At 43.1% G+C, this 144,179-nt stretch overlaps 1 protein-coding gene and 1 pseudogene across 1 annotated transcript; one reads left to right on the top strand and one right to left on the bottom strand.

Annotated features, from left to right (window-relative positions):
- Positions 1-34,689: 34,689 nt before the first annotated feature.
- On the bottom strand, positions 34,690-127,421 carry LOC121534924 (parapinopsin-like). Its single transcript, XM_041841548.2, has 4 exons — positions 126,834-127,421; positions 106,299-106,627; positions 50,384-50,617; positions 34,690-35,753 (listed from the first exon to the last, which is right to left on the bottom strand). The coding sequence occupies exons 1-4, from the start codon at positions 127,201-127,203 to the stop codon at positions 35,397-35,399; spliced, it is 1,290 nt and encodes a 429-aa protein (XP_041697482.1). The 5' UTR covers positions 127,204-127,421; the 3' UTR covers positions 34,690-35,396.
- Positions 89,586-90,846, top strand: LOC121534527 (annotated as a pseudogene).
- Positions 127,422-144,179: the final 16,758 nt, after the last annotated feature.

Here is a 144,179-nt window from a genome sequence, read left to right as displayed (position 1 = left end):
TGGTATTTTGAAGGAGAGTTATAAGTGACTTTGTGAGCCTGGGACTGAAATTAGCAAACTGGGCTGGAAGGGGGTTTCACTTAGCTCTGAAATAGGAATCCAATTTAAATTGGGGAAACCAATGAAGTGTAGTTAGAAAACATAGTACAAAACACAATTTGAACCACTTAACTGTAGTTTTTGCCTTTATATTATGAGAATATTGCATTATTCTCTTAATTGCGCTGAGGAGCTTTCCAGTCCAAGAAGATTATCCTACTCTATTGATTGACAGTACAATCATTTAGTATTACAGAAAGAAAGGGGAAATGGAATCGACAAAGGATTTTGGAAAGCAAGTCCATGTTGGCAGGCCGAACAATGGGGATGGACGAAAAAGGAAGAGTGTGTTTGTAATGACGTTACGTGGAATCACAGAATTCAGAGTTAGGACAGAGTAAGCATATGTCAATGCACATTGCATTAACCTATCTACAGCTCTACATCTATGACATAATGGTGCCATAGTTTACTGACCCTTTAACATTTCATCATTATTTTTGTGGTACTCTCTGTCTTGTAGCAAAATGCAAATGCATACTCTTTTACGTAAATCCACTCCTTACACACTGGCATTGAACTGTGAACTAATGCATTTGTATTTATTAAAGTGGAAACATCAACGTTGTCCCCCTTTAAAGATTCCTACCACCCTCATATTTGTAAGAACCTAAAAGAAACTAGGGAAAACAGAAATTATTTAGTTGAACTGCCATAAACTTGAAAATTGAATTTCATGAACCATGAAATTGCTTTGGTTTTGATCGTTTTTGTGTGTGTGATGATTCGCTCTAATGTTTTGGGAAGTGAATTTAATAGTATGACAACTGGAATGCTTCGAGTCTAGGTCTTTGTCTATGAGTTGAATAGGAAAGTGCATTTCATCATTAACTTCTGCATTGCCTTACCAGTGATAGTTTGAGGAAGGTATGAATATTTAACATGCAATTGTGTACTTTTAACCTTGAGAGAATAGATGTTTAAGGCCAAATGCTGCTAAAAATTGACAGCTAAAGTGGAAACTCCTTCTTTCAGCTAAAGTGGGTTTGCAATGCAGATGTACGTTTCCCAGCTACCTGCTTACAATTCAAACTAGATTGTTGTGGTCAAGAATGAGTCAAATGTGAGCACGCTTACAAATTACCTTATAGAATTGTAGTTATGGAGCAATTTCAAACCTTCTAAAACAACTTGGGCCTGGATTGAATCAGATCAAGTGTGAACCGGCGATAGCCGACACCCGCATAGTTGATGTTTTGTCCCGCATAGCTGATGTTTGGTGTCGAAGGTGGAGCTGTCAAATCGGTGAGCAGCTACTCTTGTGATCATTGTCTCAAATCCACACCCGTACCACTCACGTTAGTTAAGATTTCTATCAGCCTAATCGAGGTGTAGATTACATCTTAAATTCCAGTGTTTTAACTTGTAAACAAGGCTGCATAGGATTTATCTTAATGCTACTCCGTGTAGCCAATGACAATGGTCCGCTTTAGGTATATTGCTGGGAGCCACTTGTGGATTTGACAGCTCTAACGCAGTCCCACCTCCGACATGTCAAAACATCAGCTATGCAGATTTCGGCAAAACACTCATATCCAACATTTACATGCATCTAATCATTATTGTTTTATGTACAGTCTATTTACATATAGACTGTACATAAAAATTACTTTTTAACACAATAAAAACAAATGGTTGAAAACATTATTTGCAAATATCCATAACACATCCAGCAGTAAATATTTACATATTTAGGCATGACCTCTTCAGCTCTCAGTGTTAACCCAGGTGCATGAGATGATTGACAAACTGTATCTACAGAGGATATCTAGCCACTGTCGAAGGAAATTGGAAGTTTAATGAAATATAATTGTATTACCTTTTCAATAATAAAGAAGTACCTTTCATTGAACTTTACCTTAAAGTGAAGCCAAATATATTTTATAATATCACATCTTTACCCTCTGTCCACCATCTATCGCAGCCACTCTGATTCTCTTCACCCAGACTCTAATTTCACCACCAGAAAGACTCCAAACCAAAACACAGACAGCTACTTCATCCCTTCTCCCCTCTGTATCAATCATTACCTGAAAGTGTGATACCACTGAAAATGCTCATAGTTACTGAAAAAGCTATCGTGTCTATTTCAGGCAGTGACATAAAAATACATTTTCTCTGACAGACACTTTAGAATGACAGTTTTAATTTGGCTCTTCCTCAGATTTAGAGTTTAGAGAGAGGACCCCATAATATTAGATGGGACAATTAGCATGTCCGTGCATAATCATCTCCCATTTCTGTCTATTATTCGGCTAATCCCCATCAACCACTGTCTGATGTGGTTACGACGTTAACCAGGAAGATTCCATCCATCTGCTAGCCCTGGCCCGCTAGCCGTGGCCTCTTACTAGTGCTTCACCACCGGACCTTATGATAACTCAGCTATACAGCTGATATCTGCTGGACTGTTCCTTTTTACGGTACTACATCCTGTTTATGTTTAGCCTCAGCCCAAACATGGTTAGTTTATTGTTGTTTCGGTTATTTCTAATTGTACTATATCACTGTAGACCCCCCAGCCTAGCTAAACCTGCCTTAGATAGCTCCTTTGCACCTCCCCCAATACACGCGGAGACCGACTCAATTGATGCCTCCAGCGATGCTATCTCTTTCATCGTTACCCAACGCTTAGGTTTACCTCCACTTTACTCATATCCTTCCATATCCTTGTCTGTACATAATGCCCTGAATCTTTTCTATAACACCCGGAAATCTGCCCCCTTTATTCTATGTACCCAACGCACTAGAAGACCAGTTCTTAAAGCCTTTAGCCGTATCCTTATTCTAGTCCTCCTCTGTTCCTCTGGTGATGTAGAGGCTAACCCAGGCCCTGCAGCCCTCAGTATCACTCCTACTCCCCAGGCGCTATCATTTGATGACTTCTGTAATCGCAAAAGTCTTGGTTTCTTGCACATAAATATCAGAAGTCTACTTCCTAAGTTTGAGTTATTCACTGCGTTAGCACACTCTGCCAACCCTGATGTTCTAGCAGTGTCTGAATCCTGGCTCAGGAAGGCCACCAAAAATTCTGAAATTTCCATCCCCAACTATAACATTTTCCATCTAGATAGAACTGCCAAAGGGGGTGGAGTTGCAATCTACTGTAGAGATAGCCTGCAGAGCTCTATCATACTATCCAGGTCTGTGCCCAAACAGTTTGAGCTTCTACTTCTAAAAATCCACCTTTCCAGAAATAAGTCTCTCACTGTTGCCGCTTGCTACAGACCCCCCTCAGCCCCCAGCTGTGCCCTGGACACCATATGTGAATTGATTGCCCCCCATTTATCCGCAGAGTTTGTACTGCTTGGTGACCTAAATTGGGATATGCTTAATACCCCAGCCATCCTACAATCCAAGCTAGATGCCCTCAACCTCACGCAAATTATCAACGAACCTACCAGGTACAACCCTAAATCCGTAAACATGGGTACCCCTCATAGATATCATCCTGACTAACATACCCTCTAAATACACCTCAGCTGTCTTCAACCAGGATCTCAGCGATCACTGCCTTATTGCCTGCGTCCGTACTCGGGTCCGCGGTCAAACGACCACCCCTCATCACTGTCAAACGCTCCCTAAAACACTTTAGCGAGGAGGCCTTCCCTAATTGACCTGGCCCAGGTATCCTGGATGGATATAGATCTCATTCCGTCAGTAGAGGATGCCTGGTTGTTCCTTAAAAGTAATTTCCTCTCAATCTTAAATAAACATGCCCCATTCAAAAATACAGAACTAAGAACCGATATAGCCCCTGGTTCTCCTCAGACTTGACTGCCCTTGACCAGCACAAAAACATCCTGTGGCGTACAGCATTAGCATCAAATAGCCCCCGCGATATGCAACTTTTCAGGGAAGTTAGGAACCAATATACACAAGCAGTCAGGAAAGCAAAGGCTAACTTTTTCAAACAGAAATTTGCATCCTGTAGCACTAACTCCAAAAAGTTTTGGGACACTGTAAAGTCCATGGAGAATAAGAGCACTTCCTCCCAGCTGCCCACTGCACTGAGGCTAGGAAACACTATCACCACCGATAAATCTACAATAATCGAGAATTTCAACAAGCATTTTGCTACAGCTGGCCATGCTTTCCATCTGGCTACCACTAACCCGGCCACCAACTCTGCACCCTCTGCTGCAACTTGCCCATGCCCCCCCCGCTTCTCCTTCACACAAATTCAGACAGCTGATGTTTTGAAAGCGCTGCAAAATCTGGACCCCTACAAATCAGCTGGGCTAGACAATCTGGACCCTTTCTTTCTAAAACTAGCCGCTGAAATTGTCGCTACCCCTATTACTAGTCTGTTCAACCTCTCTTTCATAACGTCTGAGATCCCCAGAGATTGGAAAGCTGCCGCGGTCATCCCCCTCTTCAAAGGGGGTGACACTCTAGATCCAAACTGCTACAGACCTATATCCATCCTGCCCTGCCTTTCGAAAGTATTCGAAAGCCAAGTTAACAAACAGATCATCGACCATTTCGAATACCACCGTACCTTCTCCGCTATGCAATCCGGTTTCCGAGCTGGTCACGGGTGCACTTCAGCCACGCTCAAGGTCCTAAACGATATTATAACCGCGATTGATAATAGACAGTACTGTGCAGCCGTCTTCATCGACCTGGCCAAGGCTTTCGACTCTGTCAACCACCGCATTCTTATTGGCAGACTAAATAGCCTTGGTTTCTCAAATGACTGCCTCGCCTGGTTCACCAACTACTTCTCAGATAGAGTTCAGTGTGTCAAATCGGAGGGCCTGTTGTCTGGACCTATGGCAGTCTCTATGGGGGTGCCACAGGGTTCAATTCTTGGGCCGACACTTTTCTCCGTGTATATCAATGATGTCGCTCTTGCTGCTGGTGACTCTCAGATCCACCTCTACGCAGACGACACCATTTTGTATACATCTGGCCCTTCATTGGACACTGTGTTAACAAACCTCCAAACGAGCTTCAATGCCATACAACAATCCTTCAGTAGCCTCCAACTGCTCTTAAACACTAGTAAAACTAAATGCATGCTTTTCAATCGAACGCTGCTGGCACCCGCCCACCCGACTAGAATCACCACTCTCGACGGGTCTGACCTAGAGTATGTGGACAACTACAAATACCTAGGTGTCTGGTTAGACTGTAAACTCAACTTCCAGACTCACATAAAGAATCTCCAATCCAAAGTTAAATCTAGAATCGGCTTCCTATTTCGCAATAAAGCCTCCTTCACTCATGCTGCCAAACATGCCCTCGTAAAACTGACTATCCTACCGATCCTTGACTTCGGCGATGTAATTTACAAAATAGCCTCCAACACTCTACTCAGCAAATTGGATGTAGTCTATCACAGTGCCATCCGTTTTGTCTCCAAAGCCCCATACACTACCCACCACTGTGACCTGTACGCTCTTGTTGGCTGGTCCTCACTACATGTTCGTCGTCAAACCCACTGGCTCCAGGCCATCTATAAATCACTGCTAGGCAAATCCCCGCCTTATCTTAGCTCATTGGTCACCATAGCAGCACCCACCCGTAGTCTGCGCTCCAGCAGGTATATCTCACTGGTCATTCCCAAAGCCAACACCTCCTTTGGCCGCCATTCCTTCCAGTTCTCTGCTGCCAATGACTGGAACGAATTGCAAAAATCTCTGAAGCTGGAGACTCTTATCTCCCTCAATAACTTTAAGCATCAGTTGTCAGAGCACCTTACCGATCACTGCACCTGTACACAGCCCATCCGAAATTAGCCCACCCAACTACCTCATCCCTATATTGTTATTTATTTTGATCTTTTGCACCCCAGTATCTCTATTTGCACATAATCTCTTGCACATCTAGCATTCCAGTGTTAATACTATTGTAATTATTCTGCACTATAGCCTATTTATTGCCTTACCTCCATAACTTGCTACATTTGCACACACTGTATATATATTTTCTGTTGTATTGTATTTTTTTTTACCCCATATGTAACTCTGTGTTGTTTTTATTGCACTACTTTGCTTTATCTTGGCCAGGTCGCAGTTGTAAATGAGAACCTGTTCTCAACTGGCTTACCTGGTTAAATAAAGGTGAAATAAAATAAAAATAAATAAAAATGTAATGGCACTTATAGGTTTGGCTTTAAATGAAGTGCAGCTTATAAAGGCTACATAAAGCCTTCATAAGCACCACATAAATGTGTCACAAATCATCTATAACCATATGTAAATAAGGTATTTCTGTTTTTTATTTTTAATCAATTTGCAAATATTTCTAAAAATCTGTTTTTGCTTTGTCATTTTGGGGTATTGTGTGTAGATTGATGAGGGAAAAAAACAATTTAATCAATTTTAGAATAAGGCTGTAACGTAACAAAATGTGGAAAAAGTCAAGGGGTCTGAATACTTTCCAAATGCTCTGTATGTGGAGGGCCTTATCATACCTTCTCAGCACTCCATCAACGTTCGTGGCTATGAAAAGAGAGACCAAGAAAATTGCATAATGTTGGTCCATTTGGCCAGCTAAAATATAAAAACCAGTTCTTTCCCACCAGCTTTGCATCCCAATGGTGGCTGTGTGTGATGTATCATGTATGAAATGTCATTGCATTGGCTCAAATGTATATATATACAGTACCAGTCAAAAGTTTGGACACACCTACTCATTCAAGGGTTTTTCTTTATTTTTACTATGTCAAGAATGTCAAGAACTTCGAAAGTTTATTCAAGTGCAGTCACAAAAACCATCAAGCGCTATGATGAAACTGGCTCTCATGAGGACCGCCACAGGAAAGGAAGACCCAGAGTTATCTCTGCTGCAGAGGATAAGTTCATTTAAGTTAACTGCACCTCAGATTTCAGCCCAAATAAATGCTTCACAGAGTTCAAGTAACAGACACATCTCAATATCAACTGTTCAGAGGAGACTGCATGAATCAGGCCTTCATGGTCGATTGCTGCAAAGAAACCACTACTAAAGGACACCAATAATAAGAAGAGACTTGCTTGTGCCAAGAAACACGAGCAATGGACATTAGACCGGACATTAGACCGGAGCCCAACCGCCGTGTCTTTGTGAGACGCAGAGTAGGTGAATGGATGATCTCTGCATGTGTGGTTCCCACCGTGAAGCACAGAGGAGGAGGTGTGATGGTGTGGGGGTGCCTTGCTGGTGACACTGTCTGTGATTTATTTATAATTCAAGGCACACTTAACCAGCATGGCTACCACAACATCACACCACCTGCGCCATCCCATCTGTTTTAAGCTTAGTGGGACTATCATTTGTTTTTCAACAGGACAATGACCCAAAACACACCTCCAGGCTGTGTAAGGGCTATTTGACCAAGGAGAGTGATGAAGTGCTGCATCAGATGACCTGGCCTCCACAATCACCCGACCTCAACCCAATTGAGATGGTTTGGGATGAGTTGGACCGCAGAGTGAAGGAAAAGCTGCCAACAAGTGCTCAGCATATGTGGGAACTCCTTCAAGACTGTTGGAAAAGCATTCCTCATGAAGCTGGTTGAGAGAATGCCAAGAGTGTGCAAAGCTGTATTCAAGGCAAAGGATGGCGTCTTTGAAGAATCTCAAATATATATTACATTTTGATTTGTTTAACACTTTGTTGGTTATTACATGATTCCATATGTGTTATTTCATAGTTTTGATGTCTTCACTATTATTCTACAATGAAGAAAATAAAACTCTTGAATGAGTAGGTGTGTCCAAACTTCTGACTGGTACTGTATATATATCACTAAGTCTACTGAAATTTGATTTGAACAGATTGTCTAGGAGTTACACATTTTACTCTTCATAAAAATAAAACTATTTTTTATTGTCTTTACCTTGTCTCCAAGGAGCTTTCTTTCTTCTCACTATCTTGTCTTTTTGGGATTTCTTCTTCATCTTCCTGGATTCCTCCACTGACAAGGAGTCACTAGAAGAGTCACTGTCATCTGACTCGCTGGAAGTTTCGCTGTTCTGGTGGGACTTCCCCGGGAGCTGCTTGACGGTCGACTGCTATAGTAGGGCCTGTTGAAAATGTGGCATAAGATAAAGCAAAGCGGTGGTAACTCTATCACTTCTACATGAGCATGCATTACCTTTATGAGACCATTGATGACACCGTTATGAGTGTTGAGGTATTTTTCATGACAACCTTCACAACATTAATTCAACATCTCATAATGAAATATTATGTTCCTGACATGTTCCATGTTCCTGTACAGTATGTGCAATGGCTCACCTGGGATGGCTCTCTGTTCAAGCTTTTGCTGAAGGAACTCCTTGTCCATCATCAGTTGCTTAATTTGCTTTTCAAGCATGCTGGTCTTCATTTTCTCCAGATCAAGTTGAGCTTCCCACTTCTGACTCTCCAAGAGAGCAGTGGGTGCTCGTTACAAAAAAATGAACATATAAAAGGGTGGGAGAGGAGGGGAGAATGAGGGAGGACAGAAAGGGAGGGTGGAAGTCCTGTCTCTAACCACAGGTCAACAAAATGGAAAAACTAATTCTGACTCACGCTGAGCCCGTCTTTCTTGGAGGTCACCAAGGGGGCTCTACGGGGGATGCTACCAGAGGCAGGGGCATTGAATATGCCAATTTTCCTTTCTGTCTTTTACATGGTAAACTCATAGAACCTACTGTTGTTTCCCAGCAAAATTAAAAGGCTATCCATATCATGCAAACACCTTGCTACGCAATTATGGACAATGTATTCTGGAAGAGGACTCGCTAATGTTACAGACAGACTAAAATATACTGAACCGCCTCTTGGATACGTGGCTCAGTAAATTAACTACACAGTTATCAGTATCTTTGGTTCTAGCTAGCTATCTAAATGAATAACAACAAGTGTCGGACAACCAAACTAACGTTGATGTTAATGTTAGAATGCACAACGTAAATAATGTTATGCTGATAACGTTACTAGCTGCTAGGATTAGGCTGGACTACAGAACCAGCCAAATTTCACCCACGGTTGAAAAAAAGCCAAAGAACGTTGGCTGAGCAGGAACACTAGCGCTAGGCCATAGCAAATTAATTGAAACTAACCTTCGTGTCACGCCCTGGCTCTGGGGACACTGTTATGTTGAGCCAGGGTGTGTAGATCTATGTATTCTATTTCTATGTTGGGAGTTCTAGTTTGTTTATTTCTATGTTGGCCTGAGTGACTCCCAATCAGAGGCAACGAGTGTCAGCTGTGGCTGGTTGTCTCTGATTGGGAGCCATATTTAAACTGTCTGTTTTTCCCTTTGTGTTTGTGGGTTCTTGTTTCTAGTTGGTTTGTGTTAGACCGTGAACTGTCACGTTATCGTTTTGTTGTTTTTGATCGTGTATCATAAATAAAGAGTATGTTCGTCTGCAACGCTGCGCCTTGGTCCTCATCTCTTACCGACGATCGTGACAGAAGAACCCACCAAAACTGGACCAAGCAGCGTGTCCAGGAGCCATCGCCAGGGGAATCGCTAGCAGATCTCCGTGGCAACCTCGACTGGGTCAAGCCTAGTGAGGAGCAGAGAGGGTGGACTTGGGAACAGTGGAGGAAGAGCTTCGACTGGGTCAAGCCAAATGAGGAGCTGAATGGCGGGAGTTGGAAGCAGAAGAGCGAGAGTTGGGCGAGAACTATAGAGGCCTGGCCCACGGGGAAGAGAGACCCCCAGAAAAATTTTAGGGGGGGGCTCACGACGTCGGGGCAGCAGGAGGCCGCGATAGAGCGGTCCAGCGGGTTGGCAGAGGAGGCCGCCAGGTTACGGGGGCCACTGGTCGAAGAGGGGATGGAAGGTGTAGAGGCACGGCGAGAGGTACTGGGGTGTGTTACCAGTCCGGTCCGGCCCGTTCCAGATCCCGGTGTAGGGCCAGTGGTGTGTGTCCCCAGTACGGTCCGGTCTGTTCCTGCTCCTCGCACCAAGCCTACGGTGCGCGTCGCCAGCCCGGCCCGGCCTGCTCCTGCCCCTCGCACCAAGCCTACGGTGCGCGTCGCCAGCTCGGCCCGGCCTGTTCCTGCTCCTCGCACCAAGCCTATGGTGCGATTCGCCAGCCCGGCCCGGCCTGTTCCTGCTCCCCGCACCAAGCCTATGGTGCGCGTCGCCAGCCCGGTCCGGCCTGTTCCTGCCACTCGCACCAAGCCAGGGGTGCGAGTCGTCAGCCCGGTCCAGCCCGTTCCTGCTCCACGCACCAAGCCAGGGGTGCGTATCGTCAGCCCGGTCCAGCCCGTTGCTGCTCCACGCACCAAGCCAGGGGTGCGCATCGTCAGCCCGGTCCGGTCCGCTCCTGCTTCCCGCACCAAGCCTATGGTGCGCGTCGCCAGCCCGGTTCGGCCCGCTCCTGCTCCTCACACCAAGCCAGTGGTGGGCGTCGTCAGTCCAGCACGGCCCGTGCCTGTTCTCCACACCAAGCCAGTGGTGGGCGTCGTCAGTCCGGCACGGCCCGTGCCTGTTCCACTGGTGCCTGGTCCGGCACCGGTCAGATGCGTTACGCCGGAGCTAGAGCAATCCGCTCCATCAGTGTGCAGTCCAGCTCCGGCCAGCGGGGCCAGACCGGACCAGGGGTACTTTGGGGGGTTGGAGAGGGAGTGGGGATCAGGCCCGGAGCCGGATCCGCCGCCAAGGCGGAGTGCCCACCTGGTCCCTCCCCTGTGGTATTTAGTTGGCGCGGTCGGAGTCCGCGCCTTTAGGGGGGGGTACTATCACGCCCTGGCTCTGGGGACACTGTTATGTTGAGCCAGGGTGTGTAGATCTATGTATTCTATTTCTATGTTGGGAGTTCTAGTTTGTTTATTTCTATGTTGGCCTGAGTGACTCCCAATCAGAGGCAACGAGTGTCAGCTGTGGCTGGTTGTCTCTGATTGGGAGCCATATTTAAACTGTCTGTTTTTCCCTTTGTGTTTGTGGGTTCTTGTTTCTAGTTGGTTTGTGTTAGACCGTGAACTGTCACGTTATCGTTTTGTTGTTTTTGATCGTGTATCATAAATAAAGAGTATGTTCGTCTGCAACGCTGCGCCTTGGTCCTCATCTCTTACCGACGATCGTGACACTTCGCTGAGTCTCTACTGACTGGGGCGATGCTTAGAAATGTCCAAAAAAGAAAATAAGTAAATATGCACATTGTGAGATATTTGGCGAAATAGACCATTATGCCTCTCCATAGGAAAACAAGGGGGGGAGCTCGGAGTTCCAAGGGCAAAAAGTATTTCGGAGCTAGCGTTTGATGACAACAGAGTACACTGCCCAGCCTTACATAATTAAATAGAGGAGATTCTCATGATTAAAATGGTGTCAGACTTGAAAAATCTAAATATACACATTGTGAGATATTTGGCAAAATAGACAGACATACAATGGGGTAGCCTCAGAGTTCCAACTGTAATGTGTAATTTCGGACATTTTAAATGCTAGCTTTTGATGACAACGCAGTACGCTGTCCAGCCTTACATCATTACAAAGAGGTAATTCTCCTGAGTCACATTTAAAAATATTTTGTGAAATAAACAGACATACCCCTACGTCCCCTGTAGGAAACAACGGGACGACCTCAGAGTTCCATGAGTAAATTTTATATTTTTGACATTTTAACTACCAGCAATTGGTCACAGCATAGTATGCTGCCCAAACGTACATCATTAGAAAGAATAGGTTATCCTGATTAAAATGGTGTAGAACTTACATACATTTTGAGATACTTGGCGAAATAGACAGACATGTCCCTATTTCCCCAAAACAATGGTAATCTGAATGTTCTAAGAGCAGTCTTTTATTTAACCTCTACGGGATCGGTGTCCCGGGACAGTTGAGCTAACGTGCGCTAATGTGATTAGCATGACTGTTATAAGTAACAGCAAACTTTCCAGGAAAGCTTAAATTCTTGTTAATCTATCTGCACTGTCCAATTTACAGTAGCTATTACAGTGACAAAATGCCATGCTATTGTTTGAGGAGAGTGCACAACAACAAAAAACTTATCACGGCAACTGCTTTGATACATTCACCTCTGAAGGTAAATAACGTACTTACATTCAGTAATCTTGCTCTGATTTGTCATCCAAAGGGTCCCAGAGATTAAAATGTAGGAACTGGGTTCTACAGTTTGAACCCCTGCTTTCTCTGGCTCCCAGTCCCTACAGCTGAAAAACATTCCCACAGCATGATGATGCCACCACCATGCTTCACTGTAGGGATGGTACCAGGTTTCCTCCAGACGTCCAAGCGGGCTGTCATGTTGTCCTTCTGGAAGGTTCTCCCATCTCCACAGAAGAACTCTGGAGCTCTGTCAGAGTGACCATCTGGTTCTTGGTCACCTCCCTGACCAAGGCCCTTCTCCCCAGCTCTAAGAAGAGTCTTGGTGGTTCCAAACCTCTTCCATTTAAGAATGATGGAGGCCACTGTGTTCTTGGCGACCTTCAATGCTGCAGAAATGCTTTGGTACCCTTCCCCAGATCTGTGCCTCGACACATTCTTGTCTTGGAGCTCTACGGACAATTCATTCGACCTCATGGCTTGGTTTTTGCTCTGACATGCACTGTCAACTGTGGGACCTTATATAGACAGGTGTGCGCAGACCAGGTAACTGCAAAAGTAATGTAAATAAATGACTATCGCCCTGTAGCACTCACTTCTGTCATCATGAAGTGCTTTGAGAGGCTAGTTAAGGATCAAATCACCTCTACCTTACCTGATACCCTAGATCCACTTCAATTTGCATACCGCCCCAATAGATCCACAGACAATGCAATCGCCATCGCACTGCACACTACCCTATCCCATCTGGACAAGAGGAATACCTATGTAAGAATGCTGTTCATTGACTATAGCTCAGCCTTCAACACCATAGTACCCTCCAAGCTCATCATTAAGCTCAGGGCCCTGGGTCTGAACCCCACCCTGTGCAACTGGGTCCTGGACTACCTGACGGGCCGCCCCCAGGTGGTGAAGGTAGGAAACAACACCTCCACTTCACTGATCCTCAACACAGGGGCCCCAAAAGAGTGCGTGCTCAGCCCCCTCCTGTACTCCCTGTTCACCCATGACTGAGTGGCCACGCACACCTCCAACTCAATCATCAAGTTTGCAGACCACACAACAGTAGTAGGCCTGATTACCAATAATGATGAGACAGCCTACAGGGATGAGGTGAGGGCCCTGGTCGAGTGGTGCCAGGAAAATAACCTCTCCCTCAACGTCAACAAACTGAAGGAGCTGATCGTGGACTTCAGGAAACAGCAGAGGGAGCACCCCCTCTATCCACATCGACGGGACCGCAGTGGAGAAGGTGGAAAGCTTCAAGTTCCTCGGCGTACACATCACTATCAATCTGAAATGGTCCAGACAGTATGGTGAAGAAGGCGCAACAGTTAGATACTACTGCACTGTTGAAGCTAGGAACACAAGCATTTCACTACACACGCAATATCTGCTAAATATGTGTATCTGACCAATACAATTTTATTTTATTTGTGTGCCATTCCAAATCATGTCCAATCAAGTGAAGTTACCACAGGTGGACTCCAATCAAGTTGTAGAAACATCTCAAGGATGATCAATGGAAACAGGATGCACCTGAGCTCAATTTCGAGTCTCATAGCAAAGGCTCTGAATACTTATGTAAATAAGGTATTTCTGTTTTTTCTTTTTAATAAATCTGCAAAAATGTCTAAAACCTGTTTTCACTTTGTAATTATGGGGTATTGTGTGTAGATTGATGAGGAAATTTTTTTATTCAATTAATTTTAGAATAAGGCTGTAACGTAACAAAATGTGGAAAAAGTCAAGGGGTCTGAATACTTTCCGAATGCACTGTACGCATACAGTTTGACGCATACGTTCGATAAATCCAATGTATGCACCACACAGAACGCACCTCAACTGCCTCTGCAACGCAATGCTGCAAGGCAAACTCAGTGTTCCATTGGAAATGAATGTAATTCTGGTGTACCAAAATGCAAAGTTGCTGTCGGTGTGATCGAGGTGTACCACACTGCTAATGCAATAGGAAGGACTGAAAAAGTATTTTAACAGATGACTGAATTAATATAATGATGATTCATGTTACTATTACCTGTTTTCATGCTCATGTTTTGAAATTATACTTGATTACTATTTCAATAACGATTATCAATAATCATGAACATTAATTCACGATTAATTCACCTCTGGTCGATAAAAACGTATTTCCCTAGTACATTCATTGTCAAATTCATCAACCTGCATCTAGCCGATCTGCCTTCTAGTACATGTAGCTGTATCCTACTCAACAAGCCCTGCCACAAGCTTGTGCCAGCTGCAGCGTTTCACTCTGCTTTCAAAGCCAATTTATGCTTGATCCGAAAATGTGGTCAGAGGCTCCGTATGGAGGATGTGACGCAATTGCGGAGCCTCCCGGAAGCATGCAGAGGCCAAGTTGAGCTCATACCCATCGCAGTGCGCCTCCCAAATCTTGTAATTTTGTAATAATGCAGAGGGTTCCGCATTGACATGATTGGTTGATTGGTTGACGGTAGGTGGGGGCGGGAGGTCCAGTCTAAACACAAACTCACTTCCTTGATAACTTCCTTAACAACAGCTCTACTCAACAGGTCTGTGCTGCTCCACAAAGTGCAAGAAGTATGAATGCCCTGACTTCTGCAGAGGCCGTATCACCGTAAATGCTGCATAGACAATGCAGATGTCGGTAATTTGCTAACCACGACGGTTGCATGATGTAATCTCTTGGCGGGCTGTGGAAGATGCACTCTTTTCTCTTTACTATGCCAAGGCCTTCACGCGCATTGTCATATCAGATATGGAGATGTTTCAAAATGCAGGCATACTAGCGTTGAGGTTAGCGCATCTGACTACAAATTATTTGGCCGGGGTACAATACCTGCTGTATTATTATTTTTTGCTCTCCCAAAAGCAACACAGGCCTAATATACATATAGCTAACTGTAAAGTAATGAGTGACCATTTTAGAAAATCATGGGACATAGTCTTTGGTTGCATGCTATTTTATGTCAATCATATTGCTGCTTGTAGCCTATAACTGATGCTTCGTGGTCTTATGCTGTCATCTATTGGAAATATTTAGCAATTAAAAGTTATTAATTCACACAGGACCTTAAAGACATTGGATAGGCAGCTGAGAAATAAAGTATATTTTTCTTATTAATTCCAGAGATCAGTCTCAAACCTGCCCCAAGCCAATTGCTGGACTTTCACATAGAGGTTTGGTCGCACCCAGTTCAAACCACATTTTAAATAAAAAATAAAATAAAATGTGGCTTGTTTATCAAGTGTTCTGCCTTACAATAATGAATACCATAAAATAACTAATAATTAAAAAAAAAAAAAAATACTTACATAGGTTTTGATTTTATAAAATAATGAAAATGCTATTTAGTATTATAATGGTATTTACTAACCCAATATTATTACTAAAATAGTTTATAAAAGTGTTGTAGGCTACCCTACCCTAGAGTTAGGGTTATGGCTAGGGTTACTTAAGTCTGTTCAGGGTTAGGGTTAAGGCTAAAATATGTTATGCCTAACTTTTTTAAGGGCTAAACCTAGGGTTAGATTTAGGTTTTTTCGGCAAAAAACATGATGGGTTTATAGCTCTCGTGCTCCTTCCCGTGGCCATCTACGGGTACTACACACCTCATTCAACACTCGCTGGGCTCATAATCTGAGGTAGCAACTGTGTCAGATCTACTAATCAACTAGGCCCATCCATTTGGTTTGCAACTCAGTTAACCTGCACAGCATCGATGCCTACGAACGAACAGATTTCGACGCATATAAAATTACCCAGCAGCCATTTAGAAACAACAAAAATCATAAAGAACATTTTTATTTCTTAATAAAAAGCCTTCTGGCGGTTTAAATTGGCAAAATGTTTCACTTTTGATGGGTAGGCGCCAGCCATCTTTAAAACCGTCAGTCACCACAACTTGTACCCAGGCGAACAGTGATGTCACTCACCAAGTAGCTGTAACCTTGTTAATATTAAGTTTGTGATCGAATGAGGGGACAAATCATGAGAAATACAGTCAACACCATGTGCTTCAACTGAGGCAGATCAACATGATGATGGATGGTGTAGTGTGGTGGGCAGTAATTTGTGATACAGTATGTCTATATTATAAATACCTCACATGCGACTCGTAATGAGACTAAGCAATTAGCCCATTAAATTAATTATCATTAACTGACTCCATAGGATAAATAGGAATATGGAAGGAGACTATTTTTTAAATTTTTTTAGTCATTTAGCAGACACTCTTATCCAGAGCGACTTACAGTTAGTGAGTGCATACATTATTATTTTTTCATACTGGCCCCCCGTAGGAATTGAACCCACAACCCTGGCGTTGCAAACACCATGCTCTACCAACTGAGCTACATCCCTGCCTGCCATTCCTTCCCCTACCCTGGGCCAATTGCGCGCCGCCCCATGGGTCTCCTGGTCGTGGCTGGCTACGACAGAGCCTGGATTCGAACCAGGATCTCTAGTGGCACAGCTAGCACTGCAATGCAGTGCCTTAGACCACTGCGCCACTCGGGCTATGTTTGAGTTACAGTAATAGGCAATTAAGAATTCTAAATACAACTGTATTTAATGACTTTGTAAAGTGAATGGATTCACATACAAGGCATAAACATAAGTTACAAAGCATTAACAAGCTGTCGTGGAAATTCTTACACAGGGACACTCGAAGTCAATCTTAAATGAATCATCCTTTATTGTCAGCGCGCTGGAGAAGTTACAACAAACTTAATGCACCATAGTGAACGTCTGTCAGAATCTCTGCTGGGGCAGTCCCAGCAGTTGTCTTATATACGGCTATACACAGACAAGTTATATTTGCATGATTTAGCATAATTAATTCATCATTACCGTTTTGTTCTATTCATGTAACCGACCAATACTGGTTCATAACATTTGACAGACCAATACTGGTTCATAACATGTGACAGACCAATACCTCACGAGGCTTCTTCTCTCTAAGCAAAGACCTTGAAACTGAGATATCTTTCGTTCTCAAAACAAGGTCTGGGCGTACTGCCAAATTGCAGATACTGATAAGTGAGGATTCGTCCGATCAGTCACTTGCATGAACACAGAAATGGGTTATTAGAACAGCACATGAATAGAACATAGAAATGTATAGAATAGAAAAGCACCAATATTATAATTTCCATCACATTCCATCCTCTTATCACTTGTGTGATAATAATCATACAATGTTAATGCAAGCATTTATATTTTAGCTTCTATATCTACATTTTCTCTACATTTTCTCTACATTTTCTCTACTATATCAACATTTTCTCTACTAATCATACAATGTTAATGCAAGCATTTAGATTTTAGCTTCTATCTCTACATTTTCTCTACATTTTCTCAACACAGGGGAAAAAAACAGACACTTCATCATTTCAAACCCTTCATTCTGGGTTGTGCAATCCAATTAGTATGGTACTACTATAATCATAATAAAGGTTATACTTCTATTAATGGGAGTGAGTATAAAAAACACACACACATACACAAGGGATCTGTAGATTCAGAGGTGAATAAATCTCTTAATGTTAACCATTGTTTCCATATCTTACCACCATCGGGTTGGATTGACCTATATTTTTCACTAACTGTCCCTGGGGCATCAACTTAGTCAAAATATAAAACCCTGTTGTTTAACAATTCTGCTAAGACCTTCAAAAGGTTGGTGCTGGCTCATCAGCGCAGTGTTCCACATAATGTAAACAGGTTAAGGGTTTAGATGATCTTACCCTCAACTTGTTAAACGAAAACAACATTCAATCATTACTCATCGTCCGTATCTACAGGGGGCAATGGGAGCTCATCCAGAGTTGGTAGCTCATTTGTTTCACCATCCTCTGGAGGAGCAGAAAACATGATAGCTGCTGAAATCTTATCAGCCAGAGAGGCACAGATCGCCTTACAGCATGTTAATAAAATTTCACAGGGAAGAGAGAGAGAACAAATGTTATAACAGTTTCACACCGACCTTGCTAAGAATGAGACTGGGGCAAGGTTAGCCCAAGCTACAATGTAGTGGCTCTCCTCACATTTTTAGGGCACAGCTCTGTCTCTAGAAGCCTCGCCTTTCCAAATCATAATTATAACTATTGATAAATTATCCAACCCAAATTTAGAATGACAGTCCTTGGTACTTCACGTTGGTTCTATCACTTTAATTTAAGACCCTCAACTTAGCACACACCGATACTGGCAGAATGTACATTTACATTGACATGCAGTATATACATCTTATTTTTCTAGCATTAACTTTTCTCATCACTTGTGGTAATTACAGATTGGTATCTCAATGCATTCTTAGTCTAAATTGCTATACATTTTGCAGTGTGCAGACCTCCACAATCAACTTGATACCCCAAATAAACAATTTTGGATAAGCCTAAATCAATTACGGGCACGGTTGACCACCCCCCTCCGTCCCGTCGCTGATCCTTCTGGCGTTTCTTCATGTTCTTCTTCAGATAGTGTTTCAGTTTGTATTTTTAATGGCACAAGTGGATGGCCCTTGATAATGTCTCTCACCTGAGTCGCCGCTGTCCTTTACAGTCCATTTTGTCTTTGTCCATTCTCCTACAAGTACACCAGCAAGTTTGGATGGGATCTCTCCCCATGCCTACTCCACGTGGACCCATGTCGCACCCCTGAGAGAAAAGGCATGAGAGAAAAGGCAGTTTATAGCTTCGACTGGATGCTGTGTACAGGTTACTGGCTCGGACTCAGGTCTCACGGTAGAAGTGGTGTAGGACCATACTGAATGACATTATTGCCATTGCTTCAGCCTGTTAGAGGGGGTGTTGAGGTTCACACTGTTCTTGGTCAAATTATCCCTTCCATGCATCTAGACACCATCTGTGGTCACCTTCGCCATAACTTCGAGAGAGAGGACAGACCAGAACAACAGTTTAGTTTAGCGCATTTCTGATTCAGGAAATCCAAATTTCTGAAACAAATGTCAAAGAGAATAACAACACACAGATACATTTTTTAATTATTTTTTTTACTTATACTCCCCTATCATCTTGGCGATTTCACTGCAGAGTTACAGGTCAGGGAGTCAGAGGGCTTATCCTTAGAGAGAAATCCCAACCATCCAGCAGTCCCAATCTGGTGATACTGAAGCTAAACAAAAACAAACAAACAAACAACACAACAACAGCAATACTAATTCATATTAAACTAGAGGTGGGGAAAACTTCAATCCATTATTTTATAGGCAGGCATGTGAACGAAATCAATTTGCTTATTTAGGCAGGCATGTGAACAAACTCAATTAGGCAGGCATGTGAACGAAATCAATTTGCTTATATACCAAAGGGCCCCAGGGGACTGGTAATTCCCCCTTTAGACACATGACTCACATCATGATTCATGCGTCCAAAAAACAACAACACTGCGTGTTAAATAAAAAATAAACAGAATAACAAATCAGATTAGAATTACCACTCTTGATAACTCCATAAGGAAATAATTGTATCCCATAAGGTAATGGTAAAATAGACTAAAGGCAGGGGCAGCGCTCTCTTGCTCTGTCCTTCTCGCGGTCCGAATCACTCATGGGACTATTGATAAATTATAAACTGCTTCTATTAATTAGTGTTTACATAGCCCATTTAAATCTCACCCAATGTCTCTAGGCACTCTAGTGAGGGTGATCAGGCCTCACCAGGAAGTCAGAACAGAGGTCAGAGGTCAGTCAGCCCTATTAAGTGAGTGTTTGTTTTCCTGTACCTCAGACATTATTTAAAGTTATTTCAAACATTTCAAACATTTTGTGTATCAGGTTTACATTGGGTTTTTCAGTACATTTCTTCAAATCAAGAGAATTTGCATGTGTGCAACCAAAACTCTGAGAATAGAAACATTCATTTGGGTACAGCATCCTTACTAACCTGTGAAAAACCCACTAAAACAAAAATAAAAAACACTTCTAAATAAAACGGAGTATTAACCACTAACAAATATTCATTAACAGGTGGGTTGTGTGTGGGTGCTGGCGTGTATGTGGCAAAAATCGTAGGGTAAACAGAAATAAAATGACGAGGCCTTGCTTAATTCGGGAGGTCCCCTAACAGCTGGATCCGGGTACTTTTAACTGATCTCCTAAGGCACCTGCCTCAAGAAGCCTTTCAAAAGGGAGAGATACAGAATCATTGATAAACGTAAAAAAAACTTGGTAGCAGACATTCCATCAGTCCTGGAAGAAAGAAAATAAACATAATCGAGTTTACTGCATCTTGGCATTATACTTCAGAAACATCAGATGATACGGTGTCCCTTAAAGCTGAATTAGACACCTTCTAAAGTAAACAATCCCAGAGCCCCTCTTAAATCCCTGGTGCTACCCAAACTATAGAATTGAGAAATAAATTGTCAGAAACATGTCTTATTCAATTATTTACCTCTGTCCCACATTTCCACTGTCTCTCTTACAGCTTATAGCTTCAACTAGGACTTCGTTCCATATAGGAGTACCTCAATCACTACTGCTTAAACACACGGATCACTCTCAAACAACATTCTGCTTTTCCCCCTATTTCAAGGTTTAAAACAAAACAAAACAAGCATGATAACTTTCTCCATATTGGAAGGCATAGTTTTCATTTTATTATATCTTCAAAAAGTTACTCTATATTTTTATTACCAATCTCTGTTGGATATTCACTTTCTGCTTCAATATTGATTAAATGTCTATTATTTAAGATTCATATGTAATGCTTTGGAGGGATCATTATGTATTAACTGGGTTTTACTGTCTATCAGTCCCCTGTAGATGGCATGGTGCTCTGTCCATAATAAGTCTCTACCTAGCATGTTAAACAGTTGAGTAGTTGAATACAGAAAATCATTGGTTCTATTTAACAGGGTATGGGCTTATTTCAAAATGTATTACCAGGGTGGAGGAAATCTCATAAGCGTGTATAGTTTTATTGGTTAGGGGTAAATCAAGTCCCTTACAATGCTTTAACCTCATTTTCATCAAATGATCCATAAAGGGACCACTGAACAGAATACTTTTTACACCACTTACGTATGTCTACATGTGGGTGTGCAAGTTGTATTATTATTTATATTGCTACTTCATCAGATCCCTAGTAACCCATTATACAAATATTATGTTACTTTATCTCTAGTAACCCATTATACATTTGTGTTATATCACAAATTCCTTCTCTACACCAGTGTTCTATCCATACAGGGGTTTAAATATTCCCTCGTGTTCTATTTAACAGCATATTCGGAAATAGTGCTCTCTTCTTTCATATCTCCATACAGAATCCCTATAAAACATTATAAATCTTTAGGTTTTCACCAACAATCACAGCGCAGCAGTCCGAGAGGTACACATATCATTCAATGGCTTCTCCTGTCAGTGCTCACTACCTGTAGGTCGATGGGCAGTGGTGGACAGAACCCCTAGATAACGTTATAGATCTAAAAACTCACAGAACTGGCTGGGGTATCCATTCTTTCACGCACTCAGTAATCCTCTTTCTCACTGGAGCTAGTCCCCTGACAGCTCTCATTCACTCAGTAGATTTCTCAATCAATCTTATTATCCAAATTCCAATCTTAATAGTAAGAATATCCAATCAGCATAATATCCAAATTTCAATCAATCAGCTCTTGTTATCCAAATATCAATCAGCTTAATATGTCATATCTGACAATCACACAACGTCCACATCCACATTCACTTAGTACTATTCCCAAACACACTCGTAATCTCCCTCATTACCCCATGTGCATCGTCAACGATTCTCTTGTTGTTACATGCTATGCACCATATGTATCTTCACTATACATATAAAATAGAACAGAGTGCACCTTATGCTATTCTCTACCAGTGGCTGCAGATCACGTAGACATTTCTCTTATAAATGCCTACAGACAGCTGTCAGTGGGGCATGGTACCTTTACTTGCCCTCGGGCTAGTCTTCTCTCTAAGACTAGCTCTAGCCTTTTTCCACGTCATATGTATCTTCAACGGTTCCTCTATAGTCGCCATAGTCTCTAAAGTATCCATGGTCCCTGAGCATCTGTAGTCCCTGAGCATCCATAGTCCCAATAGTATCCATAGTCCCTATAGTTATAGCATCTATGGTCCCTACAGCATCTATAGTCCCTCAGCATCTACAGTCCCTCAGCATCCATAGTATCAATAGTTTACAGTGCCTTGCAAAAGTATTCATGCCCCTTGGCGTTTTTCCTATTTTGTTGCATTACAACCTGTAATTTAAATTGATTTTTATTTGGATTTTATGTATGGATATGAACAAAAAAGTTGAAATTGGTGAAGTGGAATGAAAAAAATAACTTGTTTCAAAAAATTCTAAAACATAAATTACGGAAAAGTGGTGTATGCATATGTATTCACCGCCTTTGCTATGAAGCCCCTAAATAAGATCTGGTGCAACCAATTACCTTCGGAAGTCACATAATTAGTTAAATAAAGTCCACCTTTGTGCAATATAAGTGTCACATGATCTGTCACATGATCTCAGTATATATACACCTGTTCTGAAAGGCCCCAGAGTCTGCAACACCACTAAGTAAGGGGCACCACCAAGCAAGCGGCACCATGAAGACCAAGGAGCTCTCCAAACAGGTCAGGGACAAAGTTGTGGAGAAGTACAGATCAGGGTTGGGTTATAAAAAAATATCCCAAACTTTGAACATCCCACAGAGCACCATTAAATCCATCATTATTAAAAAATGGAAAGAATATGGCACCAAAACAAACCTGCCAAGAGAGGGCTGCCCACCAAAACTCACGGACCAGGCAAGGAGGGCATTAATCAGACAGGCAACAAAGAGACCAAAGATAACCCTGAAGGAGCTGCAAAGCTCCACAGCGGAGATTGGAGTATCTGTCCTTAGGACCACTTTAAGCCGTACACTCCACAGAGCTGGGCTTTACGGAAGAGTGGCCAGGAAAATACATTGCTTAAAGAAAAAAATAAGCAAACACGTTTGGTGTTCAGTGGGAGACTCCCCAAATATATGGAAGAAGGTACTCTGGTCAGATGAGACTAAAATTGAGCTTTTTGGCCATCAAGGAAAACGCTATGTCTGGCGCAAACCCAACACCTCTCATCACCACGAGAACACCATCACAGTGAAGCATGGTGGTGGCAGCATCATGGTGTGGGGATGTTTTTCATCGGCAGGGACTGGGAAACTGGTCAGAATTGAAGGAATGATGGATGGCACTAAATACAGGGGAATGGGAAATCTGTTTCAGTCTTCCAGAGATTTGAGACTGGGACGGAGGTTCACCTTCCAGCAGGACAATGACCCTAAGCATACTGCTAAAGCAACACTCTAGTGGTTTAAGGGGAAACATTTAAATGTCTTGGAATGGCCTAGTCAAAGCCCAGACCTCAATCCAATTGAGAATCTGTGGTATGACTTAAAGATTGCTGTACACCAGCGGAACTCATCCAACTTGAAGGAGCTGGAGCAGTTTTGCCTTAAAGAATGGACAAAAATCCCAGTGGCTAGATGTGCCAAGCTTATAGAGACATACCCCAAGAGATTGCAGCTGTAATTGCTGCAAAAGGTGGCTTTACAAAGTATTGACTTTGGGGGTTGAATAGTTATGCACGCTCAAGTTTTCTGTTTTTTTGTCTTATTTCTTGTTTGTTTCACAAAAAAATTTATTTTGCATCTTCAAAGTGGTAGGCATGTTGTGTAAATCAAATGATACAAACCCCCCAAAAATCGATTTTAATTCCAGGTTGTAAGGCAACAAAATGGGAAAAATCCAACGGGGGTGAATTTTTTCGCAAGCCATAATTGCTATGGTCTCTATAGGCTCTGTAGTCTTGCCACTTTCCATACATGTAAATAACACCCCGTATTCAAAAACACCTCGTGTTATTTTGTAGGCTAGTGGTACCCTCCTTCTACATTTTTATGTTTAATTTCATTGGTTTTATTATTTAAATTTTTATATAAATTCATTTAACTTGACTTACTGAAATCAGTTGCCGTCCCTCAATTTTTCGCGGATGATGTGTCTCCTCCTGGGCAGCTCACAGTAAGGGGCGGGTCCTAGTCCTCTTTTGGTTAGACGGGAATTTCCCTCACGCTTCATAAAATGCGCCACCGGTTTTCCTCGCAGACCCCCGCAGGAAAGCTCCGCAGGCAGAATCAATCATGCTGTTCGTTGACGCCAAATTTTCTTGGAAATTCTTACACAGGGACACTCAAAGTCAATCTTAAATTAACCATCCTTTATTGTCAGCGTGCTGGAGAGGTTCCAACAAACTTAATGCACCATAGTGAACGTCTGTCAGAAAAGGCAGTCCCAGCAGTTGTCTTTTATACGGCTATACACAGACAAGTTATATTTGCATGATTTAGCATAATTAATTCATCATTACCATTTTGTTCTATTCATGTGACCGACCAATACTGGTTCATAACATGTGACAGACCAATACCTCACGAGGCTTCTTCTCTCTAAGCTGAGACCTTGAAACTGAGATATCTTTTGTTCTCAAAACAAGGTCTGGGCGTACTGCCAAATTGCAGATACTGATAAGTGAGGATTCACTTATCAGTCACTTGCATGAACACATAAATGGGTTATTAGAACAGCACATGAATAGAACATATAAATGTATAGAATAGAAAAGCTCCAACATTAAAATTAAGAGAGTGAACAATGAATCTTAGACCCTTTTTTAAGCATCTGAGTTGTTTGGATTCAAAACCTGAGATGTTGACCAATAGCATTACTGTAAAGTTAACCTCCAATCAGATATCAGACCTACATGATATAACCTCTGCTTCTCAGAGGTGTGACAATGGGGGTTGGCTAGACCAACACAGAGAATGCTGAATTCCTAAGACAACACATAGCAAATTCTTGTATATAGTTGATATGAAGTGTCACTTCGGGGGCTGACCTATAGCAGCAAGCAGCTAAGCAATACTGACGAAAATGCCCCCCCAAAAAAGAATATACAAAGGTATGTGGACACCCCTTCAAATTAGTGGATTCGACTATTTCAGCCACACACCATTGCTGATAGGTGTATAAAATTGAGCACACCGCCATGCAATCTCCATAGACAAACATTGGCAGTAGAATGGCCTTACTGAAGAGCTCAGTGACTTTCAACGTGTCACCGTCATAGGATGCCACCTTTCCAACCAGTCAGTTCGTCATATTTCTGCCCTGCTAGAGCTGCCCTGGTCAACTGTAAGTGCTGTTATTGTGAAGTGGAAACGTATAGGAGCAACAAAGGCTCAGCTGTGAAGTGGTAGGCCACACAAGCTCACAGAACAGGACCGTCGAGTGCTGAAGCGTGTAACGCGACCGTACTCGGTTGCAACATTCACTACCGAGTTCCAAACTGCCTCTGGAAGCAACGTCAGCACAAGAACTGTTCGCCCGGAGCTTCATGAAATGGGTTTCCATGGCCGAGCAGCCGCACACAAGCCTAAAATCACCACGTGCAATGCCAAGTGTCGGCTGGAGTGGTGTAAAGCTCTCCATCATTGGACTCTGGAGCAGTGGAAACGCGTTCTCTGGAGTGATGAATCACGCTTCACCATCTGGCAGTCCGATAGACTAATCTGGGTTTGGCGGATGCCAGGAGAACGCCTCCTGCCCGAAATGCATAGTGCCAACTGTAAAGGTTGATGGAGGAATAATGGTCTGGGGCTGGTTGTCATGGTTCGGGCTAGGCCCCTTAGTTCCAGTGAAGAGAATTCTTACGGTTACAGCATACAATGACATTCTAGACGATTCTGTGCTTCCAACTTTGTGGCGACAGTTTGGGGAAGGTCCTTTCCTGTTTCAGCATGACAATGCCCCCGTGCACAAAGCGAGGTCCATACAGAAATGGTTTATCGAGATCGGTGTGGAAGAACTTGACTGGCCTGCACAGGGCCCTGACCTCAACCCCATTGAACACCTTTGGGATGAATTGGAACGCCGACCGCAAGCCATGCCTAATCGCCCAACATCAGTGCCCGACCTCACTTATGCTCATGTGGCTGAATGGAAGCAAGTCCCCGCAGCAATGTTTCAACATCTAGTGGAAAGCCTTCCCAGAAGAGTGGAGGCTGTTATAGCAGCAAAGGGGGGACCAACTCCATATTAATGCCCATGATTTTGGAATGAGATGTTCGACGAGCAGGTGTCCACATACTTTTGGTCAGGTATTGTATCTACAAAACAAAAGGAATTCAATGATTGATTTTGCAATGGTTAGGCTACATTACTCATCATTATTCAGTAGTTACATTTATTTTGACCATGTGTCACATACCAAGCTAAATCCCAATGAAATGGCAGTAAGATTCAGAGGTACATGGAGGTGACGCTCTTGGGTCTTCGGGATGATGGAGGTAGGAAGGACCAGCAGAAAACACATCCTCAGGCTGGTGGACAGATGCTCAAGACGTCTTCTCCCCATCATTCGGCATCATGTCAGAAGTGGTTCCTCAATTCTGTCTGATGAGTGGAGAGCATATAGAAATGCTCTGGAGGAGAATGGTTACCATCACTACACAGTATGTCATAGCAGATCATTTGTTAACCCCGTCACTGCCACACACAACACATTGAGAGAGCATGGGGCACCATAAAGATCGAAGTGAAGAGGCAACGTGGCAACTGCAGTGAGAAGTTGTTAAAGCAGCATCTCTGTCGTTACTGGCTAGCTGAAAAACATAAGAGGTGGTGCGTTGGGCCATTTACCGAAAGACATTAAGCTGTACATCAGATAAGCAGATCTGTTTGTTTTTCATAAAAATATAGTCCAGTATGTAGCTTTGTGGGTGACCAACATGTTTTGTTGTATGTACATCCGTTATATGTGCACTATTTCAATGCGTCCCGTCCTTTAGCTTTTGCCTGTTTTTACTTTTGGTTTTGTACACCAGCTTAAAGCTGAAAGAAACAGGCAGCGCCACTGTTCGCCCCAGTGCATTTGATTTTGTTTTTGTTTTGTTGATGAACCGGAGGAGAGGAGCATCCAGCATCATGGTAAAAATGTGCAGTACATACTCTGCTATTCTATCGCGCTTTGTTTATATACAGTTCAAACTAATTTAAAATACAGTACAAACAAAATAAAAGGAAATGTATGTACTTTAGCTGTTAATGATAATTCCTAAAGATAATTCATTTAGCCTTTATGTGTGTTATGAATGACCAAAGGTGTCTGACTTCATAGTATGTACAGCATCATGCGATATAGAGTCTTTATGGATGTGTTATGAATGACCGAAGGTGTCTCACTTAATACGAAGTATCACAGGACACTACATAAAATGTCAATAAATAGGTTAAATGTTCTGCCCAATTATGAAGATTTTCAAGATCCTCAGGTTTTATCGAAGTAAGTGGTTCCTTGTGTAATGTGACTACCATTACTTGAATGACATGAAGGTTGGGGTCAGGTCGAATTGGCTATGCACCCAAGAGGGAAAGAGGTTGGGCCATTCTATACATTTTTTAGAGTATGACATGACAAGGTTATGGATGCTTTGTGACGCCTGAAATTAATATGCCGTTATAAAGTAATGCTTATGTCACACTTTAAGAAGCACAGGTTTTGTCATATTCTACATAGTGGGTTATGTCACATTTGACATTGGTGGTTATGTCACACAGTTATGCCAAATTTATGAAACCTTTATAAAGCATGACATACGGTTATAGATGCTTTGTAACACATGTATGTGGTGCTTATGAAGGCTTAATGTAGCCATTAAAAGCTGCACTTCATTTGTTTCACCATGGCTTCCGTCTTCTAATCGCGACTTAGTACGTGTCCCAAATGGCACCCTATTCACTTTATAGTGCACTACTTTTAATAGGGCTCTGGTAAAAAAAAAAAAAGTACACTATAAAGGGAATAGGGTGTCATTTGGGACACGTCCTCATTCTTCTGTTGTGAAAAGATATGAAATGAAAAAAAGTACTTCAGAATAGGAGGCCACGTGATCATGTCAGTCATAAGGTGCTTACTAATGTCTGTGTTGTTGAATTGGATGACGCATTCATCAATGTATAATTATCAGCTAATACGTGCTTTCTTCTCCACTATTCTGAGATCTTTGCAAAACGTTTCACACATACAGATAATACATCAATTTAAATAGATATGACGTCTTTGGCCTGAAAGAAGTCTCTTTAAGTCAATAACTAACTAGAGAGTTTCTCAGCCTTACTCTCGAAGGGCCCTCACTTGAGGACTGTACTGGTATTGTATCTAATTGCAGATGGTCTGGCTTGACCACAAGACAGAGATTTACCCAATAGTGTCCAGTTGGCATCCTTACTGAAATGCTTGCCATTAATATCACTGCAGAATTCAGCCTACAGTAAGTATGTCAAGCGCTTTCAACTTTTGCCCAATACTAATAGCATACCAACTAACTATCTGTGGTATAGGAAATCAAAATGTAATTTCTAAACAAACTACACTGATATGACCATTCTCTTACTTTTTCATTTGTGAGATGTTTAGGATTATATAGGGATGTGTGTGTATGCATAAATAATACCATTTCCCTTTTCACTCGGAAAGAGGATTAGGATAGTTATACGGATGTGGTGTGAAAATGTGTGTCTGTGTGTGCCAGAGAGAGAGCGAGAGAGAAAGAGAGGAAGATACAGCTGCAAATGACCAATGGGCAATAACAAAAGACAGAATAAGAGCAGGACAGAGAGAGTTAGAGATCTGAGAAGCCTTACTCTTTTATGCAGAGCGCCAGGAGTCAGGCCAAAGGCCTTGTGGATCCAGGTCACTTCAGTGTGAGGACACCTGGGCCCGTTTTCACAAACTGCCTCAGAGTACTGTAGGAGTTCTGATCTTGGATCAGGTCTCCCGTGTCCATTTAACCTTATTCACTACGATCTAAAATGCTAAACTTATCCTAGATCAGCACTTCAGTTTTCAGTCACCAGGAATTATATTCCTGACCCTGTTTGTCCTGTCACTCCCCCTGTAGAGCTTTCTATTCATGGATTTCACAACGTGTCACTCCATTTTTATGTTTGTTATGATAACCGACTGACGCTAGAAGGTGCGTGGGTTGGAACTCCGATGACATTTCTAAAGTAGGCAAATAATCCCTTTGTCATCATTATGACATCATCAGGTTTAATTTAGGTGGCCATTATCTATCGATTATCGTCATTAAACCCCGGTGTTCTTCATGCTATCTAGCTAACATTACCACTGCATGTATATTTAAAGTAAAGACTAAAGGTGTGTGGAGCTGCGACTGTAATTTGCAGTGCTATCACTACAACACCAGTATTTATCTGAGTGGTGGTCAGCACAATTAAGAATTTACTTGGACCAGGACTTCCTTTGCTTCCTTGTGCAAGAGGTTTTATCTCTGATACAATCCTGGATTTAAAAAGGCTAAATAATGCATGGACTGATAATGAAATGAGAAGAAATAAAAGCATGTGAAGTCCTGTGTGCTTTTGTCTGTCTGTCTGGGTGTTTGTATAGTGTACATCCCAGTGTGTTGGTTCTTCAAAAAATGTAAAAACCAGCCAAAATTAATCGATTGAAAGCAAGGATATTGGGAACTAGACTTATCTATTTAACATTTTCCTCATTATAGTCATTGGGGAGCCCTCATCTTAAGTACCAACCTAGGGAGTCATGAAAAGGGATGTTGAGTGTAGGGGGAGAGGGAGCTAATGTCTGCTCCAGCCTCCAGTGGTAATACGTTTCCCCTAGGTACAGATCCCCTAGGTACAGATCTGGAATGTTAATGGGTTGTTAGTGACATAATGAAAATTCTGAACAAAATCCCCAATTTAGACCAGCCCACTGAACTAAAGATTGGACCAGCTCATCTGCCATTTGCCCAAACTGCCCTATGGCCAGTCAGTTTCTGCATTTCAATACTACATCAAGTCTGCTACTATGCCATGTGAAACATAATTAAAAACATAATACAATAACACATTATGGGTGACCTCCTTCCAATTGCCAAAGAGCATTTATCCAATAAATAAGGTTTTAGAACTGGGTTCGCAATCAAGTGGCGAAGTGGGAATATGAAGGTTCCTGCACACAGAAATCCTGAGAGGTCAGATGGAATAATCGTCATCAAAAAATCCATACGAGGCAAGTTCTTGTAGGGATTTATACAATTAACCAATTAGCTATTGAACTTCCTGCCCCATCTCTCTGTATTTACCCAGTGGTTCATCATTTTGCTGCTGGCCATCCACTGATAGCTGGGCACACAGCCAAGCGCCATGACAATGAGTGTTATTTGGCATGAGCTGAAGACAAATTCCACCTGTTCCGGGGCATGTCAATACAATATAAGACAGATTTGGAGCACTTCGGTGTCAAAGATACTATTCATTTACAGGAGCAGAATGCAGAAGACACGGCCTATGTCTGTCATTTTAATGCGAGTTCAAATCTCACAGTATATTTATCAGTGGTCTAACCTGTGGTTAAGGATAAGAACAAAATAGGAGTTGAGGGTTAAATAGCTGTATAATTAATACGTGTATGATTAGAACATTAATTCTGGACAGATAATAAAAATAAAACCTAAAATCAAGAAAAAAATTCTGAATCATTCTAAATAAGTTATCAATCATTTTAATAATATATTTTTTACACATTTAAAATAATAATTATACGTAGTGCCACCTTGTGTGATCTGTTAAATAAAAAAGCACGCCAACCTGTTTGAATGGAGGTGAGTGTACACAAACTGTGGGGGATGAAATAACCGAGTGAAAAATCAGCCCCATTACTCAAAAGAAGTACATTTTCGGTCAGGTCAAAGCTCAAGAGCAGCTTTTCATTTCCTCCTTCTGTTCGTTTTCCTGTCCTATACCCACATCGAGGAGTCCTTGGCGTTCTATGGCGGCGGGAACAAAAATAATCAATTATGATGCAGGACCTGTGTCATTACAGGGCGGCTATTTATCAGAACTATTTTTGCCCGAAGGTGAACAGATCCACGCCAAAAAGGGTCATTTTGATTTCATTCAGGCTCCTATGCTAGGAGGTGGGGACGTCATAAGGCTGTCCACAAGGTTAATCAGCCATTACCTGGCTGAAGCCTTCTGGGGAAATTCGGAACGATCCACGACAATGTGGGCCAGCCATGTTGATTATTGAAGTTGCACATATCTCCACTCCCTTGAGGCCTCTATGAGCACTAGTGTCCAAATCCCAGCCCTACACCGCAAACTCCAAATGTCTGCTTCACTCCAGGCTGATAGCATCAGTTTCCGTCGATTCAAAGGTCTATTACAAGGCGTACAATCTATACCGGCCCAGCGCCACATTGCCGGGTAATCTCTTGTTGTTTCCTGTTCTTGCCTGTTCTTGCTAACTTGTGCAAGCTTTTCCCTGTCACTGTTACACAAAGCTTGCTTGTAAAAGCTTTAAGGGATAATGCCCCTAGACAATGATAATTTGTTGCTGGGACCCAATTGACCCTTCACTAAGCCCCGCCCCAGAATTTGGGCAACCAATCACAGCGCTCCAACGGATAGCAACTGTCATCAAGTTCAACACCTCGGACAAGCTCACATTTGAAACACATGAAAGTAGTGGTGCATGATTTTTGGAGTCGACTCTCACTCTGTGGTTGGAGTCGAAAGGAGTCGACTCTTGCTCGACTCCAACTCCTGTGGTTGGAGTCGTAGGAGTCGATACTTGCTCGACTCCCAAAACACGCTGAAACCGATGCGCACACTTGTACTCACCACCTCATTACTGCAGAGTTCTACTAGGAAGACTACATTTGAGTTCTAGAGGACTGACATGAGCATGATGGTGCCCATTTGCTCATCAACTTAGCATATAAAAGGCCTGTTGTTTGAATATAGAAGGTGATGTGTAGGAACTAGAATATTTCAGTGATACAGTACTTCTGCTGTGTGCGGCCCTGACGGATCCCATGGGATGATGCGGCGCGCTGTACGCTGATAAGCCTATTCTTTGCCATGTTATATTCGGACGGGTATTACTAGAGACATTGGTTTTGTAATTATTATCCAAGCATGTGCGTTATTCCAGAGGATTCACACAGGCTTAGATTTTAGAAACTGCTCCCTGTAATTCTTAATTTTGTATAAATGAATTTACCCTTATGATAGAAGCCTGTAGGTTTTTATTGTAGGCATAAAGATTTTCAACGTCGTGTCTAGAAGATAACAGGCTACACTGATAACTTGTGCTTGGCTGCCAAATCTATAAGTCTCCCCATAATATTTAAATTGATGAAGTGCGATGATACTTATTTTAGCGATCCATGGTAGACGTCCTTCCTAATAACAATGCCCCCATCATGTTGATTTGAGCTGTTGAACCATATTTTCACTTGACTGTGTTTATGGATGAGAAAGTGAACTTTAGCGGGGATGCTGCTTAGGGATCTATTGCCTAGGACAGGGCTCTCCAACCCTGTTTGTGTAGCGCTACCATCCCGTAGGTTTTCACTCCAACTCTAATCTAGCGCATCTGATTCAGTAATTAGCTGGTTGATAAGCTGAATCAGGTTAGTTACAACTGGGGTTGGAGCGAAAACCTACAGGAAGGTAGCTCTCCAGGAACAGGGTGGGAGTGCCCTGACCTAGGACATCAACAGCCAGCCAGGGTTTCATTAAATAAGCTATAGGCACAATATTGCACATTTAGGGCCAATTAAACTGATGCATTTGGCAATGTTCAACTTCAATTCACTGGCACCATGAAGAATAGCTTAATCATACTCATTGATAGCCTAATATATACTTTAATATACCTTTGGTGAATTTACGAGGCATTGCTAGACAAGACATTGCTAGATACAGATTACCAAGATATAGCCTATGCGCACGGTTCTGACTGTCTGTATGTCTGCCCGATCCTCTCTTTCCCTCGCTGGATCACTCCTCATTCTCTTTGCTATGAAAAAAACCGCTAGTGTGTGTTTGGTCTTCGGTCTGTTGCGTGTAGAATAGCTCAGCCTACTCATTGATAGCCCCTATTTTAGTGAACTAGCTAACTAGTTCTCAGTCTTATTGACCACCCAACTTAGCTAACTTTGATATAACTTGTTTTCTTCTAAATGTATGTTATTTAGCTAAGTTAGCCATGTTATGAATACAACACTCATCTGCTGTCGGCATCATTTGAGAGAGCATTAGTTAGCGCCAAAGGTGGTTAGTAACTTCGTCTGCATGCTGACAGTGCATTCAGAGCCATCCAGTGGCTAGCCACACTACAACTTTCATTTTACCAGGCTCCTGTGAAGCAATTGTAATAACAGTCCACCACAACATACCCGAGAATCTCCTGATTAGCAAGGGGTAGTCTGTGTTTAATTTCATTGTGTATTAAAACACAGTTTTAGATAATTGTGAGGGGATTTCGCTAGTGGTCAGAAGGGGGAATTGGGTTTCCTGGGAAAATGTTGTCCGAGGTCGCAACAGTAACCAAGGGGGGTGGGGGTTAGCGAATGGTCAGTTGAGTTACACTTTACTAAATACATCTTATGATTGCTTAATGAAGCCTTCATAAACACTCCATTACCGTAGCCCTAAGGAGCAAAGTACTTTATAAGGCCTACACATATAATTTACAAGCAAATGTCATATATAAAGGAGGATGTACATTTTTTATCTGGTGCTTTGCCAATTGTGGCATACTCTTCTGCCACCCTTTGCTTATGTGACATATGTTGATAGCTTGAGGGTTACATCAATAGGTCCTTAACTGGCAGCTTCATTAAATAGTACCCGCAAAACACCAGTCTCAACGTCAACAGTGAAGAGGCGACTCCGGGATGCTGACCTTCTAGGCAGAGTTGCAAAGAAAAAGCCATATCTCAGACTGCCCATCTTAATCTTTTATTTTTATTGGCCAGTCTGAGATATGGCTTTTTCTTTGTAACTCTGCCTAGAAGGTCAGCATCCCAGAGTGGCCTCTTCACTGTTGACGTTGAGACTGGTGTTTTGCGGGTACTATTTAATGAAGCTGCCAGTTGAGGACCTGTGAGGCACCTGTTTCTCAAACTAGACACTCTAATGTATTTGTCCTCTTGCTCAGTTATGCACCGGGGCCTCCCACTCCTCTTTCTATTCTGGTTAGAGCCAGTTTACGCTATTCTGTGAAGGGAGTAGTACACAGCGCTGTACGAGATCTTCAGTTTCTTGGCAATTTCTCGCATGGAATAGCCTTCATTTCTCAGAACAAGAATAGACTGACGAGTTTCAGAAGAAAGTTATTTGTTTCTGGCCATTTTGAGCCTGTAATCGAACCCACAATTGCTGATGCTCCAGATACTCAACTAGTCTCAAGAAGGCCAGTTTTATTGCTTCTTTAATCAGCACAACAGTTTTCAGCTGTGCTAACATAATTGCAAAAGGGTTTTCTATTGATCAATTAGCCTTTTAAAATGATAAACTTGGATTAGCAAACACAACGTGCCATTGGAACACAGGACAGATGGTTGCTGATAATGGGCCTCTGTACACCTATCTACAATAGCCATTTACAACATTAACAATGTCTACACTGTATTTCTGATCAATTTGATGTTATTTTAATGGACAAAAAAATGGCTTTTCATTCAAAAACAAGGAAATGTCTAAGTGACCCCAAACAATTGAATGGTAGTGTACATAAAATGTTTTTCAAAATAAATATACATGCCAGACACATGCTACCTATGCTTATGACACAAGTTATATATGAGACTAGCTATAGTTGAATACATTTGAGTGATGGAACTGCTGAGTTCAGCAGTAGATCAATGCTCAAAATTCATTAACAGTACAATCCCATCATTACCTTTAGTGGGTTTTTTTTGTCATTACCATTTTGTCATCTTCACACTTGTGAAAACTGTCTCCTGAAAATACTTGAAATACAATAATTGAGTTTCCTCAATCTGCGACTCCAATCTCAGATCAATACAAAAATGCACTCTTCATCTCTCTTTCTCTTTGTACTGTAAAGGTACGCTGACAGAGCGTGAAATCACATCATGACTTTTCATAGAACTAATAAATTCTACAAAACATTAGAAATTGTACAAAATAACAGGGTTTCTTTGCACACTTTTCTCCCGACTCTTGGTCCATAGGCGTATTTGAGATAGCAAATTGCGAAAGAATGTATAACATTGTGCAGAGCCAGACAGATTGATGTCCTTCCTCAAGACGGACTAGCAGCTCCTGTGGCTCCACTTTGAGTCCGGAGGCGTTCAAAGATTTCCCTCTATGCCTCCTGTCCATCACACTGGCGAAAGGCAAGCTTCGTAACAGCACTAAATCCACTTTGACGGCCCCTTTGGATCCACCTCCCCTCCCTGTAACTGGTTCCTAGGGGTCGTAACCCCTGACGGCCCCAGACCATCGCCGTTGTAGTGGGCCACAAGCGATACCATGGTGGGCTTGACCATGTCAGAGGAAGAGGGGACGGCTGCGTCCACAGTTGCGTTCCCCAGCTGGGGGACGACGCTGGTGGGCTGCCCGATGGAGGCCACCTCGAAGGTGAAGTTGTTGCCGTTGGTTTTGTGGGCGCCACCACGGACAGCTTTGGTCGGCGCCTTGGAGGAGCTCCTGACGCTGGAACCCCTCTGCTGCTCTTGGCACCTCAGCAGGGCTCGGAAACACCTGTAGAACTGGCATACCAGTGCGCAAACACATACACACATGCCCACGTTCAAACACATCCCCAACATACAGACGGACAAACAGAAAACGAGATGGGGAGACAGAAAGGCGTAAGTCAAGTTGGACTAACTGTACAGCATCTGTTTGTTCGAATGCTGAATTATCAGAAAAATGTACTATAATGAATGGTGAGGCTACAAAACTCCAACCCAACCAGTCATCGCTTTTCTTAAAATGGGGGAAACAAATAATGTGAGTATGTCCTGCTGTTACCCTTTATCCGTCACAAACAGCAGGATTAAGGTTTAAGGACCATTATACCAATGTACAGTACCAGTCAAAAGTTTGGACACACCTACTCATTCAAGGGTCTTTCTTTATTTTTAACTATTTTCTACAATGTAGAATAATAGTGACATCAAAACTATGAAATAACACATATGGAATCATGTAGTAACCAAAAAAGTGCTAAACAAATCAAACTATATTTATATATTTGAGATTCTTCAAAGTAGCCACCCTTTGCCTTGATGATAGCTTTGCACACTCTTGGCATTCTCTCAACCAGCTTCAACTGGAATGTTTTTCCAATAGTCTTGAAGGAGTTCCCACATATTCTGAGCACTTATTGGCTGCTTTTCCTTTACTCTGCCGTCCGACTCATCCCAAACCATCTCAATTGGGTTGAGGTCGGGGGATTGTGGAGGCCAGGTCATCTGATGCAGCACTCCATCACTCTCCTTCTTGGTAAAATAGCCCTTACACAGCCTGGAGGTGTGTTGGGTCATTGTCCTGTTGAAAAACAAATGATAGTCCCACTAAGCCCCAACCAGATGGGATGGCGTATCGCTGCAGAATACTGTGGTAGCCATGCTGGTTAAGTGTGCCTTGAATTCTAATTAAGTCCCCACACCATAACACCTCCTCCTCCATGCTTTATGGTGGGAACTACACATGCGGAGATCATCCGTCCACCCACACCGCGTCTCACAAAGACATGGCGGTTGGAACCAAATATCTCATATTTGGACTCCAGACCAAAGGACAAATCTCCACCAGTCTAATAACCATTGCTCGTGTTTCTTGACCCAATCAGGTCTCTTCTTCTTATTGGTGTCCTTTAGTAGTGTTTCTTTGCAGCAATTCAACCATGAAGGCCTGATTCACACAGTCCCCTCTGAACAGTTGATGTTGAGATGTGTCTGTGACTTGAACTCTGTGAAGCATTTTTTGGGCTGCAATTTCTGAGGCTGGTAACTCTAATGAACTTATCCTCTGCAGCAGAGGTAACTCACAACACAACTGATTGGCTCAAACGCATTAAGAAGGAAAGAAATTCCACAAATTAACTTTTAAGAAGGCACACTTGTTAATTTAAATGCATTCCAGTTGACTACCTCATGAAGCTGGTTGAGAGAATGCCAAGAGTGTGCAAAGCTGTCATCAAGGCAAAGGGTGGCTATTTGAAGAATCTCAAATATAAAATATATTTTGATTTGTTTAACACTTTTTTGGTTACTACATGATTCCATATGTGTTATTTAATAGTTTTGATGTCTTCACTATTATTCTACAATGTGAAAAATAGTAAAAATAAAGAAAAAGCCTTGAATGAGTAGGTGTGTCCAAACTTTTGACTGGTAGTGTACCTACTTCAAGTTGTTCCCTACCCCAACTCCACCAAGAACACTTATAGATACTTATGTACCTACTTGAAGTTGTTTCCCCATCCCACCTCCGCAGGCACAATCACCTAAACTCTCCTACTTCCCGCTGACAAACAAAGGGTCCATACAAGTTGCACCTTTCTCACCAGGGAAATTAATTATCCCTCTCTCTTGTTCCCTCTATCTCTGAGAAGTGGTGGATAATTAAGAGCTGTCTTGTTGGAGACCTCCTTTTTCCTCTTCTCTTCCTCCCGTTCTGACATTCATCGAGCTTGTTGTCTCTCCTTGCCTTTTCACTTGGAACAATTCTGAGAGACACTCATTATTTGTACATTTCCCAAATGGTTTTAAATGCTGAACTAATTACGTTCTCAATAAAGAATGGGACAATTACAGCATTTTCAATTGGATAAGTATTCGCTAATGTGAGGAGCTGGAAACCTTGACTGGCTAAATAGAAAGCCTGCTAAAATAAGACGACAACAGAGGCTGATTTTTTCATACGTACCCTAACCACTACATCATACTCTTGTCCCATACAAATGAGTAATGAATACAAAATGGACTAGATAGCTGGTCTCAAGACACTCTGCGTGGTAAAGGAAGGAGTGAGCTCCTAATAGCCTTTATAACTCATAACATAACTTGAAAAGCAACTCACATTTGCAGTGACCCCACTAATCCTTTAATCCACCAACAAAGTAACTTGTATATACTTATATGATTTTATAAAGTGTTTGTAAAAGTTATACGACAATATTATGTAAACATATCGGAAAACATATCAGAAAAGGAAAGCCAGGAGCTACCTGCAGCAGATATTTTCTTTGCAGTTTTTGCAGAAGGAATTCTGCATGAACATGCCATCCATATTTAAAACCCACAAACTGATCAGGAAACCCCAGGTGCTGTGCTTCACACTGATATCACTTTTCACTCCAAAGTCAACAGAGCTCAAAGTCAAGAGCTCAAAGCGCAGATATTTAATTTAGCGCTTGTTGGAGACAGACCGACACAGTGAATTATTTAAAAACTTCAGATCCAGTTTTGAAAGCATAACAATGCAATGAGGGTATTTGGTTCATTTTTATTCCAGGCATACACACATACAGATGGAGACAGAGACCTTGGTAGAAAAGGCCTACGGCCCAGGCTGAACTTTAACAACCCTCCCGTTCCATACCGTCATCTTAAGGGCTCTGATGTCACCTCCCTTGAGAAAACGTAGTGTACTTAGTATACTCTGCATGTTTCATGTATACTTATAGTCTACTACATTTCCTCAAGAGACGTAAAAAATAAGTGTCCTACGGCACTGCTGTCTCTTCAGAGGGAATACACAAAGACAAACGAAAAGAACATCCAGACAAAACAAAAATACAGTAACACAGATCCACCTTTTGTTGACCCACAGTAAGTGCATTGGCAAAGTAAACACAATCCCCATTTCATAATGTCATATTGGAGAGACTGAAGACTGGCATGAGTTGTATAAAGCATAGAACCTCTATGATCTTGTTGAGCATCCCTTGATTTTGTCAGCTGTCAAAACACAAACCCTACTGAGGCGCTGAGAGGATAGATAGATAAGTGAGACGGGAAGTACAGCAGGAGACACAGCATAAGGTCATATATGGGTGAAATATGGAAACTACAAAAGCGGGTCTATGACCAGGAAGTTTGAGAGTTTTTCATGGACTTTGACTGTTCTGGTCATGTTCAGTACAGTGAAGCTGGATCTACAGTGAGGGGAAAAAAAGTATTTGATCCCCTGCTGATTTTGTACGTTTGCCCACTGACAAAGAAATGGTAGGTTTATTTGAACAGTGAGAGACATAATAACAACAACAAAATCCAGAAAAACGCATGTCAAAAATGTTATAAATTGATTTGCATTTTAATGAGTGAAATAAGTATTTGACCCCTCTGCAAAACATGACTTAGTACTTGGTGGCAAAACCCTTGTTGGCAATCACAGAGTTCAGACGTTTCTTGTAGTTGGCCACCAGGTTTGCACACATCTCAGGAGGGATTTTGTTCCACTCCTGATCATGTCTTTGTCAGTGGGCAAACGTACAAAATCAGCAGGGGATCAAATACTTTTTTCCCTCACTGTAGATGTCTGGATGAAAACATACAACCTAGATGTCACGAAGAGGGGTAGAGGAGTTAGTGAGTGCCGAGGCTAGCGCTGCAAACACAAAGGTTGATATAAGGCCAGGATTCAATCTGTGCGGTCTAGTCGACAATGCAGCTTTATTTTTTTTATTTTTTTTTACTTTTACCCCTTTTCCTCCCCAATTTCGTGATATCCAATTGGTAGTTACAGTCTTGTCCCATCGCTGCAACTCCCCTACAAACTCGGGAGAGGCGAAGGTCGAGAGCCATGCGTCCTCCGAAACACGACCCTGCCAAGCCGCACTGCTTCTTGAGACACTGCTCGCTTAACCCGGAAGCCAGCCGCACCAATGTGTCGGAGGAAACACCATCCAGCTGGCGACCGAAGTCAGCTTGCAGGCGCCCGGGCCGACAATGCAGCTTTTAAAGTTAATGTTACCGCCTTCACAGAGATCGCATTGAAGGTAAATGCTGTAGGCTCAATTGAAAATTACCTTTAAATGTAAAGCACGCTATAGCGTTTTTCCTGAACTCTGGCGTGTTTCCCCCTTAGTTCGGTTAGTTTGGACTGGTGGGAACACTCTATCCGCACTCTGGAGCGCACTGAACAATGCACCATGGTTCGCTCAAAAAGGATGGTCTTCCTACCATGGTGCGGTTCGCTGCAGTTGAGAAGGCAGTGAGAAAGCAGTCTGGACCAAACACAGGAAAAGAACCAGAGGCACAGTATTATTGGTTGTTTGACTACAAGCATTTGATGAAATGCACTGAGTACCATAACTTGCCATATCTGAAACATTATGTGAGTAGCAGCGCATTCATGAGCGCATCGGATGCAGATTAGGGGAGACGGGGGCTATACCGGGGATATAGGCTACTGAATATAGGCTATTCACGTCGCAATTAGAGCGGCTATTGCGCTGATTCCTCCCGCATGTTGCTTCTTGATAATCATTGATGGATTTAAACAAATGACTTGCATTAACACATGGTTTTGTTTAGGCATTTTAGTTCGTTTGACATTTGGCAATGTGAAACCAACCCGACCAAATGAAAAAAATTCAATGTACAAATTATCTAACGCTGATTCGAAATATAGCTCAGAACTATGTGTGAAAACGCCCTATTTTTAGTAGTTCATTTTTCTTTTTCTTTATATAAAGATGGAATCCACAGTTGGGGGAAACAGCACCACGTTGTTATTGTTTTTGTTGCCGAGATGAGGAGCGTCATATTGTGCTTTTCTATCGCGCGTGTGCAATGATGTCAGAGGGAAACATTTGTGTTCATGTTTTGCAATAACTTCTTTGTTGTTGTAATATCACAAATGGACGTGGCAGTTTCACCATTAAGGATTCCAGCTTTAAATGCAGGTCAATCTGACTTGGTGGTTTTGGTGGTTATTTGGTCAGCCAACTGCAATAAGATGCCTTGTGTCAGTATTCTACCCTGTGCCTCAAATGTGTTTTTTTTTTTTTAAGTAGAGTTTAGAATGTGCAGGAAGGTGACTGTGTTCCTCACAGAAAAGGATTAGGCTTGCTAAGTGTGCTTGCAAGAGTGAAGATAAAGACATTTCACGGATTCACGTTTGTACCCTAGGCCTAGAGACTGTATTTTCATTTTGATTTTAAAATAGTCTTGACGCCTGTGTTTAAATGAGTTAAACAATATCAGCTAAGAGTGATACCTGGAGCTTTCTTTTTAAGCTACAGTAGTCAACCCACCACTTAATTTGACACCTCATGCAACTTAATTTGAATGAATAAACTCCCCGAATGTTGTGAATTATTTTCCAACCGTGGAGTGCAAAATAAACATGTAAATTCTACCTAGAGAAAGCATTCTCACATGGAGCATGTGAACAGAATGACAATTTCATTTAGAATTTACACATGTATTATGGTTTTACAGTGTGTGTGTGTGTGTGTGTGTGTGTGTGTGTGCGTGTGTGTGTGTGTGTGTGTGTGTGTGTGTGTGTGTGTGTGTGTGTGTGTGTGTGTGTGTGTGTGTGTGTGTGTGTGTGTGTGTGTGTGTGTGTGTGTGTTTGTGTATTCCGGTATGTTTGTGCATGTATCTTAGTACTTTATGCATTACTGTGTGTGTTAAATATGAGTATACTGTACAGTCACAGACACGTTGCTGCAAGTCCCAACCCCCTAGGCAGTTTTGTAGCTCTGAAAGAATTGAATAGATACAAACAATATATGCACTGCCTTCAAGTATTCTTACCCCTTGACTTATTCCACATTTTGTTGTGTTACAGCCTGAATTCTAAATAGATGAAAGTGATTTTTTCTCACCCATCTACACACAATACCCCATAATGACAAAGTGAAAACATGTTTTTAGAAATGTTTGCAAATGCATTGAAATATCACACCCCTAAGTCAATACATGTTACAATCACCTTTGGCAGCGATTACAGCAGTGAGTCTTTCTTGATAAGTCTCTAAGAGCTTTGCACACCTGGATTGTACAATATTTGCACATTATTTTTTAAATTATTTAAGCTCTGTCAAGTTAGTTGTCGATCATTGCAAGACAGACATTTTCATGTCTTGCCATAGATTTCTGTGCCGATTTAAGTCAAAACTGTAACTATGCCACTCAGGAACATTCAATGTCATGAATAACTTTACCATGCTCAAAGGAATATTCAACGTCTGCTTTTTTTTTTTCATCTACCAATAGGTGCCCTTCTTTGCGAGGCATTGGAAAACCTCCCTAGTCTTTGTGGTTGAATCTGAGTTTGAAATGCACTGCTCGACTGAGGGACCTTACAGATAATTGTATGTGTGGGGTACAGAGATGAGGTAGTCATTAAATATCATGTTAAACACTAGAGTGAGTCCATGCAACTTATAATGTGACTTGTTAAACAAATGTGTACACCTGAACTTATTTAGACTTGCCATAACAGTGGTTGAATACTTATTGACTCAAGACATTTAGCCTTTCATTTTTTATTAATTTGTAAAAAATAAACATTATTAACATGATGTGGGGTATTGTGTGTAGGCCAGTAATACAAAATCTCAATTTAATACATGTTAAATGCAGGCTGTAATACAACAACATTTGGAGAAAGTCAAGGGGTGTGAATACTTTCTGAAGGCACTGTACGTAGCGCCATCTTTTCCTCTGATAAACTTGCTGGACTGTTTGCCATAATTCTAACATCAGTTGTCTCAGATCTACACATGTGCCTATGGGGGTTTGGGGTACAAGCAAAGGGTTGTTTCTAAATGGGGTCATACATTTGCAGTTGATAATAAACCCAAGCTCTAAGCCAGTGAGCACATATTTTGTGAACACATATTTGACATTACATGTACCATCTACACATTCATTAGGCCTTTAATGTAATGCCTTTCAATGCTCCTCAGGGGCAGCAGAGATGCAGAGTCGGCTGCTTTTCTTTTCAATGAGCCTCAGCACTTAAGTGTTTAATTAAAGTCATCATTTGGATAAAAGGTCTGAATACACAAGGTGAGACAAGTGGGGGGGGCTTAGTAGCCGCAACATTGCACATTGCCCTCTACATTCAAGCATGAACGCTTGTTGTTCTCAAGGGACAGCTGACAGTTTGTAGCCCTCCAGGGTCTCACTACTGAACTTTGATTAGGACAGAGTACACATCCTTCAGTCTCCGGTTAACTTTATATGTAACAGTTATCTGGACTCAATTGGGGAATGAGCGGTGCTTTAAATCAACTTCATGGTGTAGTTGATGGTTTATTTGTCCCTATCTTTTCCTCTCAGCCTATGCTTGTTTTTATAGCAATTTTAACAATACCCATCTGCAACATCCATGGCTACCTCCACTGTACTGAGAGGGAGAGAAGCAGAAAATTGTACTCACAATATGCACAGTGCCATACCCCCGTCTAGAGGGCCATGATCTGTCTTCTCTGACGATTGTTACCATGGGTCTTCAGTGGGACAAACCCATGCCGCTACTTGTATCTGTACAGCATTTTTAGTCTTCAACTCGCCTCAACTCACAGTCTCCATAGTAACGGGCTGGGAGGAATTGAAGACTGAAAATGACATACAGGACATTCGTGTCTCCGATAAGTTGATGAGTGGGCTCAAATCTTCCTGAAAGGTCAGCCATTGGTGGGATACACAAGGGAGGAGAATGTATAATTGAAGTGCCAGGAAGGGACAGTGGAGCATTCGTACTGTCATCACATACCATTATATCTAAATATATCTTGCATTAATATCAAACTTGTGAGAAATACACCTTCAGTGAAGACATAGAGGGTATTCAACTCGGAACACTAGTGTTTTACTGCTGAGTAAATGTTGCACTTGATACACATAATGCTGGACTGGTAGGAAATAGTTTTCCAAGAAGTCAAGGTTTCTCTCTCTCTCATATTTTATGGCAGCGTTTCCCAAACTTGGTCCTGGGGACCCAAGGGGTGCACAGCTGATTCAAAGCTTGATGATGAGTTCATTATTTGAATCAGCTGTGTAGTGCTAGGGCAAAAACCAAAATGTGAACCCCTTGGGGTCCAAGGACCGAGTTTGGGAAACGCTGTCTTATGGTCACTTTTGCCCCTCAAGGCCACCATACAGGTATAAGCGCTATTGGTATTACAAGAAGAAGACATTTCTTTTTTATTGTTTTACACCCAACCACTCAATACACACACACACACTAGTGATTTTTTTGAATGGATCTTTTTGGCGAATGTCGGGAACCGAATCGCATCGGTGAAAGAGCTGTTCATTTGGCTCCCTGATTTGCATACTGCTACTACTGCTTTTTCAGCTCAAAACAAAGTTTTTCTGCAGATAAGTTACAAAATCATCATCTAAAGTGGGTGAATCCTCACTACAGAAGCAATAAATAGTGGGGAGAGCTCGTCAATCTGGTCCATGCTGATCTTTTCAGAGCGTAAAAAACAACAACATTTTTTGCAGGTCATCTAATAATTTGGCCAGTTAAAAATGTACTTGAACACGCATTTCACGTTCTGACATAATGGTAGCCTACCTTTTGGGCTTTACATTGGAGATTAGCATTTTTAAGCATTTTGAACAAAGAGCCGTTTGGGAGCCATGTTCCCCCATGATGAAAGGTGGGCATGACTTTGGGAGCCAAATGAGCCGGCTCTTTTACATGAATGGAGCCAAATGAACCGGCTCACCGAAAAGACTCAGGAATGCCCATCACTAACACACTCATACACACACACTGCGCCCAGTGAGCAGTTAAGTGCCTTGCTCAAGGGCACAAAGGCTGAAGATGGCAGCTAGGATACTGATACCAACCCTCTGGTGGTCAGCTCACTTCCCACCAGATTTTTCTCATCTGACCTGGGATTCGAATTGGCAATTCTCTTGTTTCTGGCTCGGCTCTCTGACCTCTGGGCTACCTTGCGCCTACATATTACTGATATCATAAACTTATTTTAGATTATCACCTGAACATTACATTTACATTTACGTCATTTAGCAGACGCTCTTATCCAGAGCGACTTACAAATAGGACATCCATTTGCCTTTGAGCTGTGGATAAAAGGATTACAATTGTGTTAGCCATATTAGTTTACTGAATACTTCAAGTTATATTGAGGTTTTCTTTAATTTATGAGTCTCCTACAAGATGACATGCTCTAGTTCACTAAACAAAGTTTAAACAATGTATTGTGTTTCCAGTTAAAACTCATGACATGCCTGTGTCCACTAGACAGCGTCGACAATGTGTTCTGTCATCCCGCCCTGGGATTCTCCCATCTCCTGCGCTACACGATAAACAGCCAATGTCTCAGTGTTTTACACACACTGAAACACACTGACAGTGCTTTACTTGTCACTTATTCTGACCCCTTTGATGAAAAGAGATGACTGCGTGAAACAGTGTGAATCTGAACACGTCAGTAAAAAGAGATGTGATTAATCACACTCAGAATTAATGCAGCCTCGATCCAGCCCTTCATCATTAAGACAGACGAAAAGCAAATGCATGTAAACGAGGCTTTACCGCAATTAATTACTCTGAAAGGGACACCAAGACGCCCCAAGGCCATTAATAAGACAGAATGGCAAAGTTTTACATCCCTTAAGGGATTTTTTTTTTTTTATCACCTGCAAAACAATACTCTTTTGAATAATCTTTACTTTGGAAACTGTGTTATTCGTTGTCCAACAAACACAAAAAAAGACATTCATGTCTGAACTTTTATTTCAGAAGAATCAAACCTACCAAAAATAAAACCTTCAGAATAATTCAACCAAAAATACACTCTGTTTTATCTGTCCGTGAGGGGAATACATTTGATAACAATAACACAAACAAGGGAGCGGAGGAAGATATATCATAATATGTACCAGGGTCTATACCTGATCAATTATTTTGGTATTTGTGGATGATTCATTCATAAAGGTCTTTGTCAGGCTCCTAATCAATTATTTATCTATTTTTGTGGATATTTGATCAATCTCTTTGATAGGTTGGCAACAATATGCTCTCCACTAGAGGCAACTCCAGGGGTTTAGCTATACTGAAGCAACTCTCTGCATGACAGTTTACTTCCTTGTCCTGACCCCTGTTCAATACCCCTTTATTATGGCCGAAAGAGTATCACTGGCCAAAACAGCATACTAACAAGACGAATACATGCACACACAGAGTACAATGTGGCAGTACTTGTGATTGAGTTACAGAAGTTTCCCTCCTCTAAGTTGGCACTGTCTTGGTGTTTCTGGGTATAATAAAGTCTCTAACAACAGCTGCATTCAGAGAAATACCCTATTTTTTACCTTCTTCATGCACTATGGCCACAGTAAGACCAGCTGATAATTTGAGTCAGTTTGACAAACTAATAATGGAACACAACCAATCAGATAACATCACATGAAAGTGTAGCCTAAGTGATGCCAATACATTTGATTAGAGCGATCTTATCAGAAATAGTGGACGAGCACTAGGTGGGTTGTTAATTATTCTGTCCCACACCAGATGCTGAAGGTGCAGGAAGTTTCACAAGTTGGTAAAGATCAGCCATTTCTTTTTGACCTTATGAGGATATACAGTAACGGACCGTCAACGCTCTGATGAAGGTTCAACATCATAGATGAAATTCATCAGCAGACATGGCCTAAGATATAAATGGAGACATCTTTACATAAAAATGATGAGCATTGACTAGATGACATGTGAGGAGTACAGTAAGTCAATGACCATGTCTCACAGTCAAGCGCTTAACTTTTAGGGGGACGGGGATGATGACCCCCCCAATATTAGAGACAGGTCAATTTGACCTCCTCAATAATATATTAATAGGAAATTATTTTCCCACCGTAAAGCGTCAGGCAGCTACTGGCTTTCTGTGTCTTTTACACCACACAGTGCTACTCATTTCCTCGTTTTATGATTGGACCCCCCCCCCCCGCTAATTATGCTTTTGGTTTGGCCCGGTCCTCCGAAGGCTTGGTTTGTGGAGGGAAAAAAAGTTTAGCAAGGCTAACTTGGAACATTTAAAAGAGTAAAGTCAAATGTAACATGGTAAATTAATTAGCACGAATAAGAATTATATAGAAAATGATGTTTTTTCAAATGGCAATGCGCATTTCTCAAAAGAGTAGTTATTGGTATATGGTTATATTGGGCTCTTAGGTAGTATTATAAACCTTAAAACATCTAGTTTCTAGTAGGCTCAGATTTAGAGAAGGATTGTTTCTATGAACCTCAGGCAGTAGGCTCAAGCGAGCCTGTTTGTCTCCCCAGTCCGAGGCAGCCTGCCTGTCCTCCTTATTTAGGCCAAAATTGTGGGCGGGAAGCACAAATCATGTTTATGCAACCTAATAATCACCATCACAATACTTCCAGAACCAACTTTTGTTTTTATTTTAATTTGAGAATCTACAATAGAAATTGGCCCAATCTAGCTTCATTTCATGTGACATTGCAGAGCAGTAAGCTGGTTTATTTCTCATTTATTATTTATTTATTCTTGATTTCAATATGGAAGGGAAACCAGGTACTGGTGTTTGTATGTACTATTTCTTGATGAGTAAAAGGCTAATGTATTAAGTAAATTTGAATAACTTATACCATATTTTTGTGTAACAATAGTAGAAGTTAATGTATTTGGGGAAGATGAGGGTGCATAGATAATACAAATACTGAGCTAAATTGTATGCTCAAAAAAGTAAAAATTATATTATACTGAACAAAAATATAAAAGCAACATGTAAAGTGTTGGTCCCATGTTTCATGAGCTGAAATAAAAGATCCCACAAATTTCCCATATGCACAAAAAGCTTATTTCTCTCAATTTCTTTGCACACATTTGTTTACATCCCTGTTAGTGAGTATTTCTCCTTTGCCAAGATTATCCATCCACCTGACAGGTGTGGCATATCAAGAAGCTGATTAAACAGCATGATCATTACACAGGTGCACCTTGTGCTGTGGACAATAAAAGGCCACTCTAAAATGTGTAGATTTGTCACACAACACAATGCCACAGATGTCTCAAGTTTTGAGGGAGCGTGCAATTGGCATGCTGACTGCAGGAATGTCCACCAGAGCTGTTGCCATAGAATTTAATGTTAATTTCTCTTCCATAAGCCGCCTCCAACGTCATTTTAGAGAATTTGGCAGTATGTCCAACCGGCCTCACAACCACAGACCACGTGTAACCACGCCAACCCGGGACTTCCACATCCGGCTTCTTCACCTGCGGGATCGTCTGAGACCAGCCACCCGGACAGCTGATGAAACTGTGGGTTTGCACAACCGAATAATTTCTGCACAAACTGTCAGAAACCATCTCAGGCAAGCTCATCTGCGTGCTTGTCGTCCTCACCAGGGTCTTGACCTGACTGCAGTTCGGTGTCGTAACCGACTTCGACCTTCGATGGCCACTGGCACGCTGGAGAAGTGTGCTCTTCACGGATGAATCCCGGTTTCAACTGTCCCGGGCAAATGGCTGACAGCGTGTATGGCATCGTGTGGGCGAGCGGTTTGCTGATGTCAACTTTGTGCCCCTTGGTGGCGGTGGGGTGATGGTATGGGCAGGCATAAGGTACGGACAACGAACACAATGTTTCAGCATGATAATGCACGGCCTCATGTCGCAAGGATCTGTACACAATTCCTGGAAGCTGAAAATGTCCTGTATACTCACCAGACATGTCACCCATTGAGCATATTTGGGATGCTCTGGATCAACGTGTACAACAGCGTGTTCCAGTTCCCGCCAACCGCCCGACTGGCGCAGTGGTCTAAGGCACTGCATCGCAGTGCTAGCTGTGCTACTAGAGATCCTGGTTCAAATCCAGGCTCTGTCGTAGCCGGCCACGACCGGGAGACCCATGGGGCGGCGTACAATTGGCCCAGCATCGTTCCAGGGTAGGGGAGGGAATGGCCGGCTGGGATGTAGCTCAGTAGAGCATGGCGTTTGCAACGCCAGGGTTGTGGGTTCAATTCCCACGGGGGGCCAGTATAAAAAAGAATGTATGCACTCACTAACTGTAAGTCGCTCTGGATAAGAGCGTCTGCTAAATGACTAAAATGTAAATATCCAGCAACTTGACACAGCCATTGAGGAGGAGTGGGACAACATTCCACAGGCCACAATCAACAGCCTGATCAACTCTATGCAAAGGAGATGTGTCGCACTGCATGAGGAAAATGGTGGTCACACCAGATACTGACTGTTTTTCTAATCCACGCCCCTACTTTTTTTTTAAGGAATCTGTGACCAACAGAGGTATATCTGTATTCCCAATCATGTGAAATCCATAGATTAGCGCCTAATGAATTTATTTAAATTGACTGATTTTCTTTATATGAACTGTAACTAAGTAAAATCTTTGAAATTGTTGCATGTTGCGTTTATATTTTTGTTCAGTGTATTTTATACTAATACAATTGCCCAGAGAAAGAGATTTTGTTGAACAAGTCATTTACATCTCAAAATGATTGGCTCCCCTGTTTTCAATACTCATGCACCCTCCCCTTGCGAGGATAACAAAACTGTGCCATTTATACATGGATTTATGAGATGGGAGAACGCATTGGGAGGGATCTTAGACCATTCCTCTAAACATAATCTTTCCAGATCCTTGTTATCTATCGTCTGCGCTTATGGAATGCCCTCTTTAATTCAAACCACAGGTTTTCAATGGGGTTCCAGTCCGAGACAGAATGTTGATTATGTGATCAATTAACCATTTCTTTGTGGATTTTTCTTTGGGTTATTGTCTTGCTGGAAGATCCACTACTGGCCAAGTTTCAACCTCCTGGCAGAGGCAAACAAGTTTTTGGCTAAAACGTCCTGGTACTTGATAAAGTTCATGATGCCGTTGACCTTAACAAGGGCCCCAGGACCAGTGGAAGCAAAATAGCCCCATAACATAAAAGATCCATCACCATATTTTACAGTAGGGATGAGGTATTTTCTGCATATGAATTGTTATTTTTTGTTGACGCCTACAGCTCACAGCTGTTTACCAGTGAACCCTATTTCTCTCACTTTTCTTTTTTTTCTCATTGTTTCTGTAGTGAGGATTCACCCACTTTAGATCATTATTTTGTAACTTATCTGCCGAATTCGTGTGGATGATTAGGACCAAGTTTCTCTCACCTGTTTGTGAAGATGTAGTTGACCTAGGGCAAATGTTACACTATGACAGTCATGTAATGTAGGTGACTCGGTGGTGTTGTGTTACAAATACATCAAAGATGTAACACACAGCATGGCTAGGATTGCACAATTCCATCACATTTCCCATAATTCTCAGTTTTTCCAGAAATCCCGGAAAACCTGGGAATTTTGTAAGTATGACTATTACATTATGACAGTGATGACCGTGATTATCTATCTTACCTGCTTGTTCATGAAGATATAGATAACGGGGTTGATGAACGTGCTGGCCTTGGCCAAGACCGAGGGCACAATGCTGACCTCAGGGGTGACCAGGCCGGGGCGTCCGAAGGTGGCCAGCAAGGCCAAGACCCCGTAGGGCATCCAGCACATCAGGTACACCAACACCATGGCGACCACCATGACAAGAACACGGTGCTCCCTCTTCCTGCTCATAGCTCTGTTGATGCCGCTAACCTTGGGAGGCAATAAGCAGGGAAGTAGAGAAGATGCAAGGGAGGAGATTAGAGGAAGAAATGTGCAGTCGATGAAAGAGTCCAGAGGAAAAGGGGTAGCAGAGGAAGAGAAAGACAGGGAGCGAGAGAGAGCAACCTCTGGAATGTCCCTCTTGCTCCTCAGACACTGCACTGACAGAGTGGAATCAGAGAAAGAAAGCGAAAGGAATGAGATTGAGCGGCCCACCATCGACCACTTTTCCCAGACATGCATGCTCTGACAAAGTGCATTGTCTGTTTAGCTACTGGCATGTGACAGGAGTCCTAATTTCTTGAAATGTTTCCCCAAATGTAAACAGTGTCAGAATCTTGGCATCTCCATTGGGAGGCACACTGAGACATCAGGGCTAAATGTCACCCATCTTGTCGTGGCCTAGAAACACACACACAAAAAGCCCTCTGGGTCTCATGCTCTCCACAAACATGAGCTGTTTATATTTGACTGTCTGCATTGTTTCCCCGATGACTGCCCATCATCCCCTGTCACTCAAGTTGCCACAGAGACAGACACTTCAGCAGAAACCCGGTTTCAAAAGGCTGCAGTGCTGACATGATTTAGGGGATCGGAGTGTTTCCACCCAAACAACAACAAAAAACATTACTAAAACATAAAACAACTTTCGGGTTTCAGCCATTAATCACTATTCTCATGTCAGCGAGATTCACTCTCAGTCCAACCTGGTCTAAGAGCATTTTGTATTATTCTGTACGTAAATCCATGAAGCTACATATAGTATATGTTACGTTTTGAATGGTTACATAAGACAGATAGTTACTTAAGGCAAAAATGAAAGGAGGGTTGCGTGTTCAAATCTCATCAGGAACAACTTTCCACTACTTACTACTGTTACTACTTAGCATATTAGCTAACCCGTCCCCTAACCCTAATCTTAACCTTTTTAGCTAACCCTTTACCTAACCCTAACCTTAACCCTTTTAGCTAACCCTTCCCCTAACCCTTTAACCTAACTCCTAAACTTAACCCTAACTCCTAAGCCCTAGCCTAGCTAACGTTAGCGAGCTAGCTAACATTAGCCACCTAGCTAGAATTCGTAACATATCATAGGTTTTGAAATTTCATAAAATATTGTACATTTTGCAAAATCATAACATATAATACAAATTGTAATTCATAACATACACTACATTACCAAAATAATGTGGACACCTGCTTGTCGAACATCTCATTCCAAAAATCAAAAACATCTAGAATGTCATTGTATGCTGTAGCGTTAAGATTTCCCTTCACTGGAACTAAGGGGCCAAGCCCAAAACATGAAAAACAGCCCCAGACCATTATTCCTCCTCCACCAAACTTTACAGTTGGCACTATGCATTGGGGCAGGTAGCATTCTCCTGGCAACCGCCAAACCCAGATTTGTTCGTCGTACTGCCAGATAGTGAAGCGTGATTCATCACTGCAGAGAACGCGTTTCCACTGCTCCAGAGTCCAATGGCAGCAAGCTTTACATCACTCCAGTTGACGCATGTCTTTGCGCATGGTGAACTTAGGCTTGTGTGCGGCTGCTTGGCCATGGAAACCCATTTCATGAAGCTCCCGACTAACATTTATTGTGCTGACGTTGCTTCCAGAGGCAGTTTGGAACTCGGTAATGAGTGTTGCAACCGAGGACAGACGATTTTTATGCACTACGTGCTTCAACACTCGGCGGTCCCATTCTGTGCACTTGTGTGGCCTACCACTTTGCGGCTGAGCCGTTGATGCTCCTGGACGTATCCACTTCACAATAACAGCACTTACAGTTGACCGGGGCAGCTCTAGCAGGGCAGAAATTTGACGAACTGACTTGTTGGAAAGGAGGCATCCAATGACAGTTCCACGTTGAAAGTCACTGAGCTCTTCATTAAGGCCATTCTACTGCCAATGTTTGTCTATGGAGATTGCATGGCTGTGTGCTTGATTTTATAAACCTGTCAGCAACGGGTTTGGCTGAAATAGCAGAATCCACGAATTTGAAGGGGTGTCCACATACTTTTGTATATATAGTGTATCATACGAAATGGGTGATGATCGTCCACAAATTAATAAATACCATACGAAAAGTAACAGAGTATCTCGGACATACATACAGAATAATACGAAATGCTCTGAGACCAGGTTGCTCAGTCGATCTCTCCCACTGTCTCTGTGATGATTTGATAAATGTTGGAGGCCTCTTCCAGCTCCCCTTTGTATTGTGGGTTATGCGTGTGGGAGAACTAGGCACTAGCGAGCAGGGGAGTACTATCACATTTCAAAGTATTTTATATAAACTGTTCCTAAACATGACCATAATTATGCTGTTTGCTGTGGGAATTTCCAGTAAATTGGCCCATCAGTTAAAGTTTGGACTGCTTGGGACTCTGTATTCATGCTGTTGATGACCCTTCTGCATTATAAGCAACATTTTTCAGCTTTGCCTAGGGGCAGAGACCGATTTCGCCAAAGGCTAAGCGCTAACTGCCTTAAACCAGTGTCTTCGTAGGATTGCAGCCATCTTACCTTGTTCTTCCCTAAAAAACGAACTATTCTCTCTCCATGCCTAAAGGGCCACTGTGCCCACTGTTTTGTCCCCATGCTACTTAGTAAATTGATTATCATCACTGATTGAACAGCAGACTCTACTGCTATTTAAGACAGAAGTTATGGACCCTTGCATTTAAAGCATGTGAGAAAAGGTCAGAGTTAGAGAGGTAATGCCACATTTACGATGGACGTATGGCTTCTCTCCATCTTTTTTAAGATCCTTTTAAAAAAAAAATCTGCAGGGCTTCGGCTGTTTGATACGCTCTCCATTTTGGCTCCAACAGGGCTTTGATCCAGAAGATAACGGTTTGCCTTTCCGTCTCCATGACCCTTTCACTCAGTCAGCACTGGGCAAAGGACACTTAATGGGTTCAATCTATAGACTGATTGGGTAAATCAAGACTGCTCAGTGACTTGGAAAGACAGAAATACGGAAGATACAAAGGTAGACAAAATGTCCTTCAAGGATCAGTAGCCAATAAGAGATCTTGTCTCACTTTATTTGTCTGTCTGACTCACTGTCTTCATATCATTTACTGCTAAAAAAAAAAAAAAAATGTGGCAGCGAGCAGTATTCGTTAGGTATAGTTACCAATAGTCAACAATTCCATTATCCCACAAAACTAAAGGGTGAAATGTTAGTGAATATGTGGGAACTAGTTCTCTTAATAAAGTTTATACCTTTCAAGGTAGACTCAGCGAGATGGCGTCGCATCGAACAGCACCGCAGATATTGGAATGAGCGGGATGCGAGACTTTGCTCTCACACAGTCACACAGAGTATCTGCGCATGTGCACGGGTGCGCTTTAAGCTGCTACAACGTAGTAGCTACGGGACCAAAACAGTGGAGAAGTTTAGCCTCCCACTTCAATGCTCTTAGTTTTTGCGAAAATTGACCCACTATGTGTTTACTTCATGCATGCAACGCTGAGTTTACCTTTTATAACTCTAGAAATAAGGTAGAAAGCTAAGAGAACAGAACTAGTTTAGTTAACATTTTATATGGCGTACAGAAGATGCATTGGTGGCCTGAGGTCAGCGCAGCAATACTTCACAGCATAAGGCACCTTCGATGAGTATCCAATGGCAAAACCTCTCCACAGTGTGAACCAGTGATGTATATAAACCCTGGATTGCTGATGCTATATATTGGCCATTGAGAGGCTTTGAAGTCACCGGTCGGCCATATTGGCACTCCCCAGTTGGAGCAGTCCTCCATAGGAATGAATGGATTTCTACAGTATTTCAATGAAAGGTTTCAAGGATAAAATACCATGTATTTAAGTATTTTGTTGTTGTAGTGGGGACAGTAACATTAGTCATCTCAAAAAATTATACTTGAAGGATGAAAAAATATGTACATGTTTAGCTCACATAATATAATTTAAAGTATACATGAATGTGTCTGTAATAGAATAAAAGTGGCAAAAACAAATGTAGACATTAATAAATGCATTGTCTTTTGAATTCCCTCGGCAGGTACTGAAATCCTTTTATGTTGTGCAGTGCAATTTAAAAAATGAATACAAATCTATGCCAACAGATATGGTATTGTGGTATTAAATATAATCCAGATGCTGTGTCCGTGGGTGCTGTGTATGTGCGTGCCAAGTATAGGGGGTTCTTTTCACTCTAGCTGACACTGTAATGGCAATAAAGTAGAATAAATAGTATGTGTCAAACGAGTGTCCCTCCCTGGGAACAAAAAGCTCTGAAAGATGTCTTCTGTGTCACTTTGACAGTTGTAATTTCCATGTCTGTGACGGACCTTCAGCAGGTCTGAATGTGATTGCGGTCTACATTACACACTTTTACCTCCATTGCCCTCACAAGCTACACACAAAACAGTGTTTATGAGGACTTGGTGTAAAAAAAAATAGGCAAGGGGAAACCACCTCACAAACACACTTCTATAAGTGTTTAATTGTATTGGCCAATTATCAATCTTGGAGTCTATCCTGGTGATTTCTTCTTACATTTGACATTTTAGTCATTTAGCAGACGCTCTTATCCAGAGCGACTTACAGTTAGTGAGGGCATACATTTTTCATACTGGCCCCCCATGGAAATCGAACCCACAACCCTTGCGTTGCAAACGCCATGCACCAGGACATAAATGCCTTAGAAAGCTACATCCAATCAGATCAGATCAGATCATTCTTCTCCTCATCTTCTCTCCATAAAAGCTAAAAGTCAGATAAATAATTAATTCCACTAATGCAGAGTGTCATACAAAAATTAATCTTCACTCCTCAAAATGTATTTACCCAAAGTGTCTTTCTACAGTATGTTGTGCAGTATTAGAGGCAACGGGGGGGGACACTCTTTAAGCTTATCACACATGCACGACTTTACCCACACCACCCAAAAAACTAATAAACACACAAACGCACATTCACACACTTTGTTATTCCAAATCAAACAGCCACACTCACTTACACAAATGTGCTAGCTTAATTTGACCAGTTTCTCACAGCAGGAAAATAATCCTGCAACAACAGTAACTGTGAATTATTGTGTGGATTATAATGAATGGACATTTTTGTAGAGGTTGATAATTTTTTTTGGATGGATAAATCAAGACTGACATTTTAAAGTGGAAATTATAAACTTTAGAATACTTTTTAAACATCGAACACGCTACAATTTGCATTTCCTGCTGATCAGAAAATGTTTCTGCGACAACAGTGAAATTTATTAAGATAGTACATTTGTATGCCCATACACACACCACACACACACACAAACTCCACAAAGACACACACACACAGCATTCAAATTGCTTCAGCATTCCATTTCCTTATTCCACAAGGAGTTCCTGTCAGTCCTGCTGTAGCCGTTAAATGTGATTGATCATACTCTTTGTGTCTCCCACATTACCCTACATGAGGCTCCTGTGGCCTGGCAAGATTCACTTGTCACCAGTAAAGGGTTCTCTCAGCAAGAAGCCTGAACGCTCGACTGCGCCCCGCCACAAACGCTCACAATCCTTTCCAAATCAAATCAAGCTTTATTTATATAGCACATTTCAGACATGGATGCAACGCAATGCGCTTCACAGGAAAAAAACATAAATAAAAAACAATGAAAATAAAAACAGAAATATTTACTACACAACAAACATCAGAGGATAAAAAAATGAAAGAATAAAAATACAAACTGAAAGACTAAAAAGCACCCTAAGGAAAAATAGAGCTAAAAAGGTGTGTTTTAAGATCACTTTTCAAATTACCACAGTTTCAGCCCCCCTCAGGTTCTCTAGCAAGTTATTCCTGAGGCTGGGGCCATAGTGACTAAAGGCTGCCTCTCCATGCCTCTTGTTCCTAGGATTTTGGATAGTTAAAATGCCAGTGCTAGAGGACCTAAGAGACCTACTGGGTACATAATTAAAAAGCATGTCTGACATGTGTTGGGGTGCACAATCATGGATTGATTTAAATACCAATATAATATTTGCCAAGAGTGTGCAAAACTGTCATCAAGGCAAAGGGTGGCTACTTTGAAGAATCTCAAATATAAAATATATTTTGATTTGTTTAAAACTTTTTTGGTTACTACATAATTCCATATGTGTTATTTCATAGTTTTGATGTCTTCACTATTATTCTACAATGTAGAAAATAGTAAAAATAAAGAAAAACCCTTGAATGAGTAGGTGTGTCCAAACTTTTGACTCGTACTTTAAGCTGTGAGTCTTTCTGGGTAAGTCTCTAAGAGCTTTCCACACCTGGATTGTGCAACATTCTTGGTAAGCAACTCCAGTGTAGATTTAGTCTTGTGTTTTAGATTTTTGAACTCATCTCCCAGTGTCTGGTTGAAAAGCAGACTGAACCAGCTTTTCCTCTAGGATTTTGCCTGTGCTTAGCTCCATTCCATTTATTCTTTATCATGAAAAACTCCCCAGTCCTTGATTACAAGCATATCCAACCTTGCAAGCCTTGTCCTCTGTAGCTCAGCTGGTAGAGCACGGTGCTTGTAATGCCAGGGTAGTGGGTTCGATCCCCGGGACTGCCCATAAACAAAAATGTATGCACACATGACTGTAAGTCGCTTTGGATAAAAGCGTCTGCTAAGTGGCATATTATTATTATAACCATAACATGATGCAGCCACCACTATGCTTGAAAATATGGATAGTGGTACTCAGTAATGTGTTGTATTGGATTTGCCCCAAACACAACACTTTTTGTATTCAGGACACAAAGTAAATAGCTTTGCCGCATTTTTTGCAGTATTACTTTAGTCTCTTGTTGCAAACAAGATGCATGTTTTGGAATATTTGTATTCTGTACAGGCTTCCATCTTTACACTGTATCAATTGTTGAGTAACAACAATGTTGTTGATCCATTCTCAGTTTTCTCCTATCACACTCATTCAACTCATGTAAGTGTTTTAAAGTCACCATTGGCCTCACGGCGAAATCCCTGACCGTTTTCCTTCCTCTCTGGCAACTGAGTTAGTAAGGACGCCTGTATCTTTGTAGTGACTAGTTGTATTGATACGCCATCCAAAGTGTAATTAATAACTTCACCATGGTCAAAAATAATATTCAATGTCTGTTTTAGTTTTTTTACCCATCTACCAATTGGTGCCTTTATTTGAGAGGCATTATAAGAAAATCCCTGGTCTTTATTGTCACGGATTCTGCCGAGACTGCTCCTCCTCCTGGTTCGGGCAGGCTTCGGCGTTCGCCGTCCCCGGAGTACTAGCTGCCACCGCTCTATGTTTCGTTATTTGATTGCTTTTGTCTGTCTGTTACACCTGTGTCCATTTGTGTGTTGATTACGTGTCTTATAAGTTCCTTGTTTTTTCACTAGACTATTGTGTGTTGTTATTTGTTGCCACTTAGTCAGTGCTACGTGTTTGCACTTCGTTTTGTTTCATGTTTAGTGTTTTACGCGTGTGCGTAATTTTCCCTCGCCTCTTGGTATTTTTCGAGGTCGGGGTTTTCCCTCGTTGTATTTAGACTATTAAAGTCTTGTTGGACTTAACCTCTGTGTCCTGCGCCTGACTCCTCCACCACATCCACATCGGTTCAAGTGACAGAACAACACACCACCATGGAGTCAGCAGGAACGGCGGCGGCACCCGAATCCCTGGAAGACCGGATCAACTACCAGGACATCATGATCCGGCAACTCGGGGCCGCCATGGACGAGGTGTCCAACACTCTGCGCCGATTGGTGAATCGAGAGGTGCCCACGCACTCTTACAACATCCCATCACCAACGGCCAGTCCTCCTCTCTCAGCACCGGAACCCAGTAGCATTCGGCTCTCGCTCCCGAGGGCATATGACGGTTCTGCAGCCGGGTGTCAGGGATTCCTCCTGCAGGTGGAACTTTACCTTGCCACCATACACCCGGCGCCCTCGGGATACGAGAGCGTCTCCGCCCTCATCTCCTGTCTCTCCGGCAAGGCGTTGGAGTGGGCCAACACCGAATGGAGGGGAATAGACGCCGCAACCATCACCTACGCAGAGTTCTCCCGCCGCTTCAGGGCTGTCTTCGATCATCCACCTGAGGGGAAAGCGGCGGGAGAGCGTCTATTCCACCTCCGACAGCGGAAGAGGAGCACACAGGAGTTCGCACTAGAGTTCCGGACACTAGCGGCGGATGCGGGGTGGAATGAGAGGGCCCTCATCGACTACTACCGGTGTAGCCTACGAGAGGACGTTCGTCGGGAGCTGGCCTGCAGGGACACCAACCTGTCGTTTGACCAGTTGGTGGACATTTCCATCCGTCTAGACACCCTGCTGGCTACCCGCGGACGTCCCGAGTGGGGGTCGTCCATTCCACCCTCCAGCACCTCCGAGCCGATTCCCATGGAGCTCGGGGGTGCTGGCGCTAGAGAGAGGAGGAGAGGGAACCCGAGGGGGGCCATCCCCTGCACCACCTGCGGTCGTGGAGGACACACCGCGGCCAGGTGCTGGGGAGGGTCTCCTGGGAGAGGTGACAACAGGCCACGCACTGGGGAGTCATTTCAGAGGAGTAGGCGCCCCACTTACCCAGAGCTTTCTGTTGGTCACATGAGTATTCCTGTGAGGTTTCCACAGGTGGCACCTCATTCCCAGCATAAGGCGCTAGTAGATTCCGGCGCAGCTGGGAACTTTATTGATCGGGCATTTTGTGGTAGGGTAGGAATTCCCCTTCGGCCGGTAGAAGCTCCATTTCCTGTCCACGCATTAGACAGCCGGCCGTTGGGGTCGGGCCTGATCAGGGAGGTCACAGCACCACTGACGATGACGATGCAGGGGGGTCATGAGGAGGTCATTCAGTTTTATCTGATTGACTCTCCTGCGTACCCCGTGGTGTTGGGCCTTCCCTGGTTAAGCACCCATGATCCTACCATAGCGTGGCAACAGAGGGCTCTTATGGAGTGGTCTGCCCAGTGTGTAGGGAGATGTCTAGGTGTTTCCGTAGGGGCGACCTCGGGAGAGAGTCCGAACCAAGTGCCCGCACTGCGCATTCCCCCTGAGTATGAGGATTTAGCACTCGTGTTCAGCAAATCGAGGGCAACACGGCTACCTCCTCATAGACAGGGGGACTGTGCGATAAATCTCCAAACTGGAGCGGCTCTTCCACGGAGTCGTGTGTATCCCCTGTCTCAAGAGGAAACAGCGGCTATGGAGACTTACATAGCCGAGTCCTTGGCACAGGGATACATACGGTCCTCCACTTCCCCGGTCTCCTCGAGTTTCTTCTTTGTGAAGAAGAAGGACGGGGGATTGCGCCCGTGTATTGATTACCGTAGTCTCAATCAGATCACAGTTAAATACAGTTACCCACTTCCACTGATTGCGACGATGACGGAATCATTACGCCGGAGCGCGGTTCTTCACAAAGTTGGATCTCAGGAGCGCGTACAATCTGGTGCGCATTAGGGAGGGGGATGAATGGAAAACAGCATTTAGCACCACCTCGGGTCATTACGAGTATCTCGTCATGCCATACGGGTTAATGAATGCTCCTTCAGTCTTCCAATCCTTTGTTGACGAGATTTTCCGGGACATGCATGGGCAGGGTGTAGTAGTTTACATCGACGACATCCTAGTGTACTCTTCTACACGAGCCGAGCATGTAGCCCAGGTGCGCCGAGTGTTGAGAAGACTGTTGGAGCATGACTTGTATGTCAAGGCAGAGAAATGCCTGTTCTTCCAGGAGTCCGTCTCCTTTTTGGGTTATCGGTTGTCCGCGTCTGGTGTGGAGATAGAGGTAGACCGGGTATCGGCCATGCGTAATTGGCAAACTCCAACCACTGTAAAAGAGGTGCAGCAGTTCTTGGGTTTTGCTAATTACTACCGGAGGTTTATTCGGGGTTTTGGACAGGTTGCAGCTCCCATTACGTCCCTGCTAAAGGGGGGTCCGGTTCGTTTGCAGTGGTCGGCTGAGGCGGACAGGGCATTTGTCAAACTGAAGAACCTGTTCACCTCGGCTCCGGTGCTGGCGCATCCGGATCCCTCTTTACCATTCCAAGTTGAGGTAGACGCGTCCGAGACCGGTATTGGGGCAGTCCTGTCACAACGGTCCGGCACGTCACCTAAACTCCGCCCCTGTGCGTTCTACTCCAAGAAGCTCAGCTCGGCGGAGCGCAACTATGACGTTGGGGACAGGGAGCTGTTAGCCGTAGTCCAGGCCCTAAAGGTGTGGAGGCATTGGCTTGAGGGGGCTCAACACCCTTTCCTCATTCTGACTGATCACCGAAACCTGGAGTACATCCGGGCAGCTAGGAGATTGAACCCTCGTCAAGCTAGGTGGAATATGTTCCTAACCCGGTTTGTTTTTAAGATCACATACATCCCAGGGTCCCAGAATGGTAAGGCAGACGCCCTGTCCCGGCGGTATGACACGGAGGAGAGGTCCAACAAGCCTACTTCCATATTGCCGGAGTCTTGTTTGGTGGCTCCGGTGATATGGGAGGTCGATGCGGAAATCGAGCGGGCACTGCGTACCGACCCTACTCCCCCCGAGTGTCCTGTGGGGCGGACGTACGTTCCGCTCGAGGTTCGTGATCGTCTTATTTATTGGGCTCATACATCACCCTCCTCTGGACATCCAGGTATTGGCCGGACCGTGCACTGTCTTAGCATGAAATACTGGTGGCCAACGTTAGCTAGGGATGTGAGGGTTTATGTCTCCTCCTGCTCGGTGTGTGCCCAGTGTAAGGCGCCTAGACATTTGCCCAGGGGTAAGCTACATCCCCTGCCCGTTCCACAACGACCATGGTCCCACCTATCGGTGGATTTCGTAACCGACCTACCCCCCTCCCAGGGGAATACCACCATTTTGGTCGTTGTGGATCGGTTTTCCAAGGCCTGTCGTCTCCTTCCCATGCCGGGTCTCCCTACTGCCCTACAAACCGCTGAGGCCCTATTTACCCATGTGTTCCGGCACTATGGGGTCCCCGAGGATATTGTGTCTGACCGAGGTCCCCAGTTCACCTCCAGAGTTTGGGGAGCGTTCATGGAACGGTTGGGGGTCTCGGTAAGCCTTACCTCGGGGTACCACCCAGAGAGCAATGGGCAGGTGGAACGTGTCAACCAGGATGTGGGTAGGTTTTTGAGGTCCTATTGCCGGGACCGGCCGGAGGAGTGGTCTAGGTTCATCCCCTGGGCAGAGATGGCCCAGAACTCTCTCCGCCACTCCTCCACCAATTTAACACCTTTCCAGTGTGTTTTAGGTTATCAGCCGGTCCTGGCACCATGGCACGAGAGCCAGATCGAGGCCCCCTGCGGTGGACGAGTGGATTCGGCGCTCGGAGGAGACGTGGGACGCTGCCCATGTCCATCTGCAGCGTGCCATCCGTCAACAAAAGGCGAGCGCCGATCGCCACCGCAGTGAGGGACCGGTGTACGCACCGGGAGATCGAGTCTGGCTCTCGACTCGAAACCTGCCCCTCCGCCTGCCCTGCCGGGAAGCTGGGTCGGCGGTTTGTGGGGCCCTTCAAAGTCCTGAGAAGATTGAACGAGGTGTGTTACAGGTTACAACTGCCTATAGAGTATAAAAATATTAACCCCTCGTTCCATGTGTCTCTTCTCAGGCCGGTGGTAGCTGGCCCACTCCAAGAAGATGAGATAGGAGAGACCCCTCCGCTCCCTTTGGACATCGAGGGGGCCCCGGCGTACAGGGTCCGAACCATCTTGGACTCGAGGCGCCGGATGAGTGGTCTCCAGTATCTCGTGGAGTGGGAGGGTACGGTCCGGGAGGAACGGTGCTGGGTGCCCAGGAGGGACATACTCGATCCATCCCTCCTGACTGAGTTCCACCGTGGGCATCCCACGCGCCCGGGTCCGCGTCCTCCTGGCCGTCCCCGAGGCCGGGGTCGGCGCACGGCTGGAGCCGCGCGTCAAGGGGGGGGTACTGTCACGGATTCTGCCGAGACTGCTCCTCCTCCTGGTTCGGGCAGGCTTCGGCGTTCGCCGTCCCCGGAGTACTAGCTGCCACCGCTCTATGTTTCGTTATTTGATTGCTTTTGTCTGTCTGTTACACCTGTGTCCATTTGTGTGTTGATTACGTGTCTTATAAGTTCCTTGTTTTTTCACTAGACTATTGTGTGTTGTTATCTGTTGCCACTTAGTCAGTGCTACGTGTTTGCACTTCGTTTTGTTTCATGTTTAGTGTTTTACGCGTGTGCATAATTTTCCCTCGCCTCTTGGTATTTTTCGAGGTCGGGGTTTTCCCTCGTTGTATTTAGACTATTAAAGTCTTGTTGGACTTAACCTCTGTGTCCTGCGCCTGACTCCTCCACCACATCCACATCGGTTCAAGTGACATTTATGGTTGAATCTGTCTTTGAAATTCACTGCTCGACTGAGGGACATTACAGATAATTGTGTGTGGGGTACAGAGATGAGGTAGTCAATCGAAAATCATATTAAACACTATTATTTCACACAGAGTGAGTCCATGCAACTTATTATGTGACTTGTTAAGCACATCATTACTCCTGAACATATTTAGGCTTGCCATAACAAAGGGGTTGAAAACTTATTGACTCAAGACATTTCAGCTTTTCATTTTTAATGAATTTGTAAAAATTCCTTAAAACATACAGTGGGGAGAACAAGTATTTGATACACTGCCGATTTTGCAGGTTTTCCTACTTACAAAGCATGTAGAGGTCTGTCATTTTTATCATAGGTACACTTCAACTGTGAGAGACGGAATCTAAAACAAAAATCCAGAAAAACACATTGTATGATTTTTAAGTAATTAATTTGCATTTTATTGCATGACATAAGTATTTGATGACCTACCAACCAGTAAGAATTCCGGCTCTCACAGACCTGTTAGGTTTTCTTTAAGAAGCCCTCCTGTTCTCCACTCATTACCTGTATTAACTGCACCTGTTTGAACTCATTACCTGTATAAAAAACACCTGTCCACACACTCAATCAAACAGACTCCAACCTCTCCACAATGGCCAAGACCAGAGAGCTGTGTAAGGACATCAGGGATAAAATTGTAGACCTGCACAAGGCTGGGATTGGCTACAGGACAATAGGCAAGCAGCTTGGTGAGAAGGCAACAACTGTTGGTGCAATTATTAGAAAATGGAAGAAGTTCAAGATGACGGTCAATCACCCTCAGTCTAGGGCTACATGCAAGATCTCACCTCGTGGGGCATCAATGATCATGAGGAAGGTGAGGGATCAGCCCAGAACTACACGGCAGGACCTGGTCAATGACCTGAAGAGAGCTGGGACCACAGTCTCAAAGAAAACCATTAGTAACACACTACGCCGTCATGGATTAAAATCCTGCAGCGCACGCAAGGTCCCCCTGCTCAAGTCAGCGCATGTCCAGGCCCGTCTGAAGGTTGCCAATGACCATCTGGATGATCCAGAGGAGGAATGGGAGAAGGTCATGTGGTCTGATGAGACAAAAATATAGCTTTTTGGTCTAAACTCCACTCGCCGTGTTTGGAGGAAGAAGAAGGATGAGTACAACCCCAAGAACACCATCCCAACCGTGAAGCATGGAGGTGGAAACATCATTCTTTGGGGATGCTCTTCTGCAAAGGGGACAGGATGACTGCACCGTATTGAGGGGAGGATAGATGGGGCCATGTATCACGAGATCTTGGCCAACAACCTCCCTCCCTCAGTAAGAGCATTGAAGATAGGTCGTGGCTGGATCTTCCAGCATGACAACGACCCGAAACACACAGCCAGGGCAACTAAGGAGTGGCTCCGTAAGAAGCATCTCAAGGACCTGGAGTTGCCTAGCCAGTCTCCAGACCTGAACCCAATAGAAAATCTTTGGAGGGAGCTGAAAGTCCGTATTGCCCAGCGACAGCCCCAAAACCTGAAGGATCTGCAGAAGGTCTGTATGGAGGAGTGGGCCAAAATCCCTGCTGCAGTGTGTCCAAACCTGGTCAAGACCTACAGGAAAAGTATGATCTCTGTAATTGCAAACAAAGGTTTCTGTACCAAATATTAAGTTCTGATTTTCTGATGTATCAAATACTTATGTCATGCAATAAAATGCAAATTAATTACTTAAAAATCATACAATGTGATTTTCTGGATTTTTGTTTTAGATTCCGTCTCTCACAGTTGAAGTGTACCTATGGTAAAAATTACAGACTTCTACATGCTTTGTAAGTAGGAAAACCTGCAAAATCGGCAGTGTATCAAATACTTGTTCTCCCCACTGTAATTCAACTTTGACATTATGGGGTTTTGTGTGTAGGCCAGTGACAACACATCGCAATTTAATCCATTCTAAATTCAGGCTGTAACACAACAAAATGTGGAAAAAGTCAAGGGGTGTGAATACTTTCTGAAGGCACAGTATGTTTTATACCTGGTGTTTTATCTTTATTGCCCGTGAATTAAAATGTGCAGCCAGATTCTCTCTCTGTGCTTTGGACCCAACAATCCCTCCTTCCGTCTCTGTCACACCATCAATGTGTTTCCCCTCTGTGAGGTCAGACACAGGGAATGATTGTTGCTTTTACTGAAAGAAGGAGAAAAAACTAATGCTGGGGAATACAAATCGGCAGTTGTTATTAAAGCATTATGTTAAGGCAAAGCAAGGCTTGCAAGGTTGGAAGTCTCGAGGCAATTGTGGGCAATAGTGTGTGATTGCGGCCCACAATTCCAGGCGTTTGGAACCTCCCTTGAGCATACCATTGGTTCCTGCATGAGGGCATCTTCATGCTTGTGTTCAAGTGACACTTTTACTGTACTGGATTTCAGCTGATTGTCTATGCGATTAAAATGTGGGTGAAAAGGGAAATAAAAATATTATCAGTTTCTCGTTTAAGCTATGCCATTATTAATGTTCAATGTTTTAGCTTAAAATTGAGGTGTAATCTGTTGATGCGTTGGATAGCAGATATACCATCCACCCCACCCCACCCCTCTCTTTATCATAGCTATGAGGAAGTGACGTAATAAACAGACACAGACACCCTCGCCATAACAGTAGCCCTTTCCTGCAGTCAAATTACCAAATCACCCTCTAGTGGCCTCATGGGTGGAATGTTATTAATATTTTTCATAATTACATTTTTATTTATTTTTTACAGCAGAAAATTTGTTTTTTCTACATCAAATGGTTTTGTTATATTTCAGTCTTCTGTATATTTCACCAGCCACGTTGGTGGGTGGTCAGGGCTCCACAGTGCGAGCATTTCACTCGCATTTGCAAATAAAAATACAGTTAAAAGTAAAGTATGCGCAAATGTATAGCAAAATATATGCTGCAGTAGCTGTTTTCAAATGATTTCTGCTGTTTTGTTTCATAGCTTCATAGCTGGTAATCGCACAAAGAACCCGGAATCCTATATCCCACCTCGCGCAGCAACACTGCCTGGCTGGGGACTGTGCGCACTGAGTGAAGTGCTGAAAGATCCGTTTTTAGAAGTGCTGTGCACATGCATATAAGTTGGTCTAATTTACTTGAAAGTTTACTAAAGTGAGACTTTGTCCTCATGTTTCTTGGCTAATTACATTGTTTTGTTCACAAACTAGGTTGTTTTTCAATGTTTGAGTTTGCTTCAACGGTCATCGGCTACTCCTTTCCCCCTTCTGATAACCAGGTGGCGAATCGCAATTCTCAGCATGTCTGGCCGACATATCAGTATGGATGACGGATCACCACCTCAAGCTGAACCCTGGCAAGACGGAGCTGCTCTTCCTCCCGGGGAAGGACTGCCCGTTCCATGATCTCGCCATCACGGTTGACAACTCCGTTGTGTCCTCCTCCCAGAGTGCGAAGAGCCTTGGCGTGACCCTGGACAACACCCTGTCGTTCTCCGCTAACATCAAGGCGGTGACCCGATCCTGCAGGTTCATGCTCTACAACATTCGGAGAGTACGACCCTGCCTTACACAGGAAGCGGCACAGGTCCTAATCCAGGCACTTGTCATCTCCCCGTCTGGATTACTGCAACTCGCTGTTGGCTGGGCTCCCTGCCTGTGCCATTAAACCCCTACAACTCATCCAGAATGCCGCAGCCCGTCTGGTGTTCAACCTTCCCAAGTTCTCTCACGTCACCCCCCTCCTCCGCACACTCCACTGGCTTCCAGTTGAAGCTCGCATCCGTTACAAGACCATGGTGCTTGCCTATGGAGCAGTGAGGGAACGGCACCTCCGTACCTTCAGGCTCTGATCAGTCCCTACACCCAAACGAGGGCATTGCGTTCATCCACCTCTGGCCTGCTGGCTCCCCTACCTCTGCGGAAGCATAGTTCCCGCTCAGCCCAGTCAAAACTGTTCGCTGCTCTGGCACCCCAATGGTGGAACAAGCTCCCTCACGACGCCAGGACAGCGGAGTCACTCACCACCTTCCGGAGACATTTGAAACCCCACCTCTTTAAGGAATACCTGGGATAGGATGAAGTAATACTTCTACCCCCCGCCCCCAAAAAAAAAAAAAAAAAAAAAAAAATTTAATAAATAAAAGATTTTAAAAAATATATAAAAAATGAAAAAAAAATATAAAGTAAAATTATAGATAAAAAAGTAATAATATAAAAAAAATGTTTTATTGAAAAGTGGTTAACCCACTGGCTATAGGGTGAATGCACCTATTTGTAAGTCGCTCTGGATAAGAGCGTCTGCTAAATGACTTAAATGTAAAATGTAATGTAAATGTAGTCAACATTCTCTCAATCTCACAGGCACATGACTTGAGTGTAGAGGCCCTTACCGCTTCTTCTTCTTCTTCGGGATTTTAGGGCGGACTACATCCCAAAATGGTGTATTGCCACCACGTACTGGGTGGGGTGAATACTACGAATTTTAACACACAAAAGGGGAATTGGAGAAAGGGTGAAAAATAAATCCCATAATCGACAACAAATTATAATTTAAAAAATCTATATATTCCTACATTCAAAGTGAAATGTTTACTCAGATCCCTTCAGGCTCAGGAGCCTGAGAGGGGGGCACATCTTGCGACAAAATTGCCTGCAATGCTTTGGCCATGAGGTCTTGCAGATCCAATAATATCCAGTTTCTCTGACTTCTTGTTAGTTTGGACAGTACAGTTATTACCTGCACAATGACTGCAACAAAATCCAGGCCTGTTACCATGGTAACCCACAATGTTGGTCTCATCTGTGATATTTTGGGCCACAAAAAATGAAATGAAATTGAGCAATATACCACACAAACATTTATTGTTTTAGAAACATTACAAAGCATGCTATTAGTTTTTTGTGTAATTATGGTAAAAGATCTGAGTGGCTGGTAGATTTCTTCATCTACCTGCCACAGTGGCTGGTGGACCGAAAAGTTTGTTTAAGGCCCTGGCTCGATTCAATCCATATCGCAGAAGTTCAGTGCTATAGCGCAATTGAAATTCAAAGGCAATGTTCATTCGAGGGGACTGAATTCACGGTAAACGCTGCATACAGTGCATTCAGACCCCTTGACTTTTTCCACATTTTGTTACGTTACAGGTTTATTCTAAAATGGATTAAATAGTTTTTTCCCCTCATCAATCTAGACACAATACTCCATAATGACAAAGCAAAAAACAGGTTTTTTACATTTCTTTAAAAATAAACTGAAATATCACATTTATATAAGTATTCAGACCCTTTACTCAGTACATTGTTGAAGCACCTATGGCAGCGATTACAGCCTTGAGTCTTCTTGGGTATGATGCTACAAGCTTGGCACACCTGTATTTGGGAAGTTTCTCTCATTCTTCTCTGCAGATCCTCTCAAGCTTTGTCAGGTTGGATGGGGAGCATCGCTGCACAGCTATTTTCAGGTCTCTCCAGAGATGTTTAGATCGGGTTCAAGTCCGGGCTCTGGCTGGGCCACTCAAGGACATTCAGAGACTTGTCCCAAAGCCACTCCTACATTGTCTTGGCTGTGTGCTTAGGGTCGGTGTCCTGTTGGAAGGTGAACCTTCGCCCCAGTCTGATGTCCAGCAGGTTTTCATCAAGGATCTCTATGTACTTTGGTCCGTTCATCTTTCCATCGATCCTGACTAGTCTCCTGCCGCTGAAAAACATCCCAACAGCATGATGCTGCCACCACCATCCTTCACCGTAGGGATGGTGCCAGGTTTCCTCCTGAACGCTTGGCATTCAGACCAAAAAGTTATATCCTGGTTTCATCAGACCAGAGAATCTTGTTTCTCATGGTCCGAGAGTCCTTTAGGTGCCTTTTGGCAAACTCCAAGTGGGCTGTAATGTGCATTTTACTGAGGAGTGGCTTCCGTCTGGCCACTCTACCACAAAGGCTTGATTGGTGGAGTGCTGCAGAGACGGTTGTCCCTCTGGAAGGTTCTCCCATCTCCAGAGAGAAACTCTGGAGCTCTGTGAGAGTGGCCATCGGGTTCTTGGTCACCTCCCTGACCAAGGCCCTTTTCCCTGATTGCTCAGTTTAGCTGGGCGGCCAGCTCTAAGAAGAGTCTTGGTGGTTCCAAACTTCTTCCATTTAAGAATGATGGACACCACTATGTTCTTGGGGACCTTCAATGCTGCAGAAATGTTTTTCTGTACCTCTACACAATCCTGTCTCGGAGCTCTAAGGACAATTGCTTCGACCTCATGGCTTGGTTTTTTCTCTGAAATGCACTGTCAACTGTGGTACTTTATATAGACAGGTGTGTGCCTTTCCAAATCATGTCCAATCAATTGAATTTACCACAGGTGGACTCCAATCAAGTTGTAGAAACATCTCAAGGATGATCAATGGAAACAGGATGCACCTGAGCTCAATTTCGAGTCTCATAACAATGGGTCTGAATACTTATGTAAGTAAGGTTTTTCTGTTTGTAATAAATGTGCAAAAATGTCTAAAAACCTGGTTTTGCTTTGTCATTATGGGATAATGTATTTAATTAATTTTAGAATAAGACGGTATTATAACAAAATGTGGAAAACGTCAAGGGGTCTGAATACTTTCCGAATGCACTGTACTACGGCAAACCAAACCATGCTCCAGTGCAAGCTTGTTTGAATTGCCATATTTATTAAGATCCCCATTAGCTACTGCACATGCAGCAGCAACTCTTCCTGGGGTCCACATAAAACATACAAATACATGACAAAGTACAGAACAGTATTAGACAAGACAAACATAAGACATTACACTAAATTCCAAAAAATAAAATAACAAATAAGAGTTATACACAGGAAAGACACCAAGAGACAACAGAAATACTATTTACACACTATTTACATATACATATTAATATTCTTATATACAGTACAGTTAAATTAGATCTTCAGAAAGAGGAGAGGCACTGTGATGCAATATGTTTTTGTATCTGTTTTTTATGTATGTCTGTTTGAAGTGTATGCAAATAGATTATACAAGTGGTTAGGCATTTTCAACACACAAAAATACTGGAAGAGATGTAGTCAATTTCTCCTCAACCATGAAACACTATCATGCATGTTGTTGATGTTAGTTCTGTGTGTGCAGTTAAGGGCAAGGCATGCTGCTTTGTTTTGAGCCAGCTGCAGCTTTGCTATGTCTTTCTTTGTTGCACCTGACCATATCACCGGACAGCAATCAAGACTGGACCAGATCAAAGCCTGAACAACTAGTACAGTTGATCTTTGTGTAAAAAACACAGAACATATTTTAATAACAGACATACAGTACCTCTCCCCATCTTCATAACAACTTTGTCATTATGACTTGACCATGATAACTGACCATTCAATGTTACTCCTAGGAGTTCAGCTTCTTCAACTTGTTCAATGGTCACACGCTTTATGCACAACTCCAGTTGAGGTTTAGGTCTAAGAGAATGCTTTGAACCAAATACAATGCTTTTGGTTTTAGATGTATTTAAGACCAGTTTATTGTTAATTACCCATTCTGACACTGACTGTAACTCCTTGCTAAGATTCTCAGTGAACTCACTGGCTGTAGGTGCTGATGTGTAGAGTGTGCAATCATCAGCATACATAGTCATTTTAGCTTCTTATAAGACAAGTGGCAAATCATTTGTAAAAATAGAGAAGAGTAACGGCCCAAGGCAACTGCCCTGAGGGATACCGCACTATACATATCTGATGTTAGAGAAGCTTCCATTGAAGAATACTCTCTGAGTTCTATTGGATAAGTAACTCTCCAACCATGTGATGGCAGGTGATGTAAAGCCATAGCAAGTGAGTTTTGTTCAATAACAAATTATGATCAATAACATCAAAGGCTGCACTGAAATCTAACAATAAAGCCCCAACTATCATCGTATTACCTATTTATTTTAGCCAATCATCAGTCATCTGAGTCAGTGCAGTACAAGTTCAATACCCTTCCCTATATGCATGCTGAAAGTCAGTAGTTAACTTGTTATTAAAAGAAGAGCATTGTATTTGTTCAAACACAATTCTCTCCATAAATTTACTAAGAACAGGCAGAAAACTGATTGGGCGGCTGTTAGAGCCAGCAAAGGGTGCTTTACTATTTTTAGGTAGTGGAATTACCTTAACTTCCTTCCACGCCTGTGGACACACACACTCCTTTAGGCTTCGGTTAAAGACATGGCAAATAGGGGTGGCAATACAGTCAGCTACCATTCTCAATAGTTTCCCATCTAGGTTGTCTATACCTGGTGGCGTATCATTGGATACCAACCGTTTTTCCACCTCTTCCACACAAACTTGACCAAATTCAAAACGACAATCCTTCTCTTTCATTATTAGATCTTCAATACACAAATTTGATGGTTCACTGTTCAATGTCATTTCACTTCTCAGTTTGTCCACTTCACCAGTGAAATAGTCATTGAAATGATTGGCTATATCACAAGGTTTTGTTATAAATTACCCATCAACTTCAATGAACGATGGAGATTAATTGGGTTTTCTGCCCATAATATCATTTCAGGTGCTCCAAAGTATTTTCTCCATAGTTTTTTATGTCTGCGGGTAGATTTTGGCATTGGCGGGTAAGATTACTATTTCACCAGCCACGTTGGCGGGTGGTCAGCTGGGCTCCACAATGTGAGCATTTCACTCGCAGTTGTGAATAAAAATGGTCAAGCATGATCACATTTATAGTAAAAGAAATGCTGCAGTAGCTGATTTCAAAGTATTTCTGCTGTTTTGTTTCATAGCTGGTAAATTAATCGCACAAAGTAAAAGAACTACGAATCCTATCCCACCTCGTGCTGCAACACTGCCTGGCTGGAGGCTGTGCGCACATGAAGAGCTGAGTGAAAGATAACTTTTTAGAAGTGCTGCGCACAGGCATAAAAGTTGGTCTAATTTACTTGAAACTAAAGTGAGACTTTGTCCTTGTGTTTCTTGGCTATTTACATTGTTTTGTTCACAAGCTAACAAGCTAGGTTGTTTTTCAATGTCTGAGTTTCAACTGCTAGGGAAGAGAAGACAATGCTGCTACTACTCAGAATCTAGCGTTACCAACGTAACCTCCCACCCTTAAAGGGGCAGATGAACATTTGTCTCATCTGTGATATTTTGGTTAGACTCAGGTCACAAATTTTTTTATGAAATTAAACAATTTACCACATTACTTCTTACTAGTAATACATGTATTGTTTTAGAAACATTACAAAGCATGCCCATCTATTTTTGTGTTTTTATTTTTAAATCTACCTACCACAGTGGCTGGTGGACCAAAAAGTACATTTTAGGCCCTGTTAGCTCAGCTGCAGCAGGGTGCTCTATTCTTTGTGCCACTTCTGCATAGCTGTCTTGCTGGACTGTTGGTCTCTTCTGATTGGGGTGTTGTCCTCTTAGCATGGGGGGTAGTGGGGTGGGGTGGGTGCTGTCCACTCTGGAAGGGGCCCGAAGGTGCAGGCTGGGGCTGGCCTCTCTGGATTAGGGCCTGGTGGTGTAGGGTGGTGCTGGTCTCTCTGGATTGGGGCTGGTGGTTGTGCTCTTGGAGGATGTATGGCAGAGTTCCTCTTTTTTCGTTTTTTTTCTTTCCGTTTTCTAGCAAACACCTTGAAACCATGTTTGTTCAAGTGTACTAGGTTGCACATCAGCTGGCGGTAAATGTCACGGTGGTTCCCTAGGTAAACATTGTCCAAGAGAGCACAGAACTCTAGACAGTTCAGCTTTGTTTGCCTTGAATAATGTGGAAGGGCACATCGCCACATGTCAACAGGGTGGACATAGTGATTTTGGTTAGGTAATATATCTACAGCTCTGGCTGCCACATGCTGCATTGCTACATGTCTTATTGCCGTCAAATCATTAGTACCTGTGTGAATTATAATATGTTTGGCCCCAATTAATTTGTTGCTTGACAGACTTTTCAAGGCACTTCCTGTTGTTGGGCATCATAGCTTTCTGACTACATGCCAGGGAATAGCAGTTTCTCTATGATAAATATCCCATTGGAGTCACGTAAAATGAAGGCCATAGGGTGCTCTGCCTGTGTGCTGCTATTCTGGGCTGTGGTGTCTGGAGTGATGTTCTTTGGATGGAGTGGGATGGGGACCACAGGTGGCCTTTCATTGTCTTCCTCTCTCCTGAGGGTTCCTAACTCCAGTAGGGAGATAATCCCAAAGGCACCACAGTTGTGGGACTGTTCCCAGAAATCAGCATGTATCTGACTCTGAAAGCTGGCACGGTGCCAGCTGGCTACTTTGTAATATTTGGCCAACGTGATAACTATGCAGAGAGCAGTCAGCTGTGCTGTAGAACTCGACGCACTAATCACGGAAGAACAGATGTCATGAAAACTCATTTGTGCATTAGCTAGAACTTGACTACACTAGCTAGCTAGTTAACTAGGGGGAGTATTCAGCATTGAGTGTGTGTACTGATGTTGTTAGCATCCTTGCCTTTCATTTAATATGGATTGATTTGAGACTGGTTCAGCCAGCAAGCAGACACTTCCTCCTTAGCTAGGAAATTTACGTGCACATTTAACATTTCATAAATACTGATTCTACCACCACAAAACACCTTCGCTAGATGTAGAATTAGGTGGTGAAGACTTGCTCATGAAAAAAACCATCAATGTTAGTTACAGGTTTATAGTTTTTGGTAAGATTAACTCTGACTCTTTTGAGGATGAAAGGGGGTTCAGTGGATGATGTCACCTTGGTAACATTTTCTAATGTTAGGACAAGGGCTGTGGCAGCCATGAAATTTTGTCAGCCGGTTATTGTAATGCAAAAGACTGCCGGTCTCTCGGCAGTTGACACGTTTAGCATCTCCAGGCCTCCACACATACAAGTCTAATAAATCTATTTAATATACACCATCACAATAAATCCATTGTTTATTTTAGTCAGGTCTAAAGAAACATTATGATATGAAGAAAATGTATTTCTGAAGTTGGCCTACTGTATGTTATCTGGCTATGCTCCATGCCATAAGCTGTAGGCTTGTTCATTTAGCTGACAAGATATGTATAAGTCCCGTGCCATTATTTTATATTATATGACTTTATAGTAAGAAGAATTTAATTGAACTTAGCTGGATAAAATAGAAAGGATATTTTTCACATTCCGGAGTGAGTACGCATATGAAGTGGCTATGTTGGCTATGTCCTGAGTGGCGCAGTGGTCTAAGGCACTGCATCGCAGTGCTAACTGTGCCACTAGATCCTGGTTCGAATCCAGGCACTGTCGCCGCCGGCCGCGACCGGGAGACTCATGGGCGGCGCACAATTGGCCCAGTGTCGTCCAGGGTAGGGGAGGGAATGGCCGGCAGGGATGTAGCTCAGTTGATAGAGCATGGCGTTTGCAACGCCAGGGTTGTGGGTTCGATTCCCACGGGGGGCCAGTATAAAAAAAATATGTATTCACTAACTGTAAGTCGCTCTGGATAAGAGCGTCTGCTAAATGACTAAAATGTAAATGTAATGTTGTGCTAAAAGTGATCATTTGAAACAGGTCCTATATGCTAGATTTATAGTTATTTGGCAACTTTAGTTGTGAATGATACAAACCTTAGAATGTCTTAGAAATCAAACATATATGGGTTGCATGATGCGACTACAGGCTATTGATAATTTTGAGAAAGTCGCAAACAAATCTTGCGCTCTATTCCTTGCCTCAGGCTGCACAGCTGTTCTCTCATCAAGTGATCATATTTTCACCCATCAGACTATTCTCAATTTAATCTTTACTAATACACTATATATACAAAAGTATGTGGACACCCCTTCAAATTAGTGGATTGGGCTATTTCAGCCACACCCGGTGCTGACAGGTGTATAAAATCGAGCACACAACCATGCAATCTCCATAAACAAACATTGGCAGTAGAATGGCCTTACTGAAGAGCTCAGTGACTTTCAACGTGGCACCGTCATATGATGCCACCTTTCCAACAAGTCAGTTCATCAAATTTCTACCCTGCTAGAGCTGCCCTGGTCAACTGTAAGTGCTGTTATTGTAAAGTGGAAACGGCTAGGAGCAATAACGGCTCAGCCACGAAGTCGTAGGCCCACAAGCTCACAGAACACGATCGCAGAGTGCTGAAGCGTAAAAATCGCCTGTCCTCGGTTGCAACACTCACTACCGAGTTCCAAACTGCCTCTGGAAGCAATGTCAGCACAAGAACTGTTCGTCGGGAGCTTCATGAAATGGGTTTCCATGGCCGAGCAGTAGCACACAAGCCTAAGATCACCATGCGCAATGCCGAGCGTCGGCTGGAGTGGTGTAAAGCTCACCACCATTGGACTCTGGAGTAGTGGAAACGTGTTCTCTGGAGTGATGAATCACGCTTCATCATCTGGCAGTCCGAAGGACGAATCTGGGTTTGGCGGATGCCAGGAGAACGCTACCTGCCCCAATGCATAGTGCCAACTGTAAAGTTTGGTGGAGGAGGAATAATGGTCTGGGGCTGTTTTTCATGGGTCGGGCTAGGCCCCTTAGTTCCAGTGAAGGGAAATCTTAACGCTACAGCATACAATAACATTCTAGACAATTCTGTGCTTCCAACTTTCTGGCAACAGTTTGGGGAAGGCCCTTTCCTGTTTCAGCAAGACAATACACACGTGCACAAAGCGAGATCCATATAGAAATGGTTTGTCGAGATTGGTGTGGAAGAACTTGACTGGCCTGCACAGAGCCCTGACCTCAACCCCATCGAACACCTTTGGGATGAATTGGAATGCCAACTGCGAGCCAGGCCTAATCGCCCAACATCAGTGCCCAACCTCACTAATGTTCCAACATCTAATGGAAAGCCTTCCCAGAAGAGTGGAGACTGTTAAAGCAGCAAAGGGGGGAATGACGAGCAGGTGTCCACATACTTTTATTAATGTAGTGTAAAATTAGTTTAGATTTAGAATGGCCCATTATCAAATGGGCAGGAAAAATATGTCACCTGTATGCACTCGAATAGCAAATGGAGGCTGTGCGCTTTCCAGCCTGTACGTTTTTTCCAATTTTGCCTGGAGGCTACTTCGGTTTTATAGCAGAGCTGTGCTTAATATGAGCAGCTGAAAAATAAATATAAGAACACTTATTTCACGCCATGCATTTGAGGAGCATGCTCTCCCTGTGCGACAGGTGAAAATCCACCCAAACTCTGTATGCCATGGGCTCTCGAACCCTGTTCCTGCAGCTACCCAGTGCTTCATTTGGGAAAGCAAGTGATTTTAGAGTATAGGCTAGACCAATTAGCCTATGTACCAAAGACATCTTAAATCAGTTTTGTTTTATGTTTTTCTGCCATGTGTAGTATGCAATATGCGGTAGGCTATGTATTGTATAAGACACAATCAGTGGTGTAGTGGAGGGTATACGCAGGTATGCCATCTAGGCTACCCACTTATTTTTCAGTGGGCATTGCCTATACTCACTGATACGTATCAAAGTAGTGTAGTGGAGGTATATGCCGTATCAATTAATAGGGCTCATGGAACAGATCGTAATGTTTAGCTTAAAATGTTGATAAACGATTATTTCTTTACAGGCACAGTGTACACACTGCAGTAGGCCTACGTGTGAATGTTCCAAAATGCAATTAGCAGGAAAACACCTTTCTAAAATGAGCACCGCACATGCAAGAGGTTTCATGGACTGAGATGGAAATATCAGTTAGGAAGAGGGGGGATTAAAAGATGCAACAACTATCATGGGTTGTTAATATAATTAGAATAATGCCATTTGGCTGCTAGACAATGAAAGAAAGTTAAAAGAAAACCAATAGAACAAGAGAACGCATATGAGTAAGTCTTTATTTAAATAATTGCCTCCACGTTTCTATGGTGGGATTTTGGCTATAGGCTATTTTGAAGCAAGGTAAGATATGCCTCTTAATATGAAGTAAAACGCCCAGGTTTCAAACAATTAAGAAACAGGAAGAATATAGTGACGCTAGTGATAGGTCTTCTGGTAGATGGAAAGGCTTTGCCAAAAATGTTCTCTATTAAATGTTAACTAGCTACAAAGTAGCCTATGCCTACCTATCAGAATGATATCATGATTATTTGCATCAATCCAGTGGCCATTTATTTTGCAAACTCCATCTCATGTGCTACAGAAACACCTCTAATCAAACAATAGTGCCAGGTGCCTGCACATTTGAATTAAAGGGTAACTACTCTAAAAAATCAACATTTCTTAGATTTTTCCCAGACCTCAAAAGTGGTCTCCTGATGTGGTTTAAACATTGATAATTGTGAAGTTTTTCTGTAAAAAAAAAAAGTGTGACTTTGAGAACGAAAACCTGGAAAAATTAGGGAAAATCTGAAACCTGTGAATTTCTGACTCAGTTTATCTGTTTCAATAGTAGGCCTACTATTAGCCTACTGCACAGTACAGTTTGGGTTGGCCTGACTGTGAAAGACCAATATGGGATTTATCATTTAAGTCATTGTTTCTTATAGAATTTTTTACACAGGGCGCCTTTCCTTCGCCAGGGCTGGCCGCTTGCAATTTTTAGGGCAAAATTATAGTATACCCACTTCTCCAGGCACCACTACACAACTGGTACAATCAACATTTTAATTCAGGTTTTTTGGGTGCTTTTCCTTCATTCTGCGGTCCGACTCATCCCAAACCATCTCAATTTGGTTGCGGTCGGGGGATTGCGGAGGCCAGGTCATCAAATAGCCCTTACACAGCCTGAAAGTGTGTTGGGTCATTGTCATGTTGAAAAACAAATGATAGTCTCACTAAGCCCAAACCAGATGGGATGGCGTATCGCTGCAGAATGCTGTGGTAGCCATGCTGGTTAAGTGTGCCTTGAATTCTAAATAAATCACTGACAGTGTCACCAGCAAAGCACCCCCACACCATAACACCTCCTCCTCCATGCTTTAAGTTGGAAATACAGATGCAGAGATCATCCGTTCACCAACACCGTGTCTCACAAAGACACGGCGGTTGGAACCAAAAATCTCCAATTTGGACTCCAGACCAAAGCACACATTTCCACCGGTCTAATGTCCATTGCTCATGTTTCTTGGCCCAAGCAAGTCTCTTCTTCTTATTGGTGTCCTTTAGTAGTGGTTTCTTTGCAGCAATTCGACCATGAAGGCCTGATTCACACAGTCTCCTCTGAACAGTTGATGTTGAGATGTGTCTGTTACTTGAACTCTGTGAAGCATTTATTTGGGCTGCAATTTATTATCCTCTGCAGCAGAGGTAACTCTGGGTCTTCCATTCCTGTGGTGGTCCTCATGAGAGCCAGTTTCATCATAACGCTTGACGGTTTTTGCGACTGCCCTTGAAGAAACGTTCAAAGTTCTTGAAATGTTCCGTATTGACTGACCTTCATGTCTTAAAGTAATGATGGACTGTCATTTCTCTTTGCTTATTTGAGCTGTTCTTGCCATAATATGGACTTGGTCTTTTACCAAATAGGGCTATCTTCTGTATACCCCCCCCCTACCTTGTCACAACACAACTGATTGGCTCAAACGCATTAAGAAGGAAAGAAATTCCACAAATTAACCTTTAAGAAGGCACACCTGTTAATTGAAATGAATTCCAGGTGACTAACTCATGAAGCTGGTTGAGAGAATGCCAAGAGTGTGCAAAGCTGTCATCAAGGCAAAGGGTGGCTGTTTGAAGAATCTCAAATATAAAATATATTTTGATTTGTTTAACACTTTTTTGGTTACTACATGATTCCATATGTGTTATTTCATAGTTTTGATGTCTTCACTATTATTCTACAATGTAGAAAATAGTAAAAATAAAGAAAAACCCTTGAATGAGTGGGTGTTCTAAAACCTTTGACTGGTAGTGTACGTATGGGTTTTGAATTAATCATCACTTTAGAAAGCTCTGTCCATTTCATTGTGTTAGGCTTTGAAACAACATCCACAATGACCATGTTTTCCACTCAGTTTCAACCTGCTGTTGAGCTTCTTCAAATTGATCATGACAGTGAGGTGAGTTTTAAAAGCAGGATACTGTTTTGGTGCTAACTGTTTCATGTGATTTTCAAATGCATTTGCATTGATGTCAGAGTGGTTAGAAGGACAATAGAGCCCTGAGTACCAGGCCATTAGGACCTGATGGTCGTTAGCTAGTTGGGTACTAATAAAGCGTGTCCAGAGTGCATAAGAGGAGATTACTGTGACTCAGCGGTCACATGGAATTTTACTGCGGTGTGGTGGTAACAGCCCTAGTTAGAACAGCATATTGTAGCCGGACTTCTTTGTAGCTATCCCATGAGTGTTTGCGAGTTATTAGACGGCCGTCGCGCTATCTGACGTGAGACAATGGTGTTGGAACAAAAACCTCCTGTCGCTGAGCATGAAAGCAGAACACTTTGGTAACTAACAGCAACACTTGGTAATAAGTGAGGTATTTCAGCCTTCCCTATGGGTCTGCCATATGTGGCAGACCTTGCTAAGTGAAATCATGGCCACAGACAATTTGGATGTGTCAAAGCAGAGATGATAATCACCTAAAGCCAAGGGATTGAGGAAAAATGACTAAATCTGACAGGTATTCACTGCTAAGGGATAAATGTCTGTCAATCTATTGCTGCAAAGGTGCTCTTATCCACTCTACATCTAACTGTATGTCAATAAAGTGAACACATAATTGCTGTTTTTTGCCTGTCGAGTGTGTGTCATCACCAATTTAGATGGAGGAAAGAGGTGATTCTAAAAAAAAAAATTTTACCATCACAAAATGTAGTAATAATAATAATATGCCATTTAGCAGACGCTTTTATCCAAAGCGACTTACAGTCATGCGTGCATAATTTTAAAAAAAATATGTCGTGTATGGGTGGTCCCGGGGATCAAACCCACTACCTTAGCGTTACAAGCGCTGTGCTCTACCAGCTGAGCTACAGAGGACCACACAGGGGACATGTATCAAACACACACATCACATTATCACCTTAAAAGTATAATTAAGTAGGAGGTGTCGTTGTTAAAAGTCTTCTAATCACTTTCACTACAAAGCCATGTCCAATAAATAGCAATAGTTGTCTCAACTCAGAACATTTCGATCTCAAATGTATAATTAAAATAAAAAAGACTACTACTGTATGGTGTCTATGTCAAATGTTCATCTATTTCAATGCAACTGCTGTGTGGTATCATCTTGACAGCTGTGAAACTGTTTCGTACCTCCCTATCGACAGAAAATAGTTGCCCAAACCATCAAAAATTAGACAGGAGATGAGACATGTCTGAAGTGTGTGTTGGAATGGCAATTACGGAGAGGAGAAAAGCTTTCATTGGGAATGAAGGACAGTGAAAGAGTCCAACAGAGAGCGATGACCAAAAATAGAAGAGAATAATAGCAGGGTCAGGAATATGGGCTCAGTTCCAAAATGTACACTACCACTCAGAATGAAGAGAAGTATTGGGCATATATGCTAACTTTGGAACCTAGCCATGGACTGTCTGATAATCAAAAGGTTTGAAGTTCTTTACCTGCAGTTTCACTTAGTTTCACCAGCTAAAGGTTGCTCCAAGGTAAAAAGTTAAATCATTAGCACATTCTGTAAATCCAGCTTTAGAGTGGTTCTGACTTTCTTCAATTCGGATCACGGAGCTACAAAGTTCCATTGATCAAACCATCAAATGGATTATATATGTCAGTTTGGCACCGATGTGGATGTGATGAGGAGTCAGGCGCAGGACACAGAGGTTTAGTCCAACAAACTTTACTATAGTAAAGTGAACAATATTCAATACACGACCTCGAAAATACAGAGGCGAGAACACTACGCAACATGCGTAAAACAAAACATATAGAGCGCAAAACACGCAGCTCAAACGACACGCGGACAACAACACACAATATAACTAACACAAAACAGGGAACTTATAGGACACGTAATTAGGACACAAACAGACACAGGTGTACCAGACAGACCAAAGCAATCAACACACGAAACATACAACGGTGGCAGCTAGTATTCCGGGGACGGCGAACGCCGAAGCCTGCCCGAACCAGGAGGAGGAGCAGCCTCGGCCGAAACCGTGACAGTACCCCCCCTTTGACGCGCGGCTCCAGCCGTGCGCTGACCCCGGTCTCGGGGACGGCCAGGAGGACGCGGACCCGGGCGCGTGGGATGCCCACGGTGGAACTCTGTCAGGAGGGATGGGTCGAGGATGTCCCTCCTAGGCACCCAGCACCGTTCCTCCGGACCGTACCCCTCCCACTCTACGAGATACTGGAGACCACTCCTCCGGCGCCTCGAGTCCAATATAGTCCGGACCCTGTACGCCGGTGCCCCCTCGATGTCCAAAGGGGGTGGAGGGGTCTCTCCTATCTCCTCCTCTTGGAGTGGACCAGCTACCACCGGCCTGAGAAGAGACACATGGAACGAGGGGTTAATATTTTTGTACTCAATAGGCAGTTGTAATCTGTAACACACCTCGTTCAATCTTCTCAGGACTTTGAAGGGCCCCACAAACCGCCGACCCAGCTTCCGGCAGGGCAGGCGGAGGGGCAGGTTTCGAGTCGAGATCCAGACTCGATCTCCCGGTGCGTACACCGGCCCCTCACTGCGGTGGCGATCGGCGCTCGCCTTTTGTTGACGGATGGCACGCTGCAGATGGACATGGGCAGCGTCCCCACGTCTCCTCCGAAGCGCCCGAATCCACTCGTCCACCGCAGGGGCCTCGGTCTGGCTCTCGTGCCACGGTGCCAGGACCGGCTGATACCCTAAAATACACTGGAAAGGTGTTAATCCGGTGGAGGAGTGGCGGAGAGAGTTCTGGGCCATCTCTGCCCAGGGGATATACCTCGACCTCTCCTCCGGCCGGTCCCGGCAATAGGACCTCAAAAACCTACCCACATCCTGGTTCACACGTTCAACCTGCCCATTGCTCTCTGGGTGGTACCCCGAGGTAAGGCTAACCGAGACCCCCAGGCGTTCCATGAAAGCCCCCCAGACTCTGGAGGTGAACTGGGGACCTCGGTCGGACACAATATCCTCGGGGACTCCATAGTGCCGGAACACGTGGGTAAATAGGGCCTCGGCGGTCTGTAGGGCAGTAGGGAGACCCGGCAGTGGGAGGAGACGACAGGCCTTAGAAAACCGATCCACAACGACCAAAATGGTGGTATTACCCTGGGAAGGGGGTAGATCGGTCACAAAATCCACCGAGAGGTGGGACCATGGTCGTTGTGGAACGGGCAGAGGATGTAACTTACCCCTGGGCAAATGTCTAGGTGCCTTACACTGGGCACACACCGAGCAGGAGGAGACATAAACCCTCACATCCCTGGCTAACGTTGGCCACCAGTATTTCACGCTAAGGCAGTGCACCGTCCGACCAATACCAGGATGTCCAGAGGAGGGTGATGTATGAGCCCAAGAAATAAGCCGATCACGAACCTCGAGCGGAACGTACGTCCGCCCCACAGGACACTCGGGGGAGTAGGGTCGGTACGCAGCGCCCGCTCGATTTCCGTATCGACCTCCCATACTACCGGAGCCACCAGACAAGACTTCGGCAGTATGGAAGTAGGCTCAATAGACCTCTCCTCTGTGTCATACTGCCGGGACAGGGCGTCTGCCTTACCGTTCTGGGACCCAGGGATGTATGTGATCTTAAAAACAAACCGGGTCAGGAACATGTTCCACCTAGCCTGACGAGGGTTCAATCTCCTAGCTGCCCGGATGTACTCCAGGTTACGGTGATCAGTCAGAATGAGGAAAGGGTGTTGAGCCCCCTCAAGCCAATGCCTCCACACCTTTAGGGCCTGGACTACAGCTAACAGCTCCCTGTCCCCAACGTCATAATTGCGCTCCGCCGAGCTGAGCTTCTTGGAGTAGAACGCACAGGGGCGGAGCTTAGGTGGCGTGCCGGACAGTTGTGACAGGACTGCCCCAATACCGGTCTCGGACGCGTCCACCTCTACTTGGAAAGGCAAAGAGGGATCCGGATGCGCCAGCACCGGGGCCGAGGCGAACAGGTTCTTCAGCTTGACAAATGCCCTGTCCGCCTCAGCTGACCACCGCAAGCGCACCGGACCCCCCTTTAGCAGGGACGTAATGGGAGCTGCAACCTGTCCAAAGCCCCGGATAAACCTCCGGTAGTAATTAGCAAAACCCAAGAACCGCTGCACCTCTTTTACGGTGGTTGGAGTTTGCCAATTACGCACAGCCGATACCCGATCTACCTCTATCTCCACGCCAGACGCGGACAACCGATAACCCAAAAAGGAGACGGACTCCTGGAAGAACAGGCATTTCTCTGCCTTGACATACAAGTCATGCTCCAACAGTCGTCTCAATACTCAGCGCACCTGGGCTACATGCTCGGCTCGTGTAGAAGAATACACTAGAATGTCGTCAATGTACACCACTACACCCTGCCCATGCATGTCCCGGAAAATCTCGTCAACAAAGGATTGGAAGACTGAAGGAGCATTCATTAACCCGTATGGCATGACGAGATACTCGTAATGACCCAAGGTGGTGCTAAATGCTGTTTTCCATTCATCCCCCTCCCTAATGCGCACCAAATTGTACGCGCTCCTGAGATCCAACTTTGTGAAGAACCACGCTCCGCGTAATGACTCCGTCATCGTCGCAATCAGTGGAAGTGGGTAACTGTATTTTACTGTGATCTGATTGAGACTACGGTAATCAATACACGGGCGCAATCCCCCGTCCTTCTTCTTCACAAAGAAGAAACTCGAGGAGACCGGAGAAGTGGAGGACCGTATGTATCCCTGTGCCAAGGACTCGGCTATGTAAGTCTCCATAGCCGCAGTTTCCTCTTGAGACAGGGGATACACATGACTCCTGGGAAGAGCTGCTCCGGTCTGGAGATTTATCGCACAGTCCCCCTGTCTATGAGGAGGTAGCCGTGCTGCCCTCGATTTGCTAAACACAAGTGCTAAATCCTCATACTCGGGGGGAATGCGCAGTGCGGGCACTTGGTTCGGACTCTCTACCGAGGTCGCCCCTATGGAAACACCTAGACATCTCCCTACACACTGGGCAGACCACTCCATAAGAGCCCTCTGTTGCCACGCTATGGTAGGATCGTGGGTGCTTAACCAGGGAAGCCCCAACACCACTGGGTACGCAGGAGAGTCAATCAGATAGAACTGAATGATTTCCTCATGACCCCCCTGCGTCGTCATCGTCAGCGGTGCTGTGACATCCCTGATCAGACCCGACCCCAACGGCCGGCTGTCTAATGCGTGGACAGGGAATGGAACTTCTACCGGCCGAAGGGGAATTCCTAACCTAGCACAAAATGCCCGATCAATAAAGTTCCCAGCTGCGCCTGAATCTACTAGCGCCTTATGCTGGGAATGAGGTGCCACCTGTGGAAAACGCACAGGAATACTCATGTGACCAACAGAGAGCTCTGGGTAAGTGGGGCGCCTACTCACCTGAAATGACTCCCCCAGTGCGTGACCTGTTGTCCCCTCTCTCAGAAGACCCTCCCCAGCACCTGGCCGCGGTGTGTCCTCCACGGCCACAGTTGGTGCAGGGGGTGGCCCCCCTCGGGTTCTCCCTCCTCCTCTCTCTAGCGCCCAGCACCCCGAGCTCCATAGGAATTGGCTCGGAGGTGCTGGAGGATGGAATGGACGACCCCCACTCGGGACGTCCGCGGGTGGCCAGCAGGGTGTCAAGCCGGATGGAGATGTCCACCAGCTGGTCGAAGCATAGGTTGGTGTCCCTGCAGGCCAGCTCACGACGAACGTCCTCTCGCAGGCTACACCGGTACTGGTCGATGAGGGCCCTCTCATTCCATCCTGAATCCGCAGCTAACGTCCGGAACTCCAGTGCGAACTCCTGTGCGCTCCTCTTCTCCTGTCGGAGGTAGAACAGACGCTCCCCCGCCGCCTTCCCTTCAGGTGGGTGATCGAAGACTGCCCGGAAGCGGCGGGAGAACTCAGCGTAGGTGATGGTAGCTGCGTCTATTCTCCTCCATTCGGCGTTGGCCCACTCCAACGCCTTTCCGGATAGACAGGAGATGAGGGCGGAGACGCTCTCGTATCCCGAGGGCGCTGGGTGTATAGTAGCCAGGTATAGTTCTACCTGCAGGAGGAACCCCTGACACCCGGCTGCAGAACCGTCATATGCCCTCGGGAGCGAGAGCCGAATACCACTGGGTTCCGGCGCTGAGAGAGGAGGACTGACCGGTGGTGATGGGATGGTGTATGAGGACGTGGGCACCTCTCCATTAGCCAACCGGTGCAGAGTGTTGGACACCTCGCCCAGAACGGCCTCCAGTTGCCGGATCATGGAGTCCTGATGACTGAGCCGTTCTTCTAGCGACCAGGTTGTCGTCGCTGATCCTGCTGACTCCATAGATGGTGTGTTGTTCTGTCAGTTTGGCACCGATGTGGATGTGATGAGGAGTCAGGCGCAGGACACAGAGGTTTAGTCCAACAAACTTTACTATAGTAAAGTGAACAATATTCAATACACGACCTCGAAAATACAGAGGCGAGAACACTACGCAACATGCGTAAAACAAAACATATAGAGCGCAAAACACGCAGCTCAAACGACACGCGGACAACAACACACAATATAACTAACACAAAACAGGGAACTTATAGGACACGTAATTAGGACACAAACAGACACAGGTGTACCAGACAGACCAAAGCAATCAACACACGAAACATACAACGGTGGCAGCTAGTATTCCGGGGACGGCGAACGCCGAAGCCTGCCCGAACCAGGGGGAGGAGCAGCCTCGGCCGAAACCGTGACAATATATTATGTGGTTATAAGAGCAATGAAATTAATGGTGAACATGAAGGTCTCTCTAATGAATACATCACCAAATTAATTAATTAATTATACCACAGAATTACACATATAAGGTTTCAGATGTGCTCACAAAAATAATCAGATACCACTGACATAATTACTGAACCAATGGCCTGTGTCAATTTGAATGCAGGCAATTTCCTCTGAGAAAATATAGAGTCAAGATAAAGGTTAATTAAATGTAGATTACAGGTACGGAACACCCAATTTCATTACTGTGATATGCTAGTAACGGACGCTCTTTGGAAACATGGTAAGTTGTCACAAAGTTGCAGGGCTGCCAAACTGAAATCTAAGATGTCTTGTCGGCGGGGCAGGCAGTTAAATGTCAGGCGGTTCCACACTCAGGAACAAAGACATCCCTAACAGGTGAGTGATTCATCTTCAGTGATTGTTATCAGTCATAAGCTGCCACGGCAGAATGGAAGGAAATTACATCTATGATTATGGCCTGACACGTTGCCATGGAAAAGTAGTTTGTTTGCTTTTCGTTCCCAATAGTTTAGTCTACAGTTTTGAAAAGTTCATTGGAAAGTAGTGCTGAGCGATTAGTGCTTTTTGATAGTGACTGCCCATTTTTCATTATTAACCATAATTTATTCACATTACTTTACTTTAATAAAATAAATATATATATATAATATTTCAGTTGTTATGTATTGGTTTTATTTGATGACTCTATAGAGCTGCAGCCTATGCTGTCTGACAAAATCACTATTTGAGTAGTTCTTCAAAGTAAATAAGGCATACTGCTGAATACCAAATATCAATCACTTAGATCATGTATTTTCAGGTAGAGATACCTCACAAAGCAACTGCTCTCTATCCATCTTGATCACGCATTCTCTCTTCTCTCCATCTCCGTGTCTGATCCACACAACGCTATGCATTTCAACACTCGGCGGTCCCATTCTGTGAGCTTGTGTGGTCTACCACTTCACAGCTGAGCCTTTGTTGCTCCTAGACGTTTCCACTTCACAATAACAGCACTTACAGTTGACTGGGGCAGCTCTAGCAGGGCAGACATTTGACGAACTGACTTGTTGGAAAGGTGGCATCCTATGACGGTGCCACGTTGAAAGTCACTGAGCTCTTCAGTAAGGCCATTCTACTGCCAATGTTGGTCTATGGAGATTGAATGGCTGTGTGCTCGATTTTATACACCTGTAAGCAACGGGTGTGGCTGAAATAGCCGAACCCACTAATTTGAAGGGGTGTCCACATACTTTTGTATATATAGTGTCTGTTTTGTTGCATGGGCAGCGTCTCAATCCACCGCATCCGCCTATGTCAGCCTCCCGCATCTACAGTGGAAGGTGGCCGAGCTACAGCGATGTTTGTCAGACTATGAGACATCGGTCTTGTCATGAAATCAGCTGTAGTGTACGAACGGTTTGGCAAACTAATTGGACCACTCTATGAAAAGATAAGACTCTCACGATGGTGTTCTCCGTTTTGCTCTACGACTCCCACAAGCCCCACGGGACTCGTCTGAAGTTGGTAAATGCTGATGTGCCAACTTCTGTCTGTGTCACAGGACTCGTCTGAAGGTAACCTATACAAATAAATGGAAGCATGGAGGTAGTTTTGTGCCAACAAAAATAAGGGGTTAAATAAATAATATAAATAAAAAATCTGAGCTGTCTCATATCTTATATTTTTGACGGTCTTTTTTGCCATTTACTAATGTGTTATTCAATGTGTTTCTATGGGCTATAGAAGTAAAGGCCAAATTCAATATTTTATCCAATATTTTTTATGATCCATGGTATGACCATCTTAAAACAATTTCATATTTTATTTTAGCTTAGTAGACATTTTGGTTAATCGCTCAGCACTATTTGAAAGTGCAAAATTATGAAAATCCTCAGTCTCCAGTTCCACAGCAATTGAATGGGTCACTATTGAAGGGGTGTCCTTTCACTACAGACAGATTACCAGGACGTGTACTCCGAACATGCATTGACCAACTGGCAAGTGTCTTCACTGTCATTTTCAACATGTCCCTGACTGAGTCTGTAATACCAACATGTTTCAAGCAGATCACCATAGTCCCTGTGCCCAAGAACACTAAGATAACCTGCCTAAATGACTACTGACCCGTAGCACTCACGTCTGTAGCCATGAAGTGCTTTGAAAGGCTGGTCATGGCTCATATCAACACCATTATCCCAGAAACCCTAGACCCACTCCAATTTGCATACCGCCCCAACAGATCCACAGATGATGCAATCTCTATTGCACTCCACATTACCCTTTCCCACCTGGACAAGAGGAACACCTACGTGAGAATGCTATTCATTGACTACAGCTCAGCGTTCCACACCATAGTGCCCTCAAAGCTCATTACTAAGCTGACCCTGGGACACCTCCCTCTGCAACTGGATCCTGGACTTCCTGACGGGCCGCCCCCAGGTGGTAAGGGTAAGTAACAACACATCTGCCACGCTGATCCTCAACACGGGGGCCCCTCATGGGTGCGTGCTCAGTCCCCTCCTGTATTCCCTGTTCACCCATGACTGCATGGCCAGGCACGACTCCAACACCATCATTAGGTTTGCCGGCGACACAACAGTGGTAGGTCTGATCACCAACAACAATGAGACAGCCTATAGGGAGGAGGTCAGAGACCTGGCCGTGTGGTGCCAGGATAACAACCTCTCCCTCAACGTGATCAAGACAAAGGAGATGATTGTGGACTACAGGAAAAAAAAAGAGGACTGAGCATGCCCCCATTCTCATCGACGGGGCTGTAGTGGAACAGGTTGAGAGCTTCAAGTTCCTTGGTGTCCACATCACCAACAAACTATCATGGTCCAAACACACCAAGACAGTCGTGAAGAGGGCACGACAAAACCTATTCCCCCTCAGGAGACTGAAAAGATTTAGCATGGGTCCTCAGATCCTCAAAAAGTTATACAGCTGCACCATCGAGAGCATCCTGACTGGTTGCTTCACCGCCTGGTATGGCAACTGCTCAGACTCTGACCACAAGGCACTACAGAGGGTAGTGCGTACGGCCCAGTACATCACTGGGGCCAAACTTCCTGCCATCCAGGACCTCTATACCAGGCGGTGTCAGAGGAAGGCCCTAAAAATTATCAAAGACTCCAGCCACCCTAGTCATAGCGCCAAGTCTAGGTCCAAAAGGCTTCTTAACAGCTTCTACCCCTAAGCCATAAGACTCCTGAACAGCTAATCATGGCTACCCAGACTATTTGCATTGTCCCCCCCACCCCACCCCCTCTTTTACGCTGCTGCTACTCTGTTTATTATCTACACATAGTCACTTTAACTCTACCCACATGTACATATTACCTCAATTACCTCGACTAACCGGTGCCCCCGCACATTGACTCTGTACCGGTACCCCCTGTATATAGCCTCCCTACTGTTATTTTATTTTACTGCTGCTGTTTAAATATTCGTATTTTTTATATTTACTTATCTATTTTTTACTTAAAACTTATTTAGTCTTAAAACTGCATTGTTGGTTAAGGGCTCGTAAGTAAGCATTTCACTGTAAGGTCTACACCTGTTGTATTCGGCGCATGTGGCAAATAACATTTGATTTTATTTGATTTATTGTCATGTGGTTTCGTAATGCAAAGATGCATATTAGTAGTCAATCCTATACAATTACAGTGATACTGTAAATGTATTCAGTAGACTGTATAATGTTATTTTAGAGCCAGCAATAAACCAAGGTCTCTAATTGAAACAATTACTATACACCGACTATCACATGTGTATGTGCATGTGTAATGATGCATGCACTTGCGGCATGTTTTTCAAAACGTTGTAGCTAAATTAGCTAGTAGATGATGAATTAAGCTAATTATATGTTTGTATCACAATGTCAACACACTCAAGCTTCTATCGGTTACATCTTTAAAGTAGAAGGAATCTTCTGATATTGTTGTCTGCCGCAATGGAAAGTGATATTTTAGATGCGCTGGAACAAGTCGGGTATGACGGACCTCTGCAGAATGAGGAGACACTTGTCAGAGCATGTGAAGGTGGACTGTCATCACCTGAGTATGTCAACCTATGCATGTGGTTAGCATCCCGTCTGAAACCGTTATGTGATCTGGAAGAGAGCATTACGTCAGGTTCAGGTGACACTGATGGCCTTCAGTTTGAGATGAGTGGCATACTGAAGGAGTTGCAGTGCCCCTATCAAGGCCTTGTCTCCGGGATTCTACAGGGAGGGCTGCAGAATAATAAAGACTATCTAAAGCTAGCATTGTTTTTATGCTCCGAGCTACAAGCTGCGCAGATAGTAAAGAGACGACCTGCTGAGGACAAAGAACACAAAGACAGAAACGATCTCCAGGCAATCTGAGAAACACTGAAGCGCCCAGAGCCAAGAGAGCAGGGAGTAGCAGAGCTGTTCTCTGGGATAGGGAAAAAGATAAATGCACTGCTTCAAGAGCTTCCAAAGGATCACATTGGAAAGCCAGCACTGAATAACTCTCTCGACAGTGAACAGTGGGAGAGGCTGGAGCAGATCAACACGGTCCTGTCCTCAGAGTATGAGTGTCGACGGAGGATGCTGATCAAACGTCTCGACATCACTGTGCAGTCTTTCAGCTGGTCAGACAGAGCTAAGAAGAGAGTTGACAGCATGGCCAGGGCCTACCAGCCTAAGAGACACTCCCTGGCCCAGAGTTCATCTGTAGGCATGGATCATCTTGTGGCAGCCAGGGAGGACATATGCAACGTGGTGAAGACCAGCAGTGGCTCCAGCAGAGAGAATACTGCCTGTGCTGTCAATAAGATCCTGATGGGGAGGGTGCCAGATCGAGGTGGCCGGCCCTCTGAGATAGATGCCCCCCTCCCTGAGATGCCAACCTGGCAGAAGAGACAAGACGGCGGAGGGGGTTGGGGTGGTGGTGGTGGTTGGGGAGGTGGTGGTGTTCGGGATGGTGGTTGGGGAGGTGGTGGTGGTGGTGGTGGTCGAGGAGGTGGTGGTGGTAGTGGTGGTTGGGGAGGAGGGGGTAAGGGTGGCTGGCGAGGTGGTGGAGCTGGTTGGGGTCATGGAGGAAAGAAAGGACGTTATCAAGACTAACTTACCAGGGTTTTTTAAAACTGAAAAGCCAGACAGTGTTTAATAGGTGAACTGAAACAATATAATAATAATAATAATAATAATAATATATGTCATTTAGCAGACGCTTTTATCCAGTGCATACATTTTTGCGTATGGGTGGTCCCGAGGATCGAGCTCACTACCTTGGCGTTACAAGCGCCATGCTCTACCAGCTGAGCTACAGAGGACCATATACTCATGGGTATATACGCCGCTAAGGGCAACACTAAGGCATTGCTTATTTGGAGTGATGATGTGGACTGGACTGAGATGTACAGAATGTTACTGTATGAACTCTCCTAAATATTTGTCACCGATTTTTGTGTTCATTTTCAGAGTTCTTATGAACTGTGTTGCTGTGGAAAGTTGTAGAAGCAATACCGACAGTAAATCAAACTCACTGACCATTTTTGATATAGTTTTACATATTTTCTACTAATTGTATGTTGGTAGTTTTATCAAATGACATTTTTGGAAATTGGAATCATGGTAATGACCTTTTTGATTTGAAGTATTAAAAAAATAAATATGTATGCACTCACTAACTGTAAGTCGCTCTGGATAAGAGCGTCTGCTAAATGACTAAAATGTAAATGTAATGACTACCGTGTGTTTAATTTCACATCAGTAATAATTTATATTCACAGGAAACTAGGATAGTTCTTCCGCCTACACTTGCAGCTCGCAAATGGCATCAGGCATGGGCAATTTCCCCATTACTCATGTCTCAGCTAATACAAAATAGTCAAGTCCAAAAGTAGGTAGGATTTTCCAATAACACACGGCTCTGCAAAGTGCTCACTTCTCCCAATCCCCAAAAGCAGGTACAATTAAAAACCACTTGTGCACACGCACACGCTCTTTGCTTCACTGCTTTTCATTTAGCACCGTTAGACAGGGGGACTAAAGGCTGGTTTACTGTACGTCTATCAACAAGTCTGTAGACAATTGTCGTAGCGACATCATGAACATTCTATTGTCGTCCAACATCATTGTCATTATGAAAAAGTATAAACACAAAACAACAGCCTCTGCATGACATCAGCAGCCCGGTGCTTCAAATAGCATACTTTCTCTATTTTAACACCAATAAACCCATCCTTTTAAAAATGAATTCAGTAAATGTCAACCTAGCAAGCCAGGCAAATAAAAGCAATTTTCTAAACAATGGTTTGGTTTGTTGCTAGCTAGTTAGCTGGCTAGCTAGCAGGTTCAAATAACTACTTTTTATTCATCATTACAGGAAAATAAACCCACAACAACATAATTACAAGGTAATGGAGAGCTCAAAGAAAATAACTTACTGCCACAGTGTGACGAAATATAAGTAGGTAATTCTATCTGAGAACTTTGGAACGCCAGCATCATCTTATCACAGGAGGATTTGGTCTGGTTGCTGTGGCAGTCCGGTAACCACGACAACGGATGTTGCGACAGTCGCAGAGACATAAACTTTTATCATGTCTGTGCAACAAGGAAACTGAAAGTCACAGCGATGGTCTACAGACATTCCACTGGATTATAAATGAAATCTCGTTTTGACCAGCAACACTTGTCACATTCTAATTGTCTACAGACATGTCGATAGACAGACTGTAATCCAGCCTTAACACAAAGACACACACATGTGCACACACATGCACACACAAACGTGTACATACTTGTGCGCACACACACACACACACACACACACACACCCTGGGACTCGTTCTGGATATAACAGCCATATGTGACTAGTTTCAGGAAAGTAGGCGTATGTTGCGCGTCACTAATTCACAGGAGAGCCATTTGAGCGTAAACTTTTTTTAAAAATCAAAATGCGTTTTTTGGCAGAAATGCCTTTCATGTGCCTTAATAACAAACATGTATGCCATCTGTAAATACGAATAAAATGGTTCAATTACGAGCCTAGTTGGTTTAGCCACAGAAAAAGACAGCAACCTTCCCGCAAGCCATGATTGGCTGAGATAATGAGTGGGCTGGACATGCTGAGAGATGAGTTCGGATTGGTCTGCATCTTCTGTCTATTTGAGCTGGTCAGTATGTGTAGACAATCCTGTCTAACGCGGCTTTAAAAAAAATACATTGCGTAGTAGAACTGCATAAGTGTTGCTCTCCACTTTCTGGGGGACCGAGTTTTGAAAGTGGAATTAGAGTATGATAGCTAAGGAGATGGAGAAAACACCTGTCTCCGGATTACATCTTCAAACTAAGGGCAACCATGGCATCCATGAGAGAGGGAGAAGCATCCGTCCATGTATACGGGCAGTGGTGTAAAGTACTTAAGTAAAAATACTTTAAAGTAGTACTTCAGTAGTTTTTGGGGGTATCTGTACTTTACTTTACTATTTATATTTTGTACAACTTTTACTTTTACTTCACTACATTTCTAAAGAAAATAATGTACTTTTTACTCCATACATTTTTCCTGACACCCAAAAGTACTTGTTACATTTTGACAGGAAAATGGTCCAATTCACACACTTATCAAGAGAACATCCCTGGGCATCCCTACTGCCTCTGATCTGGCGGACTCACTAAACACAAATACTTTGTTTGTAAATTAATGTCAGAGTGTGCCCCTGACTATCCGTAAATAAAATAAAACAAGAACCTTGTGCTGTCTGGTTTGCATAATATAAGACATTTGAAATTATTAATACTTTTACTTTTACTTTTGATACTAAAGTACATTTTAGCAATTCAATTTACTTTTGATACCTAAGTATATTTAAAATCAAATACTTTTAGACTTTTACTCAAGTAGTATTTTACTGGGTGACTTTCACTTTTACTTGAATCATTTTCTATTAAGGTATCTTTACTTTTACTCAAGTATGACTTTTGAGTACTTTTTCCACCACTGTATATGGGTAAGAGAGTCTAGCTAGCTACATTTTCAGATATTACACGTTTCTAATTTTGTCAGAAAATTGTTTTCATTTCAAGTTAAAGTGTACTGTTAGCTAGCTAGCTAACGTTAGCTGGCTGGCTCACTAGCTAACGTTACGTGTATGATCTGTGTAGTAATATTATTCGTATCTCAGAGCCATTTGCCATTTCAATAGGGCGAGTAAAATGGTCACACTGAGCTGTTCTCTCATTTGTGTCTGGAAGTAGCTAGCCAACGTTAGCCAGTTAGCTTGGGTGCTTGACTGCTGTTGTTAGGTCAGCTAGCTAACGTTACATGTATGATCTGTGTAGTAATATTATTTGTATCTCAGAGCCATTTGCTTTGCTAGTTATAGCCTAATGTTAGCAAGCTAACATTGAACCTGGTTGGTTAGCTACCTGCAGATTCATGCAGGGTAGTAACGTCATGAGTTGGGATTATGGTTCATTGTTTAGCTAGCTAGCTACATGTCTTAACAAAAGACTCCACTATGCAAGTAACCATTTCAACAGAATGTTAATGATGTCACTGCGACAACTGTTGATAGACGCAGCTGGTAAATTCGCTCTGGCTATCTACTCCGATTTCAGAGCACTCTCATTTGAGTGTGCCAGAGCGCAGACTAACTGACGAATTTACGAACGCTCAACACCCATTGAATATGGCCAGTGTCGATAAACGTTGGCAAAAAAGCATAAATTGTTGCCAGCAGCACAGTTGCAGTCACCAACGCTCTGGATAACATTAAAACAGCCTATCCAGTTCTGCTAGGGCGAGTAAAATGGTCAGAGTGAGCTCGGATCAATCCTTAAAGAGATGGGTGGGGATAAAGCTTAAGAGGGTGTGAACGATGCCGATTGGGTGTAGACAAAGAAGAGGTCTCCAGTAGGTGTTCCAAAAAATTCAAAGGCCATTTTCTTAAAAGTGGGGTTACAAGTTTATCAACTTTCAAAGCAGAATTACTTTCCCATTGTTCCTCAACTGTAGTGTATGACATACCATTTTCTAGCTCTGAGTCTCTACTTTTATCCAATGCAAAAAACACAATTTCAAATGTTGCTACATAAGACCGAATCGAGCCGGTCGGTCACATATTATCAAGCTGGTGGAAGCTCTGCACCCAATACGGGAGAGAACGTGGGGGAGGGGGTCGAATCCATAGAATTAGGAATTAGAATACTAGAATGGACATGAACCTTCTTATGATGGGATAAAGGTAATTCATTTTGGTCAGTTGGTCAACCATGGTTTGCCACTGCTGTGATAAGATTTTGTGTAAAATAATGAATTTGAAGAATTTATCTGCACTGTATGTTTGTTTGCTAGATAGCCAGACAGTTTTAGAGGAATTATTCCAACATTCCATTCAAACAATGCAGTCGATCCACAGCAATACACTTACACTGGCTGAAATCAGTTGATAATAGGACTTAGACAAGTTGTAAATGCAACAAGTACTGATATTGTATCATATAATAGCACTCACAGCTTTCCAAAAAAACAGAAATTGAGACATTTATGGTCTGTTTACATATATTTTAGAGGATATTTATATAGAAAATTGGTATAAAACCAATATAAACTATAATAATATTTTAGGTTGACAATAATTATATTACACTTTCTGATATATCACATACCTTACTTTTATTTTCCTGCATTAGTAAAATCACGACAAGGGGGCAGAGGGAACACTTATACAGATACTGATGAGGGGATATGAACCAGGTGTGTGTAATAAACAAGACAAAACAAATGGAATGATGAGATGAGGAGCGACAGTGGCTAGAAGGCCGGTGACGACGAACGCTGAAGCCTGCCCGAACAAGGAGAGGAGGCAGCTTCGGAGGAAGTCGTGACAGAGGTCAATCGAACTCGACCAAAACAATGGAATTGCCATGGAAATGCATGGGGGATTGATCCCGAATCTCCTCACTGCCCCCCAGCAAAATTAGCCAAGATTTAGGCTATTGTTTATATGTGTATTTCACACTAGGTTGAGGTAGAAATCTAAGTATAATGCTTGTATGGATGTCAACCCCAACACATGTTAATGTCATTGTCACCAATCAACTGCCTTACAGTTAAAAACGACTTTGACTGCCACCACCCATTTCTGTATGCTAGCTATGCTAACCAGCTTATACGAACAGGAGTTAGCATTTAGCAGTCACTTCTTCTAAACCTGAAAAAGGACACCTGTTAAATGTTGTGCAGCAAAACAGCCACATATATCCAAATCAGACTTAAGTAACCATACTGTATGTGAGCCTGTTACAATGCATACATCATTACGGATTTGACGAATATCCACTTTGTTAGATCAGATTTGTAGAATGTGCGCTAATCCAGTCAAAGTGTGAAAGAAAGCATATTTAATGCCGAAACCCTCATATTAAACAGCAATGGTATTCACTAAATTGATGGTTTAATTTAGGATAATGTTTTACAGCTTTGTCATTCAATTTTTTAAAATCATCTTACTTGATTATTTTAGATATTTTACATAATAGTAATATAATTATAATTACAGACACCTGTGATAATCTGAAGTATCCAAAAAGGTGACTAAACATTTGTTTTTAAATGGTCGTTTACTGGTAAACTTAGAATGTTTCCAGTATATATTCTACCTCTTGGTGATGTCATTCGGAAACACAATGTCAACTTTCACTGCTATGCGAACGACACACAGCTGTACATTTCAATGAAACATGGTGAAGCCCCAAAAATGCCTACCCTGGAAGCCTGTGTTTCAGACATAAGGAAATGGATGGCGGCAAATGTTTTACTTTTAAACTCAGACAAAACAGAGATGCTAGTTCTACGTCCCAAGAAACAAAGAGATCTGCTGTTGGATCTGACAATTAATCTTGATGGTTGTACAGTCGTCTCAAATAAAACTGTGAAGGACCTTGGTATTCCTCTGGACACTGATCTCTCTTTTAACGAACATATCAAGATTATTTAAAGGACAGCTTTTTTCCATCTTCGTAACATTGGAAAAGAATCAGAAACTTTTGGTCAGAAAATGATGCAGAAAAGCTAATCCATGCATTTGTCACTTCGACTAGGCTACTGCAATGCTCTACTCTCTGGCTGCCCGGATAAAGCACTAAATAAACTTCAGTTAGTGCTAAACACGGCTGCTAGAATCTTGACTAGAACCAAAACATTTGATCATATTACTCCAGTGCTAGCCTCTGTTAAGGCTAGGGCTGATTTCAAGGTTTTACTGCTAACCTACAAAGCACTACATGGGATTGCTCCTACCTATCTCTCCGATTTGGTCCTGCCGTACATACCTACACGTACACTACGGTCACAAGACGCAGGCGTCCTTATTGCCGCTAGAATTTCTAAGCAAACAGCTGGAGGCAGGGCTTTCTCCTATAGAGCTCAATTTTTATGGATTGGTCTGCCTATCCATGTGAGAGACGCAGACTCGGTCTCGACCTTTAAGTCGTTACTGAAGACTCATCTTTTCAGTAGGTCCTATGATTGAGTGTAGTCTGGCCCAGGGGTGCGAAGGTGAATGGCAAGGCACTGGAGCAACGAACCGCCCTTGCTGTCTCTGCCTGGCCGGCTCCCCTCTCTCCACTGGGATTCTCTGCCTCTGACCCCATTACAGGGGCTGAGTCACTGGCTTACTAGTGCTCTTCCATGCCATCCCTAGGAGGGGTGCGTCACTTGAGTGGGTTGAGACACAGACGTGATCTTCCTGTCCGGTTTTGCGCCCCCTCGGGCTTGTGCGGTGGAGGAGATCTTCGCGGGCTACAGTATCTATGCTGCAATAGTCGATGTGCCATGGGGCTAGGGTCAGTCTGTTATATCTGGTGTAATTCTCCTGTCTTATCTGGTGTCCTGTGTGAATTTAAGTATGCTCCCTCTAATTCTCTCTCTCTCCTGTCCCGGAGGACCTGAGCCCAAGGATCATGCCTCAGGACAACTTGACCTGATGACTCCTGGCTGTCCCCAGTCCACCTGGTCGTGCTGCTGCTCCAGTTTCAACTGTTCTGCCTGCGGCTAGGGAACCCTGACCTGTTCACCGGACGTGCTACCTTGTCCCAGACCTGCTGTTTTCGACTATCTCTCTCTCTCACGACCTCTGAATGCTCAGCTATGAAAAGCCAACTGACATTTCCTCCTGAGGTACTGACCTGTTGCACCCTCTACAACCACTGATTATTATTTGACCCTGCTGGTCAACTATGAACGTTTGAACATCTTGAAGAACAATCTGGCCTCATATGGCCATGTACAGTTGTGGTCAAAAGTTTTGAGAATGACACAAATATTAATTTTCACAAAGTCTGCTGCCTCAGTTTTTATGATGGCAATTTGCATATACTCCAGAATGTTATGAAGAGTGATCAGATGAATTGCAGTTAATTGCAAAGTCCCTCTTTGCCATGAAAATGAACTTAATCCCCCAAAAACATTTCACTGCATTTCAGCCCTGCCACAAAAGGACCAGCTGACATCATGTCAGTGATTCTCTCGTAAACACAGGTGAGAGTGTTGACGAGGACAAGGCTGGAGATCACTCTGTCATGCTGACTGAGTTAGAATAACAGACTGGAAGCTTTAAAAGGAGGGTGGTGCATGAAATCATTGTTCTTCCTCTGTTAACCATGGTTACCTGCAAGGAAACACGTGCCGTCATCATTGCTTTGCACAAAAAGGGCTTCACAGGCAAGGATATTGCTGCTAGTAAGATTGCACCTAAATCAACCATTTATTGGATCATCAAGAAATTCAAGGAGAGAGGTTAAATTGTTGTGAAGAAGGCTTCAGGGCGCCCAAGAAAGACCAGCAAGCACCAGGACCATCTCCTAAAGTTGATTCAGCTGCGGGATCGGGGCACCACCAGTGCAGAGCTTGCTCAGGAATGGCAGCAGGCAGGTGTGAGTGCATCTGCACGCACAGTGAGGTGAAGACTTTTGGAGGATGGCCTGGTGTCAAGAAGGGCAGCGAGGAAGCCACTTCTCTCCAAGAAAAACATCAGGGATAGACTGATATTCTGCAAAAGGTACAGGGATTGGACTGCTGAGGACTGGGGTAAAGTCATTTTCTCTGATGAATCCCCTTTCCGATTGTTTGGGGCATCCGGAAAACACCTTGTCCGGAGAAGACAAGGTGAGCGCTACCATCAGTCCTGTGTCATGCCAACAGTAAAGCATCCTGAGACCATTCATGTGTGGGGTTGCTTCTCAGCCAAGGGAGTGGGCTCACTCACAATTTTGCCTAAGAACACAGTCATGAATAAAGAATGGTACCAACACATCCTCCGAGAGCAACTTCTCCCAACCATCCAAGAACAGTTTGGTGACGAACAATGCATTTTCCAGCATGATGGAGCACCTTGCCATAAGGCAAAAGTGATAACTAAGTGGCTCGGGGAACAAAACATAGACATTTTGGGTCCATGGCCAGGAAACTCCCCAGACCTTAATCCCATTGAGAACTTGTGGTCGATCCTCAAGAGGCGGGTGGACAAACAAAAACCCACAAATTCTGACAAACTCCAAGCATTGATTATGCAAGAATGGGCTGCCATCAGTCAAGGTTGTGGTCCAGAAGTTAATTGACAGCATGCCAGGGTGGATTGCAGAGGTCTTGAAAAAGAAGGGTCAACAATGCAAATATTGGCTCTTTGCATAAACTTAATGTAATTGTCAATAAAAGCCTGTGACACTTATGGAATGCTTGTTATTATACATCAGTATACCATAGTAACATCTGACAAAAATATCTAAAAACACTGAAGCAGCAAACTTTGTGAAGACCAATACTTGTGTCATTCTCAAAACATTTGACCACGACTGTACAGTGGCTTGTGAAAGTATTCACCCCCCTTGGCATTTTTCCTATTTTGTTGCCTTACAACCTGGAATTAAAATTTATTTTGGGGGGGTTTGTATCATTTGATGTACACAACATGCCTACCACTTTGAAGATGCAAACTATTTGTTATTGTGAAACAAACAAGAAATAAGACACACAAAAAAAGAAAACTTGAGCGTGCATAACTATTCAGCCCCCCCAAAGTCAATATTTCATAGAGCCACCTTTTGCAGCAATTACAGCTGCAAGTCTCTTGGGGTATGTCTCTACTGTATAAGCTTGGCACATCTAGCCACTGGGATTGTTGCCCATTCTTCAAGGCAAAACTGCTCCAGATCCTTCAAGTTGGATGGGTGCTGCTGGTGTACAGCAATCTTTAAGTCATACCACAGATTCTCAATTGGATTGAGGTCTGGGGTTTGACAAGGCCATTCCAAGACATTTAAATGTTTCCCCTTAAACCACTTGAGTGTTGCTTTAGCAGTATGCTTAGGGTCATTGTCCTGCTGGAAGGTGAACCTCTGTCCCAGTCTCAAATCTCTGGAAGACTGAAACAGTTTTCCCTCAAGAATTTCCCTGTATTTAGCACCATCCATCATTCCTTCAATTCTGACCAGTTTCCCAGTCCCTGCCGATGAAAAACATCCCCTGAGCATGATGCTGCCACCACATGCTTCACCGTGGGGATGGTGTTCTCGGGGTGATGAGAGGTGTTGGGTTTGTGCCAGACATAGCGTTTTCCTTGATGGCTAAAAAGCTAAATTTTAGTCTCATCTGACCAGAGTACCTTCTTCCATATGTTTGGGGAGTCTCCCACATGCCTTTTGGTGAACAACAAACGTGTTTGCTTATTTTTTTCTTAAAGCAATGGCTTTTTTCTGGCCACTCTTCCCTAAAGCCCAGTTCTGTGGAGTGTACGGCTTAAAGTGGTCCTATGGACAGATACTCCAATCTCCGCTGTGGAGCTTTGCATCTCCTTCAGGGTTATCTTTGGTCTCTTTATTGCCTCTCTGATTAATGCCCTCCTTGCCTGGTCCGTGAGTTTTGTTGGGCGGCCCTCTCTTGGCATGTTTGTTGTGGTGCCATATTCTTTCCATTTTTTAATAATGGATTTAATGGTGCTCCGTGGGATGTTCAAAGTTTCTGATATTTTTTTATAACCCAACCCTGATCTGTACTTCTCCACAACTTTGTCCCTGACCTGTTTGGAGAGCTCCTTGGTCTTCATGGTGCCGCTTGCTTGGTGGTGCCCCTTGCATAGTGGTGTTGCAGACTCTAGGGCCTTTCAGAACAGGTGTATATATACTGAGACAGATGTGACAGATCATGTGACACTTAGATTGCAAACAGGTGGACTTTATTTCACTAATTATGTGACTTCTGAAGGTAATTGGTTGCACCAGATCTTATTTAGGGGCTTCATAGCAAAGGGGGTGAATACATACGCATGCACCACTTTTCCGTTATTTATTTTTTATAATTTTTTGAAACAAGTCATTTTTTCCATTTCACTTCACCAATTTGGACTATTTTGTGTATGTCCATTACATGAAATCCAAATAAAAATCAATTTAAATTACAGATTGTAATACAACAAAATAGGAAAAAAGCCAAGGGGGTTGAATACTTTTGCAAGGCACAGCCAGAAGAGGACTGGCCACCCCTCAGAGCCTGGTTCCTTTCTAGGTTTGTTGCTCGGTTCCTGCCTTTCTAGGGAGTTTTTCCTAGCCACCGTGCTACATCTGCATTGCTTGCTGTTTGGGGTTTTAGGCTGGGTTTCTGTATAGCACTTTGTGGCATCTGCTGATGTATAAAGGGATATACAGTGGGGAGAACAAGTATTTGATACACTGCCGATTTTGCAGGTTTTCCTACTTACAAAGCATGTAGAGGTCTGTAATTTGTATCATAGGTACACTTCAACTGTGAGAGACGGAATCTAAAACAAAAATCCAGAAAATCACATTGTATGATTTTTAAGTAATTAATTTGCATTTTATTGCATGACATAAGTATTTGATCACCTACCAACCAGTAAGAATTCCGGCTCTCACAGACCTGTTAGTTTTTCTTTAAGAAGCCCTCCTGTTCTCCACTCATTACCTGTATTAACTGCACCTGTTTGAACTCGTTACCTGTATAAAAGACACCTGTCCACACACTGAATCAAACAGACTCCAACCTCTCCACAATGGCCAAGACCAGAGAGCTGTCTAAGGACATCTGGGATAAAATTGTAGACCTGCACAAGGCTGGGATGGGCTACAGGACAATAGACAAGCAGCTTGGTGAGAAGGCAACAACTGTTGGCGCAATTATTAGAAAATGGAAGAAGTTCAAGATGACGGTCAATCACCCTCGGTCTGGGGCTCCATGCAAGATCTCACCTCGTGGGGCATCAATGATCATGAGGAAGGTGAGGGATCAGCCCAGAACTACACGGCAGGACCTGGTCAATGACCTGAAGAGAGCTGGGACCACAGTCTCAAAGAAAACCATTAGTAACACACTACGCCGTCATGGATTAAAATCCTGCAGCGCACGCAAGGTCCCCCTGCTCAAGCCAGCGCATGTTCAGGCCCATCTGAAGTTTGCCAATGACCATCTGGATGATCCAGAGGAGGAATGGGAGAAGGTCATGTGGTCTGATGAGACAAAAATAGAGCTTTTTGGTCTAAACTCCACTCACCGTGTTTGGAGGAAGAAGAACGATGAGTACAACCCCAAGAACACCATCCCAACCGTGAAGCATAGAGGTGGAAACATCATTCTTTGGGGATGCTTTTCTGCAAAGGGGACAGGACGACTGCACCGTATTGAGGGGAGGATGGATGGGGCCATGTATTGCGAGATCTTGGCCAACAACCTCCTTCCCTCAGTAAGAGCATTGAAGATGGGTCGTGGCTGGGTCTTCCAGCACGACAACGATCCGAAACACACAGCCAGGGTAACTAAGGAGTGGCTCTGTAAGAAGCATCTCAAGGTCCTGGAGTGGCCTAGCCAGTCACCAGACCTGAACCCAATAGAAAATCTTTGGAGGGAGCTGAAAGTCCGTATTGCACAGCGACAGCCCCGAAACCTGAAGGATCTGGAGAAGGTCTGTATGGAGGAGTGGGCCAAAATCCCTGCTGCAGTGTGTGCAAACCTGGTTAAGACCTACAGGAAACGTATGATCTCTGTAATTGCAAACAAAAGTTTCTGTACCAAATATTAAGTACTGCTTTTCTGATGTATCAAATACTTATGTCATGCAATAAAATGCAAATTAATTACTTAAAAATCCTACAATGTGATTTTCTGGATTTTTGTTTTAGATTCCGTCTCTAACAGTTGAAGTGTACCTATGATACAAATTACAGACCTCTACATGCTTTGTAAGTAGGAAAACCTGCAAAATCGGCAGTGTATCAAATACTTGTTCTCCCCACTGTATAAATACATTTGATTGATTGATTGATTGATTAATCAAATACCACATTCAAGTCAAGCATGCTTTTGTGGCACAGTTGATTCCACGCAGGGTTTCACCGACCACCACGTATGAGCTCACTCTTCCTGTCTCATTACACTATGATCAGAGCCGGCTGCAGACAATGATCAGCTAGGGGGAAAACAGATTATCAACATTTCAATGCTTTATTTATAATTCTATAAAATATATGCAACACATTTTCCACCAACAGTTTTCTGTGCCAATGCACCACACAACAATGCTTATATGTGTGGTATGATTGCTAGTTAGCCTATTGCAGATCTGGACAAACGATCCACCTCCCACTATTGCCACTATGAATGGTGGATAGAGGGCAGGATACACCGTTGGGCTGGTAGACTATATTGACCTGTGGTATAGTTAGCGTGCCGAAAAGCGTAGTGTATAAGGGAGGTACCAAAACACCTTGATAGGGGAGGCGCATGCAAGCAGATGAGAAAATGTGTCTAGGATGGAAGAAATTATATAGTTAAACCTGCAAAACTGTCCCTAAGTCTTCTCTATGTAAGGACAGAGAGAGGGAGTCTGTCCCATGACCAACTCCTCTCTACTGATAAACACCCCTATTGTCCGTACAATGCGGCAGCAATAAAAATATGATAACACCCACAATGGGGAAGCTGCATCATCCCAAACTTCCCTCCTTCACCTCCCCTACATTGATTGGCTATTTATCATTGATAAAGTAGAGATGGTGGAGCCTGTCGCAGCTTAAAAGAGATTAATCAATTTTGCTATCCTCGTGTGGCCCGAACCAAAGACGAGCACTTTATTAGATTGGGGAATTCAATGCTGTCAGCTTCTCTGCTTTAATTACTATGCGTCTTCAGAAGGAAAAATAAGAAAATTAAGAAAGGAGGGATCTGCTTATTAAAATAATGGAAACTTTGGTTATTATTCATGGCGGCATGTCGCTCCTCATGGTTGTTGACGAACCGCTGAGTGTTTATCATTTAAGGTATGATGCACTGAGAGTTGAGTGAGCTGTAATCCTGGAAAGATTGCTCTGAGACTGGCTTTCAGAAATCAGAGCAGGGGGCGAGATTCTTGGGAGGTCTCTCTCTCTCAGTGTGAGACAACACTGCCTTTACAGCTTGTCTGCTCATAGTCAGAGATGAGGGTGGAAGCGAAAACAAAAGTTGCCATAGTTCATGGTGATTTACTGGGGTAATAATGCAGTTAAGAACATACAAATGTGAGACAAGTTGGAAGTACCATAACATACACTAGCATTCAAAAGTTTGGGGTCACTTAGAAATGTCCTTGTTTTCGAAAGAAAAGCATTTTTTTTTGTTCATTAAAATAACATCAAATTGATCAGAAATACAGTGTAGACATTGTTAATGTTGTAAATGGCTATTGTAGCTGGAAACGGCTGATTTTTAATGGAATATCTACATAGGCGTATCAGCAACCATCAGTCCTGTGTTCCAATGGCACGTTGTGTTTGCTAATCCAAGTTTATAATTTTAAAAGGCTAATTGATCATTAGAAAACCCTTTTGCAATTATGTTAGCACAGCTGAAAACTGTTGTGCTGATTAAAGAAGCAATAAAACTGGCCTTCTTGAGAATTGTGGGTTCGATTCCAGGCTCAAAATGGCCAGAAACAAATAACTTTCTTCTGAAACTCGTCAGTCTATTCTTGTTCTGAGAAATTAAGGCTATTCCATGCGAGAAATTGCCAAGAAACTGAAGATCTCGTACAACGCTGTGTACTACTCCCTTCACAGAACAGCGCAAACTGGCTCTAACCAGAATAGAAAGAGGAGTGGGAGGCCCCGGTGCACAACTGAGCAAGAGGACAAATACATTAGAGTGTCTAGTTTGAGAAACAGGTGCCTCACAGGTCCTCAACTGGCAGCTTCATTAAATAGTACCCGCAAAACACCAGTCTCAACGTCAACAGTGAAGAGGCGACTCCGGGATGCTGACCTTCAAGGCAGAGTTGCATAGAAAAAGCCATATCTCAGACTGGCCAATAAAAAGAAAAGATTAAGATGGGCAAAAGAACACAGACACTGGACAGAGGAAGATTGGAAAAAAGTGTTATGGACAGATTAATCGATGTTTGAGGTGTTCGGATCACAAAGAAGAACATTTGTGAGATGCAGACCAAATGAAAATATGCTGGAGGAGTGCTTGACGCCATCTGTCAAGAATGGTGGAGGCAATGTGATGGTCTGTGGGTGCTTTGATTGTGGTAAAGTGGAAGATTTGTACAGGGTAAAAGGGATCTTGAAGAAGGAAGGCTATCACTCCATTTTGCAACGGTATGCCATACCCTGTGGACGGCACTTGATTGGAGCCAATTTCCTCCTACAACAGGACAAAGACCCAAAGCACAGCTCCAAACTATGCAATAATTATTTAGGGAAGAAGCAGTCAGCTGGTATTCTGTCTATAATGGAGTGGCCAGCACAGTCATCGGATCTCAACCCTGTTGAACTGTTGTGGGAGCAGCTTTACCGTATGGTACATAAGAAGTTCCCATCAAGTCAATCCAACTTGTGGGAGGTGCTTCAGGAAGCATGGGGTGAAATCTCTTCAGATTACCTCAACAAATTGACAACTAGAATGCCAAAGGTCTGCAAGGCTGTAATTGCTGCAAATTGAGGATTCTTTGACGAAAGCAAAGTTTGAAGGACACAATTATTATTTCAATTAAAAATCATTATTTCTAACCTTGTCAATGACTACATTTCCTAATCATTTTGCTATATTTCCTATTCAAACTCATTTCATGTATGTTTTCATGGAAAACAAGGACATTTCTAAGTGACCCCAAACATTTGAACGGTAGTGTACATCATTGCTGCACTCTAGACACAATTGTGGTTTATTCCATATACTGTATCGTATTTAACTGCTGAACTTGGACAATGGCAGAAAAATATTTTAATGCATGAATCTCTAGTCATTTCCACGTGTGTTCTTACAACAGGTAGTGCATTTACTGCAACAATAAAGTAGCTGCAAAAATACCCCATAGTGTATGTTATTATTAGTAAGGATGGGGAGGTCGGAGCGGGCCACAATGGTCATAACATGTCTCTGTAACTGCAACTCAGCACTGCTAAGGAACAGTAGTCCATGCATTTCGTAGTGTGCACTGTAACATAGTTATGTGTGCAATAGCTACTGTAATGAAAATCAACATGAATGAATTCTAGAAAACAAGTGAAGTTGTCCTACTCACCTGTTTGATTGCATACAACAGCTTACCATAGCAGTAGACTATGACCAGGAAGGGGATGATGAGGCAGAAAACAAAGAGGCAGAGGATGTACGAGACATTGTTGGCGCTCTTGGCCTTCCAGTCCACGGAACAGGTGGTACCGGGCCCCTCGGGGCCGTAGCGGCTCCAGCCGAAGAGCGGCGGCAGGGTCCACATCAAGGAGTAGACCCAGGAGAAAGCGATGCCCAAGGCTACCTTCCGGTAGTTGGTGGAGTCAGCCTCGGTTGGGCCCATCATGGTGCTGTAGCGCTCGTAGGAGAGCACAGCCAGGGTGATGAGGGACACGATGCCTGGGAACGAGAACACAGACACTCGCTCAGACTATGTAGAACAGGGCCAATACAGGAGTTCATCGGGGGTCAAAGACAACAACACAGACACAACACTCTAGCCTTAAAACAAACGTTTACCTATGGGGTGTTTGAACAAAATGCATGCAGACTCAACAGTGGGAGTGCTCATACAGACACAAGTAAATTATATCACACTTGGGTGTATGCTGGATTCCTACTGTTTTATCCTGGAAGGGTAAGTAATGCATCCATATAGGTTGTTATTACTTTGCAAAGAGAGATCCCAATGTACTATACAACAGGTAAGTGTGATTGCTTCACATAAAGTAGAATAGGGCATGCAGAATTCAGCTTTTAGACATTCCGCAGGAGGGCCCATGATACCAGTGATGAGTAGATGCCACAACAGCATCAATAGATCTATCATTTATCACCTCTCAATGCACACATTTCCTGCTCTGCAGCAATCGCAAAGGAGCATTTCATATCCAGCCACTGCTCCCAGAAACCTGACCCCTCATCTTCTTTATCTTGTTTGTTTTTTCATCGAAGTGAACATTATCCCATGTTTGCCTTGTTTGTCATTTCCTTTGAAGTTAACATGATGGCGTTAGAATGGCACCGCAATGGATAGCTGCCGTTTTACAGGATTCTGACCAATTCTGCTATTGTGTGTTTTTTTATGCTGATCGTAACTTTTTTGTAAGTAATATTTCTGCCATCGTTTCCTATGACCGAAAAGGACATCAGAACAGCGATCATTAACATAAATTTGGATGAAGATTTCTACTTCATACTACATACTGCTCACCCCGGACCAGGCCCTAATCTCAGAGACTTTGAAATGAAAGGAAAAGACGGTGTAAGAGAGGCCGGCGTGCGGGCACCCTTACGAAACGAAGTCGGCAAATAAATAATCTGCCTCTATCCTCCGTTCAATTGGCGAACATACAATCACTGGAGAACAAACTGGACGAGCTCCGTTCGAGACTATCCTATCAACGGGACCTGAAGAACTGTAATATCCTATGTTTCGCGAGTCGTGGTCTGAACGAGAGCATGGATAATATACATCTAGCTGGTTTTTCTATGCATCGGCAGGATCAAACGGCAGCATCGGGTAAGCTCAAGGGGGGAGGTGAGTGTCTCTTTGTTAACAACAGCTTTAATATTAAGAAAGTCTCATGGTTCTGCTCGCTTGAGTTAGAATACCTCATGATAAACTGTAGACCATACTATTTACCAAGAGAGTTTTCATCTATATTTATCGTAGTTGTCTATTTACCACCACAAACTGATGCTGGCACTAACACCGCACTCAACGAGATGTATAGGGCCATAAGCAAACAAGTAAATGCGCATCCAGAGGCAGTGCTCCTAGTGCCCATTGATTTTAAAGCAGGGAAACTGAAATCCGTTTTACCTAATTTCTACCAGCATGTCACCTGTGCAACTAGAGGAGACAACTCTTGATCACCTTTACTCCACACACAGAAACGCATACAAAGCTCGCACTCACCCTCCAACTCTATCCTCCTGATTCCTGCTTACAATCAAAAATTCAAAACAGGAAGTACCAGCTCAATTTGGAAATGGTCCGATGAAGCGGATGCTAAGCTACAGGACTGTTTCTCTAGCACAGATTGGAATATGTTCCGGGAGTTTACCACATCAGTCACCGGCTTCATTAATAAGTGCATCGACGATGTCGTCTCCACAGTGACATACTTACATATCCCAACCAGAAGCCATGGATTACAGGCAACATCCGCACTGAGCTAAAGGCTAGAGCTGCCACTCTCAAGGAGCAGGACAATAATCCGGACGCTTATAAGAAATCTTGCTACGACCTCCGACGAGCCATCAAACAGGCAAAGCGTCAATACAGAACTTAGGCCGAATCCTACTACTCCGGCTCTGACGCTCGTCGAATGTGGCAGGGCTTGCAAACTATGCTTGCTTCTATTCTCGCTTCGAGGCAAGCAACACTGAACCACACATGAGAGCACCAGCTGTTCCGGACGACTGTGTGATCATGCTCTCCTTCATGTTAGCCGATGTGATTAAGACCATTAAACAGGTTAACATTCACAAGGCCGCAGGGCCAGATGGATTACCAGGACAGCTCAGCGTTCAACACCATAGTGGCCTCCAAGCTCATCACTAAGCTAAGGACCCTGGGACTGAACACCTCCCTCTGCAACTGGATTCTGGACTTCCTGATGGGCTGCCCCCAGGTGGTGAGGGTAGATAACGACACATTCACCACGCTGACTCTCAATGTGGGGACCCCTCAGTAGGGCTGACCCTCAACGTGGGGACCCCTCAGTAGGGCTGTGGCGGTCATGACATTTTGTCAGCTGCTTAGTGTAATGAAAAATACTGCTGGTCTCACAGTAATTTACCGTTAATTAACATAAACATATTTAGCATCTCCAGGCCTTCACGCATACACGCTGCTGATGCACACGTTTTGAAACATCTACATTTAAACAAATCTAATAAATCAATCTAATATACACCATCACAATAAATCCATTCTTTATTTTAGTCAGGTCTAAAGAAACATTATGATATGAAGAAAATGTATTTCAGAAGAACATAATATGAGTTGGCCTACTGTAGGCCTATGTTATCTGGCTATGCTCCATGCCATAGGCTGTAGGCTTGTTCATTTAGCTGACAAGATATGCTTATACGTCCTGTGCCATTATTTTATTTTATATGATTTTATAGCAAAAGACTATAATTGAACTTAGCTGAATAAAATAGAAAGGATATTTTTCCCATTAAGGAGCGACTCTGCATATGAAGTGGCTATGTTGAGCGTAAAAGTGATCATTTGAAACCCATTTGAAACTTATCATTTGTCCTATATGCTAGATTTATTTGGCAACTTTAATTGTGAATAATACAAACCTTAGAATTTCTTTGAAATTAAAACATATATGGGCTGCATGGTGCTATTGATGATTTGAGAAAGTAGCAAAAAAAAGCTCTGTTCTTTGTCTCAGGCGTGCAGCGTGATCATATTTTCACCCATCAGACTGTTCTCAATTCAATCTCGTCTTTATTAATACAGTGGGGGAAAAAAGTATTTAGTCTGCCACCAATTGTGCAAGTTCTCCCACTTAAAAAGATGAGAGAGGCCTGTAATTTTCATCATAGGTACACGTCAACTATGACAGAGAAATTGAGAAGAAAAAATCCAGAAAATCACAGTAGGATTTTTCATTAATTTATTTGCAAATTATGGTGGAAAATAAGTATTTGGTCACCTACAAACAAGCAAGATTTCTGGCTCTCACAGACCTGTAACTTCTTCTTTAAGAGGCTCCTCTGTCCTCCACTCGTTACCTGTATTAATGGCACCTGTTTGAACTTGTTATCAGTATCAAAGACACATGTCCACAACCTCAAACAGTCACACTCCAAACTCCACTATGGCCAAGACCAAAGAGCTGTCAAAGGACACCAGAAACAAAATTGTAGACCTGCACCAGGCTGGGAAGACTGAATCTGCAATAGGTAAGCAGCTTGGTTTGAAGAAATCAACTGTGGGAGCAATTATTAGGAAATGGAAGACATACAAGACCACTGATAATCTCCCCTCGATCTGAGGCTCCACGCAAGATCTCACCCCGTGGGGTCAAAATGATCACAAGAACGGTGAGCAAAAATCCCAGAACCACACGGGGGGACCTAGTGAATGACCTGCAGAGAGCTGGGACCAAAGTAACAAAGCCTACCATCAGTAACACACTATGCCGCCAGGGACTCAAATCCTGCAGTGCGAGACGTGTCCCCCTGCTTAAGCCAGTACATGTCCAGGCCCGTCTGAAGTTTGCTAGAGTGCATTTGGATGATCCAGAAGAGGATTGGGAGAATGTCATATGGTCAGATGAAACCAAAATATAACTTTTTGGTAAAAACTCAACTCGTCGTGTTTGGAGGACAAAGAATGCTGAGTTGCATCCAAAGAACACCATACCTACTGTGAAGCATGGGGGTGGAAAAATCATGCTTTGGGGATGTTTTTCTGCAAAGGGACCAGGACGACTGATCCGTGTAAAGGAAAGAATGAATGGGGCCATGTATCGTGAGATTTTGAGTGAAAACCTCCTTCCATCAGCAAGGGCATTGAAGATGAAACGTGGCTGGGTCTTTCAGCATGACAATGATCCCAAACACACCGCTCGGGCAACGAAGGAGTGGCTTCGTAAGAAGCATTTCAAGGTCCTGGAGTGGCCTAGCCAGTCTCCAGATCTCAACCCCATAGAAAATCTTTGGAGGGAGTTGAAAGTCCGTGTTGCCCAGTGACAGCCCCATAACATCACTGCTCTAGAGGAGATCTGCATGGAGGAATGGGCCAAAATACCAGCAACAGTGTGTGAAAACCTTGTGAAGACTTACAGAAAACGTTTGACCTGTGTCATTGCCAACAAAGGGTATATAACAAAGTATTGAGAAACTTTTGTTATTGACCAAATACTTATTTTCCACCATAATTTGCAAATAAATTCATTAAAAATCCTACAATGTGATTTTCTGGATTTCTTTTCTCATTTTGTCTGTCATAGTTGACGTGTACCTATGATGAAAATTACAGGCCTCTCTCATCTTTTTAAGTGGGAGAACTTGCACAATTGGTGGCTGACTAAATACTTTTTTCCCCACTGTATGTAAAATTAGTTTCGATTTAGAAGGGCCCATTATCAATTGGGCAGGAACCGGGGCAGGGGAAACAAGACATGGCATCTGTATTCTCTCGAATAGCGAATGGAGCCGCACGGTTTCCCACCGGTCCGTTTTGTAGGCTACTTCGGTTTTATGGCGGAGATGTGCTTAATATGACCAGCTGAGAAATACATAGAAGAACATTTATTTCACTCCATGCATCAATCACTGTTTGAGGAGCATGCTCTCGCTGCCCCGGCTAACTGTAAGCCGCCCTGGACAATCAATGAACCAACAGCATCGCCTAGGCCTATCCTTACTCTCCCAGACTCATGGATATACATTTGGGAGCGTATCGTAAGGTAACCAGTCCATCCAGTCCACACTCAAAGATGATTTCTTGAATTTGTTTAATTTTTGAATATAGGCTAGACCAATTATGTACCAAAGACATCTTTAATCAGTTTTGTTATATGTTTTTCTGCCATCATATATGCGGTAGGCTACAGTATGTATTTTATAACAGCACGGGGGGAACTCATAAGCTCATGCATATGCTCTAATATGCTTATGGGTGTTTTGAATTAATCATCACCTTAGAAAGCGCTGTCCATTTCTTTATGTTAGGCTTTGAAGCAACATCCACAACAACCCTGTTTTGCTCTTTATGTTAGGCTTTGAAACAACATCCACAACAACCATGTTTTGCACTTTAACCTGCTGTTGAACTTCTTTCTTCAAATTGATCATCACAGTGAGGTGAGTTTTAAAAGTACTATAGGCCTACTTTTTTGATTATATGTGTTTGATGTGATTTTTGATTGCACTTGCATTGATGTCAGAGTGGTTAGAAGGACAATAGAGCCCTGAGTGCCAGTTCATTAGGACCTGATGGTTGTTAGCAAGTTGGGTACTACCAAAGCATGTCCAGAGTGCATCAAAGGAGATTACCGTGACTCAAAGGTCACCGCAACAGCCCTACCCCTCAGGTGTGCGTGCTTAGTACTCCCTGTTCACCCAGGACTGCGTGAACGCGCACGACTCCAACACCATCATTAAGTTTGCTGACGACACAATGTGGTAGGCTTGATCACCAACGACGATGACACAGCCTGGGAAGAAGTCAGAGACCTGGCAGTCAGCAAAATAAAGGAGCTGATCGTGGACTACAGTAAACAGAGGGCCGAGCACACCCCCATTCACATTAATTGGGCTGTAGTGGAGCGGGTCGAGAGCTTCATGTTCCTCGGTGTCCACATCACTAAGGATCTATCATGGTCCACACACACCAACAAAATCGGGAAGAGGTACCGACAACGCCTCTTCACCCTCAGAAGGCTGAAAAGATTTGGCATGGGCCCTCAGATCCTCAAAAAGTTCTACAGCTGCACCATTGAAAGCACCTTGACTGGCTGCATCACCTCTTGGTATGGCAAATGCTTGGCATCCGACCGCAAGGCGCTACAGAGGGTAGTTTATACAGCCCAGTACATCACTGGGGCCGAGCTCCATGCCATCCAGGACCTCTATACCAGACAGTGTCAGAGGAAGGCCCTAAAAATGGTCAAAGACTCCAGACACCTGTCATAGACTGTTCTCTCTGCTACCGCACGGCAAGCGTTACTGATGCACTGAAGTCTGGAACCAACAGGACCCTGAACAGCTTCTACCCCCAAGCCATAAGACTGCTAAATAGTTGGTTAAATAGTTAACCAAACAGCTACCCAGACTATTTACATTGACCCTTTTTTTTCACTCAGCACATACACTGCTGCTACTGTTTATTATCTATCCTGTTGCCTAGTAACTCTATTCCCAGTTATATGTACATATCTATCTCAATTACCTCGTACCCCTGCACATCGACTCGGTACTGGTACCCCATGTATATAGCCAAATTATCGTTACTCATTGTGTATTTATTATTACTTTTATTATTACGTGTTATTACTTTAATATTATTTCTCCATTTTCTTTCTCTCTGCATTTTTGGGAAGGGCCCCTAATCATTTCACTGTTAGTCTACACCTGTTGTTTACGAAGCATGTGACAAATAACATTTGATTTGATCCATGAGGCTGTCCTTCACGGCCATTGATTTCCAACAGCAATGAAGCAGACCTAACCAGCCCTCTAATTTAAAAGTGTGGGCCAGACCTTTCACTGAGGTGCTGTATAGTTCTCAGCTCTCAAAGGCAATGGGAGATATTGCAAGGGCTCTGAAAGTGCAGATTGTTTAGGTGTGAGTGTGTGTGTGTGCGTCCGTGCGCGCGCACACTGATTCACAGCAGTGAATTTGAAGCCTTTCTTCAAAGACGGCGAATATGAAATCTAATATTCCCATCATTATGTGGAGGAACCAACCGGCGAAATTAGGTTATGTTAGTTGGCCAAGCAGATGCCTCTGCCCAAGATTGGGACAGCTCGCTAGCATGAAATCGACATGGGACTGCTTATTCAAAGTAGGTCCTTATGGAGTAGGACCAACTCGTTGGACCTCACATCAGAGAGGCCAGCTTAATATAATATCCTCAAAATGCTCAAAATGTGATCTGAAATGTTTTGAAATTAACTAAATAAGATTAAATTCACTTGAGCAGCTCCCCCGTTTTGGGTTAGTTCCTTGTGCATCGTGTGTTTGTCTTTCAAAGAAAATCGAATAAAGTAAATGTTTCGGTATTGTACAGTTTTTACCCCAGGATGGAATGATACCTACATTTGCCCAATAATTGCCTGCAGGGATTTTTCTGCCATTGAAATCCTTGGGCGGCCGCCTAAGCGTTTTCTCGGGCCGCCTAAATTCAAACTGTATAAATAATTTTACACATTTAAATGACATTTTCAGGATGGAAAAACGCTTTCAGTGTTAACTTAAACCAGAGATAAAGTATGTAGAAAAGACAATGGACCTATATATATTTATATTATATAATCTTTGAGAACTAACAATTACCAAAATAAAAGCAAGAGAGTCAGGGAGATTTAGCAGTATGCATTTTGTAATCATGTTTGAGCAAAAGAACACAGGATTAGCCATGGCAAAATGAATAGAATTGCAGGAAATTAGCTTTAAAACTGCTAAATGTTCTCTCGGCGCCATGGCAGAATATGTAGAATCGCATGAAATTTGCTTTAAAAATGCAACATTTTCTCTCAGCTGCATGGCATAATGTGTAGAATTGCAGGAAATGTGCTTTAAAATGTAGCTCCATTGAGAACTTTGAGAAAATTATCTCTAAACAATTATCTCCACGCCAGAATAAACCCTGGACTGCCGTCATTTCTGATTTCCATTTCGGACAGTAACTCAACATCTGGAAAAGTTTAATCAGTGCAATATTTCGGACAAGTTTCCCTATCAAATATAAACTTGAGAGCTCACCACAACTGTTTTGCAAAAGGTTTTCTTGCATAGACACTATCTGTACTTCAACCATAGTCACCCTTACAGAAAAACCACATATAATTATAAATAATTGGTCATTTAGCAGACGCTCTTATCCAGAGCGACTTACAGGAGCAATTAGGGTTAAGTGCCTTGCTCAAGGGCACATCGACAGATTTTTCACCTAGTGGGCTCGGGGATTAGAACCAGCGACCTTTCGGTTACTGGCACAACGCTCTTAACCACTAAGCTACCTGCCACATCAATTTCACATGAACATGTGAAGTGTTCCAAAAACACGTTTTCACATGATTTCACAAATCATGTAAGCCATACAATATCAGTACAGAATACATAAACTAGCCTCAGAATACTTTGTACCATAAGGAAAATACAATCAGCAAGAAAATGAATGAAGGCCCATTGTTAAAAGTTTGGACTCTAGTGGATACACTGTTTTATTATGGAGAAGCGGCTGTGTGATTGATTAAATTCAATTTAGAAAGAAAACAACCACTGTGAATGACTTTCAATGTGGGGAATGACACAAATTAGCGACAGGAAGCCTTTGCAAAAGTTTGCGAACCTCTGCTTTATCTTTCATAAGGCCAGCGGAGGTGCATAAATTTAAAAGGCATTACAGGCACAAAAGGTCAAAGAATGCACCACTGACAAGATACAGGATCTCAAAGTAGCTTACACGCTTAACATAAGCTGTGTACGATTTTTCTTTCTATGAATTAAAGGTTACGGATAAAGTACAAATGACTGCCTTTGCTATCTGCACCCAAGGCAAGTCTGTATAGGAATACTAATGCTCTGAAATCCCACCTCCCATCATACATAATGAGTGTTGTGAGATGTGTTTATTCACTATTTATTGGACTTGCTCATTACCGTCGTATCAAGACCTTTAGGTTAGAGGGATTGCGCTTCCCTTTACTGTCAAAAAAACCACTAGACGAATCAGGGCCGAAATACAGAATACAGTCCAACTTCTGCATTCAGCAAGAGCAGACCAAGGTTAGGTTAATTCAAAGCCTGTGTACACCTGAGGCAGATACAATATATATACAAAAGTATGTGGACACCCCTTCAAATTACTGGATTCGGATATTTCAGTGACACCCGTTGCTGACAGGTGTATAGAATTGAGCACACAGCCATGTAATCTTCATAGACAAACATTGGCAGTAGAATGGCCTTATTGAAGAGCTCAGTGACCTTCATGTGGCACCATCATAGGATGCCACCTTTCCAACAAGTCAGTTCGTCAAATTTCTGCCCTGATAGAGCTGCCACGGTCAACTGTAAGTGTTGTTATTGTGAAGTGGAAATGTCTAGGAGCAACAACGGCTCAGCCACGAAGTGGTAGGCCACACAAGCTCACAGAACAGGACCGCCGAGTGCTGTAGCGCATGGCGCGTAGAAATCGTCTGTCCTCGGTTGCAACACTCACTACCGAGTTCCAAACTGCCTCTGGAAGTAACGTCAGCACAAGAACTGTTCATCGGGAGCTTCATGAAATTGGTTTCCATGGCCGAGCAGCCGAACACAAGCCTAAGATCACCATACGCAATGCCAAGCGTCGGCTAGAGTGGTGTAAAGCTTGCCGCTATTGGACTCTAGAGCAGTGGAAACGCGTTCTCTGGAGTGATGAATCACGCTCTGACCGTCCGACGGACGAATCTGGGTTTGGCGGATGCCAGGAGAACTCTACCTGCCCGAATGCATAGTGCCAACTGTAAAGTCTGGTGGAGGACGAATATTGGTCTGGGACTGTTTTTCATGGTTCAGGCTAGGCCCCTTAGTTTCAGTGAAGGGAAATCTTTACGCTACAGCATACAATGACATTCCAGATGATTCTGTGCTTCCAACTTTGAGGCAACAGTTTGGGGAAGGCCGTTTCCTGTTTCAGCATGACAATGTCCCTGTGCACAAAGCGAGGTCCATACAAAAATGGTTTGTCAAGAGCGGTGTGGAAGAACTTGACTGGCCTGCACAGAGCCCTGACCTCAACTCCATCGAACACCTTTGGGATGAATTGGAACGCCGACTGCGAGCCAGGCCTAATCGCCCTACATCAGTGTCCAACCTCACTAATGCTCTTGCGACTGAATGGAAGCAAGTCCCCGCAGCAATGTTCCAATATTTAGTTGAAAGCCTTCCCAGAAGAGTGGAGGCTGTTATTGCAGCAAAAGGGGGTCCAACTCCATATTAATGCCCATGATTTTGGAATGAGATGTTCGACGAGCAGGTGTCCTTGTACTTTTGGTCATGTAGTGTATATACCGTATGCAGTGATGGAGGGAAGGAATTTCAAAAAGAGGAAGGAAAACAGTTGAATATTGCATACATCAGTCTCGCCCCTGGACCTGAACTGCCATTATTGTAGTTAAGTGATGTCTGGAATGACTTTAGAACCTGCAAAGAGGAGTTGGACTGGCTAAATGGGAGCCCAGGGCTGCTAACTAAGCAAGCCATTTTAATGTGAAAAATGTGTGACTGCAATCATGTTTTCCCGGTCTGAAACCTGCTGAGTTCTCTTTTCAGGCCATTAAGTTGAGGCAGCAGGTTCTAGAGTCATTCCAGACATCACTTAACTACAATAATGGCAGTTCAGGTCCAGGGGCGAGACTGACGTATGCAACATTCAACTGTTTTACAGCCTCAAAAAAGAACAAAAAGAAATCCTACCAAAGCTAGATATTGTGCTTATGTCATGAGCACAGCTTCTTGTGGGTAAGTTGGTGTGCTTTTCTTTAGGTAGATTGTTTATTCAGCGATATGATGTTCCCATGCTGGGCAACTAACAATATAGAATAAAGGATGGTATTCCGACTTGAGATCTGCAGAGTTAACACACATTTCCACAGAAGTCACCCATTGACATCAATTAATGACTTACATGAACGTCTGAGTTGTGCACACTTACCTAAACTCTGAATTGGCCTGAAAGAGAACATGAAGTGAGGTTATCCTTGTCAGTATTTGTTGTCACACAGCTGTCAAGTTGCAGCAGAGCTCAGCGAACCCTTGTGTATATGGGAAGATGCTTAACAGTATATGTGTGGGTGCCGACAACTGCAGCCTCTTGCTTTACACTCTATCGTACATATCAAAATATGTATTTTGATACCAAACATATCAATTGTGTGTATATTATAAATGTGTATACTTTCTGTTTTTGTCCCTCTAAGTGATTATTTCTTATAAGCATGATTTATGATACATATTGTTCTTCCACTGAGTTATTTTCAGACAAGCCTACATAAGACAGATCCTACAAGCCTGAGTGCATAACACTGAATTTGAGAAATAATCACTTCAACAGTGACTCTGTATGTCACGTTCGTTGAGTAAAGGATCGGACCAAGGTGCAGCGTGGTATGCGTACATAGTCGTTTATTATATTAAACACTGACAAAATAACAAAATCCAACAGACTGTGAAGTTCAAAAAGGCTAAACATCAAACAAGCCAAACTGAAACAAGATCCCACAACATAGGTGGGCAAAATGGCTACCTAAGTATGATCCCCAATCAGAGACAACAATCAACAGCTGCCTCTGATTGGGAACCACACCCGGCCAACATAGAAATAGATAACAGATCTACACATAGATATTCACACCCTGACCAAACCAACTAGAGATATCTATGTCAGGGCGTGACAGTACCCCCACCCCCCAAAGGTGCGGACTCCGGCCGCAAAACTGACTCATTAGGGGAGGGCATTTAGCCTCGGTGGGCATTTAGCCTCGGTGGCGGCTCTGGCTCCGGGTGCGACGTCAACCTTACTGTCCTCTCCTTTTCTGGCTCTCCGTTGCACACCTGGTCCGGTCTGGACCCCAGCGCGATGCTTCCACTCTCAGTCCTCCCGCGATGCACCAAGTCCTGTCTGGACCCTGGTGTGGGAGAGTAGACGACCGGACCCGGACTCGGCACCGGTGGAGCGGACTGCTTCTGGCACTGGAGTGGAGCCGCTGACCGGAGCTGAACTAGACCCCGGTGGAGCGGACTGCTCTGGCTCTGGACTAGAGCAGCTGACCGGGGCTGGACTAGGCACCAGTGGAGTGGACTGCTCTGGCATGGGACTGGAGCAGCTAACCGGAGCTGGACTTGGCACCGGTGGAGTGGACTGCTCTGGCATGGGACTGGAGCAGCTAACCGGAGCTGGACTTGGCACCGGTGGAGTGGACTGCTCTGGCATGGGACTGGAGCAGCTAACCGGAGCTGGACTCGGCACCGGTGGAGCGGACTGCTCTGGCATTGGACTGGAGCAGCTAACCGGAGCTGATCTGGGCACCGGTGGAGCGGACTGCTCTGGCACTGGAGTGGAGCAGCTGACCGGAGCTGAACTAGACCCCGGTGGAGCGGACTGCTCTGGCTCTGGACTAGAGCAGCTGACCGGGGCTGGACTAGGCACCGGTGGAGTGGACTGCTCTGGCATGGGACTGGAGCAGCTAACCGGAGCTGGACTTGGCACCGGTGGAGTGGACTGCTCTGGCATGGGATTGGAGCAGCTAACCGGAGCTGGACTGGGCACCGGTGGAGCGGACTGCTCTGGCATTGGACTGGAGCAGCTAACCGGAGCTGATCTGGGCACCGGTGGAGCGGACTGCTCTGGCACTGGAGTGGAGCAGCTGACCGGAGCTGGACTAGGCACCGGTGGAGCGGACTGCTCTGACCCTGGACTGGACCGTACCGGGCTGGGGACACGCACCACTGGTTTGGTGCGAGGAGCAGGTACGGGCCGTACAGGACTGGAGACACGCACCACTGGTTTGGTGCGGGGAGCAGGTACGGGGCGTACCGGGCTGGCGACACGCACCACTGGTTTGGTGCGAGGAGCAGGAACGGGCCGTACCGGACTGGAGACACGCACCACTGGTTTGGTGCGAGGAGCAGGAACGGGCTGTACCGGACTGGAGACACGCACCACTGGTTTGGTGCGAGGAGCAGGAACGGGCCGTACCGGACTGGAGACACGCACCACTGGTTTGGTGTGAGGAGCAGGAACAACCCGTCCTGGCTGAACGCTCATTTTAGCCCAGCAAGAGCGGGGCGCAGGCACCAAGCGCACCGGGCTGTGAATGCGCACTGGAGATACAGTGCGTATCACAGCATAACAGGGTGCCTGTATGGTCCCACGCTCCTTAACACGAGTGCAGGGAGTTGGTTTTACACTGAAACCTGGCTCCGCCAGCCTCTGCTCTAAGGACTGCGTTCTCCTTTTCTCTAGGGTTAATTCCTCTCTCCTTAAGTGGGCCTCCTGCAGCGCCTCCCTCTGAAGGGAGCTATCCTGCTCTCTCTTAGCTAACAGCCCCTGTACGGTAGTTATCTCCTCTCTCAGAGTGCTGAGCTGCATGTCTTGGAGGGCCTCTATAATAGCGGCCTCCTCTTCCTCCACAGTCAGCCCTTTCAGGGCTTCCTTTTGCTCCATGTGCCCCCCGCCAACATTTTCTTGGGGCTGCCTCTCGTGCTTCCTTCACGGTCGGCACCGTCGGCATCGCCGTTGATCCTCTCCTGCCTGGGCTCCTTCGCCCAGGGTCCTTTACCGGCTAATATCTCCTCCCATGTCCAAAATGTCTTCCCCACCTGTGTCCAGGATGTCTGCTCCTCCTGTTCACGCTGCTTGGTCCGTTGGTGGTGGGATCTTCTGTCACGTTCTTTGAGTAAAGGATCGGACCAAGGTGCAGCGTGGTATGCGTACATAGTTGTTTATTATATTAAACACCGACAAAATAACAAAATCCAACAGACCGTGAAGTTCAAAAGGCTAAACAGCCAACAAGCCAAACTGAAACAAGATCCCACAACATAGGTAGGCAAAATGGCTACCTAAGTATGATCCCCAATCAGAGACAACGATCGACAGCTGCCTCTGATTGGGAACCACACCCGGCCAACATAGAGATAGATAACATAGATCTACACATAGATATTCACACCCTGACCAAACCAACTAGAGATCTCTATGTCAGGACGTGACACTGTAACTCCTAGAGTAATTCCTCAGCCACAGCCAACATAAAATAGAGCCATGTTGATGTCTGGGAGCAACAGTGCCTAGCGACCACACTCCATGCCTCAGATTAAGATGCCAAAACTTGTCAAAGGGTTATTAGGTTTAGTAAATTGGCTCCTTGCGGATCGTACTGTGATACCACTTCAGAGGCTAATATAAGTAATGCGGAACCACAGAATGTCTAACTTAGTAAGCAATAAAGCGAGACTAAGGGACTTGCTTCATTGTGTCTGAAATGATCACATTGAAATGTCCCAGCCAAAACTGCTCATGCATCTCCGGGAGCTGGTGTGATTGAATGTGAGCTTCCTTTCAATTTGGAGGCAAAAAACTATTTGAGAAGTGAAAAAGTCAAGATAGTTTTGCGAGTGTCAAGTTTTAACAATGTCACAAGGAAACAAGTAATCTAACCTGAAGGGATGCACTAACAATGTTCCTGTATTAAATTAAGTTGATACTGCCCATAGCTCTACCGAAAAGCACCCTTTTTTTGTTTTAGAAGTAAGCTGTTGAATATCAGTTTCCTGTCGATTTCAACTTCATTTCCCAAAAATGAATGAATTAAACCATGTTGGAGTATCACTAAACATAATTTTAATGAAAAACGCATCTGTATTCAATAGTCCTAAGTGATGGTTGTATTCTGTTGTTGCCATGGCTCACCGCCACTGCCTAGTAAGCACTTCTAGGCAAACCAGTGTGGAAAAGCTTTTTAATGGAACATTGGATGGCAAAAACGGAATTCATGATACAAAATTGGATGTGCCATTTTTAAACATTTACATTTTAGTCATTTAGCAGACGCTCTTATCCAGAGCGACTTACAGGAGCATTTAGGGTTAAGTGCCTTGCTTAAGGGCACATCGACAGATTTTTCACCTAGTCGGCCCGGGGATTAGAACCAGCAACCTTTCGGTTACTGGCACAACGCTCTTACCCACTAAGCTACCTGCCACCCTAAACTTTAGCCCCCCTGAATGTCTCTGCACGGCCTGCATCTCTTAATCACAAGGGACAGATGGAAAACCAACACTTATATATCTTTGTGACAACATGTCTTAGGGGCTGACATTCCAGCTTTTATCACGTGTCGTCAAAAGAGAGGGACTAGTATTGGATGTGATTGGGGCAGTTAAAACTGGTTTGGATGTGCCATACTGGGTTGGAACATTACATTTTATTTTCAAATGGTGCCAATGGGTATTAATGCAGGTCTGGACACATTAAAACATTATTTGCCAGTGGGCTTTTAAACAAGCTTTATGGAGACTATTAAAAAGAGCTATAGCTGCTAAATACTGTTGTATAAAGATAGCAGAGAGCCTGAGATGTTATAAAAAGAGGATATGCACTGGCTCTGGCCTAGAACAACATGAGCAGCCCACATACGGCCAGTTTCAATAAACTTGTGTTTATATCGGCAAACAGATCACAGGAACATTGGTGATTCTTCCTTAACAGCCTATTGAGGCCTGGTTGGATGGACTAATGCACTTTGGACAGTTTAATGTGCAAGGCAGCAAAAGAGCTGGGTTTCGGGCAATTAGGAGAAATTAGGATGGTGCCCAACTCCAAAAACAACAGTAAAAACCACACAAAGAGGCAGCCTAATGTTGTATTATCCGATATCGCTGAATAAGCCTGACTGGAGTATTTACATAACCTTCATTTTCTAACACTCAGACAATTTAACTCATGAGAAGCCAACATGGCACAGTTCTAAACTCCAGACATCTGTGAGGGAGTGAAACAGCATCACAGAGTTGACTTGATTACATTGGACAATTCAGTTAGGTTGAAATCGCAAGAAATTAAGTCAATGGTATCCTGAATCTCTGGTACACTGTAAAACCAAGTGTTTATGATCTGAACACATAACTAAACACTTTTCTGTAACACTTTTTAAATGCATCAAGGAATTTAGAATTTCAATGAAAACGTGTCATAGTGTTTAGATCGTAAACACCAGAACATGTTTATTCGCTGTAAAACTTTTTAAACACATTAACACATTTATTCTACACAAGGTGTTTAGGTTTTAAACACTAAACACTGGGGGTGTTGTTTTAACACTGTAGGGTGTAAAATACGTATTTTCATATTTCCTAGAGTGTCTTTCGAGTGAATGAGAGCGATACCCACCAATGACTGTGTTTGTTAGTGTCAGAGACTTGGTTGTTGCCTTCAATAACTTCTATTCCTGAAGCCTTCACCAAGTGACTGCCTAAGTGAATGTGTTTCAATTAAAAGTAAACCCTTTATGACCACATATTATACATTACATAAGGAATTTAGTTATGGCCTAGTTATCCTCGACATTGTGGTCTGAAAATCCTGGCTCATGGGCCACATCAGACCTGCATGTCACAATACGTTGGTTTGTGAAGTGAGGGAGGATATCCAAGAATTTGAATATTTTATCACCTTCAACCTGTACTCAGAATAACTACTATGGTGAAGAACTTAACAAACAAGACTACCTAACAGGTTGGAATAGTTTAGAAAAATGTCAGTTATTTATCTTTGTATTGATCAATTAATTTATCAAAGTGCATGAGGAAACATATATATTAAAACAAACTATTCTAAAAATCTACCTGCAAAAAAGTATACTGGGAAATATGATGAGGCCCCTCCCACGTCTTTTTCACTCTGAGAGAGTTAACAGAAATACATGTAACACCACGCAATTGAAAATATTTATTGAATGAAATGTACTGTTCAGTTGTGCTGAAATGTAGGTAAGGTGACAGACATTCCTAACACTGAACTGAATAAAAGGCATGGAAGGTCACATACATTTCTAATGATGATGGGAATGTAACCACTAGTGTTTAAAATCTGAACACTCAGGAGATATAGATGTTCTCCTGGTTGGAAATGACTGGAAAAAGCTGACTATCATGTTTAATCTTGTATTCTGAACGCCTGAGTTTAAGATGAGAACACTAGTATAGAACAAGAAGGCCCGCACACCTTTAAAGCTCCCAATTCACCACTTTATTACATTTACATTTACATTTACGTCATTTAGCAGACACTCTTATCCAGAGCGACTTACAAATTGGTGCATTGGATAAGAGTGGGGGGGGGGGGGTAGAAGGATTACTTTATACTTTATCCTATCCCAGGTATTCCTTAAAGAGGTGGGATTTCAAGTGTCTCCGGAAGGTGGTGAGTGACTCCGCTGTCCTGCCGTCGTGAGGGAGCTTGTTCCACCATTGGGGTGCCAGAGCAGCGAACAGTTTTGACTGGGCTGAGCGGGAACTGTGCTTCCGCAGAGGTAGGGGGGCCAGCAGGCCAGAGGTGGATGAACGCAATGCCCTCGTTTGGGTGTAGGGACTGATCAGAGCCTGAAGGATCGAAACGCCTGACAACGTTTCGATCCGAAACTGATCTTCATCAGGTCAAACAAACTGAGTGCTCACATCCCAAAATGTACAAATTTCACCTCACATGACCATTGCGGACATGACGCATGGTGGGTGCAAAAAACATTTGTGTATCTCTAATAATGTAATAATTTAATAACAATGAGATGGGTACATGTAGTAGTTCCAGAAAAGAATATATATTTACACAATGACCAAGTGGGTAACCTGGAAGGCAAGACAAATCAAAGTAAAGTGACATATTCATGTAAGAAATGGTCTGATATCAAACTCTTGGTTCAGACCTCTAGGAGACATGGTACACAAACGGTGAATCCAATACAATTCTCTTCTCAATAATAGATCATCAGTATCTCCCACCCTCCTAGGAGTCTTAACATGTTCGATGCCAATGTATCTCAAAGAGCTGATGTTGTGACGAGCCTCCATGAAATGCGCAGCCACAGGGTTTCTCTGGTGAAGGGTCCTGATATTACTCCTGTGTTCTGCTATCCTTGTTTTCAGAGCTCGTTTCGTTTTTCCTACATAGCATAGACCACAAATACACTTGATCAGGTATATCAATTTTTTTGTGGAACATGTAATGATGCCCTTAATCTTAATGGCCTTGCCCGTAATAGGGTGATTGAACATTGTACATTTGTTTGTGAAGTTACACTGAGTACATCCTCCACATCCATAGTTACCGTCCGGAACATTGTCTAGAAAGGTACTGCGTGGCACTGGTGGAAGATCAGACCTCACCACCATTTGACTGATGTTGGCGGCGCGTCTGAAAACTACCCGCGGGGTCCTTTAAACGTATTTTCTAGTTGTGGATCAGTGCTCAAGATGTACCAGTGTTTTTTAATGATGTGGTCGAACTGTTTACCAAGTGGGGAGTACTGAAGGAAGCATTGAACGCGTTGGTCAGGAGAGTGGGGAGGTTTGGGCGTGAGGCTGTCATCCTGGGTCATATTTTTATAACGTTCCCTGTTTTATAATGTTCCCTATTTTTATAACGATGTGTACTACAAATCCTGCGTATGCGACTGTATTGGCTAATGGGGAGGCTCTGTTTTAGGGGTGGCTGCTTTTCCTTCACTCTGCGGTCCAACTCATCCCAAACCGTCTCAACTGGGTTGAGGTCGGATGATTGTGGAGGCCAGGTCATCTGATGCAGCACTCCATCACTCTCCTTCGTGGTCAAATAGCCCTTACACAGTCTAGAGGTGTGTTGGGTCATTGTCCTGTTGAAAAACAAATGATAGTCCCACTAAGCACAAACCAGATGGGATGGCGTATCGCTGCAGAATGCTGTGGTAGCCATGCTGGTTAAGTGTGCCTTGAATTCTAAATAAATCACTGACAGTGTCACCAGCAAAGCACCCCCACACCATCACACCTCCTCCTCCATGCTTCACGGTGGGAACCACACATGCGGAGATCATTCCTTCACCTGCTCTGCGTCTCACAAAGTCACGGCGGTTGGAACCCAAAATCTCAAATTTTAACCAAAGGACAGAATTCCACCGGTCGAATATCCATTGCTCGTGTTTCTTGGCCCAAGCAAGTCTCTTCTTATTATTGGTGTCCTTAAGTAGTGGTTTCTTTGCAGCAATTCGACCATGAAGGCCTGATTCACGCAGTCTCCTCTGAACAGTAGATGTTGAGATGTGTCTGTTACTTGAACTCTGTGAAGCATTTATTTGGGCTGCAATTTCTGAGGCTGGTAACTCTAATGAACGTATCCTCTGCAGCAGAGGTAACTCTGAGTCTTCCTTTCCTGTGGTTGTCCTCATGAGAGCCAGTTTCATCATAGCGCTTGATGGTTTTTGCGACTGCACTTCAAAGTTCTTGAAATGTTCCATATTGACTGACCTTCATGTCTTAAAGTAATGATGGACTGTCGTTTCTCTTTGCTTATTTGAGCTGTTCTTGCCATTATATGGATTTGGTCTTTTACCAAATAAGGCTATCTTGTGTATACCAACCCTACCTTGTCACAACACAACTGATTGGCTCAAATGCATTAAGAAGGAAAGAAATTCCACAAATTAACTTTTAACAAGGCACAACTGTTAATTGAAATGCATTCCATGTGACTACCACATGAAGCTGGTTGAGAGAATGCCAAGAGTGTGCAAAGCTGTCATCAAGGCAAAGGGTGGTTACTTTGAAGCATCTCAAATATAAAATATATTTTGATTTGTTTAACAGTTTTTTGGTTACTACATGATTCCATATCTGTTATTTCATAGTTTTGATGTCTTCACTATTATTCTACAATATAGAAAATAGTAAAAATAAAGAATATAATATAATAATAATAAAGAAAGAAAAACCCTGGAATGAGTAGGTGTGTCCAAACTTTTGACTGGTACTGTATATATATTTTTACAGGTTATTATCTATCACAAATGAGTCAGAGACTTCAGATGGGGATGTTGAAGCAAGATATTAATTGGTGATATGTGGACGTTTTAATAGAAAGGACCCATCATTCATCTAGGTCTGGATGCCACGGTTAGAACAGATGTCTATCGATGTGCAATTGTGATATTCAAATTAAACTGTCAACAAATAATACCAAGCATATATATATATCCCCTCTTTACGCATTGGCCTGGCCAGATTCCAAAAGCGTACACCGCATCGATGATAGCCTATACCTCTTTTACAACCACATTTGAAACATAACCAAACGCTAATAATGAAGCAACTATATAGTACACTTACCAAATAGTGAATTGGCAAAGCCGTACCATACACATCCACTTTTTCCTATGAGCCATCTTCCCTGTGTACTTGCCGCGAAACTGAACGGAGTGCCCACCACACACACCAGCAGATCACTGAAGGAAATGTTGATCAGTAGCAGGTTGATAGGCGAGCGCAGCACCTTGTAGCGGCAGAAGATGACGAGAACCAGAAGGTTGTTGAGGAATCCGAAGGTACCAATAAAGCCCAAACACACAGCGACTATCAGGTTCCCGGTCGGGCTTAGGGTGGTGCGGTATGACGCTTCCAGATTTCTGTCTCCAGCACCCGCACACAGCGCGCTATTGGCCCTTGTGCAGCCGCTGATGCTCACGTTGGGCACAATCATCGCAATCTGTTTTTGCGGCACAAGCGTGTGGTTGGCATTTTTAGGAGAGACGAAAAATGTGGGCTTCTGAGTCACTTTTTGCTTTGATTAATATGTTTTCCAAATGTAGAACTTTGTTTCCCAGTTCAGTTTTTAAAGCCAGCACAAAGTTAGACGAGGCTGTGCTCCACCATGTGGTAGTTAAAATCCACACACACAGGCGGACTAGACTCCCTCATGTGTTGATATTATTGTACCACTTTCACAGCTGACGTGAGCGCCGTGGAACTGGGTACGTTGTCTTCGCATGGGGGTACAAATGACCTGAAAATGCAGTGAGGGTTAAAAGGACAACGCAGATGAAAGCGAGCGAATATAAATGTTACTCACGTCATTTAGCCGACGCTCTTATCCAGAGCGACTTACAGGAGCAATTAAGGTTAAGTGCCTTGCTTAAGGGCACATCGACCGATTTTTCACCTAGTCGGCTCGGGGATTAGAACCAGCGACCTTTCGTTAACTGGCACAACGCTCTTACCCACTAAGCTACCTGCCGCCCCTCCCAAATGCAGCCGACTCTGAACTTCTTTTGATCAAAATCTAACCAAATTTAGGCTAACTGCTGTGATAGTAGCCACCACTGATACTGTTATTCTGTACCTTAGTAACCACCGCGTGCACGCGCCTGTTGGATGCTGCAGGCGCGGTCCATGGTCCTGAAATCTTTTCCAATTGAATTACATCACTGTTCTAAATATCGCCACCAATCATCGGTGCGAAAAGTTTCGTACAAAATAGTTCCCTTTATGAATGTCAGCATCCGGTGAGGGAGGAGTTACTCTTCTGTTTCAGGGGATTAATTTGTTCCTTTTGTTTTACTCGCATTTTCATTCGTAGCACTTAATCCATAACACATAAGTCGGTTATAGGCTACACATGACAGTCTGTGGCTGTTTTGTGCTTGCCATCAGTCTGTCTTCGTTGTTAAGGTCATTTATAATTTCTATGTAAAACAAAGGTAAAGTTGCAAATCCAATATAGCCTATTCATTATCAAGCTGTGTATTGTTGTCGCAGGATGATCTCAGACCGAGATGATATAACATTTCATAACATTTTTGTTAAGATTGGAGCTGCTGTACAGAGCTCTGATATTAACAGAGCCAGTGTGGTTTTGGATACAGATGGGTGAATTGGATCCTATAGGATTCTTGCAACCCCATAGGATTTTGTGTCACCTCTATCAGAATCCTATTGGATTACTTTTTTCGTATTGGAAATCAAAAGTAATTATATTGGATTCCGTAGGTTCCCTTGAATGAGTAGGTGTGTCCAAACTTTGGACTGGTACTGTAAGTATTCACACCCCTTTGCTATGACACTCAAAATTGAACTCAGGTGCATCTAATTTCCTTTGATCATCATTGAGACGTCACTACAACTTGATTGGAGTCCACCTTTGGCCAATTCAATTGTTTGGACATGATTTAGAAAGAAACACACCTGTCTATATAAGGTCCCACAGCTGACAGTGCATGTCAGAGCAGAAACTATACCATGAAGTCCAGTAAACTATCCGTAGATCTCCGAGATATAATTGGTATGAGGCATATATCTGGGGAAGGGTATAAAACAATTTCGAGAGTGTTGAAAGTTTCCAAGAGCACAGTGGTCTTCATCATTGGGAAATTGGAAAAATATGGAACTACCCAGACTCTGCCTAGAGCTGGCTGTTCGACCAAACTGAGCAACCGGGCAAGAAGGACCTTGGTCAATAACCACTCTGACAGAACTACAGAGTTCCTTGGCTGAGATGGGAGAAACTGCCAGAAGGACAACAGTCTCTACAGCACTTCACCAATCTGGGCTTTATAGGAGAGTGGCCAAACGGAAGCCACTCCTGAGAAAGAGGCACATGACAGCACACCTGAAGTTTGCAAAAAGGCATGTGAAAGACTGAGATAATAACGCAAAAGATTCTGTCATCTGATAAGACAAATGTAACTCTTTAGCTTGAATGCAAAAGCGCTATGTCTGGAGAAAACCAGATACAGCTCATCACCCGTCTAACACTATCCCTACCGTGAAGCATGGTGGTGGCCAGTGGCGATTTTAGCATGTAAATCTTGGTGGGGCAAACTCTCCATTAAAAAAAATAAATGAATGCCAGCAAAGCCACAACACAACACTAAACAATACAGTAATTGGACCATAACGGTGACAAACGGTGCCCACAAACTGTTTGGGCCTACATAAAGCTGTCCCAACAGCAGAGTCCCAACAGCAGTCCCAACACCTTACCACTGTTACACCTGGCTATCTGCGGAGCTTTGTCTGGCAGCTAAACAGTTCATTCAGCCTCATTTACTGCCTTAAAAAAAACACAGCTGATATGGCTGACTTGCTTAAACAAATGTGGTTTCTACTGACAATTGAGATGTACAAACTATGGCATAAGGGGACGACGAGCAGATAAGAGGCAATCCGTGATTAAGACATTAATGAGCGAGCTAGGACAGACGTAGTTAATATAACCATTTGTTCAGCACTTTTGAAATGTACAGCGACAGAATTCAGAACATGAGCCGTTCTTACAGTGTTCTCCCTGTACACCAAGTCAGAACTGTAGGATAAATAAAGGGGGCATATAAGCAGACAATGAAATCTCTTACAATATTCAATGACATTTCTCTGAAACAGGGTATAGGCTACATGCACTGTAAACCCTTATTAGTTATCTTTACTCAAAAGTTTTGTTGAAACCTGCTGCACAAATATACTAAAGTACAGTTCCTTAGAACGTTAGAGCTGGCTTTACTCAAACTATAAGTGTCACATGATCCCAAATGAGCCACAATTTAAAATTGATTAAACACAAAAGGTTTTAGTAAGTAGAGATCTTTTAAGTACATTGTACTCAACATCGTTTGCTAAATGAAGTAGATTAGTAGTGTAACACACACTGAAATAATTTTTGTCCACTAATGGTAATTTCACAGTTACATAAACATAATAGTTTGAGCTAAATCTACTAAAATATTTGGAGTCTGGGCAACATGTTGAAGTATATTTTTCTGAGTGCAGAATATTTAAAAGATGTCTGTCCATTAACTTGCTTTTACTCCCTACAATAACTTTAGTTGTAAAGTTCTGTTTGTACTCAAAACATTAAAGCCATGGCAACTTGGCACTTAACTTGGTTCTATCGTGTCACTGTGAATTAAATTGTTTAAGTATCCACACTGTAACTTTTGCGCAACTTACTTACAGTTCCAAGTAATATTACTATATTGCATATGTTAATATCACTTGATTAATAACTTAAATCATTCATGTTGTATCACTGTAATTAATGACTTACTGTATTCTTTGGAGTGCATTCAGCAAATACCGAATCAACGTGTTCAAGTTTGCATCCAACTTTTATTTAGTAAATTAAACATAAAACAGTAAAAAACAAAATATCACATTTTAGTCCTGTGTAACTTGATGTTTGTTACGTAACTCAAATAATTTGTGGAAACCAGCTGCACTTCAAAATCTTAAGTCAAAAACGACTCTTAAAATCCAAGTTCTTTCTTTCAATCAACTACTCTAAAGCAAGTCAGCTTTACAACAGTTATTTCTTAAAAAATAAAATGACATTTTCTTTAAAACACTGCGTCTTCAGAACCACACATCTCTAATTACATGAATGCACAAAACATGATTCATCTGTTTTAGGCTCCATCAATAGATGAAAGCCAATTCTGTACAGGATGACTCATTTTAACATATGCTATAACTTTTTAAAAGGCTCAGATAACAAAACCCCAACTTTCAATCAATTTAATACTGTGTAATATTGCAACATTCCCCATCAACAACTTAACTATTAAAACATAAGCACAGTATAATGACCCTTCTCCAATTAACACTTTCAACTGATGTGGTAGCTTCCATTCAATTAAAAGCTGTGCTGAAGGATATAACATCATAATAACGAGGTAGTGATGTGCCATTCCACAGTCTAACTACTTGACTACATTTAACTGTACGAAATGTTTAATGTTGACAATTGAAATGTCTTCCTCCACGACAAATTTTCACTCCATTATGTTTACAAAACAAAGTTATACTTGCAGATTATATAAAATGTGCTTATGCAGGCAATGTTTCGGTCCTAAACCTTCATTTCTGACTAAGGTGTAGGGCCGAATCATTAAACAGACAAATACACGTTCTAAATGCAAGTAGACAGTGTGTGCGAACGTTGTTTCCCCAACTTCCTTGGTCAACAACACTACACAGGTATGCAAAATACCTCTCCTTACAACTCCATGAAGATTCCCTATACATTTTCATCCTCTGGGACCTCAGCCATTTTTCGCATGATGACGTCAGCAATGTGAGATTTGTGGCCAATGTCTCTAAAGCTTCCTATATACAAGGATTTAGGCTGAGGCCAACAAATTCATCACTGATTTGTAAGGTAACTTCACAATGCCAATGTTCAGTTTCCCCAAACAGTAACACTTTCAATTAAACTCTACACCAACTGAAGTCAAGTTAGTCTTGTATCGCTGTACATGTTAAGACTCAATAGATTAAAGGCCAATAGTATTGCATGACTTTCTCATTTTTGTGACCGGTTAGACTTAAGGCACAGATCAAATCAAATGCAGGCAGACATTTTAGTTGGCATTTGCCTACAAAACATTTAGTCGTCTTCAGTTGTTGTTTTTTTGTCCCTAATCTCTTTTCCTTATAGGATAACTTAACTATTTACAATTGCTTAGCACCATAAATGTTTTTGGTATTGGTATTTTACAGTTGGTTTTTCAAAGCAAGGACCTTTGGCTTCATTCTGTCTCCATTCAAGTTTAACAACACTTTTTATATAAACCCAAACATGTTCTTCATGCAATTCGGGTATCCATGTTGGAGTGAGTACATTAGCCCGTACAAACATACAAGTGCATCAGGCCAGCACCGGAAATCCTTCATAACCACCTTTTCCTCAAGGACCACGTAGACTCTTCCTGGATGGAATGGCATAGCAGCTATATCTCCATTGTCATCAATGACTGAGATGATGGCTGCTGGTCTCTTGATGGCTGCAGGGTCTTGGGATGTTCACTCCTGAGAAAGAACATGAAAATATTATGATCATGTCACAATAAACTCTTATGAAGACACACAGGTAGTTTCTCCCCTCCTTTATTTTGGGTCAAATAATATTTGAACAACTTCGCACACAAACACAACCCACTGTGCATGTTATGAACACTCCAGAGTCATCCTCTTGGAGTATTGCTGGAAGACATCTGAGGACAACAGTTTCATCGGTGTTCACGTCACGTGGTTGCTACAGAGAAACATGAACTATACATCTGTGTAAGGGTATCACTGTACAAATTCAGAATGGCAGCTATCTTCTGTCCATTTCTTGCAGTCTTTCCCTGCTTCTCTCTGGATAGGGCTAGCAAGCGTTCTGTGTGTTGGTCCAACATGGAATAAAACGAATCCCGGAGTTGCTGGTTTGTGATGCAATGGTACTCTGCACATACCTAAAACAAAGTACAAAGGCAATTGAAAACTGCTTTACTTCTGCTTGTCGAGGCCACTTTATCTTTGAATGTGGCGAGTCGCCATCTGGGCTACTTCTACTTCTCTTGCCACTGTTAACTTTCACTTCTGGACCCTCTGACTTGCTGAGTTTGCGTCTGAAATTGCCCATTTTGAACACCAAGCTGTCTTTCCATCCATCACAGCTACTTTTGGAGCCAGACTCTTCCAGGCATGGATGTTTCTGAACAAACGCTTCATCAGCACTTTTAATCTCCTTGCTGCAAGGGTACGCCTTGTATTCAAATATTGCTCTAGCCATGCCCTCAAGAATCGTATGTTTTTGCTCTTAGTTTAAAGTAAGGCATTTCCCATGCAGCTCTTTAGCTTCATTGCCTTCCCTGAGAGCAAAATCTATGTCATGTGGAAAGTTGGGATCCACAAACACGTCTGGCCATGCACTTTCCCTTTGGGGTGTTAGGCAGCTGTCGGTCTCTCCACTGTCACTTGTCCCTGCAGAGTTGGAAGTTGAGCTATAGTCCATTACTCTGATCAATTTGACAGTTCCCATGTTTTGTAGTTCATGAATACTGGTCAGATTGCATAGCTGGCAACCAAAATCAGGGTCTTCAAACTGGACAAGGACACTGTATGGAATTTCTAATTTGTCACGCAGTAAATCAGTCAGTTGAGGGACAGAATCTGGACGACAAAGGAGTGTCACCCATTCAATGCCTCCGTCTCCTAAGTGGACTCTCAGTCTGAGTCGCTGTAGGACAGAGGAACAAAGATTACTTTTCTGCCTGCTCAAAAGTATGAAGTGCCTAGTAGTAAGGACAAGTTGTCCATTCAGTCTGTATGCAGTTAGAGGCATGAAGTCATGGAGATCTGATGGTGTTGTTACAACATATGACTCTTCTGTTGTCACCTCATAGGAGCGCAGGTGCTCTATATACCAAGACTGGCAGCTTTGGCATAGAAACAGAGTTTGATTGTTGACGAGTATGATGTTTCCAATTTGTTTGAATTGGGGCAAACCACCATGTAGTCTAGTGCACACAAACATGCCACTGACAAAATGTGTGTTGTCTACAACAACATGTGAAGTGCTGTACACCGAGGTGCTGTCAGTTATTTCCTGTATATAATCCTGTGCTACAGTCGGAAGAGTGTTCAAAAATATGTTATTTACGGTCATGATATGATATCATTCTATGATGTCTTTGCGCAAGGGTTTTGTTAAGGTTCTTGAAGTTTTGTGCGTCATGTATAATCTTTTTAAATACTTGATGCTTTCCTTCAAATCTGATCGTCCAGAAATGTACAATTGTAGATAGTGTTCAGTGAAGTGATGCTTTGGACGCAGTTGGACATGTGGAAATACCTTCTGCAGTAGTTGTCTATGATCGGATATCTTTAAAGTCAAGTACTGAATCACTTACTCTGTGAACACATGACACAATACTAGTTCCACAATGTCTTTCAAATCCATAAAAATCTCCCAAGCACTCTCATCCTCTGGTACCTCGTAGCCAATTATTGCAGGAAGCAGCCTAAGCAATGTGAGATTTTCGTGGCCATTGCCTCGTTTTCTTTTTACAAAGCTCTTAGGTATAGGCTGAGGTCGATCAACTCTGTCACTGTTCTCATAAGGAAACTTGACAATAGCAATGTTCAATTGTTTTAACGAGAAACACTTCTTTCTAATTAATTATTGTAGACACAGAGACAATTCTACCTTCTAGGAAATCATGAAGGATATCTGGAGGAAATCCACTTGTTGTATGAAAGTTCTGTAGTTGCTGTGAAAAAAACACAAGCACTCTTCACACAATAGTTCTCTGCACTTATGCCAGATTCTACAGTTGAAGTCGGAGGTTTACATACACTTAGGTTGGAGTCATTAAAACTTGTTTTTCAACCACTCCACAAATGTATTGTTAACAAACTATAGTTTTGGCAAGTCGGTTAGGACATCTACTTTTTTGCATGACACAAGTAATTTTTCCAAATATTGTTTACAGACAGATTATTTCACTTATAATTCACTGTATCACAATTCCAGTGGGTCAGAAGTTTACATACACTAAGTTGACTGTGCCTTTAAACAGCTTGGAAAATTCCAGAAAATGATGTCATGGCTTTAGATGCTTCTGATAGGCTAATTGACATCATTTGAGTCAATTGGAGGTATACCTGTGGATGTATTTCAAGGCCTACCTTCAAACTCAGTGCCTCTTTGCTTGACATCATGGGACAATCAAAAGAAATCAGCCAACACCTCAGAAAAAATGTGTAGACCTCCACAAGTCTGGTTCATCTTTGGGAACAATTTCCAAATGCCTGAAGGTACCACGTTCATCTGTACAAACAATAGTACGCAAGTATAAACACCATGGACCACGAAGCCGTCATACTGCTCAGGAAGGAGATGCGTTCTGTCTCCTGGAGATGAACGTACTTTGGTGCGAAAAGTGCAAATCAATCCCAGAACAACAGAAAAGGACCTTGTGAAGATGCTGGAGGAAACAGGTACAAAAGTATCAATATCCACAGTAAAACAAGTCCTAAATCGACATAACCTGAAAAGCCGCTCAGCAAGGAAGAAGCCACTGCTCCAAAACCGCCATAAAAAAGCCAGACTATGGTTTGCAACTGCACATGGGGACAAAGATCATACTTTTTGGAGAAATGTCCTCTGGTCTGATGAAACAAAAATGGAACTGTTTTGCCATAATGACCATCGTTATGTTTGGAGGAAAAAGGGGGTCGCTTGCAAGCCGAAGAATACCATTCCAACCGTGAAGCACGTGGGTGCAGCATCATGCTGTGGGGGTGCTTTGCTACAGGAGGGACTGGTGCACTTCACAAAATAGATGGCATCGTGAGGAAGGAAAATGATGTGGATATATTGAAGCAACATCTCAAGACATCAGTCAGGAAGTTAAAGCTTGGTCAGAAATGGGTCTTCCAAATGGACAGTGACCCCAAGCATACTTCCAAAGTTGTGGCAAAATGGCTTAAGGACAACAAAGTCAAGGTATTGGAATGGCCATCACAAAGCCCTGACCTCAATCCTATAGAAAATTTGTGGGCAGAACTGAAAAGGCGTGTGCAAGCAAGGAGGCCTACAAACCTGACTCAGTTACACGAGCTCTGTCAGGAGGAATGGGCCAAAATTCACCCAACTTATTGTGGGAAGCTTGTGGAAGGCTACCCAAAACGTTTGACCCAAGTTAAACAATTTAAAGGCAATGCTACCAAATACTAATTGAGTGTATGTAAACTTCTGACCCACTGGGAATGTGATGAAAGAAATAAAAGCTGAAAGAAATAATTCTCTCTACTATTATTCTGACATTTCACATTCTTAAAATATAGTGGTGATCCTAACTGAGCTAAGACAGGGATTTTTTACTAGGATTAAATGTCAGGAATTTAGATAAACGGAGTTTAAATGGATTTGGCTAAGGAGTATATAAACTTCCGACTTCAACTGTATATCGTTACATAAATTATCAAGGCTTTCTTTTGTTCTCATCTCGAAAGTCCTTGCCTCATATGTTTGAATGTCCTCCTTCATTGCCCGACAAAATCTGCTAATGTATTTTCCACTAAAGCTCTCTTTGAACCCTGCAAGTCCATGTGCAGCTAAATTATCAGCCACAACACACACTGTACCTTGAACACATTCTCCAAAAGTGTCAACATAGAAACCTTTTGTTTCCACAATGTTTAAGTCATTCAACAGTGGCTCCAAAACCTTTGCATATCCACAAGTCTTCAAGTCACTGAAATTGCATAGCAATGCTAGCTGTATTGTATTCAACGTTGAATATTGGCTAAAGTCCAGTAAACACAGCATATTTTGTGCTTTTTTCTTGATGTACCAAGTGGGTTAGCTACTTCAAAATCATCAATATAGAGTTGAACAGGAACCTTAAACTCCTCACTAGAAAGCATTTCATTGTCTTTACAAAATGATCCATCACGATATGATGCATACTGGCCACCTGGTTGTGCAGCTTCTTCATTGCTTGCTCTAAAGCATAATTATTTTAAGTATCTCTTGTAACATTGTGAGGATGGGGACATACATTGTGGAATGTTTTGCACCATCTGTGGTGTACTCAATTGGCTTCACCACAGGGAATTTCCTATCATAATAAGTATTCCTTCTTTTTGCTGTTGACAAAGGTCCATCTTTTGAAGTACAACTGTGAAGAACGTCATTGTCTACTATGCCATTCACAATTTCCTTGATGACATCAGTGCTCACATTACAATTATGTTTTTCTAGAATTTCCGAGACTGTTTGTTTCATTAGTGGTTTAGATAGTAAGAGCAGTTGATCCAAGTTCACTAGCATTTCTTGAGTTGCACTTTGTGACACATGAAGAAGTGATTGTAATTTTAACAGCAAGGAGGCCAGGTTTTGCTGCAGCTGCTGTTTAAGAGAAGGTGTGCTATCCCGCGCATTTGATTCATCATCCTTGGAGCTACCTGCAACATCTGTAATTTGGCTTTGAGAAAAATCATCTAGGGACTCACTTGCTTGTCTCACAATGCCAACTTTGAAATCAGTAGAGCTTAAAGAGGAATGGTTTCTTGACACATTTGTTTTAATGTGCAATCTTTAACTGGACACTGAACCATTTCATGATTCTTCACATGTGCTCTTAAATGTGACAAAAAGCTCTCTCTCATCAAATGGTTGTGTAAAAGCACAAATTGGGCAGTGGAATGCCAAATGTGTCTCGACAGCTGAACATGCACGTATCGGTGCATGGAGTCTTGACAAATGAATTTTTTGTGAATTCAAAGAGCCAAAGGTGCAGATGCAGGTTTCATACAAACATGCCACTATGTATTAAACGGTAGTGTTTGAGAAGATTTCCTTGGGAATGGTAGGAAAAACGGCAGAGTTTACAGTTCCACAGCATGTTTGGTTGATGGATGTCTGCAAAAATGGAAGTGGAAACAATTCATGCACTTTATTATAGAAATTCAAAAAAGCTATTTACAATTTAAGTTATATGCACATAACTCAGACGCCTGTTTGGATATATTATTGCATTCAGGGCCAACCAACAAATGTTAACATTCTTTTCTGTAGTGTTTTTCCCGATTCATCCAAACCATCCACTTTCACAGTGTAATTCAGACATTTCATTAACCTAAGATTGATGGACTTTAAAATAGTTCGAATTAATCAGCAGGGGTGACTGAAAAGCAGCTAAAATTGAAACTACTCTAGTATGCCTTTAACTCTAAGGTTAGCATGTTTTGACTTGATTTATTGTAGAGCTTAAAGAATGGGGATGTATACTGTTCTATGCCTATTGGATCTTTGGTTAACAACCTCATTATATAAACGTATATTAAGCCTTTTGTTATTGGGCCAAAATTCTGTTGACAACTTACCTTTCTCTACAAGGTCTATGGCAAAGGTGAAATACTGCACAGTTGTCCCAAGGTCTGCAAGAACAGGCAAATGCATCATTAGCAAGCAAGCAGGCTTAACATTAACTCTCAAAGACAATGCATTTCACACATTAGCCAAACAACCATTTACATTGTCCCCATAACTCTGTGGACAAGTAATGCATTTGACATAAACTTACATAGAACAGTATACAGACAGAACATTAATAAATCAACTTGCAAAGGACAAATGGGAAAAGTATACAGGCAACGTGCTTTTAAACCAATATGGCTATCCATAGGCTCAATCTCTTATCGAGACAACACCCATTTTACTAACATTTCACCCCAAACCAATTTTATGTACACTGCAGGTGGGGTTCGGAAAATAGTAAAAAATGAAATAAAAAAATTATAAATAGGGAGAGTGCCCGCACAGACCAAGGAAACTGACCAAACACACACAGACACACTTACCCTCCATTCCCTCCGTTTTAGGCATTGTAACATAATGTAAACCCTGCCACCAGGCCAAAGCAATACCTGTGACTCTAGAAATAGTGCCGGCCATCTATTCTCCACAGTTCAGGACTGCTGTTCAGAATCTCCTGTCTTCTCAGGGCAAATGTCTTTCCCATACAGCGATTGATTACAACCAAGTCTTTGTGTGTCTTCTTCATCTCAAGAGCAATATCGGTCCTTAGCTTTTCCAGATCTGCTTCAACTTTTGAATGAGGGAGCTGTGAGAGGTTGACTGGGCCACAGTAAACGGTGTGTTTTAGTGGTGGTTCTGGATTTTTTGGCACTTTTTCTACCGATCTCAGGACACCTTTCTCTGCCTAGTTTTGTTCTGTATTTGCCTACTTTAAACTTAAGGCCATTCTTCCATCCCTCCCACCCTTTTGGTGACCCATTGTCAGCAAGGCATTTATGTCGGTGGACTAAGGCTTCTGCATCATCTTCAAAGTCACATTCACTTGGATACTCATTCCTCTCATACATAGCTTTTGCCACGCCATCCAAACATCAGTTTTCTTTGGTTTCTGGTCAACACCAGTTGTCTTCCAAATTGGTCATATCCTTGATATCCTTCTCTCAGTAACAATTCAAGATCATGTGAAAAGGTTGGCACCTCAAAGTTGTCACTCGGTTGTCCTGGATGCTGTGAAGTTGATAAGTGTGACACCCCAGAGCCAGTCATGGAAACCTCCAATATCAAAAGCTTAATTGTGCCCCTGTTTGGCAGATCATCAATGCAGGTCAGCTTGCAAAACTGTGAATCAGACCGTGAGTTTTGAAATTGAATGTCAATGGTGTAAGGAATGTAAAATTGCTGCCTCAATAAAATGATAAGTTGGTCAACCGAGGCTGGACGTTTTGGTATTATCATTCTTTCAATTCCACCTTCCTCCAAGATCACTAAGTTTGAAGGGAGATTATGTCATATCCATTTCTGCAAAACCAGAGAGAACATAATAACAATTACGTTAAGACGACTGATGTCAAGACTGTACTTTAATAAGTAGTAATGGAATTAATATGCATATGCTCGAATTAAGCATATCCATAATATGTGAATGTGAAGCTGTTTTGAGTGATGTCGGTGGCCACACGCAACAAAAGTATTGTCGTTTGCTAGCAGTGGCAACGTAATCGTAAATGAGCAAGTACAATGGAAGTAATCGCAACGCTGCAGGCGAACCCTGAACATTCTTAGCAGGAAGTGATGGGGATTTTCCATTTAAGCATAGTAAGCCTAGTTAATTACATCATGACAAGCTAACAATGTATGGTTAAATAGTTAATCACAACATGACAAGAAGAGGCCTGAAACATTGTGAAACAGAGCCAGGAAATGGCTCTGTTAGATTTTAACCATATGATGAGGATTTTTCAGTGGACTATGGGATAGACATGGTTAATCAACTAACACAGAGCTAGGGTTAAACATTGATACATCTCTGTTGCTAGGCAAGAACGTAATTGGTTTCTCTCACTGGGTTTATGTGTTTGTTCTCTGGTCATCTGACCTGTCTTCGGTTGTCTTATCTTATCAGTGACTGAAACGTCTCTCCTTGAGCGTCTTCCTGATTAAATTATAGCGTGATGGCTGGGACAGAGGGGTTAGGCTTGGGTATGTTTGAGAGATTGATTGTGGGCCTGCCATGTTGTCCACAATCCATACCAGGTTAAGCCAGGGTGAGCCAGGGTTGAACAAAGTTCAAACTGAACATGATTATTTTTACATGACAGGGCTGTTATTTGTGCATGACAAAGCTTGATTGGTCACACCACCATTGTTTCTAAACTGAATAGAAATCAGATTGTGCCACTATCATAAACTAAGGAAGTGGGCGGACCGGTCAAGAGGGGAAACTGAAGACAGTGGTGGTGGAACCCAAGAGGGAGGGGTTAAGATAAAAATGTATGTAAAATTACTATATAAACTGAGAGCTGGGAGGTGGACAATCAGATGCTCTGCAGACCACCTCGGCTCTATTGCTTGTGTAATAAAGTCTATCTTAATTCTACAAAAACTCTGAAATACTTTGTGTTTGACTGAGGACAAAGACAATTTGCTACAACAGTAGCAAGTAACGTTAGCTAATGATCCTTAAATTAGGCTATTTTTTATTGCAAAGTCAGCTGGAAGAAAACCATATTAGATAAATAAGTTGTAAGTTGAAGACACAATATTCAGAATTGAAGTCAACACAAAAAACTTGCTCTAATATCCACATCATATTTTTTTATTGAACGTTTTTGTGCACACCCATTGCAATTGTTATGTTCACCTGACATGGACTTATAAATCAACAAATTAGCCTACTTTAATATTTGAGTGCTACATAAGTACTTAAATTAGCAAGGTCATAATACTTTTATTGCCAAGTCAGCTGAACAAATACATATAATTCAAGGTTGACAATTAAAATGTAAGTTGTAAACACACAATATGTTTACCTGATTTGAACACAAAATTACAATGTTACAAATGCCAACTAAATATCACATGTAAAATAAATATATATTTTTAATGTAAATTGCACTAAATACGTTTGTGTGCAAAATGACTTAAATAACTGTTGTTTGAAAGATACCATTTTTTATGTGTGAGGAAGTGAAATCAATTGAGTTCAAGGTACTTAAAGCAAAACAAATGTTATGCTTACTTATAAAAATCAGGTTTTGTTATGTTACAATTGCAAATGAATGTTCAATGTGAAACATTTGGAAATATTTAAGGTCAGTCTACTCAATATATTTGTGCTAGTAAAACATAACGTTTACAGTGTGTGCACCACCAAGTCAGAACAGTAGGCTAAATTATGAGGGGAAAAGGACCAAATTATTAGGGTGAGGCACATGGGCGACTAACAGTTTACTACACAACATACACTTAGTATTACTTTCTTAGCTACAATATACACTGCTCAAAAAAATAAAGGGAACACTTAAACAACACAATGTAACTCCAAGTCAATCACACTTCTGTGAAATCAAACTGTCCACTTAGGAAGCAACACTGATTGACAATAAATTTCACATGCTGTTGTGCAAATGGAATAGACAACAATTAGCAAGACACCCCCAATAAAGGAGTGGTTCTGCAGGTGGTGACCACAGACCACTTCTCAGTTCCTATGCTTCCTGGCTGATGTTTTGGTCACTTTTGAATGCTGGCGGTGCTTTCACTCTAGTGGTAGCATGAGACGGAGTCTACAACCCACACAAGTGGCTCAGGTAGTGCAGCTCATCCAGGATGGTACATCAATGCGAGCTGTGGCAAGAAGGTTTGCTGTGTCTGTCAGCGTAGTGTCCAGAGCATGGAGGCGCTACCAGGAGACAGGCCAGTACATCAGGAGACGTGGAGGAGGCCGTAGGAGGGCAACAACCCAGCAGCAGGACCGCTACCTCCGCCTTTGTGCAAGGAGGAGCAGGAGGAGCACTGCCAGAGCCCTGCAAAATGACCTCCAGCAGGCCACAAAAGTGCATGTGTCTGCTCAAACGGTCAGAAACAGACTCCATGAGGGTGGTATGAGGGCCCGACGTCCACAGGTGGGGGTTGTGCTTACAGCCCAACACCGTGCAGGACGTTTGGCATTTGCCAGAGAACACCAAGATTGGCAAATTCGCCACTGGCGCCCTGTACTCTTCACAGATGAAAGCAGGTTCACACTGAGCACATGTGACAGACGTGACAGAGTCTGGAGACGCCGTAGAGAACGTTCTGCTGCCTGCAACATCCTCCAGCATGACCGGTTTGGCGGTGGGTCAGTCATGGTGTGGGGTGGCATTTCTTTGGGGGGCCGCACAGCCCTCCATGTGCTCGCCAGAGGTAGCCTGACTGCCATTAGGTACCGAGATGAGATCCTCAGACCCCTTGTGAGACCATATGCTGGTGCGGTTGGCCCTGGGTTCCTCCTAATGCAAGACAATGCTAGACCTCATGTGGCTGGAGTGTGTCAGCAGTTCCTGCAAGAGGAAGGCATTGATGCTATGGACTGGCCCGCCCGTTCCCCAGACCTGAATCCAATTGAGCACATCTGGGACATCATGTCTCGCTCCATCCACCAACGCCACGTTGCACCACAGACTGTCCAGGAGTTGGCGGATGCTTTAGTCCAGGTCTGGGAGGAGATCCCTCAGGAGACCATCCGCCACCTCATCAGGAGCATGCCCAGGCATTGTAGGGAGGTCATACAGGCACGTGGAGGCCACACACACTACTGAGCCTCATTTTGACTTGTTTTAAGGACATTACATCAAAGTTGGATCAGCCTGTAGTGTGGTTTTCCAGTTAAATTTTGAGTGTGACTCCAAATCCAGACCTCCGTGGGTTGATACATTTGATTTCCATTTATAATTTTTGTGTGATTTTGTTGTCAGCACATTCAACTATGTAAAGAAAAAAGTATTTAATAAGATTATTTAATTCATTCAGATCTAGGATGTGTTATTTTAGTGTTCCCTTTATTTTTTTGAGCAGTGTACATATCTCCCTGGCATTTTACATAATTTATGCAGCAGCATACAATCAATTTTTGGACTCACCTTGTTGTGCTGTGCTCACTTGAACTGGAAGGTGGCACGGCGGTCCTTCGTGGGCAAATTCTGTCATCAAACTTTGTCATTAAGTCTGGCACTCTCTGGATTTATAGTACTTTCAAGACAACTGGGAACTCTGAAAAAAACAAGGTGGAATCATGACATTAGTGATCTTCAGGTCGGAGCTCTAGAAAGAGGCCCAAGTTCCCGACTTGGAATTCCGAGTCCGATGCCCGTTCAAAACCTATTTTCCCAGTTGGAGCTCATTTTTTTTAGAGTTCCCAGTTGTCTTGAACTCACTGAAGTCTGACATTTCCCAGTTCGGAGTTGTTTTGAAAGTGGCAGAAGCCATGTTGGATTGAAAGCATGGCCAATGTTGAATGTTTATCCTTCTAAGCTTGGAAAAGAGACCCTTAAACCCAGACTTGGACCACACATCTACTCCACTGAATAGCAGACTAGTGATTGCTTTGCAATGCTTGCAGTTAACCATTGATTCCTTCCAAACCACTCATTATTGAATTTGCGATTTCCAACTTGTTGTGTAATGTTTATGTCCAATGGCCGATGAGCACCGGTACGTTTTATCTATTATTTCTCTTCATAATTTCTCTTCATATGACAAGGATTGAAAAGGATTGGCCAGTAGATTGTCGACTTGATTCATGCTAATGACTGCTAGCTTGCTAGCTAAGATTTTCAAAGTATGATGTTGACATGATCAGTCCAATCAAAGCTACTGTAGATATAACTTAAATTGATGTCATTTTATCTGTGGCCAATGACCTTGAGCCTTCTTGGATGCAGATTTGCTAAGAAAAAGCCATATCTCAGACTGCCCATCTTAATCTTTTATTTTTACTGGCCAGTCTGAGATATGGCTTTTTCTTTGCAACTCTGCCTAGGTCAGCATCCCGGAGTCGCCTCTTCACTGTTGACGTTGAGACTGGTGTTTTGCGGGTACTATTTAATGAAGCT

Source organism: Coregonus clupeaformis, chromosome 21 (genome assembly GCF_020615455.1).
Source record: "Coregonus clupeaformis isolate EN_2021a chromosome 21, ASM2061545v1, whole genome shotgun sequence".
NCBI lineage: Eukaryota > Metazoa > Chordata > Actinopteri > Salmoniformes > Salmonidae > Coregonus > Coregonus clupeaformis.
The sequence above is the reverse complement of the archived record's forward strand: the minus strand, read 5'-3'. Positions and strand labels throughout refer to the sequence as shown.

Bases quoted from the DNA above. Each gene is read 5' to 3' on its own strand.
- LOC121534924 (XM_041841548.2), bottom strand. From the start codon at position 127,203: ATGATTGTGCCCAACGTGAGCATCAGCGGCTGCACAAGGGCCAATAGC. The intron at 106,628-126,833 runs GTAAGTGTACTA...TCTCGTTCCCAG, and splicing joins CTTTGCCAATTCACTATTTG to GCATCGTGTCCCTCATCACC. The intron at 50,618-106,298 runs GTGAGTAGGACA...TTGCCTCCCAAG, and splicing joins TGTTGTATGCAATCAAACAG to GTTAGCGGCATCAACAGAGC.